General features: G+C 36.1%; 1 protein-coding gene and 1 long non-coding RNA gene across 3 annotated transcripts; one reads left to right on the plus strand and one right to left on the minus strand.

Moving 5' to 3' along the window:
- The first annotated feature begins 39368 nt into the window (after nucleotides 1-39368).
- Nucleotides 39369-92058, plus strand: LOC131033576 (uncharacterized). Its single transcript, XR_009103624.2, has 3 exons — nucleotides 39369-39905; nucleotides 44166-44235; nucleotides 91173-92058. It is a non-coding gene; the product is annotated as an uncharacterized LOC131033576 (long non-coding RNA).
- Nucleotides 46831-107181, minus strand: LOC131033575 (chloroplast envelope quinone oxidoreductase homolog). 2 transcript variants are annotated; one of them, XM_057964805.2, is made up of 6 exons: nucleotides 106898-107181; nucleotides 106714-106764; nucleotides 90540-90681; nucleotides 78093-78184; nucleotides 47696-47917; nucleotides 46831-47577 (listed from the first exon to the last, which is right to left on the minus strand). In XM_057964805.2, the coding sequence occupies exons 2-6, from the start codon at nucleotides 106720-106722 to the stop codon at nucleotides 47104-47106; spliced, it is 939 nt and encodes a 312-aa protein (XP_057820788.2). In that variant the 5' UTR covers nucleotides 106723-106764; nucleotides 106898-107181; the 3' UTR covers nucleotides 46831-47103. The 2 variants fall into 2 exon arrangements, with proteins under 2 accessions (XP_057820788.2, XP_057820787.2); XM_057964804.2 differs by lacking the exon at nucleotides 106714-106764 and having other exon boundaries at nucleotides 106898-107180.
- Nucleotides 107182-144179: the final 36998 nt, after the last annotated feature.

Below are 144179 nucleotides of genomic sequence, written 5' to 3' on the forward strand. Positions count from 1 at the left end.
CTGTTTTGGGATGGAGGTGGTGCCTTGTGGAGCTGCCTTGATGGTGACCTTGCCACGACGTGTAACAACATTGCAATTTGAGGTGGGATTTTTGAAGGTGATAGTTGCAATTTGTTCACTGGCATCATACAGGTGATTGACAGTGTAATTATACGCAGCTTGCGTATAATCAGTGGTATCAGGACCTCGTCGGGACGTGGAAGGACCCCTTTGATCTTGTGATGGAAGTGGATTCTTGAACATCCGATGATCATTATTGGTTGTTTTTGGGTCATGCCCTTCAATTTCAATTTCTCCTCGATCAATAAGATCCTGAATGAGATCTTTCAATCGGTGACAATTACTTGTCTTGTGTCCTCTTCCTTGATGGAATTCACAATGTTCAGTATCTCTCCACCATGTCGGTTTGACCTGAGGCTCATAGTTTGATAGCTTAGGTAGAGTGATCAAATTCTGAGAAATGAGTTGTCGCATCACTGTTTCAATGGGTTCCCCTAAGGGAGTATATGTGCATTTTTGTTTTTGTGGACGAGGTCTTGGTTCATCCTGAGATGTGATGCGACCTTGATTAGGAAGGACATTTGTGTTATTTTGAGGTGGAGGATTTTGTCCTGCAAACCGAACCACAGGTTGTGCATTTTGGACAGTTCGAGCATCCACAACTCCATCGTTAACGATATTCTTATTCTTGTTCCAGAAGTTCGGTTTATCGCTATTGAAACGCGGGCCAGGACCATCTTTGGGTTCATTAAAGATTTTGATGAGTCCTTTTTTGATGAGTGCCCGTTCACACTTTATACCTTTGGTGATCATATCGTTAAAAGAATCGGTGTCTTTGACATCCAGGTGAAATTCCATTTCTTCGTTTAAGTTGGAAATGAAAATTTCCACTAGTTCTCGTTCAGGTAACTGAAGAGAACGTCTGCTAGACATTTGGCGCCATCGTTGCAGGAATACTGAGAATAGTTCACCTGGTTTTTGTTTGGTATTGCACAAATCAGCCATGGTGATGTCGCGTTCAATATTATAAGAGTAATGAGATAGGAACTTCTGGATGAGTTCCTCAAATGTTCTAATGCCACCTGGTAGTCGGGAAAACCATGATGTGGTTGTTCCTCCCAAGCTTTGGGGAAAAAGGCGCATTAAGTATGTGTCCTCATAAGCTACTTCAAGACAAGCAGAATGAAATTCTCGGACATGATCACGGGGATCCCCCTTTCCTCTATATTTTTCAAATTTGGGTGTTTCAAACCCGCGTGGAAAGGGTGGCATATAAAGATTCCTATCAAACGGATAGGGACAGATGTCGTTAAGTGAAAATTGATTGGTCTTAACACCACTATGAAGTTGTTGGGCGAGATTCGCGACTTATTGCCGCAACATCTCCATTTCATTTGGAGGAGGAGGTGGTGGGTTACCTCGAGGGATGTTATATCTGATGGGATCTCTACGTCTTTCCTCCTCATGGTGACTTTGTCTTTCTGATGCTTGTCTTAATTGGGCAAGATCAAAGTCTGAGGGGAGTTTGGCTCCTTCTTGAGCAAGTCTTAAGAAGTGAGCATCCGCATTGCTCCTGAGAATTTCATCAAATAATCTGTTAAAGTGAGGGTTATGCTGAACCCTTTCGATTGTTGAAGGAGTGGGACTACTTGGGTTTTCATCATTTACATTTCCTCCAAGTGCTTCTTGAAATTCATTGAGGTTGTCCTCTTCTTCCTCAATTTCTATTTCTCGTTGCCTTGATCGCGATCGGGTTTGAGCCATTTTGTTTGCAAGTTTGTGTTGAAGTTGATTGAAGATGATGATGAGTTGTTCAATGAAAGATGGATGATTAGTGGATTGTAGATCTCTAGCACTCTAAAGGTAAATGTAACCAGAATTCTTTCTTTGAATTGCTTGTTTGTTTTGATGAGTTTGGATGTGATAAGGTGTAGAGAAATCTGAGATGTGTTACAGATTTTGACTACCTAGTAATGAGAGGATTCACTCATGAACTAGTTTTAACCTGCGTAGATGTGTCTCTTAGGATGAGCTTATCCTAGATGTAGAAACAATCTAAAAGTGATGTGATGTGTTTGATTTCAAGCAATATCTAAAAAGGAATCGTGGGACAAGAACCTCTTAATGTTTTGAGAGTTGGGATGGATTGATGATGAAGTGATGATGTATGAGTGAGATGATGGATGTTTTTGTTTTCAACTTCAATAAAAACTCTGTATCACAGATGGGACAAACTCTACCTCTTCCCTTTCAGGCGTTGGTGGCACTTCTCGAGCTGTGTTGTAGGTGATACAGATGTTTGGGAAGAAATTGGGATTAATCTTTCCTCCTTGATTTGTGTGATAACTCAGAGCTCTATATTGCATAAAAGCTCTGCGGTTCAATGATTCTGAATCAAACTCGTTTGTTTTACCTTGAAGGTATAGACGCATGCGATGTAGAAAGACTCTATGGGAGACAAAGATTTGTCGATTGATATAGAAGAATTTCCTCCTTTTGATTAAAGCCTTTGAGCTTAGTGGTCTTCTTTTCAAGGTAATATTCTGATGACACTTCTTCTTTCGCAAGATGTGAAGAATGGTCATAAATTTTTGACTCTTTGTTTGTTTGCACTTTGTTTTTGGTATTTTTGGTTGTGTTGACAGATGTTGGATGAATACTTTGTTTTTGGGATTGATTTTCTGATTTTTCTTTGACAAGAAAACAAAGCAAGCACACAAACACAAAATTGTAGCCTCAAAGGCACAAATGAGTATGGGTCTAGATCAACCCAATCCTTGGACTTGTTTTTGACCCTTCCTTTAGATTTATTTTAAGGTGTATTTCCAAAGCCTGAAGTCGGCTCAATTCGCACTAGGTCTGTAAAACGAACACACTTCAAACACTTTTTATCCCTAAGGTCAAATGGCCAGTTGTGATAAATTTAGCCCACATCTTGATATTTCTTCGACTTTGGTACTACATACCTTATGAATCCCGCCGTGGCAGGTAAGGATGTGATATACTAAGTCTTGCACGAGCATAACAAATAGATGATCCCTATGATGGGGGAGTCACCACTTTTATCAAGCCACAAGTGACTTTTCAAAAAGCTATGTTTCTACTCAAGGAAATATGTATGGTGAGTATCTTGGGAGCAAAACCATCTATGCTCTTGCACTAAATTATATCTCAAATATCCTCAATCAATAGAACAGGTGGGCTACTACTTAAAGGTGTTTAGTCATGTTCGATGTTTTTGGACATAAGTTCATTCTGCAGTGACTCACTTAAGAGCCTTGTAACTGGTGGTGGGGCCCATTTGTCCTTTCGGCCAGTTACACTGTAGGAACAGCTATACCCAAGGCTACAGCTTTCGCTCTCACCTGATTTCTATAGCGGCTCGAAGGATTTACCGCTCGAGGTCGTTCCCAAGAGTATCGATCCCTTGGCAGGCCTCTCTTAAAAAGATAAAATTTGAGTGTTACTAACACTTTTCTCTTGCACCTAGGACCACGAGAGCCAAGGGAGAGGATAGTGTGTGTTAGAGGTAGGACCACTCGACCAACTCTTTGCACAAGTGTGCCAAGCACGAAAAACACTTGTTCTTTTTAATCTATCATTGCAATGTGATCTAACTATTTGGAGATGTTGCTCCAACAATCATGGTGTTCTTTTTAATTTTCAAAGGCAATTGTTTGAGTAAACTAGAATTTGAAAATCCTGGTCAACTTAATGAAAAACACGTTTGCATGAAGTAAGATTGCTTTAAAAATGAGACAAGTTGATTGTGAATTTTATTTGCACCAAAAATGGAAGTGTGGATTGTGAGTTTTATCTTGATGCAAGAAATAAAATTTGCCTTGTTGATTTTAAGCACCAAAACGAAGTTTGTTTTCTAACTTGCAAAAAAAATAAAGTTGTTTTTGTATAAGTTTGTGGTTCTTTTTACCTTTGAACAATGAAATTCTTTTTAATAGCCCCAAACAAATGTGTGATTCTTTTTCAAAAGCCCAAATTTGAAATGTGAAGTTAATTTTAAACCAAAATAAAAAGTGAATTCATTTTTAAAACCAACTTCAAAAACAAGTTAGTAAAAAATATAAATCTACTCTTTAATCTAATTTAAATCTGCACAAAAGAGAAAAATAGTTAGTAAAATCTGCCTATTTGGTGGGCTTCTACAAGCCTAAATTTTTTTTTTTTTTTTTTGGTTACAAGGTGATTTGTACAACGTTTTGTTACAATAGCGCTAGTCTGCGTTTGAACAGAGGCACTATTTAACACAAACGTATTAAAAGAAAGGGAAAGACAGAGAAGGGAAAAGCACTGAAACAAGGGGAATAGCACCAAAATAATGCCAAACGCACCAAAACAGTGTCAAAATCGCAACCTGTGTGACATTTTCAACATTCAAACATGTTATTGGTTAAAAAAAAAAAAAAAATTGATCTTTTTGGTGTTTGGATTCACGTCGGGTTCACCAAATGATGCTCTGCAAAAAGGATTAGAAAATCTGTTTGATGGCAACACACACAAGAGCACAAGAAACAAACGTTAGTGTTAGCAACAAAAGATTATCCTAAATAGGCATATCAAGAGAGATATTAAGCATGAAATAGAAAGCATATAAACATAAAATGAAATAGCTAATCAAGATGCTCATAGTTGCTCCTCCCTTGTTCCTCTCCTCTCCAAGTCCCAAATGAGTGTAGCTCTCAGTAGCTTTTTGCACTATGGATGCTTATGGAGGATTGAGATTTAATACTAAGCTTCAAATATGAAATGAAAAGCTAAATACTATGCTAGAGTAGATAGTGATGCTATGAAAAAGCTCTATGCTAATGCCAGTATAACAACAATACTCTAAAATGCTTCTCCTTGCTTGAGGAGAAGGGTTCTATTTATAGAAGAAATGGGGAAATGAAGGGTTAAGATTGAGCAATCTTAACAAGGGTTAGGATTGAAAGTTGGGGATCCATGTGCACAATTGGCACCAATAAAATGGTGACAAGTGTCAACATAGGATTGGGTTGAGAGAAGAGGTTGGAGGCATTAAAGGCCTGAGAAGACCTCATGGTTATCTAGAAGGTAAGGGTCAAGTCTAAATTAAGATTACCCACTGGATTAGGAGTTAATGCAAGGATAAACCTTTGTGCAAATGATTAAGAGATAATCATGGTCAAAGCATTAAAGGCTTGATGAGACCTTTGGGTTGGGTAGAGGTTGAGTCAAAACAAATGTTTTAACCATGTGGGAGGGTTTGAGGTAACCATTAATGGTTATTGGAGACTTTGGGGATTAAGTGGTTGAAGGTTGAAAGCCTTCAATGGTTATCAAAGACTTTGAGCCATTTAGTGGTTGAAGGTTGGAAGCTTTCAAAGGTTATCCAAGACTTTGAGGGTTAATTTGTTGAACACACAAAGCATTAATTGCTTTTCAAAGACTTTGGAGTCTTTGAGAAGTGACTCCAATTTGCTTAGGAATGTGACAATATTTAAGGGATGGATTTAGGCTAATTAGGAAGGGTTTAGAAGAATCTAGAAGGGGTTTAGGCATACAAGTGGATTTTGTAGGAAAATGCAAGTGGGAGAAATTTTGGTATTTTCAATTAAAATAAAATCATTTATTTCAATTAAATGGTGTAATTTGCATTTGGATAAATATTCAAATAAATATTAATTTATTTAAATGAGAAAAATGAAGATAAAGCATTTAAATGCTTGAAGACTTTGAGGGAAACCATTAAAGGCTTGAAGACTTTAAGGAAAACCATTAAAGTCTTAAGAAGACTATAGAAGGAAGCCATCAAGTTTGAAGACTTTAAAGCCATCAAGTTTGAATACTTTAAGGGAAACCATTAAAGGTTTCAAGTGGGTGAGGATAAATAGGATTTTAAATAAATAATTTATTTAAAATAGTTGTGCAACTTGCTTTTGTAGGAAAATACAAGTGGGTGGAGGATAAAGGTGATTTAAATAAATTATTTATTTAAAATAATTGTGCAACTTGTATTTGTAGGAAAATGCAAGTGGGTGGAGGATAAAGGTGATTTAAATAAATGATTTATTTATTTAAATGTGAGAGGTGGGATTTTGGGGGTTTTAAATAAATATTAATTTATTTAAATGTGAGAGAAGATTTAATTAAATAAATATGATTTATTTATTTAATTAATGGTCTGAATTTGGTTAAGTGAATTAAATCAAATAAATTGAATAATTTATTTAATTAATAGGAGAATAGGGTTAAGATGAATTAATTAAATATTAATTTAATTAATTATTAATTGATGGTTAAATAATCAAATAAATACTAAGTATTCATTTAATTAAGTGGACAAATTTATGTGACTACACTTTGTAATTTTGATTATTCAATACTCTGCTATTACACAGTCTTAGGGTGATCTCAACAAACTGATTATGATGTAATTGTTGGCAATTGACACTTAATTGGTTGGTTTCACTATGTTATCATTGATGGCAACATGGTATTGTGTTCCGGCTTCATGTTTTGGTTCAGTTGTGTATCGGCAGGTACTTCACAGACACTACATCAACATCGGTACCGGCACTAGCAGGACATAAGGATTTCTTTGGTTACCAGCAATGCAGATCGACATGGTTTGGAATATGGTTATCGGTATTGGAGGTCGACATCTCTTGGATCTGACATCAACAATTATTTTTAATATTTATGCATTCATGTTATCTAGTCGACATGTAATTTGATATTGTAATTATCTTTATAAGCCGACATAAGGCATGATAAGTTGTATAGGTTATATAAGTCAATTTGATAGATCATTTTGTAATAATCATCATGTGAATATGTAATTGGAAGGAGTGGATATAGGAGATGTGAAATATATCAGAGATATCATGTATGTGGGGATATTTATGTAAGGGTTATTTTGGTAAGGGGTTTAGGGTTTCAGACCGAAACAGACAGAGCTTAAACCGAAACTACATTCTAGCATAGAAGATGCTATCTTAGCGGTTCAACACTCTCCAGATTGTAGTCTGGATTTCTTTGTAGTCAGTGAGGCTCCATTTGTGATTAAGCAGTGTGCTCTAGGTTGTAAGCCTTCCTGCAAGTGTAGGCCCTTTATATTTTGTAATATCTCTTCATATGGACAGTGGATTGATATTATGGGTCACAAATCCCACCATGGTTTTTCCTCTTTGAGGTTTTCCACATATAAATTTGTGTGTTATGATTCTCATTTATGTGATTGACTTATTGGTTGCTTTACTTCTTTCAATTATGTATGTATTGGTATACCGATTGGTGTTTGCATATTTTAATAAGGCTAAAATTGATCATTCTGACAATGATCAATGTTATTGGATTCTAACAATTGGTATCAGAGCCTCGTGCCTTAGAGGAAGTTTAACAACTTGAGGAAGATCCTGAATCCGGAATCCATGGACATGGCTTAGGAGAAGCAACTTGAGATGGCACTTGAATATTATGATGTTGAAAGATTGAAGAACTTAAAGCTACAAGATGAATTGAATTCTGTTGAGGAATTCATTCTTGTCCTACAAGAGAGGTTATCATCTGTTCAGGGTAGGAGGAAGGAACTTTTGCAAAGTCAGGATGATGAAGAGAAAGATGCACTTAAGGAACAATGTCATAAATTGAGTCAGGAGAACATGGTTATAAAAAATGAAATGCAAGTTATAACTATGAGGATGTCTAAGGAGATTGAGGACCAAAAGAAAAAAGGAAGAAAATCTTGTTGTATCCCTGAAGAACAAATTTGAAGAATGTGGTAGGTTGGTTCATGAGAATGATATGATGAAAACTGATTTAATACAATCCCAAAGTAATGGACAAGAGCTTGAGAGACAAATATTAATTTTGAGAGAAGATTTAACTACTGCAAGTGAATATAAAGAAAAATTCAAGATTAGCGCAACACGACTAGATGATTTATTGAAGAGACAAAGGCAGATTGGAGATTCCAGTGGACTTGGATTTGAGCAAGGACAGAGTTCTGGTACTGCTAATGAAGATCAAAACCATAAGGCACTGGTAAGGCAATTTAATGCTTATAAATTCAATGGTAGATGTTTTGTTTGCAATAGAATTGGTCACATGGCTAGACAATGTAGAAACAGAGCAAATCAGAACCTTGATTATGCTCTCGGTAAATGTTCTAAATGCAATAAGTATGGTCATAAGACAGAAGATTGTAGAATGAATGTTAAATGTTATGCATGTGGAAAGTTTGGACATATGGCTAATCGATGCAGGTCAAGCAATTCCACCAGTTTTAGCAAAGCAATTCAAAAGAATAATTTACATGTTATGCATTTAATAAGGTTGGACATATTTCTAAGTTATTTAGAAGCAGAAATCCATTGGTTGGTAATGGAGGATCAAATGAGAAAGGGAAAGACAAGGCTAGTGAAATCCAACAAGATCATACTTAGAGATGAGTTAGGAATAATGAAGAACAATCATCGGATGGAAATGCACAGGTTACTTATCTGACATAGGAGGTTGCTCCTGCACGGGCAAGTAGCTCATCCGGTAACTGAGGCAGATGCCTTAGGGGTAAGCAAAATTCATGAAAATGTTGCATACATCCCAAGAAGAGGTTTTGGAAGATGTTCTAGACATTGGAGATGTTTATCCGGCATGGATATGTTTTGTTCGAGATCTGATATCTTTCACCGACAGTCATCTATGTCAATGGAAGATTAGGGTTTTTCATGGAGGTTAACAAGTCAAATTCACTTCATTATTGATCACCTTGAATTCAGAGTGATTGGGAGAAATCAAGGCATTTAAGAGAAATCAGATTTCTTCTTGAGCGATTTCACTGACAACTGGAATAATTTGTTAAAGGTTTTCACCGAAAGCGATCAACAGGTATTTATCTTCAAACATGGAAGCAGGATCATCTTCTATTCCTATCTTTGTTGCAAACTCGACTGTAGTAGAGGTCAAGGATTGCCCCAAGCCAATTTTCAAGCGATATCCACATGTGGCTACCCTGGAAGATTTGGTTGGAGCATTTTCTCGTGTTCTGGAGATGGAGTTGTCTATGTTGAATATATTAGGGCATATACACACTGTCATATTGAGGACTTGGGAACATCTGAAATAAAGAGGATGTACATGAGTGAGCTGATGGGAGAATCTGGAAAGATCAAACCAGCATACAAGCACATTGAAGACTTTGGGTTTATCGACATTCTGGACATTCTAGAATTGGAAGATGAGATAATTAGGTATGTTTTGAGAAGAGTGCATGGGGAGTTCATTTGGTTAGATAGACCTTACAAGATCACCAAGGAAGTCATCGGGGCAATCATTGGCTTACCATCAGTTGGGAAACATCCAGATAAGAAGTTTCCGAATGATTTTTTCAACAAGATCACAGACGCGACATTTGACTCGAGATCTATGGGAATAACCATTATTATCGACACGGACATCAGATTCGGTAGCATGATCATCGGGTATAAGGTAACTCAGTCAAACCGACTGAATTTTGTTTCCAGTGTTGGTATTATGGATGTGTTGCATTGGTTTTGTCATTGATGTCAACACTTATCAACACTTATATTTTTGGAGATCTTTGGTTATGTTCACCGGTATGTTCAGTGACTTATGCACAGTCACCGGTATTTGGTTCACCGACAGGTTATATTGTTCACCGACACTGAGGATGATCTGTTATCATTTGGAGATCGCTTGGTTATGTCGAAGACATGATTTGGACACTTGTTTTAGAGATTTGGTTATTGGTCTAATCGATTTGGCATATTTGTTGTTACCGACAAATTGGTCTAGGTTATGGACCGGCATGCGTTATCTATTCCAGATCAGCACGACACGTTATGGAGATGATTTATTGATTGGTTATTATTGTAAATACATTGAGACGACATGATGCATCACATATTGATTCATTTGTAATTGATCTAATTGTAATATTCTTAGTAATCTGACCTACACATTTGGTCTTAGGTTTTGGTCTATATGTAAGATCTCATTTGTGAGATTATGTGGTATAGGAAGGAAATAAGGTATTAAGGTTGTGATATTCGGTATATGCAAATATAAATAGAGCTACTCACACAAACATCATTTGAAGATTCAAGGAAGGTTTGAAGAAGACAATCAGAGTTTAACCGATACTCAATCCAGCATTGAAGATGCTACTTTGAGCAGTACATTATCATTGGATTTAATCATCCAATTATAGTCAATGTGAATCTCATTTTGTGTTTTGAGTAGTGAGCTCTAGGCGGTTGGCCTTTTTGCATGTGTATACCCCATCTGTACACACATATTATCTGCAGTAGTATCATCTGATTGTGGGTAAGGTTTCCCACCATGGTTTTTTCCCTTACAGGGTTTCCACGTACAAATATCTGTGTTATGTGTTGTGGATGTTGTTTGTCTTTCTGTTTCATGCATTAAACTTCACCGGTATTGTTATTAACTGTTAAACTGTCAACCGACATTAAGTTTGGTTTACCGGTATTATGCATCAAGTTTGATTAATTTATATTTGGGTTGAAATTAATAGACAACTGATTCACCTCCCCCCCTCTCAATTGCCTTTGGGTCCTAACTTCCTGTTCCTACATTTTAACTGCATACAAAATGATGAGAGAGAATGTGAAATTGGATCTATGTGGTTGGATGTTAGATGAGTTATTAATAAACCTAGGAAAGATTTAGGGAGAAAAGAAGGGAACCTTCCGGTATAGCAATTTGATAGTTTGTTAAATGTTATTTTTCATGAATGATACACCTAGTTTTGGTAAAAGGCAATGGGCATTTGACATCCTGTTAGGGAGACAATTGAAACAGTCAATCTCTACTTTAGGAAGTCAGAGAGATGATAAAGTATGGGGATATTTCAAGGGATTTCAGGAATCTATGAAGTCTAGGGAAATGGTTCCTAAGCATATTGTAGAAAAATATTCAACTGACATATGCTTCATAGTGAAGAAGGATGAAACACTTATGGAAGTGGTTAAGCCCTGAAATATTTGGATTAAGGAAATGGGCTATGAAGTGGATGCATTGATTCTTGAGGCTTATGCAAAAATGTTGATCGATGCACCTATTGATGAGGCAAAGAAGCCCTATGGTACTGCAAAACAAAAATCACAAGAGGTTGAAACAGAGTTACACCAGAAGAAGAGAGAGAAGTAGGAAGAAAAAGCAAGCAAATTTATTTAGAAAGACTCACAGGACATCAAATCATTAATTGATGTTGTCCCAGAGAAAGGCAGGAAGAGGAAGGATCCAGAAGTACACATTGAGCCTGTTACAATAGAGTCTGAATCTGAGGATGATACACCCTTGGCATTCAAGAGGGTTGTAAGGAACAAAACAGAGGAAATAAAGGCAGAAGCCAAAAAGCAACTGGTTAGGAAGGTTACATTCAAAATATCGGCATAGAAACAAGCACCAAAGGCAACACCTTCAGCTGCATCTGGTACTGCAAAAAGAAAGAAGAAGAATGACACTGATACAACTATTCAATCTGAAACTTGTGCAGAATTAGTAGATGAAATCACTAAGGATGGCATGTTAAAGAATGTACATTTTTATTATGAAAAATTAGAGGATGATGATCAAAGAGAGGTAGAGGAAGCGGTCTTATTATATTTGGATATTTATAAGAAAGCCTTAATAGAAATTGAAAACCAAATACCGACAAAGTTATATAATATGTTAGATGCTAGAAGACTGTCAGTTATGCAAGAAGATGAGCATATTAAAATTCAAGAGCTATTATATGTTTGTGTCACTATTGCTCCAGAGGAAATGGAAAGGACACTTGAGGTTGCAGATAGAAAATTCTTTAATAACAGACATAGAATAACTAGTCTGATGGTAGGAAGGGTAAATAAAATAATAAAGGAGACTCAAAAAGTATGGGTTAAGTTCTTTGAAGATAACATAGGATTCTTTACTTCACTGGAGTCAAAGACAGACATTGTAGACACTCCGATTGAAGGAAAAGGAAAGGGGATTATGGGTACTTCACCCTCAGTTTTGAAAAAACATTAAGATAGTGGAAATCAAGCCCCCAGTAGATACAAATGTACAGACAAATATTGAAATACCGGATAATACAAAGAGTGAAAAAGTTGATGATGTACAAGATACTAATATTGAGGATAAAAGTCCTCTTGATACAAATGTACAGGTTGAGGTTACAGTTCCTATAGAGGAACCGACAGTTACAGAGACTGGACCAAGTGGCAAAGCCACTGGTGCAAGTGAGGAAGCTATGAAGGATAAATCATCAGAGGAGAAGAAAGGGGAAACCGATAGAGAACTGGTAGTTGGTCCATCATTGTTGTCAATTGACACCTCATAGGTTGAAAAGAAAAACATAACTGAGATGAGTCCTACTAAACTCATGATGATGGTGGCACAAAAACTAATGAAGGAGGGATCTACAGATAAAGGGATTATTGATCAATCAATCACTTTTTTACACAGATTAGTACCAGAGTGAAAGATTGACAATGAAGCAAGCCCATCTGACAAGCTTAAGATAATCACTAAGCATATTTCAAAGGATTTTTAATCCTTACAACAGATTTCAAACCGGAAAGCACTGGAGAGGTTCACTCAAGCTAAGAGAGATGCATTTGTTTAGATAATTGGATCTGAGAAGAAGAAGATTGATGAAAAGTTGAAACTGATAGATAATTCTTTGAAGCAATGTACAAATATTTATAGGGTATGTTGTAACACTGATATTCTTAGAGTCAATGTGGATAAGAAGATAAAAGAATTTCAGGAGAAAATTGCAAATATAGCTAATTATTTTGATGGATTAACATCATTGACTACATCCATTGATGGTCAAATTTTGATTTTCGAAAACCAAATTTCTTCTTTTGAGAAGGAAAGAGATAAAATTATAAGAAGAGCCAGAAGTCTGAGAGGTTTGGTGAGTCCCCGGTTGGATTCACTCATTGTACATAAGAAATAATGTATGGATATGGTGGGAAAGCCCACATCGACAGAGGTAAATGAGAAAGAGTCTTTTGCACATATATTAAATAGACTTGTATCCATTTCCAACACTTTCAAAATTGGTTGGGATACTTATCTTGAGCTCTGGTAAGATATTTTTGGGATATTCATTGTACAATTTTTCTTTGACATTCTTTTTTAGAATTTTTGATGGCATTGATGTCAAAGGGGGAGTGATGTAGATTTGAAAAAGAATAGGAGGAGTTGTATACATTGGGGGGAGATATGGATTATTTTGCATTAATGAATATTCAGCTCAGGGGGAGCAGGCAGGATAAAACCTTGACCATTTTTCACATGAGTGTTGTCATCAATAGCAAAGGGGGAGATTGTTGGCAATTGGCACTCAATTGGTTGGTTTCACTATTTTGTCATTGATGCGAACATGGTATTATGTTTTGGCTTCATGTTTTGGTTCAATTGTGCACTGACAGATACTTCATAGACACTACACCGACACCGACACCAACACCGGCAGGACAAAAGGTTTTCTTTGGTTACCAGCAATGTAGGCCGACATGGTTATCGGTATTGGAGGTCGATATCTCTTGGATCCTACATCGACAATTGTTTTTAATATTTATGCATTCATGTTATTTAACCGACATGTAATTTGATATTGTAATTATCTTTGTAAGCCGACAAAAGGCATGATAAGTTGTATAGGGTATATAAGTCAGTTTGATAGATCATTTTGTAATAATCATCATGTGAATATGTAATTGGAAGGAGAGAATATAGGAGATGCAAAATATATCAGAGAGATCATGTATGTGAGGATATTTATGTAAGGGTTATTCTGGTAAAGGGTTTAGAGTTTCAAACCGGAACAGACAGAGCTTAAACCGGAACCGTATTCTAGCATAGAAGATGATATCTTAGCAGTTCAACACTTCTCCGGATTGTAGTCTAGATTTATTTGTAGTCAGTGAGGCTCCATTTATGATTTAGCAGTGTGCTCTAGACTGCAAGCCTTCCTACAAGTGCATGCCCCTTATATTTTGTAATATATCTCCATATGGCTAGTGGATTGATATTGTGGTCACAAATCCCACCATGGTTTTTTCTTTTTAAATTTTTTCACGTATAAAATCTGTGTGTTATGATTCTCATTTATGTGATTGGCTTATTGGTTGCTTTACTTCTTTAAATTTTGTATGTATCGGTATATCGGTTGGTGTATGCATATTTTAATAAGGCTAGAATTGATCATTCTGGTATAACACTGATTCACACACCCCCCTCCCCCCCCCCACACCCCCTCTCAGTGTTATTGGATTCTAACAGTAATTCCCCTGGTTGACACTCATACTTTCATCTGTTGCATTATATTTTGGATTCTCTTATATCTAATATAAAAAAACCCTGAGCTACGTAGCCATTGACCCCATATTTAATATTGGGTATTTTATTAATAATTCCCCAATATTAAATAAATACAATATAATATATGTCAATGTTACAATACAACTCATCAAGTGGCCCTAAAAATATTCCAAAAGAATCTCTACACATTACATGTACATGTGCAACTCACATAATAAAATAAAATATTACAATTATAAACATTATTATGCAAGGTGTACAACACATATTTTCCTAACATTCTCCCACGTGTTATGTACATTGCATAAGGGGCAACAAGTAACCACAATTTGAACAAGGGAACAATCCCTCTAGTCACATATACCATTAGAATCCAAGTGCTCCATGTGTTCCATCAAGATACCTATAATAAAAAATAAATTCACTACCATCTCATACGTGAATTCTCTCACCTTCCACCATGCTACTGCCACTGCACATAGGAGGACAACCAAAGAGAAATCCACACAATATGTCACAATGAAGCATAAGTCCTACCCCAACTGATATCCTCAAAACAAACACTCAATCCAAAGGTATCAAATGCATTGTTAGTTGTCAAGAACCAATAACCATAGTTGAAGTAACTGTTGGCAAGAGACACTGTTCTGGTGAAGATTGATACATGAGAGATGCTTAGGAGTTGTCATTGATGGCAACTCAGTTCAGAAATCATATCCGGTGTACATAGATTTGATTTACTGGAAGTCATATTTTTCATGACACATAAGTCTGGAAGGTGGAACATAGTAATAGGTAGAATATGAGTGCAGTGTGCATATCTTGATTTTGATTGTGTACTGATGCTCTGCAAAAAGGATTAGAAAATCTGTTTGATGGCAACACACACAAGAGCACAAGAAACAAACATTAGTGTTAGCAACAAAAGATTATTCTAAACAGGCATATCAAGAGAGATATTAAGCATGAAATAGAAAGCATATAAACATAGAATAAAATAGCTAATCAAGATGCTCATAGTTGCTCCTCCCTTGTTCCTCTCTTCTCCAAGTCCCAAATGAGTGTAGCTCTCAGCAGCTTTTTGCACTATGGATGCTTATGGAGGATTGGGATTTAATATTAAGCTTCAAATATGAAATGAAAAGCTAAATACTATGCTATTGATGCTAAAATGATTGATTTTACCAAAAAGACAAGATTTTAGTTATGCTATGCTAAATGCTATCTAAAAATGTCTATAGCCTAAATGCATACAAGTTTTCAGGATCTGGATTATGAAGGAATGGGCTCTATTTATAGGAAAAATGGAGCAATGGATGGCCAGGATTGAAAGGTTTAATCAAGGGTCAAGCTTGAAAGTTGGGGATCCATGTGCACAATTTGCACCAATGAAATGGTGACAAGTGTCAACATAAGATTGGGTTGAGAGAAGAGGTTGGAGGCATTAAATCCCTGAGGAGACCTCATGGTTATCTAGAAGGTAAGGGTCAAGCCTAAATTAGGATTACCCACTGGATTAGGAGTTAATGCAAGGATAAACCTTTGTGCAAATGATTAAGAGATAATCATGGTCAAAGCATTAAAGGCTTGATGAGACCCTTGGGTTGGGTAGAGGTTGAGTCAAAACAAATGTTTTAACCATGTAGGAGGGTTTGGGTTAACCATTAATGGTTTTTGAAGACTTTGTGGATTAAGTGGTTGAAGGTTGGAAGCTTTCAAAGGTTATCCAAAACTTTTAGGCTTTGAGAAGTGACTCCATTTTGCTTAGGAATGTGACAATAATTAGGGGATGGATTAGGCTAATTAGGAAGGGGTTAGAAGAATCTAGAAGGGGATTAGATTTTGCAAGTGGATTTGGTGGGTGAGGGAAAATAGGATTTTATTTAAAATAAAAATTCATTTATTTCAATAAATGTGTGCAATTTGTATTTGGATAAATATTCAAATAAATATTAATTTATTTAAATGAAAAAAAGGAAGATAAAGCATTAAAATGCTTGAAGACTTTGAGGGGAACCATTAAAGGCTTGAAGACTTTAAGGAAAACCATTAAAGTCTTAAGAAGACTATAGAAGGAAGCCATCAAGTTTGAAGACTTTAAAGCCATCAAGTTTGAATACTTTAAGGGAAACCATTAAAAGCTTCAAGTGGGTGAGGATAAATAGGATTTTAAATAAATAATTTATTTAAAATAGTTGTGCAACTTGCTTTTGTAGGAAAATACAAGTGGGTGGAGGATAAAGGTGATTTAAATAAATGATTTATTTATTTAAATGTGAGAGGTGGGATTTTGGGGGATTTAAATAAATATTAATTTATTTAAATGTGAGAGGTGGGATTTTGGGGGATTTAAATAAATATTAATTTATTTAAATGTGAGAGAAGATTTAATTAAACAAATATGATTTATTTATTTAATTAATGGTATGAATTTGGTTAAGTGAATTAAATCAAATAAATTGAATAATTTATTTAATTAATAGGAGAAGAGGGTTAAGATGAATTAATTAAATATTAATTTAATTAATTATTAATTGATGGTTAAATAATCAAATAAATACTAAGTATTCATTTAATTAAGTGGACAGATTTATGTGACTACATTTGCCCCTCTTTGAGACGGTGCAGTTTATCGCGTCGTTTCAAAGAAAGAAAAATAGGTGTGAAGAAATGCCCCATAAAATGTAAATTTAATGGGTGGTATGCCCCCTCGAGAGATGGGCCGAATTTTATTTTGAAAAATCGGGCGATCTCTCGAAAAAGAATGCAAAGTGGAGGGGAGGTAGAATAGAAGAAATTAGAACTAATGATGAAAGAATGGGAGAAAATGGAGTGAATATGAAGAAACAACAAGCCAGCGAGTACCCTGAGGTCATGCAAGAGATACATAGCAGATGTAGTGTGGGGTTTGGATTGATGCTATACAATTGATCAAAATTGGTTAGACAATCTAGTGTAATCGGTTTAATTGCCCCGGTCAAGTCAAAGCGTGACAGTTGATGTCAGTTGGTCGCTTGGAGATGATAAAGTCTGAGTAAGTGAATCAAAGTGACCTGATGTGACTTAGACAATTGATGTAATTGCCCGATGAAGTCAAGGTATATGAAGCAAAATACTCGTTGAGACGTGGACAATTGATGTAATTGTCTGTTAGATTGTGTTTGATTGGTTGATCAATTGATAGTGTGTGCGTGTGATGGATGGTTGTGGGGAATCATGGCAGCCCCGTTGAGACTAGGTCATTGTGATAAATGCCTGATGTAGTCTAGGATTACCATAATCGATTACCTGTTGAGACCCGAAGATACTTGATCAGAGTATCTGTTGATAGTCTAGGTGTGTGTGAGTCGATGTATCTGTGTAGACAGATTAACTGGCTTGACTTATTGGATGACTTAGGATAGGAAACATAATCCCTCCTATTTAGAGATGGATGGTGATGAACGTGGCTTGATTAGGTTGATTGGGACATGATGTAGGGTATGTGATGGTGATTATCGAGATGGGGAGGGTGGGGAGGGGTTCAATGTTAGATAGAAGAAATGGAGGACCTATTACATTCCTATGGAAGAAGAGGAAAATAGAGTATCCATTGTCATTACTATGTATGAATGATATGCAGCTATTTATGAATGTATGGATGGGTGGAATGCAACGAAATGCAATATATATAGATGAGATGGAATGACGATCCATGGTGCTTTATTTTTCATCATTGAGCTTTAAAATGTTGTAAGAAAATACAAGCAACTTGACATAAAGATTCAAGATGACCAGAGTATTTCTTACATGAATTTTGATATAGCAAGTTAATACAAGCAACTTGATATAATGGATCAAGTTGACCTGAGTATTGCTTGTGGAACAGACAAGGATTATCTCCTTTCATGCATGACTTGGATCGTCCTCCTTGATCTTAGGTTGATCATATCCTGAGACAAGTGCATACCATAATAAGAGATAAAACCTTTATCTAGTTTGGATGAGGTAGGAGGAACCAAAGAAAGAGAATTGTACCTGCAAACAAACAATATATACATAAAGAATAAATAATAAGGATCCTTGGTAATGGTTCATGCCCATATGGTCGAGGTATACACTGTAGTCAACAAGCCGTAGTGATCTATGACTGTATTTTTTCCTATGATCACGTAACTTAGTGAACTTCCCACATAGACACCATTAGTACATGCCCCAGAACTTCATCGGAAATAATGCACAAACAAGACAAAACAATGCTGAAAAGATCCCGATACAGATAAACAAACGATTGTACTCACAAATCAACCAAATATTTGACAGCCTAACAGAATTTTCTTGTCAAAGAAAACGTCATCTTGTCTTTGTTTTGGTAAGGAAGGATGCATCCTTGTTTTAAAGACAGTTTTGGATTGTTGATGTGGATTGTGTGGTTGATTGGTAAATGGTCATTGTGTGAGTAGTTTGTCGCAATGTTTGTTTTGGTATCTGCATGGATGAGTATGTACAAGGTGTTGCCATGTTTTTGTGTGATTCTTGATGTTTTCTGATGTTTTTGGATTTTGTATTGTTTTTGAATGTTTTTGGTATTTTGTGAGACATTTTTGAATGTTTTTGGTATTTTGTTGAGACATTTTTGAATGTTTTTGGATTTTGTTGAAATATTTTCCAATGTTTTTGGTATTTTGATGATTGCTTGAATGAAGAACTGAATGAATCATAAGACAATGTAGAATCCACTTCCATCAATAGTTTAAAGGCTTTGCCCCCAGTTTTAGACATGACTTATGAAGAAGCGGGACGCAAGATGCATGAAGTATTTATCATAATTGCAGAGAAATAACAAGCCATGGTTTTTCGGATGGATGGATGTATGTATGAAGTAGATGTGATCGCAACAAGTTTGAAAGACAATGGAGCCATAGCCTTTACGAGTGGCGCCTGTTTGCCAGGTTTTCACCACCGTACTTACCCAAGGTGCCACCGGAGTGGTTGTTCACCGTTTGGATGCATGATTTTCCTTTGAATGTTTTTGTATTTTCTTTAGGACATTTTTCTGAATGTTTTTGGTATTTTCTAGTATGCAGGGGAGCCTGATGCTCTGTACAGCTTAGGTATAAAACCGTTTGAGGTGCATGCTGTTAATTGGATCTGCAAGCGGTTCTCCTTCTGATGTAGCCAACTGATATGCCCCGGACCCAAATACAGCAGTGACAACATATGGGCCCAGCCAGTTTGATTCAAACTTGCCTTGATGTTCTCTGTTTGGTTGGTTGCGAGGATTCTCTCGAAGAACAAGATCACCTACCTCAAATGTACGAGGTCTAACTCGGTGATTGTAGCTTCTACTCATGCGCTGCTGATAGGCTTTGAGGTGATTGTATGCAGCTTGTTGTTTCTCATCAAGTAACTCTAAGTCCTGAAGACGTGAGACTCTGTAAGCTTCATCATCAATGAGATTATGCAATGAAACCCGTAATGATGGTATCTCGACCTCAATAGGCAAGATAGCTTCTGCACTATAGACCAATGAATAAGGAGTTGCACCTGTAGGGGTTCGAATGCTAGTTCGATATGCCCATAGCGCTGGATTCAATTGAACATGCCAATCACGACCGGCATCATTGACTGTCTTCTTTAGGATTCTTAATATGTTTTTATTGGATGCTTCGGCCTGACCATTGCCTTGTGGGTAATAGGGAGTGGAAAAGCGGTGTTGGATATGAAATTTCTCACAAAGTTCACGGACATCCTGATTTTTGAAAGGAAGATCATTATCTGTGACGATGGACATGGGTACACCATACCGGCAGATGATGTAGTTGAGGATGAATGAGGCGATCTGCTTGCCGGTGACTTGGGTAAGTGGAACAGCTTCGATCCACTTTGTGAAATATTCGATGGCGGTAATAATGAATTTATGGCCATTGGATGAAGATGGATGAATCTTACCCACAAGGTCGAGGCCCCATTGACAAAAAGGCCATGGTGTTGCGATTGGTTGCAGTTCCTGTGCTGGTGCATGTATCAGGTCGCCGTGAACTTGACATTTCTTGCATTTTTTGACAAAGTAGTAGGAATCCTTTTCCATAGATGGCCAATAGTATCCAGCTCGCATGATTTTTTTGGCTAGTGATGGACCACTTGAATGAGTCCCGCAAATTCCTTCATGTACCTCTTCCAAAGCTTTTGTTATCTCACCTTGTTCCAGACATCGAAGGAGAGTACCATCAAGACCGCGTCGGTATAGGGTTTCGGCAATAATGGTATATCGAGCAGTTTGGCGAATGAAGGTTTTTCGTTGGTTATTCGATTGGTTGGGAGGAAGGGTATGATCGCGAAGATAGGTGTAGAACTCACCGTACCATGGGGATTTAGAACCAACAAGGCGACATATCATTTCAGATTCAGGGATATCATAAGCGGGGATCCAAAGCTGTTCTACCAAGAACTCGTAGCGTGTTGAATTTTGTGGAAGATCTAGGAGAGATGCGATGGTAGCCATAGCCTCAGCAGCTCGATTCTGATCTCTTGGTATCTGCTCAAAAGTGATAGTAGTAAATGATGTCTTTAGAGTGTCCACCATTTGCTTATATGGCATGAGTTTATCATCCTTGGTTTGATATTCATCTGTTGCTTGTCGAATGACTAGTTGGGAGTCGCCATATACTTGTAGTTCTTGTAATTTCCACTGTACGGCTAACCTGAGTCCTGTGATCAAGGCCTCATACTCTGCTATGTTGTTTGTGCATGGAAATGTGAGCCTGTAAGACTTCGGGATGCTATCACCTTGAGGTGTGATAAACAGAATGCCTGCCCCCGAGCCGTGCCTAGTGTATGACCCATCAAAATATAGTTTCCATGGTTGTGTTGTTGTGATCATGAATATCTCTTCATCTGGAAAATTGGAAATAAGAGGATGATCACCTGTGAGTGGCGCATCAGCCAACTGATCTGCAATAACTTGACCTTTGATAGCTTTACGGTCCACATACTCGATGTCAAATTCACTTAGAATCATTACCCATTTGGCCAAGTGACCTGTCAATGTTGCTTTGCTGAGTAAATACTTGAGTGGATCAATCTTTGCGATGAGTTGTACCTTGTGTGTCAACAGATAGTGTCGCAATTTAGTGGCTGCTAAGATTACTGCTAGGCAAGCTCGCTCAATAGGTGTGTAATTGAGTTCATAGCCAACCAGTGTGCGAGAGATGTAGTAAACATCACACTCTTTGCCTTCTGCATTATGTTGTGCCAATAATACACCTAATGTTGTACTTGTCGCTGAGATATAAAGTAACAACGGTCTACTTGGATTTGGTGGCATCAACAATGGTGGATTCATGAGATAGTCTTTAAGCGTCTGAAATGCTTGTTGGCATCGACCATCCCACTGAAAGCGGATGTTCTTATGTAGCAGATGTGTAAATGGGTGACACTTATCAGCCAATTGTGCAATGAATCTTCGGATGGATTGAAGTCATCCTTGTAGTGTCCTTAGCTAACTGATATTCTTTGGAGGTGGCATGTCCATGATTGCTTTTACCTTTGTTGGGTCGACCTCAATACCTTTGCTTGAGACAATGTATCCTAGAAGCTTCCCGGAGGTTACTCCAAAGACACATTTCTTTGGGTTGAGTCGAACATGGTATTGTTCCAGTCTATCAAAGATTTTATCTAAGATGTGGAGATGCCCTTCTCTAGTGAGTGATTTTGCTAGTAAGTCATCAACATAATCTTCCATCATGGTATGCATCATGTCATGGAAGATGGTGGTCATTTCTCTTTGATAGGTTGATCCTGCATTCTTTAGACTGAAAGGCATTACATTCCAGCAATATGTGCCCCATGGACATGTGAAGGCTGTCTTATGTTGGTCCTCTGGTGCGATCTTTATTTGATTGTATCCTGAAAAGCCATCCATGAGTGAAAGCATGGCATGTCCTGCTGTTAGATCCACTATGATGTCAATATTTGGTAGGGGGAAATCATCCTTAGGATAGGCCTTATTTAGATCTCTGAAGTCAGTACAAATGCGGATGCCCCCTTTTGGTTTGCCGACAGGCACAATATTGGAGATCCATTCTGCATAATCAATTGGTCTAATGAAACCAACATCCAGGAGTTTCTTGAGTTCTGTTTTGACTAGCACTGCAATCTGGGGATGCATCTTACGAAGCTTCTGCTTGACAGGTTTGGCTCCTTCTGCTACGGTGAGGTGATGCATGACTAAATCAGGATCAAGCCCAGGCATGTCTGCATATGACCATGCGAAGTTGATCTGACGCTTCTGGAAGAACTCTATAAATTTAGGTTGTTCCTCTGGAGTGAGAAGAGATGCCAGATGTATGATATGAGGATTTTTAGGAGTCCCCACATTGTATTCATTGGTTTCCTCGATAAGAATTGTGGATCGTTCCTGTTGTGTACTAGCAGGGAGAATGTCAAACCCTTCATCCTCAAGCGCCTCAGAGAGGTTTTCACCGTTGGATACGCTCTTTCTTTTTACTTTTGTCGGATCAAACAGTGCCACAGTGTGGTTTTCATTGAAAGATCCATGTTTTATTGTTATATTTTTGCAGCTGAAAGGTTTGGCATCCGCCCCGAAGTATGCTGCGCTATTAAGTTCAATGGCGAATCCAGCTTTGTGATCCCCGCTTGGTAGGTTATCCCTTAATTCCAAAAAGTCAATGATAGCCTCATCGTTTTGGAAGAAATCAAGACATGGGGGATTTGGTTGGTTCCATTCGATGAGTTCAGGGTGGACAATGGGCATTACTTCATCGACTAGATTAAGTTCGTTAGAGGTATCAGTGAGGGTCAAGACAGTGTGGTGAAGGTCGTTGATGGTACTTTCCCTGTCAGAATCAGGCGTAGGATGAGACGTAGGGTCTGTGGAAGATGTTTCCAGCTCAGGAACCCAAGTGGTCTTTATCTGTGCTTCTCCGTAAACAGGGATGTCTTTGCATGGTGGAGGTGGTGATGTGTCTTCCTCATCTGAAGTATTAAGCTGTACAGAATCAAATTCCCACTCATGTGAGTCGGTCTCTGAATCACTTTCCAGCATCCGATTGCTATACCATACTGGGATGTCTTTAGAATTAAACACGGCAGGTGTGATTGGTTGATGTACCTTTGTAGTGATCGGTGCTACAGGAAGTTTGATGGGGATAAAAGAATCTGGCACAGGAAGTATCGGCAGTGTTGACTCAGTGGCTTCTGCAGGAACTCCAGTTGCTGCTGCTAATGGTACTATGGATGTAATGGCTGTTGCGAATGGGATTACTGGTTTGATTGGTGGGATGATTGGTATTGTAGATGGTGGAGTTGTGAGCCTCGATGGGGCAGTGGGGATAGTGCTTGATGGTGCTTTGATTATGAAAGGTGTCCTCTTTGCAGTAGGTGGGCAAAATGGTTTGCTGGGTTTTCCTTTGAATTTGAGTTTAGGAAGGATCTCTTTTTCAAAGCCAAGGCCTGTATTACCTTTGGGCTTGAATTCTGGTAGCAGAGGTTCATGTCGTCCTTGTTTGCAGTATCCCAAAGCACTCTGACCATCATATCCCATTCTTTGCATAACGAGGAGGCCTTTGCCATACTGTTCTGTAGGAAGTGTAACTCACGGTTTATCAGTGGTGATGGGATCTTTATAGATCCAGTCCGCTAGGTCCTCATCTTGTGTCTCTTCCTCTTGACTCTTTCCAAGGACGAATGGCGTCAAGGTACATGCTGGTATGATTAGTGGTTGCTGGAGTAACTGTTATGACTTACCATGTGTTCTAGGAGAAGTGGGCATTTGTCCCACACAAAAGAGCTGACTCAAGTTGTATTCTCCAGGACCTTCCTCTGCTACTTTCATCTTAAGCTTTTCTTGCTTCGGTAGTGGTGTTTGAACTGGCAAGAGAGGCGGGATTTATATATGATGTGGAGGAAATGGCTTCTCTATTATTAGGAACGGTAATCTCTGGTTGATGGCTGATATTATGGCAAAATGCAAAGGGATTTGCATCGCCCAGGATTGTGATCTCTACACCGTTATGTGGGAACTTGATACATTGATGGTAGGTAGATGGAATAGCTTGCATGGCATGTATCCAAGGTCTCCCTAATAATAGATTATATGGCAGAGGAAGGTCCAGAACCTGACAGATGATGTGCTTTACTACAGGGCCCACTCGAATTGGTAGTACCACAACTCCTTTGGATGAACGCTCTGCATCATCATAGGCCTTGATGGTGATCTTCTTGCGAGGATCCACTGATTCTATTGCATATCCCAATGCTATGACCAACTATAGTGTGCAAATGTTTAGGCCTGCTCCATTATCGATCAAGACTCGCTTGATCCTATGTTGGTTGATAAAGCCTTCAATGTGTAGCGAAGCATTATGAGGTTGTTGGAAAGAAGAGTTGTCACTTTCGGAAAAAGTGAGACAAGGTGATGACTTTAGATTTCCAACCATGGCTTGAAATTGGTCCGTGTTCAGGTTTGCAGGGACTGACGCCTCTTGGAGTGCTTGATCCAAGATTGTTTTATGAGAGGGTGACAGACGCAAAAGCTCCAAAATGGATATAAGTGTAGGGGTTTTGTCTAATTGTTCCACAAGATTGTACTGCTTTGGGATGGAGGTGGTGCCTTGTGGAGCTGCCTTTATGGTGACCTTGCCACGACGTGTAACAACATTGCAATTTGAGGTGGGATTTTTGAAGGTGATAGTTGCAATTTGTTCACTGGCATCATACAGGTGATTTACAGTGTAGTTATACGCAGCCTGCGTATAATCAGTGGTATCTATATGTGGGAAAAGTGGGTTGTTAGAATTTAAAATGTGAAAAATACGTAAAATACCAATCCACACACACACACAGGACTTCTTGATGCAAGCTATGGAGTAACGATGCGTTACTCAGCTTCCCAAGGAGGGTCCCATGGTTCTCTATCTCACAATGTCCCTCAAACCAATGTTTTGCTCTCAGATTACTGAGCAAAATGGCTTAGGGATGGCAAATATGAGAACGAGAGAGATTTTAACTGTTTTTAAGATGAGATGTGTTATAAGCTAGATGAGATGCTAGAAATGCAACAAACTAAATGATAAGATGACAAGGTTAGTATGAATACTATCCTAGCATACTATATTTAATCTATGATTGAGCTAAAATGATAAATAAACTACTTTAGCATGCATGTTCATGATTAATTCTGATCTAAAAGAGGCTAAATGATGAGCATAAGATGATATGAAAGCTTGAAAGAATTTGAGCATAAGTGTGATGCTTCAAATTTGAAAGATGATTGTTAAAAATGGAGGAATGAGAGTTCTATTTATAGCACAAACAGGGCAATGGATGGTCAGGATTGAAAGGTTCAATCAAGGGCCAGGTTTAAAAGTTGGGGATCCATGTGCACAATTGGCACCAATGAAATGATGACAAATGTCAACACAGGGTTGGGTTGAAAGAAGAGGTTGGAGGCATTAAAGGCCTGAGAAGACCTCATGGTTATCTAAAGGCTAAGGGTCAAGTCTAAGTTAGGTTTACCCAATGGATTAAGATTTAATCCAAGGATAAACCTTTGTGCAAATGATTAAGAGATAATCATGGTCAAAGCATTAATGACCTGATGAGACCCTTGGGTTGGATAGAGGTTGAGTTAAAACAAATGTTTTAACCATGTGGGAGGGTTTGAAATAACCATTAATGGTTATTGGAGACTTTGGGGATTAAGTGGTTGAAGGTTGGAAGCCTTCAATGGTTTTCAAAGACTTTAGGGTTTTTGGTGGTTGAAGGTTGAAAACCTTCAATGGTTATCCAAGACTTTGGGCCATTTGAGAAGTGACCTCCCTTTGCTTAGGGATGTGACAAAGTTTAGAGGAGGGTTAGGTTAATTGGAATTGGTTAGAAGATTCTAGAAGGGGTTAGGAAGGGGTTTGGGATTTTGCAAGTGGATGGGGAGGATAATAGGATTTAATTGAATTATTTGATTTTCATTCAATTTGGTTGTAATTAAATAAATTTGATTTATTCAATTTAGGATAACTTTTTAATTAAATTTGAATTTAATTAAAAGTGGCTAGGGGGATTTAATTGAATAAAATGATTTATTCATTAAATGGTATAGTGAATTTTATTTAAATAAATCGAGCAATTTACTTAATAAAATAGAAGAATGTGAATAATTTAATTAAATTGGATTTAATTAAATAGGGAAATGAACATAAAATATTCATTTAGGAATATGGTCATTTTTATACGTCTACAGTATCAGTGCCTCGTCTGGAAGTGGAAGGATCCCTTTGATCTTGTGATGGAAGTGGATTTTTTAACATCAGATGATCATTATTGGTTGTTTTTGGGTCATGTCCTTCAATTTCAATTTCTCCTCGATCAATAAGATCCTGAATGAGATCTTTCAATCGGTGACAATTACTTGTCTTGTGTCCTCTTCCTTGATGGAATTCACAGTGTTCAGTATCTCTCCACCATGCTGGTTTGACTTGAGGCTCATAGTTTGATAGCTTAGGTAGAGTGACCAAATTTTGAGAGAGGAGTTGTCGCAACACTGTTTCAATGGGTTCCCCTAAGGGAGTGTATGTTCGTTTTTGTTTTTGCTGACGAGGTCTTGGTTCATCATGAGACGTGATGCGACCTTGATTGGAAGGAACATTTGTGTTATTCTGAGGTGGAGGATTTTGTCCTGCAAACCGAACCACAGGTTGTGCATTTTGGATAGTTCGAGCATCCACAACCCCATCGTTGACGATATTCTTATTCTTGTTCCAGAAGTTTGGTTTATCACTATTGAAGCGCGGGCGAGGACCATCTTTTGGTTCATTAAAGATTTTGATGAGTCCTTTCTTGATGAGTGCCCTTTCACATTTTAAACCCTTGGTGATCATATCGTTAAAAGAGTCTGTGTCTTTGACATCCAAGTGAAATTCCATTTCTTCGTTTAAGTTGGAAATGAAAATTTCCACTAGTTCTCGTTCAGGTAACTGAAGAGAACGTCTGCTAGACATTTGGCGCCATCGTTGCAGGAATACTGAGAATAGTTCACCTGGTTTTTGTTTGGTATTGCATAGATCAGCCATGGTGATGTCGCGTTCAATATTATAAGAGTAATGAGATAGGAACTTCTGGATGAGTTCCTCAAATGTTCTAATGCCACCTGGTAGTCGGGAAAACCATGATGTGGTTGTTCCTCCCGAGCTTTGGGGAAAAAGGCGCATTAGGTAGGTGTCTTCATATGCCACTTCAAGACAAGCGGAATGAAATTCTCGGACATGATCACGGGGATCCCCCTTTCCTCTATATTTTTCAAATTTGGGTGTTTCGAACCCACGTGGAAAGGGTGGCATATAAAGATTCCTATCAAAAGGATAGGGACAGATGTCATTGAGTGAGAATTGGTTAATCTTGACACCACTATGAAGTTGTTGGGCGAGATTCTCGACTTGTTGCCGCAACATCTCCATTTCATTTGGAGGAGGAGGTGGTGGGTTACCTCGAGGGATGTTATATCTGATGGGATCTCTACGCCCTTCCTCCTCATGGCGACTTTGTCTTTCTGATGCTTGTCTTAATTGGGCAAGATCAAAGTCTGAGGGGAGTTTGGCTCCTTCTTGAGCAAGTCTTAAGAAGTGAGCATCCGCATTGCTCCTGAGTATTTCGTCAAAAAGTCTGTTAAAGAGAGGGTTATGCTGAGCCCTTTCTATTGTTGCAGGAGTGGGAGTACTTGGGTTTTCGTCATCTGCATTTCCTCCAAGTGCTTCTTGAAATTCATTGAGATTTTCCTCTTCTTCTTCTTCTCTTTCTATTTCTCGTTGTCTCGACTGTGATCGGGTTTGAGCCATTTTTGTTTGCAAGTTTGTGTTTGAAGTTGATTGAAGATGATGATGAGTTGGTGATGAAATGAAAGATTGATGGTTGGTGATTTGTGTTGTATGGGGATCTCTAGCACTTTAAGGTAGATGTAACCGAAATTCCTTCTTTGAATTGCTTGTTTGTTTGATAAGTTTGGATGTGATAAGGTGTAGAGAAATCTGAGATGTGTTACAGATTTTGACTACCTAGCAATGAAAAGATTCACTCATGAACTAGTTTTAATCTGCGTAGATGTGTCTCTTAGGATGAGCTTATCCTAGATGTAGAAACAATCTAAAAAGTGATGTGATGCGTTTGATTCAAGCAATATCTAAAAGAGAACTTGGGACAAGAACTTCTTAATGTTTTGAGAGTTGGGACGGATTGATGATGAAGTGATGATGTATGAGTGAGATGATGGATGAAAATGTTTTCAACTTCAATAAAAACTTTGTGTTACAAATGGGACAAACTCTATCTCTTCCCTTTCAGGTGTTGGTGGTATTTCTCGAGCTGTGTTGTATGTGATACAGACGTTTGGGAAGAAGTTGGGATTAATCTTTCCTCCTTGGTTTTTGTGATAACTCAGAGCTCTATATTGCATAAAAGCTCTGCGGTTCAATGATTCGGAATCAAATTCGTTTGTTTTGCCTTGAAGATAGAGACACATGTGACGCAAGAAAACTCTATGGGAGACAAAGATTTGTCTATTGATATAGAAGAATTTCCTCCTTTTGATCAAAGCCTTTGAGCTTAATGGTCTTCTTTTCAAGGTAATATTCTGATGACACTTCTTCTTTCGCAAGATGTGAAGAATGGTCATAAATTTTGTCTCTTTGTTGTTTGTATTTTGTTTTTGGTATTTTTGTTTGTTTTTGAGAAATGTTGGATGAATACTTTGTTTTTGGGATTGATTTTTTTGATTTTTCCTTGACAAGAAAACAAAGCAAGCACACAAACACAAGAATGTTGCCTCAAAGGCACAAATGAGTATGGGTCTAGATCAACCCAATTCTTGGACTTGTTTTTGACCCTTCCTTTAGATGTATTTTAAGGTGTATTTCCAAAGCCTGAAGTCGGCTCAATTTGCACTTGGTCTTTAAAACGAACACATTTCAAACACTTTTTATCCCTAAGGTCAAATGGCCAGTTGTGATAAATTTAGCCCACATCTTGATATTTCTTCGACTTTGGTACTACATACCTTATGAATCCCGCCGTGGCAGGTAAGGATGTGATATACTAAGTCTTGCACGAGCATAACAAATAGATGATCCCTATGATGGGAGAGTCACCACTTTTATCAAGCCACAAGTGACTTTTCAAAAAGCTATGTTTCTACTCAAGGAAATATGTATGGTGAGTATCTTGGGAGCAAAACCATCTATGCTCTTGCACTAAATTATATCTCAAATATCCTCAATCAATAGAACGGGTGGGCTACTACTTAAAAGTGTTTAGTCATGTTCGATGTTTTTGGACATAAGTTCATTCTGCAGTGACTCACTTAAGAGCCTTGTAACTGGTGGTGGGGCCCATTTGTCCTTTCGGCCAGTTACACTGTAGGAACAGCTATACCCAAGGCTACAGCTTTCGCTCACACCTGATTTCTATAGCGGCTCGAAGGATTTACCGCTCAAGGTCGTTCCCAAGAGTGATGTGTCTCTTGGCAGACCTCTCTTAAAAAGATAAAATTTTGAGTGTTACTAACACTTTTCTCTTGCACCTAAGACCACGAAAGCCAAGGGAGAGGATAGTGTGTGTTAAAAGTAGGACCACTCGACCAACTCTTTGCACAAGTGTGCCAAGCATGAAAAACACTTGTTCTTTTTAATCTGCCATTGCAATGTGATCTAACTATTTGGAGATGTTGCTCCAACAATCATGGTGTTCTTTTTAATTTTCAAAGGCAATTGTTTGAGTAAACTAGAATTTGAAAATCCTGGTCAACTTAATGAAAAACACGTTTGCCTGAAGTAAAATTGCTTTAAAAATGAGACAAGTTGATTGTGAATTTTATTTGCACCCAAAATGGAAGTGTGGATTGTGAGTTTTATCTTGATGCAAGAAATAAAATTTGCCTTGTTGATTTTAAGCACCAAAACGAAGTTTGTTTCCTAACTTGCAAAAAAAAATAAAAATAAAGTTGTTTTTGTGTAAATTTGTGGTTCTTTTTACCTTGGAACAATGAAATTCTTTTTAAGAGCCCCAAACAAATGTGTGATTCTTTTTTTAAAAGCCCAAATTTGAAATGTGAAGTTAATTTTAAACCAAAATAAAAAGTGAATTCATTTTTAAAACCAACTTCAAAAAACAAGTTAGTAAAAAATATAAATCTACTTTTTAATCTAATTTAAATCTGCACAAAAGAGAAAAATAGTTAGTAAAATCCGCCTATTTGGTGGGCTTCTACAAGCCTAATTTTTTTTTTTTTTTTTTGGTTACAAGGTGATTTGTACAACGTTTTGTTACAATAGCGCTAGTCTGCGTTTGAACAGAGGCACTATTTAACACAAACGCACTAAAAGAAAGGGAAAGACAAAGAAGGGAAAAGCACTGAAACAGAGTGAATAGCGCCAAAATAATGTCAAACGCACCAAAACAGTGTCAAAAACGCAACCTGTGTGACATTTTCAACATTCAAACATGTTATTGGTTAAAAAAAAAAAAAAAGTTGATCTTTTTGGTGTTAGATTCACGTCGGGTTCACCAAATGATGCTCTGCAAAAAGGATTAGAAAATCTGTTTGATGGCAACACACACAAGAGCACAAGAAACAAACATTAGTGTTAGCAACAAAAGATTATTCTAAACAGGCATATCAAGAGAGATATTAAGCATGAAATAGAAAGCATATAAACATAGAATAAAATAGCTAATCAAGATGCTCATAGTTGCTCCTCCCTTGTTCCTCTCCTCTCCAAGTCCCAAATGAGTGTAGCTCTCAGCAGCTTTTTGCACTATGGATGCTTATGGAGGATTGAGATTTAATATTAAGCTTCAAATATGAAATGAAAAGCTAAATACTATGCTATTGATGCTAAAATGATTGATTTTACCAAAAAGACAAGATTTTAGTTATGCTATGCTAAATGCTCTCTAAAAATGTCTATAGCCTAAATGCATACAAGTTTTCAGGATCTGGATTATGAAGGAATGGGCTCTATTTATAGGAAAAATGGAGCAATGAATGGCCAGGATTGAAAGGTTTAATCAAGGGTCAAGCTTGAAAGTTGGGGATCCATGTGCACAATTTGCACCAATGAAATGGTGACAAGTGTCAACATAAGATTAGGTTGAGAGAAGAGGTTGGAGGCATTAAATGCCTGAGGAGACCTCATGGTTATCTAGAAGGTAAGGGTCAAGCCTAAATTAGGATTACCCACTAGATTAGGAGTTAATGCAAGGATAAACCTTTGTGCAAATGATTAAGAGATGATGCTCTGCAAAAAGGATTAGAAAATCTGTTTGATGGCAACACACACAAGAGCACAAGAAACAAACGTTAGTGTTAGCAACAAAAGATTATCCTAAACAGGCATATCAAGAGAGATATTAAGCATGAAATAGAAAGCATATAAACATAGAATGAAATAGCTAATCAAGATGCTCATAGTTGCTCCTCCCTTGTTCCTCTCCTCTCCAAGTCCCAAATGAGTGTAGCTCTCAGCTTTTAGCACTAGCCATGGATGCCATATGGAGATTCAAGATGGTTGAATATGATAAGCAAATACTATGCAAGAGTAGATAGTGATGCTATGAAAAAGCTCTATGCTAATGCCAGTATAACAACAATACTCTAAAATGCTTCTCCTTTTGCTTGAGGAGAAGGGTTCTATTTATAGAAGAAATAGGGAAATGAAGGGTTAAGATTGAGCAATCTTAACAAGGGTTAGGATTGAAAGTTGGGGATCCATGTGCACAATTGGCACCAATAAAATGGTGACAAGTTTCAACATAGGATTGGGTTGAGAGAAGAGGTTGGAGGCATTAAAGGCCTGAGAAGACCTCATGGTTATCTAGAAGGCAAGGGTCAAGTCTAAATTAAGATTACCCACTGGATTAAGAGTTAATCCAAGGATAAACCTTTGTGCAAATGTTTAAGAGATAATCATGGTCAAAGCATTAATGGCCTGATGAGACCTTTGGGTTGGGTAGAGGTTGAGTCAAAACAAATGTTTTAACCATGTGGGAGGGTTTGAGGTAACCATTAATGGTTATTGGAGACTTTGGGGATTAAGTGGTTGAAGGTTGAAAGCCTTCAATGGTTATCAAAGACTTTGAGCCATTTAGTGGTTGAAGGTTGGAAGCTTTCAAAGGTTATCCAAGACTTTGAGGGTTAATTTGTTGAACACACAAAGCATTAATTGCTTTTCAAAGACTTTGGAGTCTTTGAGAAGTGACTCCAATTTGCTTAAGAATGTGACAATATTTAAGGGATGAATTTAGGCTAATTAGGAAGGGTTTAGAAGAATCTAGAAGGGGTTTAGGCATACAAGTGGATTTTGTAGGAAAATGCAAGTGGGAGAAATTTTGGTATTTTCAATTAAAATAAAATCATTTATTTCAATTGAATGGTGTAATTTGCATTTGGATAAATATTCAAATAAATATTAATTTATTTAAATGAGAAAATGAAAGATAAAGCATTAAAATGCTTGAAGACTTTGAGGGGAACCATTAAAGGCTTGAAGACTTTAAGGAAAACCATTAAAGTCTTAAGAAGATTATAGAAGGAAGCCATCAAGTTTGAAGACTTTAAAGCCATCAAGTTTGACTACTTTAAGGGAAACCATTAAAGGTTTCAAGTGGGTGAGGATAAATAGGATTTTAAATAAATAATTTATTTAAAATAGTTGTGCAACTTGCTTTTGTAGGAAAATACAAGTGGGTGGAGGATAAAGGTGATTTAAATAAATTATTTATTTAAAATAATTGTGCAACTTGCTTTTGTAGGAAAATACAAGTGGGTGGAGGATAAAGGTGATTTAAATAAATGATTTATTTATTTAAATGTGAGAGGTGGGATTTTGGGGGATTTAAATAAATATTAATTTATTTAAATGTGAGAGGTGGGATTTTGGGGGATTTAAATAAATATTAATTTATTTAAATGTGAGAGAAGATTTAATTAAACAAATATGATTTATTTATTTAATTAATGGTATGAATTTGGTTAAGTGAATTAAATCAAATAAATTGAATAATTTATTTAATTAATAGGAGAAGAGGGTTAAGATGAATTAATTAAATATTAATTTAATTAATTATTAATTGATGGTTAAATAATCAAATAAATACTAAGTATTCATTTAATTAAGTGGACAGATTTATGTGACTATAAGAGATAATCATGGTCAAAACATTAAAGGCTTGATGAGACCTTTGGGTTGGGTAGAGGTTGAGTCAAAACAAATGTTTTAACCATGTAGGAGGGTTTGGGTTAACCATTAATGGTTTTTGAAGACTTTGTGGATTAAGTGGTTGAAGGTTGGAAGCTTTCAAAGGTTATCCAAGACTTTTAGGCTTTGAGAAGTGACTCCATTTTGCTTATGAATGTGACAATAATTAGGGGATGGATTAGGCTAATTAGGAAGGGGTTAGAAGAATCTAGAAGGGGATTAGATTTTGCAAGTGGATTTGGTGGGTGAGGGAAAATAGGATTTTATTTAAAATAAAAATTTATTTATTTCAATAAATGTGTGCAAGTTGTATTTGGATAAATATTCAAATAAATATTAATTTATTTAAATGAAAAAAAGGAAGATAAAGCATTAAAATGCTTGAAGACTTTGAGGGGAACCATTAAAGGCTTGAAGACTTTAAGGAAAACCATTAAAGTCTTAAGAAGACTATAGAAGGAAGCCATCAAGTTTGAAGACTTTAAAGCCATCAAGTTTGAATACTTTAAGGGAAACCATTAAAGACTTCAAGTGGGTGAGGATAAATAAGATTTTAAATAAATAATTTATTTAAAATAGTTGTGCAACTTGCTTTTGTAGGAAAATACAAGTGGGTGGAGGATAAAGGTGATTTAAATAAATGATTTATTTATTTAAATGTGAAAGGTGGGATTTTGGGGGATTTAAATAAATATTAATTTATTTAAATGTGAGAGGTGGGATTTTGGGGGATTTAAATAAATATTAATTTATTTAAATGTGAGAGAAGATTTAATTAAACAAATATGATTTATTTATTTAATTAATGGTATGAATTTGGTTAAGTGAATTAAATCAAATAAATTGAATAATTTATTTAATTAATAGGAGAAGAGGGTTAAGATGAATTAATTAAATATTAATTTAATTAATTATTAATTGATGGTTAAATAATCAAATAAATACTAAGTATTCATTTAATTAAGTGGACAGATTTATGTGACTACATGTATTATTGGGTGCGGTGATAAATGCAGATGATTTAAGGTTTGAGGTGGATTATTCCATAATCCTGATATTCAGTGTTGATTCATGAGAAAGATTAAAGGTCTAGTATCCAGTAATTCAATTAGAACAGAGCTATTTTGGTGTAACATGTGTTGCAGAATCCTTGGGTTGATTTTGGTGATTGATTTTGTGTTTGAGGTGATTGGGCCGACTTGTGTGAAGATTTTTATCATTCTTTTTAGGTCCACATATGGTTTGTGTGAACGTATTAAGCCAACATAAGGTTACATGTTTTATGTTGCGTGTTGTACGGTTTATGGAATCCGACATGGTAAATGATTCATTTTGTTGGTACGAACATATAAGATCAATTTGGTTGAACATTTTGGTGTATGAGATGAGTATGAGAAGTTTGTATGAGCGAATGTGTGAGGTTTGGTGAATGTGATTGAACATTTAGGTGCTCCGGTATATGACAGAACAGGAAAACAAAGCAAAGAGTCATAATAGTTGTTGAAGTCAATTTGAGCCTAACCGGAACTGTTATTTGACATTAGTAGATGTTATTCTTCAGTTCATTCATTATTGTAATCAATTGTAATAACTTTTAAGACAGTGAGCCTTCCTTTGAGTTGTAGCCCTTTTGTATTTGTGTAGTGAGCTCTCGGTAGTGTTTCTGAATGCAAGTGCATTCCGCTTATGTAATATTATCATACTCCTGGCCATAGCATAATAATATTGTGGGTTCAAATCCGACCATGGTTTTTTCCTTTCCATATTTCCACGTAAAAATCTTGGTGTTATGGTTGTGTGGTTGATTTCTTAATGCTTATGCACTTTACTTTCATTCTCATGCATCTGGTGGTTTAAGAATTGGCTAAATAAGTTCGTACATTGCAAAACATTGATTCACCCCCCCTCTCAGTGTTCATTGATTCCAACAATCAGTATCAGAGATTAGTTCCTCGAAAGAAGCCTAACAGGTTGAGGAATATCCAGAAGATTGAATCAATAGACTCCGGTTTGCAAAAGCAACTTATTGTGGCACTTGAATATCTTGATGCAACGATGAAGGAAAATAATATCTTGAGGAGAAGCCTAGATGCTGCTGAGGATTTTATTGAATCTTTGAAAGAACAAGTGAGTACATCTAGAGAGAAGAGAAAGGAATTGATGGATAAACTGAAGGAGAAAGAAGAGCAAAGAATTGACAATCAAGCCCTACAAGATAAGCCAAGTGAATGTGAGAAGCTCACTAGAGATAATGCAGCCTTGAAGAATGAGATGCAATCTATTATGATGAAGCTGACAAAGGAGATTGAAGACCAGAAGAAGAATGAAGAAAATCTAACTCAGTTATTAAAGGACAAATCTGATGAATGTTGTAGATTGAACTATGAGAATGATCAGTTGAAAATTGAATTGGTGCAATGCAAGAATGATAGACAAGAAATTGAAAGGCATGTCATAATTCTGAGAGATGAACCTTCCATTGCTAATGAGTACAAAGAAAAATTCAAAACTAGCTCAGCCAAGCTAAATGAGATGCTGGAAAGTAAGAGACATGGGAAAGACATGCGATGACTTGGATATGAGAAAGGAGAATCCTCTGGTTCTAGACAGAGCAATCATCAGAAGAACAAGAAACCTCCGGTAAGACAACCTAATGCCTATAAATTCAATGGTAAATTTTTTGTTTGTAGAAAATTTGGTCATATGGAAAATCAATGCAGAAGTAGGATGATGAATAATGTGATGAATAATGGTCCTACCTTTGCCGGTCAATGTTTCATATGCAACAACTTTGGTCATAAGTCAAACATGTGCAGAAGAGTGATGAATAATTTCCAAAATAAGAGATGCTATGCTTGTGGAATATTTGGACACATTTCTAATCAATGCAAGATGAGACCAAATCAGATGAACTTCAGGCCTATGCAAGGAATTGTTCTTTGCTATGCATGCAACAAATCCAACCACATTGCAAAATATTGTAGAAACAAGAATGCTCTGGTAGACAAGAACAAATTAGATAGAAAAAGCAAAGCAAAGGTTGAAGAAGTTAGAAAGCAACATAAAAAGACGTGGGTTAAGAAGGAAGTTGAAGAGCTTGTTGAACGAATGGGAATAACCAAAGAAGTCGTTCAAAGGGCTAGGGAGCAAAATATATTGAAGGAGGAGGACATGGTAAAGCCTTGTTAGAATGAACTGGAGTAAAACTGAGAGGGGGGGAGGGAGTGGGGGGGTAAATCAATTTTTCACAAATTAATCAATTATTGTAGATTATAAACCTTCTACCGAAGCAAAATGAAAACAACGCAACGAAAGATAAAGCATGAGAGTACACAACACACAACACCAATATTTTTGATGTGGAAAACCCGGTGAAGGGAAAAACCACTGTGGGAAACCCTACCCACAGTCAGATAATACTTCTCCAACAGTATGTGAAAATAATATATTGGAGATTGCACTTGCATTCAAGCCAACAACCTAAAGGACACTCCTCAACACAAAAGGGAAGTCTCACTGACTTACATAATCAACGGACTACAATCTAGAGGAAATGAACTGTGAAAGTAGCATCTCCTAATGCTTGGTTATAGTTCTAGTTAAGCATAGATGTCTGCCTTGCAACACCAAACTCTCCACAACACTTCGTTGAATAATATATCCTTATTCGCGCACTTACCTCTCTTAGATAATGCAGACAGAATACCGATCCTGATACCCAAATTACATAAACATATCACCTATATATACAAATCATCAACCTTAATAACAAGGTCGGATAAACCCTCAACGCTCAACTCATAATTACAAAAATTACATCACACGATACAAAGATCGACCACCAAACCAATATTATGATTCACATTGCATAGCATGGACCTAATTCAAATTCCCAAACAATTATATCCACCATAAATCTCGCCAAAATGGATTGCAACACGTTACACCAACCGGGAAAAACCCTCAGTGTTAATAACACAGAATATCCAACCGGACCCGAATAGGATCACCAAATCTTCACACCAGCCAATGCAAAGCCACCAAACAATTGGGACATGATTAAGAACACCTTCAGCATGTTAAGAACCATTTCTAGAAGCTGAATTAAAACCACTTAACATTTCATCAAATATCATCATCCAGGAGCAAGAACAACAACTGACAAACTAGAACATAATCAATAGCTTCCAGAGCTCCAAATCATGAACCAACTAAATATGACATACACGTAATCATCATGAATATCCTACCAATATCGAATCCAACAATCTAAACATACCGGAGCAGAATCTCTAATAACCTCTGCTAAAACCATGTCCAACCGGAGCAGGTCAGCAACCAACTGGAGCAGTGTTGACATCAATGACAACACAATCAATTCCTACATAATGCCAACAATCTCCCCCTTGGCATTGATGACAAAACTGAATGTGAAAAACATCTAAGTGCCAAGGAATGCCAACAAACACCAAGAAACAACAAAAATCTCTCCCCCAAACTAGAATATGAATATGTTTATCAACCAAAATTGAAGGTACTTATGATGTTGTGCCCCCAATGACTTTGAATGAAATAATTGAAGTGCTTAAGGATGTTAATTTGAAGAATGTGCCTATATATTATGATAATTTTGATGATAAAAATCAAAGAGCTATAGAGGAAACAAGTGTTTAGTACATGGATGTTTACAGTGAAGCATTAATAGAATTATCATCCATGATACCCAAGAGCCTATATGACATTTTGGATGCAAGGAGGCATATAGCCAACTTAGAGGATGAAAGAATAAAAGAGTATATTAGTGAATTTATCTTCTGTCATTTCTAAAGCTAAAGTTGTTAGGTTGCCGAAGCTTGCAAAAGAAAGATTCTGAAGCAAGAAGAGAGTTAATAAAATCATGCTCGAGAAAATAGATGAAGTAACCAAAGAGAGACAATTTTTGATAGATCACATATATGATGTGAATTCGGCACATGATGACACCCAACCGAAAGAGCAATCACAAGACACTTCCATTCCAGAAGTACATACAAAGGCTCCTGATGTGTAGAATGATCAAACAACAAAGAAGCCACTTCGACAGTACAATCAAATGAGCAAACCCAAGTTGCAAATGATCCTGATACTGATAAGGTTGATGAATCCGATGAAGATGAATAGGATCCTCTGGTGTTAAATGTTGATTCAGAGAAGCCAGCTGAGGAGACATATGATGTTGAAAAGGGTGAAGATGATGGTGAAGATGTGAGTGCAGAGGTAGCAAGAGCAAGGCAGAGAAGTCATAAAATGCAGAGTACCACACCTTAATACCTTAAATTTATTAAAATCACTAGATTTCCACAATCCATGATAGTATCTATAACTGCTTCTGGATTTGATTGTATGACTTTTTTTGCATCAATGTTTTGGATCACACTCTATGATCCATCATTAGAATGTTTAGAGAATGCTAGATGTAAAAGAAGATGATGCAAAACAAATCGAGAAGCAACTATAGATACCTTAAGTTTATGTTAAGATGGTCATAGAATATAGAGTAGCACACCATACCATTATGTTGGGTGTCGTATTGTCAAAGAAATCAATAAAGTGAGAGGACATTTCAATTGAATGCAGCATGAAGGGGAACAGTTCATCTGTTCCATTCACCATAATTATTAATTAATAAAAAAATTAAAATGCAATTATTTTTTTGTTTTCAATTAATTAAAAAAATAGGGTCAAAGGCGGGAACGAAGACAGAGTTAATGCAAAAGGAATGCATACCAAATCAAGGTATAGGTCCATTAAAGGCCTTAAATACTTTGTCAGCATTCTTCACGCCTGCGCAAAGTCCATCAAAATAGAACAAATAACAGGAAATATACAAAATGGGTTCGTTGAAAACGCTTTAGAAAGTTGGAAGCGAAGTCAATTGGGAGGAGAAGAAAGCCCAATTCCACAACCTTTGACAGCACCTCAGAGCATAAATTAATAGAGGATTTTCTTCAGAAAGGGTGTGTATGTGGAGAAGAGAGTGGAGGGAGGAATATAGTTTGATGAGGTGAGGAGGATTTACAGGAAAATGAGTTTCAGAGCTTCTTTGAGAGTGCCTTGGATGAGAATGAAGTTGGTTAGTGGTGATGGATTCCTATTTACTACAAATCTTTGGAGAAGGAGATCTACTGTAAGAGAAATGAGGTGAAATTTTATAACAAGCTCCTAGATCTTGTGCAGCAGAGGCGGGAAGGAGGCCTGGCAGACATAATATCTTGCCTTAGGGTTGATCTCATCCAAAACCTCGGGAATATGTGTAATCCACAACTTCATACGCCCAGATTACAGGTAGGGAGTGTTTGACTCAATCCTATTTGGTTTTACATTTTAAGTGTTGAATGTCTTGAAAATTTATAGCTCTTACGATTTGTCAAAATTCGTGTGATATTCAAAGGAAATTTTGTTATTGATGGATTGCCATAAATTTGCTCCAGATTTTCATGCACCTGAGAAAGAACTTGAGCATAAAAAAATCATCATTTGTAATTTATTCCCTAATTTGCATAAAATTTTAAACAATTTCTGCAAAAGTTATAAGTTACCAAAATATTCTTCTGTTTCGGGTGCATTTCCTTGCAGACCAATATGATGTGCTCTAAACAAATTGGACCTTGTCCCATTAAAAAGTATATATGAAAGTCTCAATTTAGCTGTAGCCATTTTGTGAATGTTATTATCAAGCTTTAGGTTGGGGTTCCATGGAGGAGGGCTTCCAACAAAATAGAGCTGGAGTTGCTGAGATTTTTTAGGAATATTGTAAAGCTAGCAGTTTTATGAATTTTGTATTGCACTTCAGCTTAAAAGTTTAAGCTCCTAAATTTAAGGATGTTGGTGGTCCAATGAACTTTGTAGTGCACTTCAGCCTAAGTTTTAACTCCTAAATTTAATCAAACTGGTTGTAAATAAATTTAGTTCTCCCCCTAAAATTTAGATGATTGATAAGTGGCATAAAATATTCCTAGCCCTATAAAGTAGGGGCTCCTATTTTTTAAGAAAAGTTTTCAAATAATCCCTAACAAAAAAAGATTTTTTTCATGAGACCACATCAAAAATAGAGCTTAAGCTCTCTCCATGGGACCCCTGCCTTAGATCATTGTTTGGTTTACAATCCTTTCTTAATGTTTAAGGGTGTTTAATTTTATTAAAATATTTGTGAGAATCTCATATGGCTTTATCTTTCTCATTCCATGCTATCTACTTAATCTTCCATCAAGCTTATAGCTCTTTAGCTTCAATTTCATGTCTAAAGAACATTTATTTTGTCAAAATTTATGTGGGACTCTACCATCTAGTCTCAAGCCTCGTTCACGTATGGTTTGTGTATGTGCTAATCTTTTCATGGTTGTTAATATTATACAAAAGGTGTGTTAGGTTGAGTTATGTCAACCCTTTCATTGTGGAATTGGGTTATTGTAGATTGGTTGTGAATAGTGATTTTGCATGTGATCTATGGGGATCTTCCCCAAGCCCATACATTTTTAGTAATATTTCTTTGTATTTTACTAATAATATTTATGTTTGGGTTAAGTAAAGGAGGTCGTAATGGTTAAAATAAGGGGTTATCTCCTTAGAGAATATTAGGGGGTTGGATGAGTTGTGGTTTTGTCTTATTGTATAGTTGCAACATATATGTGGTAATAGGGTGAGTGGTACCTATTGGAATTTGGTGAATCGTTCTGATGAATTTGATTTTGCATGAATCACTTATTGATTTGAGGCTTGATTCCCCTTAGAATCTATATCCTTCTAGAATGCTTGAACTAGGAAGTGTTTATACCACTCGTAGATACTAAATGGTGAGAATTGAGTTTAAAATAACTTACATTTATATTGTTGTTGTGTTTGCATATGATGGATTCATTTAGTGGTACTAGAATCACACGGTACTATATATATTTTGATGTTGTGACTTGATAGCTTTGGTAATCCATTTTGAATTTGAGGATAAAGGCTTAATATGATTACATAATTTGTATTGACCTCTTAAATATGAGAACCTTGATATGGGGTTTATCATGTGAATGAAGGATACTATAGCAATAGTTCACAATATGATTGCATACTAAACGAAAGACAATTGAAGTTCAGTTTGATTGCACTATTGAGATTCAATGAAGAGATAAACCCTATGTGATCATGCTATGCAATGTCTCTTGAGGCCCTATTGTGGACCATCAAGGTCATATTTAGTATAAATAAATTATCTAGTCTATGAACTAAACTATTATAAAAATATGGGGTTGCACCATAGGGTAAAGAAAATTAGAAGATCAAGAATATTATTATTAATACTATTGGGTTTATATTTTCATGTGTTGGTCAGATGGATATAGTGTTGCCAACTTTCTTAAGTGGGATTTTGGCATTGATTAAACTTAAAACAAGCTTATAAATACTATAATCAGGTTAGGATTGTTGGATTGATAGTGAACCCCTCAACTCCCAGAAAAAACCTACAACCTAAACACCTATCACATCTAAAGTGAAATAGTCATGAGTGTGTGTTATGCAACCTTGAGAGATTGATTGATCTAGAAAAGCATGATAATGTGTAAATTTATTGATCTAAATTAATATGAATTATGATTGGATTAATTATAATGATGAAATGAATTCTTATAATAGCAAATAACAAACCCTAGATAAAACCTCGGGTGACGATTAAGTTAAATCATGACAAGTATCATTATCCTATGACTTGAGACAACTTGACCTCAACATAGGTGTCTTAAATATAGGAAAATCACTCCTAATTTTAACTTCAGTGTAATAAAGTAACAGGGGACCTAAGTAATTAATTGATGATTAATTAATTACTAGGTGATTAACCTATTTACTCCAACACTCTCTTTTAATTAGCTTAGGGAGAAGCTAAAAACCTAATGATGAATGCAATGGATCCATGGATTGGTTCCAGCTACAAGGCCTAATGAGGTAACCACATACAAACAAATGAAATCTCTCATAATTAGAGAAAAAAAGAAAACCACATGGAAAAAATTTCATCTCTAGAAGAGAGAAAATGAAATAAATGCACTACTGAAAGAAGGAAAAGAGGACTCAATGTGTATCCCAAAGGATTGTTGGTCACATAAGTACAATGAATGTCCCATGACGGGAGAGAGAAATGAGGATATCAAACTCCCCAACAAAGAAGTAGCTCTTGTGCCGATGGTAAATGTTTGAAGATAGAACATGAGCCACTTCCTATAAACAATATTTCTCCCCTTAGGAAGAAATAGATCCATTGATGATTGGAGAAGTCATTCCCATAAGCTGAATGAATAAGGAATCCAAATCCAAATGATGTGTGCCTTTGAAAATAGTCAAATGTTCACATGTAGGAATGAGATGGTGTCAATCCAGAATCCTATGAAGATTGATGTAGAACAAGCTACAAAGACAATGATGGTGTGTTGACAATGATAATGTGGCTATTATGAAAGAGGAGATAAATGTCCTCAAAATAATCCTCCAAATCTGCAATTTGATATTCCACAAGCAAAGATGATATGTCTTCAAGATATGAATCTCAAGTAGCCATATCTAGAAGATGGATATTGTGTAAAAAAAATTAAAAACAATTTTTTTTGTAGAAAATATAAATGGCGATATGAGGCTTGTGTGACGTCGTATGATCATACAAATTCATACGCTTGCACAAACTATTGTGCATAGATTCCTACCACCTTAAAACATTGTTTTTTTTCTATTGTTCCAATTTAGACGTTTAGACAAGTAATTCTTAGGTTTTTGGATAGAAAGTCACATATTTGGTGCTTTGGTACTACGTTGGAGTTGATAGTGAACTCCACATATCCCAAAAATCACTTGCAACTAGTGCACCTATCACATCTAAAAAGAAAGAGTTTTGATTGTGTGATACGCAACCTTGAGAGTTGATTGATCCAAGAAAGCATGATGATATGCCTATATTGATTGATATAAATAACTTGGATTATGCTTGGATTATTCCAATGCTGAAATGAATGCTTATAAAAGCCAATAACAAACCCTTGATGAGACACTAGGTGGGGATTAAGTTAGATCATGACAAGTGTCCTCATCCTATCACTTGAGACAACATCACCAAAATATACACATCTTAAATATAAGAAAAACACTCTTAAATTTAACTTACGTGTAATAAAGTAAAAAGGGATCTAAGTAAATAACTGATGATTAATTAATTACTAAGTAACTAACATATTTTCTCTAACAAGGATTGTTTGACAACCTTTTATGTAGACATGTTTGAATATACATGCTTGGAGAAATGTATATTGGGTAATATTATTTTTGACAAAACTTGCTAACTCTTATTCTCCACATAATAGAATCTTAATGTGAATAGAACCTTGGTGAATTTGGAAAGAAAAAGAATATAATTTGCTAACTGTTAACTCTCCTTTGGGTGGAAAATAATATCACACTCATTATTTAGATGAGATGTTTTTTATGTAGGAATTCCATGTGCACGTTCTTTTATAGAAACTTTGTGAGGAGAAGTACATGTGACTTTGATCCCATTTGGATGTGTGTATGCAGGTAGTTCTTGGACGAGGATGCTCTTGTGACCTCAATATCAGAGAGTGGTTTAGCAAGGGATAACTCCAAGGTTTGAGATTCCTAACCTGTTTGACCTTCCCTCTTTTGTAGTCTTCAACTTAAAGTTGAAATGGGTATTCCATGTTAAGGAATGAGTTAAAAAAAAACCTAATAACTTGAATCTGATACATACTATGCTTATGAGTAGTAACTTGAATGAAGTGAATGAATTTGACTCCTTTATAGTCAGTATTTGTCTATGTACCTATCGAGTAAAGACCATCTCATATTGGTTCAATGTGATTCTTATGTGTTTGTGAAATTTATTTTTAAACTTATAAGACTGTATAAACTCTTGAATCTATTAATCGTGATATACTTATATAGAATCACTTGATCAGTATTATGAATCACGTTATATGTGAACCCCACAAGTGTGAACCTCTAGGGTGTTTGAGTAGTGACATATAGTCATTGGACTATGCCAATGATTGATGCTTGGGCTAATGCAAAGAATTAGCCAACACTTATAGCACAAGGGTGATCGATGCCAAGTGCTACCTAAATTGTGAAGAAGATAGTTGACAAATCATGAAGGTCACAAAGTGATATATGTCAAAACTACTTCCTAGGTGGATAGATTTGCCATTGATGACCTATAGACAATTGGACTTGAAATCCACCAAGCTGGATAGGTTTACTACTTACAAAATTCTTGCTTATGCCTATAAGACCTTTGGAATGGAGGTTGAACCCACGTAATATGGCATACACTAAATCCTCTTCTCAATCATCTAATGGTGTTGCAAGTAGTATGGGATGCTTGTCATATCAGGATTGATGCAAAATACTAGGGAAAGGATGGAGCCATGGTATAGTATGCAAAGCACTAACATTCCTTTTATGTCTGGAATGTACTAAAGGGATAAGTGTTTGTTAGTCCTTATGGATGTGTTAAGACACTCATTGTGTATATGTCCTCGGGTTATGTGTGTGATGTGAGGGACTCCCTTATCAATATTGGCATCAAATAGCATGGGTTTCTTGATTGTCAATATAGATGGTAGTGAATTGAGAAAAGGATGGGACCTATGGTTCGCTATAGGATGCACCGACATTCCTTTTCAAGTGATACCTACTTATGGGCTTGTGTGATTGTGAATCGGGTAGTGGGATGATGCATGCAGTAGGTTGCATCCATTTCCACTTACTAGTTGTTCTTTATGCAAACATGTGATATATTGATGTATTATATGGATTGTTCACACTAAATATATGTGATGTATCACTATAACTTGTGACGTGCATATGAGTTTATCACTATTGTACTTTTGATGTGTATCAGTAACCCACCTTGTGTATATGTGATGTAAGCTCAAGATATCACTTTGTGTTATCTTAAAATTATGGAATGATATGACCCCTATGTGTAATTGTGTATGTTTCTACACTAATTATTGGCATTGATTGGTATGAAACCATCATTTGATGGCAATTTATTATCATTATTGCAATTGGATTAAACTAAAAGCTTACGCTTAATTAATAGTCAAGATTTAAATAAAGATCACATATCTCATACAAAAATAGAGAATAAAACCCCTTTAACATTGGAGTATGAACTAATAAGGCTCTAATTCCCCAAAGGGGATAGGATACATAGACGGCATCATCATGCATAAACTCTCAAGATTTACGTCTAAGTCTAGAGAGGACCCTAACTGTGGATGCTTAAGTGTCCATATAAATGGTGAAGTTGAGTTGTTGCCATTGTGTTGAATGGAGACGTTTTGAAATCCACTTCTAATTTAGATGGATGTTGCTTGGTTGGTTAAGTTGGTGGTTGTATGAATTGAATTGGAAAAAAATTGTAGCGATCCAGGGGCAAATTTTACACTTCTCACTGGAAGATTTTGTACTTACGTTCAATGGCTTGTACTAAATGTCAACACGCTAATTTGTATTCTAATTTCAGCTAGGTATTAAATTGTTAATATAGGAATCTTTTTTAACTTGATAGAAGACAACATTTGAAGGCATGGATTTTATTGCACAAATTTAACCTTTATTAAACAAAAAAGAAATGAAAAAAATACTCCGCATTCATTGGCCTTATTAAAGTAATAATTAAAATGAATGAAAAATAGATTGAAAACTTCAAATTGTCACTTCATCCAATATAGGCCACTATTCTTTTTAAATATGAATATTAACAGATGGTAAACTTTAGAAAAAGAAAAATACAATCATATGATTGGTTGGTTGACTTTATTTCAAACATAATACAGATTGCAATAGAAGCCAGCTATAATATTAATATTATAAATGCGGAAAATTTAAATAGCCAGCTATGAATGGGGAAAACAAGTAATTAAAAGAATTCACTGCTACTTCAATGTCTTAATAGTAAATATACAAGTACACAAATAGTTAAAAAAAACATAAGATTTAATATTTAAAGACTGATCTCTGGTATGGTTTACTACCAGCATTTAAAATTCCGATGAAAAAAAAATATATTGTACAAATATGGTTTAACAGAGCATTCTAGTGGAAAAAGACAGTAACTCAAGGACCATACAGCAGAGAGTGAAAACCAGCAAACTTGCAATCCGCCAAGGTGGAAACATGAAAATTATCAATCACATGCAAAGCAAAATACATATTAACAATTAACAAAGCTTAAACATTAAAATGTTAAAGATGCTCACGAAATCCAGATTACATAGAATACTCAGAAGTGCGGAGAAATTCAGTAATATTTACAAATAACGGTAATATAACTGAGCACAACTTGCAAATCAAGTAGTACTACAAACTTAACTTTTCTTGTCAATTATTTTATAAACAAATCTACACAATTCTTATGTACTTTTAATGAAGGTAATAAAAACATTATACGGATCTGTACAAGTGAACAGCTAACAGATCCCAATAACTACTCTTCAAATGTTACCACTATCTTTCCTGTGGCATGACCATCCATTATCTTTGCCCATGCATCCTCTGCCTTATGTAGGGGGTACTTTGAGTCGATAATAGTTTTTATCTTTCCCTCCTTCACCAAGTTAGCCATGTATGCCAAGTCATTACCATTTGGTGACGCCAAGAATGGCACAATTTGCTGGCTGCATAGAGTCAGTTTTTTTGTAAAAAAGGTAGTGAATGTCATGAAATTGGGAGTAATGTCTATCACTTTGCCATTAGGACTAAGATGTGGTTGGAATGTGGACCATGGCAAATGGGAAGCACAGTGAATCACAGCATCATACTTGCGCCCTGATGGACTCTTCAAAGCAGCACCTTCTGGTGTTTTGTAGTCTAAAACTTCATCAGCTCCTAAGTCTTTAACAAGGTTTATATTTCGAGCTCCACATGTAGCAGTAACATGTGCTCCGCCAAGTTTTGCTATCTGAATGTCAAATGTGCATGTAATATCTTTTAGCTCTGTATAAAATTGGATTCAACTTAATTCATGTATAATAAACTATAAAGTATGCTGAACCATTGCTTAAAACAAAGAATATTACCTGGACAGCATATTGTCCAACCCCACCTGAAGCTGCTGTGATAAGCAGATTAACTTCCTTTCCTGTACCATCCAGTTTAACACCTGCAGAATCCCGAATTGATTGCAATGCAGTGAGACCAGCTATAGGCAGGCTAGCACCACTTTCAGCAGAAACCTCTGGAGGTCTTTTCATAGTGGTCTTAGCAGGTGCAACAGCATACTCAGCAAGGCCACCTCCATTCTGCCATAGGCCCATAAAATATCAATAAAAAATCTTCACTGGAAAGCTCACTTAGTATTTGTCACAGCTAAAGGAAAAAAAGAAAAAGAAAAAAACAAACTATAATGAAGCAATTAAAAAAATATCTTTTTGGCATTTTGCTGTGTCACTTTTCTCTACAAACAGGGCCATGTGCAAAATTCATTTTGTTGGTGTTTCTGACAAGCCACAATCTTAGTCATAGCAAATCCATCCTCTGTTCATCAGTGCATCACTAATACATGAGGTATTAAAGCCGAGCAGAGAAATTAGCTCATTTTCATAATCCAAGGACACGCTACAAACACAATACAACCGAGCTTGGTTCTGGCATGAAAATAAAACCCTGAAAAGTTTATGTAAACAAAATTACAGAGCAATTGTTTCTTTTCTGAACTATCATTTAAGCTACACCATCACACCATAGCCACAAAAAAGAGTATTCTGTTACCTCTCCTCAAAATTTAGCAGGCTGTGAAAAATGTATTATTATGACAGATGCCTAATTTCAAATGTCTGTAACTTATAATAGAAATCAGATAGGATAAGAATTTTCAAAACAATACACATCAAACAAACATAATCATATATATTGAAAACTGCAGCACACTATTAGAGCAATTATGGAGTAATACAAACTAGTAAGTAGAAGCTTTAGATCAGTGCTAATTGAATACAGATAAGACAATGTGGAAAGCATAAATACAGTAGTCTCTAGTAAGATATTGAAAATGGCCAAAGAAATTCAAACCCACATACAAGGTCTTTAACAAAAGACTATTCAAGCTTTCTAATTAAAATTATCATCGTAATAAGGAGGAATTAAAATTACAATAAATCTTACGCAGCATTAGAATCAACAATTGTACAAAACCTAACAAACAAGAGAATTGAATATCTAGCAGAACAATTCAATTAGGATAAAGAATGGCTGAGTGAAGGATGAAACATTTTGCACCTGGGTGGAAGTCAACATACCAATCTACAGATTTCAATAGACATCTACATGATATCAAACAATCTCTTCCAAAAAATTTGGTGGCTTGAAACACAAGGCATGAAAAATTACGCCCAAAATTCCTTACAGCATTCCAAAGAAATTGCAAACAAATTCAAAAAAGTTCTTACAAAAATGAAATATTAAAGGGCATTTTAGCTGCTGTATGTTACAGGCCAATCAATAGCTCATCTTAGAAATCAATAGCTTGCAAAGGAAGAAGAAAATGAAATATCCCCAAATAGGGGTGCTATAAAAAATACAAAAAATTCTGCAAACTAGGGCAAAACTGACAAAAGAAAACACCTCTACAAACTAGGGCACAAATCTGGAAATTTATTTGCATGTAAATATGTTTATTTCAAACCCAGAATTCTGATCAGATTTCAGATCTGATTTGTGCAGCTAAAAATATAGATATTAGATTATTTCTGAGCTTAGGAAAATACAATAAAACCCTCATTACTGCCCAGAATTTTCAGAAATGAAATACATTGAATTTCCTTCAACTTCTGAGGAAAAAGTAGAGATAAATATGCAGATTTCAATACCAAAAATACCTCGAGTGGTTCAGAATGATTTCAAAACCCTAGCTGGCCCTCAAAGAGACTCTAGGCTCCCCAAAATGGTCAATGTTGGGTCTGTTTTATGTGCTCCTCAATAGCTGTCCACAAAGTACTCAGAAATTGATGGTTTGCAGCTGTAGATGATTCCAGATCTGAGTCTTCAGCACTGAGTTTGTCCTCCAATTTGGTCTCCAACCTGATCTGTACTTGCAGCTCTGAATGATAGTGAGCTAGGACTTTCACAAACCTGAGATTATTCCGCCGAAACACACTCTTCTTCCTAGGGTGAGCCCATGTGTCACACCGAAAACAGGGATACTCAAGGTTTTACCTCCTTAAGCCAAGTTGCTGTAGCAATACTCAGAATAATTCATCACATAATGCCCTAAAAAATGAGCCCTTAGGGTGATTTATAACAACTTCTAAACAGATGAATCAATCTCCACCCTTGATAACCTCTTAATCCAAGGCTCCAAAATAAAAACCTAAAATGTGCACCAGCACTGAGTTTGTCCTCCAATTTGGTCTCCAACCTGATCTGTACTTGCAGCTCTGAATGATAGTGAGCTAGGGCTTTCACAAACCTGAGGTTATTCCGCCGAAACACACTCTTCTTCCTAGGGTGAGACCATGTGTCACACTGAAAACAGGGATACTCAAGGTTTTACCTCCTTAAGCCAAGTTGCTGTAGCAATACTCAGAATAATTCATCACATAATGCCCTAAAAAATGAGCCCTTAGGGTGATTTATAACAACTTCTAAACAGATGAATCAATCTCCACCCTTGATAACCTCTTGTTGGTGTAAATAAATATTCATTTTGGATATTATTACACTTACTTAAGTTTACTTAGGTACATGCATTTCATAGTAGTTTGGGTATGAGACACTTGGGTGTTTGTGCCACATTGGGATAGTGTGTGTAGGAGAATTTCCACCTTTTATGGTGTGATCTTGTTGTTACACTCCACATTCAGTGGGTGATCCACCTCATGTGGAATATTATATTGTTTCTTCTACCTACCCACACCTTTCTCCTACCTACCCCTAGTATTTCTTACCTACCCTTGTTTCTCATTGAGCCACATGTCATAATTGTGTACTCGTACATCCATATGGCCTTGCCTATATAAGCAGGCCTATATTCATTGTATTGGAGAATCCAGTTGATCATTTTGCATATTGATGAGAATACAGTTTGTTCTTGTCATTCTATTTTATTCTCTCTTATTTGTGCTTTCCATTGCCTCTTGATCTTGGCAAAATCTCACATGGTATCAGAGCTGGTCCATGTCTCACATGGTATCAGAGCCATTAGAGTGCCATTGGTTTGCCAATTGAGAGAATTTTGGGGTTTGCATTTTGGAGCTTTCTATTGCAGGTTATTATTGGAGCTTGTTGGGTCAGATCTGAGGTCATCATTGGATTGAGGAGGTTTGAAAAAGTAAGAAAGAATCGCCTTTTATTTCATCCAAATCCGACATCCGAGGCCAAATCTAGAGCCGTTTGAAGGTGGAGGGTGGTGACTTGTCCCGACAGCGATCTGCAATTTTGGAGCATTTTTGGTCAAATCCGTCATCGTCATTGCACTCAGAAGGCCCAAAAACCCCAAGATCGACTGTCAATTCGTCGAAATCGGCCTCCGTCACCCCGAGTTGAAAAAATCTCCCCTCCCAGCCCGCTGTACGGACTTGCAAGTATAGGTCTGAAATTTTTTTAATTTTTTCCGTTTAATTATTTTCGGAAATTACAAATAAATTTTTTTTTATTAAATTTGTGAAGTGGGGGGTGCATTTTTTTGTTTTTTCGTTTTTCAAAAAAGGGGGGGCGAAGTTTTTTGGGGGTCACCGTAGTACTGTGGCCCATAGTACCTGCGGGTAATTGCAAGCACTGCGACCCCGCAGTGTACCTGCGGGTAACCACAGTCACTGCGGCCTCGCAGTGTACCTGCGGTGGTACCGCAGTTGTCTGCGGGCCCCTCCCCGTATGGGGGGGGTAAATTTTTTTTAATAAATAAAAAAAAATTCACTTTTTCTTATTTGTTTAAAAAATAAGTTTTTTTAATAATTAAAAAAATAAACTTTTTAAAAAGTTTTTAATCTTTAATAAATTTTTATTAAAGTTTTTTTTAATATCATTTTTTTTATCAAAAAAAAATGACTATCACCTTTTTTGGTTTTTTTAATTTTTTAGTAAAGTTTTTTTTGCATGGCATAATAATTGTTTTTATTTAGATTTTTAAAATCTTTTAAAAACACAATCATCATTTAATAAGTCAAATTGGGAGCACTTTTTTTTGTCACTTCACACTTGTCTTGCAGTGCTTCCAATCGGCAGTCAAGGGGGGGGTTGATTTGCTCCTTTATATCTCTTGGCCACATCCCAATCGAAGGCTTCTTTTTCTGCAATATTCTACAGGGCTTCTTGGTGGCATCATCTTCATGTTTCTAGATTTGCACTATCATGTTGTATGCTCTTGCATGAGCAATGTTGTACTCGCACTATCATAAAGTGCCACACCTCTTTGTATCTTGTCATTGTTAACATATTTGATGTAATCTTCTTGTACACGTAGATTAGGAATATCTTGTGAGACTTGGTGCATGGCTCTAGTTGAGACTTAGATTGTACACATTTGTGCATGGTTCCTGTGAGACTTGGATTGTACTGGTATTTCTGCTATTTCTGAGTATCCAAATGATGCTCACAGCAGGTTGTCTCCATGCCTGATCTTCTTTTTGTTGCAGCGAGTGATTCATCGTCATCGACTTGGTACCTGGTTTTGTCACACTTTGACATTATTGGTGCAGCATTGGCTCTCTTTCTTCCTTATGGGGAGGTATTTTGGTCATCATCATTGGACCATCTTTGCAGGAGATTCGACATTGAGGGGGGGCTTCATGGTCTCTTCTTCTCTCTTATGGGGGGGACATAGTTTTGTTCTTCTCATTCATCATTGAGAGCATTGTGTGCTTTCATCATCTCTCTTTTGGGGGAGGGTTTTTTCCCATTGGGTTTTTCTCTCTTTCCCCGCTTTATGGGAGATTGCATTTGCATTTGTACATGGGTACCTATCATGGCCTCGTAGCCAGGACCCATCTTGCATTGCTTAGTTGCATTGTTGACTTGAGTCTCCATTCCCCTAAGTTGCACTTAAGGGGGGGTGTTGGTGTAAATAAATATTCATTTTGGATATTATTACACTTTTACTTAGGTACATGCATTTCATAGTAGTTTGGGTATGAGACACTTGGGTGTTTGTGCCACATTGGGATAGTGTGTGTAGGAGAGTTTCCACCTTTTATGGTGTGATCTTGTTGTTACACTCCACATTCAGTAGGTGATCCACCTCATATGGAATATTATATTGTTTCTCCTACCTACCCACACTTTTCTCCTACCTACCCCTAGTATTTCTTACCTATCCTTGTTTCTCATTGAGCCACATGTCATAATTCTGAGACATGGACCAGCTCTGATACCATGTGAGATTTTGCCAAGATCAAGAGGCAATGGAAAGCACAAATAAGAGAGAATAAAATAGAATGACAAGAACAAACTATATTCTCATCAATATGCAAAATGATCAACTAGATTCTCCAATACAATGAATATAGGCCTGCTTATATAGGCAAGGCCATATGGATGTACGAGCACACAATTATGACATGTGGCTCAATGAGAAACAAGGGTAGGTAAGAAATACTAGGGGTAGGTAGGAAAAAGGTGTGGGTAGGTAGGAGAAACAATATAATATTCCACATGAGGTGGATCACCACTGAATGTGGAGTGTAACAACAAGATCACACCATAAAAGGTGGAAATTCTCCTACACACAATCCCAATGTGGCACAAACACCCAAGTGTCTCATACCCAAACTACTATGAAATGCATGTACCTAAGTAAACTTAAGTAAGTGTAATAATATCCAAAATGAATATTTATTTACACCAACACCTCTTAATCCAAGGCTCCAAAATAAAAACCTAAAATGTGCACCAATAAGAACTCTTGAAGCTGGGACCCACCTTGGCTTTTGTCACATGTTTTAATTAAGTCACTTAAGTACATAAAAGGGGGACAACTTAAGTCCCTTGGCTAGGCATCACTTAAAATTGCCTAAAAAGACATGCCCAAATTAAAATAACTTAAATTCACTTAAAAATAACTTAAGTTCACTTAAGTTGCATCAATAGACGTGCACTCAACTTAAACTTAGAAATTAGAACAAGCCAAGGACTCCATATTTTACCCAATGACGCTTTATGTCCTCTTCCTCTTGGGTAATCCAAGGAAAGGACAGCCAAACTGTTGTTAAGCATTTTGATTTGAGTTGGGGACAATACAGAAAAACTTCCAAAGAACGATAACAAAGTATCATGTCGGAGCCAGCCAATGGAGGATTGATTGAACTCATTCCAAAGGGCTTCGAAGAGAGTGGATAAGTGGTTGGCAGCCTATTTCCCTCCTAAAGTTTCCTATTAATTTTTAGTAAAAACCCTTGCTAGAAGGATTAAAAGATTGGTGGTACAAATAGTCCGAAGAGAGTATACAGGCTTTATAAAAGGCGGGTATGCAATGGGCAAAAGAATTTGGGAAAAACATAAAGCTTATGATAGGATAGAGTGGGATTTCATTTTAAATATGCTGGATTGGTTGAGTTTTGGCTCATTTTTCCACAAAGCACTGGAGACTTTGTTTTCACATGCTTCTGCAAGGATTAATGTGAATGGCATTCCTTCAGCACCTATCCAATTACTACAATCCGTTAAGAAGGGATATCCCTTAGCCCCCTATTTCTATGTCATTGCTGCTAATGCCCTTGGTCATTTACTGGAAGCAGCAATAATTCAGGAACAAACTAGAGGCATTTTTTCACCAAACAGCAGCCAACTCCTTAATGTTCACTTTGCCCATGATTCAGCTCTAGCTCTTGAGCTTACTCAACAATCTGTTGAAGGTACAAGGCATTGTTTAGAGGCTTTTGCTGAGGCTGCTGGTGCAGTTATAAATGAAGAAAAATATAAGTTTTGCTCATTGGCCAAGATGACCACTTCAAAGAATAAGGGTTGCATGTCAGATACTCTCTAGTTTTCTCCATTAGCAGTTTAAGGGCCCATGGAATGCTTGGGATTTCTCTGCATGTCCTATGTGAACCTTCCATCACAATTTAGCCTATTTGGGCTTCAGCCTTTCTTTGTAGGCAGAAGACTGGAAAGGGCTTCTTCTAGAGAAGCAGCATTAATTCAGGAACAAACTAGAGGCATTTTTTTACCAAACAGCAGCCAACTCCTTAATGTTCACTTTGCCAATGATTCAGCTCTAGCTCTTGAGCTTACTCAACAAACTATTTCAAACTTAATACAGATTGCAATAGAAGCCAGCTATAATATTAATATTATAAATGCGGAAAATTTAAATAGCCAGCTATGAATGCGGAAAATAAGTAATTAAAAGAATTCACTGCTACTTCAATGTCTTAATAGTAAATATACAAGTACACAAATAGTTAACAAAAACATAAGACTTAATATTTAAAGACTGATCTCTGGTATGGTTTACTACCAGCATTTAAAATTCCGATGAAAAAAATATATATTGTACAAATATGATTTAACAGAGCATTCTAGTGGAAAAAGGCAGTAACTCAAGGGCCATACAGCAGAGAGTGAAAACCAGCAAACTTGCAATCCGCCAAGGTGGAAACATGAAAATTATCAATCACATGCAAAGCAAATTACATATTAACAATTAACAAAGCTTAAACATTAAAATGTTAAAGATGCTCACGAAATCCAGATTACATAGAATACTCAGAAGTGCGGAGAAATTCAGTAATATTTACAAATGACGGTAATATAACTGAGCACAACTTGCAAATCAAGTAGTACTACCAACTTAACTTTTCTTGTCAATTATTTTATAAACAAATCTACACAATTCTTATGTACTTTTAATGAAGGTAATAAAAGGAAAAAAAGTTAAAGGCAATGAGCAAAATATTTTGATCAACTCCTCAATCCATAATACTCAGCTCAGAATGGAATATTATCCACATAGCTTAGAATAACACAGTTAGGCTGAAATGCAAGAGGTAAGAATTCAATACTGCAATAGAATGAACATCAATAGAGAACACAATTCCGAAGAGCCAGTCTAAGCCACAAAACATTGTATAAGATGGTTCAAATATACTTGGCCTTCAAATTCAGAGATTATGCAGATGTAACAAAGAACTACTAAAGCTAATATAATTGTTATTGAATAAAAAAAAAAGGATTCTAAATATAGATCCGGAGGCTCTATCTCTACAAATTTACATAAGCACTCAATACATCAAAGCAAGCCATATATCAAAGTTGGCTCACTGCTACCCACTGGTGTGGCATCAAAATTTTACAATTAGTTGTCTAGATAATTCCCTTAAGCCTAAAATGGATAAAATTCTTCTCTATCTAAATTAATTATTGCTTGCCTTGAAAGTGATTTTCTAATTTTAGCAAATATCCTTGTACGTAATTACAAATGATTTATCAATGTTTTGGGCACCGACTTGTATTTCTGTTGCAAATTCCCCCCTAGGTATATGTTGATGTGTTTTTTATGCACATAGCATTTCAGAATAAAATACCAAGGTAATCTACCCTCTCTTGAACAAAATCACCTCAGATGCTAAGAATGAGATCAACTAAAATGATTCCAAGGTTTCTACATGTCAGATCTTGACGAGTGGGTAACTCAATGGTCGATGTGAATTGCTATGTTCACTTGGGGACTTATGCAAATGTTTGGATTATCATGAATGATGCGGAATAGGTGTGCTGACAACTTAAGATTTATCAATATGGCTCTGGATTTACTTCTTACTAAAAAAAGGGCAAAAGGAATAGGGTTTAGGAAATCTATTCTAAGCCTAGGAATGTAGGAAATGATGAATGGATCTAGTGGAATCAAACCAGGCAAGGTCTCACAATCAAGTATTGACACAAGCTTAGTGCAATCGTCTAAGGTATACTTAAAGATTTTCAGGCTATCACCATCAAACGTTGACACCATCCAAGTTGATGCTTGTCAAGGGACGCGTAATAGTTGAAGTTAAGCTTACTTAAATTTCCAGTTGACCACACAAGGCGCTCTTACCAACGGCAAGAGGCTAGTGGTATGGATTAAGGATTCCACACAAATAAATTCAACAAAACTTCCACTCAATCTAACATACATGAAAATAAATTCTAATCTAACTTTGAGGAATTGAGAACCATGAATGCAAATACAACACTTGAAGAGCAAAATCACCAACAATTGAACAATGATTATGATTCAAACAGCTGCAACATATACCAACAATTCTACAAAAACTCTCTTACAAATGAGAGACAAGGTGGCATATATAGAGTCTCTTACAAAATGGATGGCCAAGATTGATCCAAGATCAACGGTTGAGATCATGCCAACAAAACCCTAGAATTGCCCTAATTAGGGTTTACATAAAAAATGGTGCCACCAACATATGGCCCAATGAAAAGATACCTAGTCATCAAATAGGGAATCTTCTAGAAGATTCCTCTCTGCATCTCTCTCTCTCCTAGCATACTCCAAGAATCTAGCCAATAGTGAATCTAACTCCATGGAAATGCTAGGTAAGGTATCTTGCTGTAAATCAATCACGTCTAGTGAATCCGAGCAAGCATCCAAAATGTTCTCCCATTCTGGCATGAGCTTCTACGAACTATGAACATGAATCAACAAAGAGACCAAGTCGTCTATCTGAATCTTCTTCAAAGAGTCCAACTGGCAAAAATACATAAATTTCATGTCTCTTAATTTGGCTAAGTGTAAACCACTAGCATCACTAACATCAACACCCAATAATTCCTCAATCGAGGCAAGGATCTTCATCTGAACGTCCTCAATTAATCCCTCCATCTCCATACAACTTGACTGGGCGTTCTCATAAGTTGATTTCTTCACGGCTAATGAACGATACCAGCCATGGAAATCGTATGTCTCCACTGTGCACAATGTTCTTGCTGACCAAGGTGGAATTAGGAATCTTCTTCAAAGCCTGGAGGCGCGAAATAGTCTTGTCTTGAATAGGTCGGAATTTTTTCCAAACTCCCTCCAAATACGGGATTTTGAATACGAGCCCTGTTGTCCTATCATATGCATGGACAAACTGAGTAAGGAAATCATCTGCCTACTTTCTTGTATTCTCAATCCACTTTTCCACTTCTGAGAGTGTACCTCTCGATGCCTCATAGTGTGAATGCATTCCATGGTCAATTGCAATAGGGGAAATAAGGGTGGATTCTTCATGCCTTATCCCTGCAATATACTCTTTAAGTCTGATATTCTCTTCTCTGTACCTTTCTTTTTCCGCAATCTCTCTGTCTAACCTTGCATCGATTGCCTTGAGGTTTTCACCAACCTCCTAAAATTCTTGCTTTTTGGATGTACGACCAGGGGCAATTGAAGTGATTTGGAAATCCATAGGAGTAGCAATGTTCATTGTCACGCTTGCAATAGGAACAACAATCTGCGCAATCCGCATTCCTGTCTCATCTTTAGCTACATGCGACAAAATCTCCGCTCTCTTGGGTTCTTTCTCCTCAACACTCCTAGCTAGGTAGTCATCAATGTCGTCAATAAGCTGTACCTCTATCATTTTCTTACTTTTCTCCATACTTCTCATCAGCCACTCAGGAATAGCGGCCATCTCCATACCATCATCAAGACATATTTATCGATCAAGTCCTCTCAATGCCGAGATAACATCATCATTATCATCAAGATTATTCTTGGTCCAATCATATACATCATTTCCCAAACTAACTTAAAAAAGGACAGTAGGGGATCCCAGTTGATCATCATTATCATTCGAAAGTGCAGATGTCGCTGTGGCATGAAATTCCCAAGTATTCCTTGGTAGTATCACTGTGTTGGAACACTGCCGAGTCTCCTTGTTCTGTTCTGTTACTTCAATCACTTCGATTGATGAGACGCTAAGAGGTGGTAAAGGAATGATAAGTGGAGGAATGATAGTCTTTTGTTTCTTCTTCACCTCCTCAATCGTCTTCCCTTTGGCCTTGACTTCCCTTGGCGTGTTCTTCCTTCTCTTGGGAGCTTGATGTTAGGGTTTCAAGCAGATCCGAAGCAAATATGAACTAACAATTATATGCAGATTTAAATACAAAAGATAAAGAAATAAAACAGGACACAGATAACACAGAGATTTAACGTGGTTCACCCAGAATGGGTTACGTCCACCATACACAGTCGTCCAATCTTTCTTATTATCCAGCAAAAACAGTACATCAACCTTACAATGCCTTAAGAATCCCAACCGCTTATAACATGCATTTTAAGGGCAAAAACAAAGTCGGCCTTTTTAGAGTTCTATTACAATGTCGGTTTTCATCAACAAAAAAAAATACCCAAAAAAAATTCTCACATATACTCGGCAAGGATACGTGCTGAGTGTACAGTATTTTGCTGATCAGTCGCCACATTTCAACACTTGACTCTCTTCGTCTGCATGAATCCTGACGTCACTGATAGTCCTCTAATCATCCTCGAAAGTAGACTCTTCCGGCTTCATCCTTTCATAAGTGAAGGAAACACTCATATCAACTAACTTATTCATCTATATATCTACCCATGTATGGGAGAAACTCAAGACCTCTCTCATCAATATATTCAGGTCAATCTCTTCTGACTCTGACCAATTAGGCAATAGGATTGCCTTCTTCATTTCACTCTCATATTGTGGATGCGTATGATCTCTATCATCTAATACTTGATCAAGAATGAGGAAAAGTCCACACTTCCTCATAAAATCTACTGACATTTTGGACCACATTCTTCTCTTCACTGCTTGCTCGTCCATCAGGTTGGCCCAATAATCCTCTGTCAACTTTGTGAATGAACTTCTCTCCTCTGATCCTTCCTACTTTCTTGTCTGGATCGAGTCTTTCTCTTTTCTTGTATGTAGCAAATCGATAGAATGCAAGCTCCTCACTTGCAGCGCTAGTGGTTATGGCAGACTAACAAACCTCTGACGTCTTCTCAACTGAAATAAGGAATGTCATGCATGTCCTGGTGCTTCTCTCTCTGAATGACATCGAACTCTAGAAGTTGTCTCACCACTTCCAACAAGATCATTCTGTCAGTCAGATACCTAGGAAGTCTGTAGAGTTCAGATTGAAACCCATGAATCCTAAGGTACGTGAAAGTGGGAAACTGAATATACCACGATCCAGATTTTTCTATTAATTTTGTTGCCTCCTTGGACAATCTTCTGTGGATTCCACCCTGCAGCATCCGTGTGATATACATAGTGAATGAATCATTCACTCTCTTATAGTCTTCAATTCTATACATGCTCAGCTGGGGGTAACATTCATGACTCCTGAATTGTCCTTGCCCATTCCCGACTTCACCTTTGCATGTTAATCCTTTGTATGAAACAAATCATGCAAGCAGGTATACCAGGTAGGAAGTCATGGCGAATGACTTGGACCGCTCTACATTCCTTAGCTGAAAGTCCAGATTGTCACTTATAATCTTAAACCAATTTACTAATGTTCCTCTAAGACAATCCTGGATGAAGTAGAACATCCATCCATCGAATATTGCTCCCTGTGGCATCTTCATCACTCTGTTGAGTAGGAATATCAAATCACTATACTCCTCCTTGAAGTCTACGCACATGAGTGTCTTGGGAGCCTTGGAATGATAAGACCTAGGCTCAATCATCCACTCTTTGTTTATCAAATTCTTGCATACACGCATCTTCTTCGTGTATCCTTCTTCATATTCATCCTTGGTCACATCCTTAATGTTTGTTCCGCGTGGAATCCCGAACACCTCTGCAATATCATCCTCAACAAGGTAGGCAATGACAACGCCCTTAGGAGTTTTGATCATTCGCGTGAGTGGATCATAACATCGTGCACACTCCAGGATAAGCTCACTGCACTGTATGGACTGTGGAAATCCAGCGGCATGAAAAATACCACTCTTCATAATGTTCGCATATGCAAGGGAAGGAACCTGATTTCCGACTCCGAACATCCGTTGTTGCATTTGGTCGAAGTCTAGGAAATGCATGTTTGTATCTGTGATCTCCTTCCATTTGGATGAAATCTTAAGCTCTGGATAAAATCCAATTTCCAACATCTTCAATAGTTCTTTCCTTTCCTTATATCCAGACTTCGACATTGCAATTGTACGAAGCTTGAAGTTAGACTTAGGAAAATAAATAATGCTCTTAATAAAAATTCTCGACTTTCTAAAGATTTTAGCTAATTAGAGAATAAAGTCAGGAGAATAATCCATACACTTCGTAAATTTTGACAATTAGATTCAAAGTGTGACAACACTAGGGCATGAAAACCCTCTATAAAATTCATTAGTACCTCTTTATGCTTAGAAAATATGCAAGCTAAAATGCAAAGGAGTATACCGGATCAACGGTGACTAAGGAAAGGTGTGAAAGTTTGTGTTTTCACACAAAGTATGTTTGAAGATACCTTCCGCAGTCAACAATGGAAGTCAACAATTCTGAAGACAACCTGAAAATCAGACTTTTAAAACATGTTGTAATCTTCATAAAGTGTGCATAACTCGATAAAAATCTGTTTTAATGATGAAAACAATCATATTCAGGAAAGTAAGTGTGGCTGGTAAAAAATAAATTTCTGAGGACAAGTCTGAAAATTGATTATTTCAGACTTACCAACACCTTGCAAAGTAGTTAGAAATCCCTGAAAATGATGGAAAATGGTTAAGGAATCAACTCCAAGCAAAATCGCCAAAGTGGTTAGGTGGCTGGAAATGAAAATTTCTGAGGACAACCGCCTAACAATGGAGTTTTCAGACTTGCAACAGTGATAAGATGGTCTAAAAATGCATAGAAAACTCCATAAAACACCTCCAAATGCAAATTGCCTAAGTGAGAATTGGCTGGGCAATAAAAATTGAAGTTTGAAAATTAATGGGCAGCCATTAATGGAGGTCAAATCTGAAGCAAACCTTAGATTTGAAGCGAATCAGCAAGCTGGCAATGATGGCAGCCAACGAGCATGCATGGAAATCCACCAAAATGTGGCACAAATCACTCTTCAAACAAAATCAAAATTTTCCCAACTATGGCACCAAACTAAAATTCTGAAAATATCATCAATGGCAGCCCGGATCTGCAACAATGTAGGTCTGGAACAGTGTTGACGTGTATTTTGTACACTATCAAACACAGAATAAAATACCTAAAGGTACCTTATCCTCTCTTGAGTAAAGCCTCCGAATGCTGAAGATGTCGCGAAAAGGATCAATCGGAATGACTTCAAGGTTCTTTGTATGTAGGGTCTCTACGTGTGGATAAACTCTTTGTGGTATGATGTGATTTGCTGGAATCACAAGGGGACTTACATTCGATGATTGAACGTCTGATCTGCTTTGAATATTGCTGGAACACAGGCTCTTACTAACTTTGACTTGAAAAAAAGGAAAAAAGAGGAGGGTGAGGAAAGAATCTAATCCTAATACTAAGGAATGTAGGAGCAATGATTGATTTTTGATGAAATTCTAACTAGGTCTTGTTTTGACATCGCAGGACCATCTCCACAAGGCTAGTGCGATCTTCGAAGGAAAGCTTTATGATGTTCAAATCATCACTGCAGGCATAGACACCATCAGGTTGATGCATATCAATGAAGAAGTGACAATTGAAGTTAAGCTTAAGCTGAATGATTCCAGTTGACTACGCAAGGCAAGTCTGCAATCAACAAACTGCTAGTAGTATGGATATACGAATTCCACCATCAATCAAGCACATTTCTTCCATTCATCTAATAACACGAAATCAAATATGAGAAGTATAAAGACCATGCAAATTATCGAATCGACCCATAAATTTCACCATTTCTTCAATGAAGTTACAAGTCTTTTACAACAACATCTTGGCAACAATCTTTGCCTTCTCTCTCTACTCTACTCTAATTGCTATTCTAATACTTCCAACTACTTACTAACTATTCTAACTCTCTCTGCTAATTACCTTTACAAAATGAAATGCCAGGGCTTATATAGTGCCCTCAATACAATTCGATGGCTTAGATCAATTCGAGATCAATGGCCAAGATTCAACAATGAAAACCCTAATTAGGGTTTGTTACAACCATTACATAACATTTAATGCTTGACCAATGATAAAATTGTATTGCTTGGACACATGTCCTCTCTAGAAAATTCGACCAATGAATAGCCGAGGTAGTGTTGTGACCATTTCACACATCGCCCCATTTAAATGGGGACCCCCTCTTTTTGCTCGTTTTTGCTCGCCTTTCGCTTTGCTTTTTAGGGTTTTGGTTTAGTTTGTTAGTTGTCTGGACCAAGGTCAAGCCTTAGGGTTTCTGTTACTGTGTTTTCTGGCCAGAGTCCAGTCTAATTTTGAGCTTTTGAGCTTCCTCTCGTAGGATGCAATTTTGAATAAAGTGAATTCGCCAGTTGCTAAGTAAGTTGGTCTAGTTTCAATTGGGATTTTGAGTGTCACTCCGAAAATTTGTCTAAGTGTTGATGATGAGTGTTTGATTTTCGTCCGATTGAGTAGTTTTGACCAAATTTTGAAAATTTTGATAATTGATCCCGGGCATTGGAAATGACTTGTTTTTGCCTTGTGAAGTGATTAAACTCCCAAAATCTTGATATTTTGGCCTATAGGAGCAAAATCGCTCCTGTCCCTCAGTGAAGGACCGGAGCTCGTTTCTCAAAATCTTACTGTCCTTGCAGGATCCAAACGAATTTCAGAGTAGAAGTGGTAAAGGGAGGCATGATCTTTCCATTGAATATAATTTGAAGAATTTCAAAAAGACAAAAATGTGCCAGGAGTAAAAATCGCTCCCGTCCCTCAGTGGAGGACCGGAGCTCAAAATCAGACATTGCCTTGTCCTTGCAGGATTTAAACAATTTGGCGATTTGAGGAGAACCAAGGAGATATGTTTCATTAGTTGAATATAAGTTGAAAGCGCAAACATGAGGAAAACATGACTTTGAAGCTAAATCGCTCCTGTCCCTCAACCAGGGACCAGGGCGAAAATCAGTGGTAGCTCCCGTCCCTCTCCCAGGGACCAGAGCGAAATTCCTCATAAGGCAAAATTTGAGCAAAGATCAAGTGAACATTAATTTTGAAGCAAGAAAGGAGGATGAAATGAACCCGTTGAAGACAAATTGAAGATTACAAGACATCAATAGGAGACTCAAATTGGCCTAGGCGCTCTTGTCCCTCAGTCAGGGACCAGAGCGATTTTTGCCTTAGGTCAATTTCTCGCCAAGTTTGAACAAACTCCAAGGCAAAGATGAATGAAAGGGGGTACTACAAAACCATTGAAGATAATTTTGGAAGTTAGCGAAGTGTGATGGAGCTTACAAGTGAAAGTTCGCTCTTGTCCCTCAGCCAGGGACCAGGGCGAAATGTTAGTTATCTTGCCTTCCACTCAAGTTTAAATCACTCCAAGTCAGGATACAAGGTGGTAAGGACGTTTTGAAATGTCTCGACGAAGAACGAAGTTGCAAGGGCCACCAAGGATGAAGGATTTACACTCAAATACCCAAATTCGCTCCTGTCCCTCTCCAAGGGACCAGAGCGAAAATGTTCAAATGAGGCCAAATTTGGGTTGCCATTCACATTTCAAGTGTTTGAAAGGAAGTAAGGAACATCATTTTGCGCCTTGAAGACAATTCCAAGTCAATGTGATGAAGATTTTGCACTAAATGCCCTAGTTCGCTCCTGTCCCTCAGTCAAGGACCAGAGCGAAATTTCTATGGAGGCTTAAGTTTTGGATGTTGATCACGTTTCGAGTGCTCAATAAGGATCAAAGGACCTCATTCTACGTTGTGAAGGTGATTGCAAGTCGATGGAAACAAAGATGACCCCAGAATACTAAAGTTCGCTCCTGTCCTTCAGGCAAGGACCAGGGCGATATTCAACATATTGGCCAGTTCTTTCAAAAATCACGCTAAGTCAAGGACGTACAAGGTTGCACAGGGTCAAGGTGTTCTTAAGAAGATGATATGCGAGGAAGTTAAACGTCAAAAGGTGATCAAATTGAGCCAAGAAGCTAAATCGCTCCTGTCCTTCAGGCAAGGACCAGGGCGATTTTCATTAAAACACTCATTTTCCTTCGAAGATCATGTCAAAGCAAGATTATATTGGGTCGAAGATATCATTTGGAAGGCAATGAACAAGAAGCAAAGATTAAAAGATGATGAATTTTGGCTAGAGCATAAAGTTCGCTCCTGTCCCTCACCAAGGGACCAGGGCGAAAACCATTTAAGCATCAAAATGCCTTGTTAAGGACGAATAAGGTAAACTTGGAACGAAGGGATAACGTCATTGCTTGCCACATGATGAAGATTGGTGATCGAAGAAACAAAGAATCAAGGCTAAAATGCAAGTTCGCTCCTGTCCCTCAATCAGGGACCAGAGCGATATGGTTTGTATCTTTCCACCCCTCCAAGTTTTGGCGCTAAAACATTTTTGAATTTTATTAAATGCTAAAAATCGATAAATTTAATTAAAGATAGCATTTAAAAATAGTGCAAAGCATTTATTAATTAATTTTTGCCCTTTTAAAAAATCGAATTAATAAACAAAGGCATTTAATTAATTAATTATTAATTTAATTAAAAAATCGAATTTGAGCGCTTGGATTTAAATTCTTACAAAGTCGGCCTTTGGTTTTATTTATAAATTGTTTTAAAATTGCCTTATTTTGCAAAGTCGGCCTTGAGGTAGTTGTAAGGGTAAGCGCCTATAAAGGGAGGGTGATAATTTCGTTTTCAAATCATCATTTCACCTTCATTCATATGCGATTTTGAGAGGACAAAGGAGCGAATTTCATAAAGGAGAAGTGCGAGTTTCTATTCAAAGTGGTGCGAATATCATCAAAGAGGAATACGAACTTTGATTGGAGGTGAGGCGAATTTGCTATCATCAAGACATTGAAGACCCCTTCCAAAGGTGGCGAATTACTAAGGAGGACGTTCATTTGAAGAGAGATCACGTGGGAAAGCTTCAAATTAATTTTTGCCTAGGCAATTTTCTTCAGTTTGCTTTTTAGAGTTAGCTCTCAAGCAAGGTATGGCGAAATCTTCCTTTCTCTCTTGTTTTGAATTTTGATCGTCATAGCCTTAAGTTTTGAATTTTGAAATTTTGAATTTCAATAGCTCAATCGTTTTTTGGGAAATGATAACTCAAGGACTTATCATGAAGTTTCCTAAAATTAATCTAATCTATGTTATACATTGCAAAATCTAGTTCTTATTATGAAATGTTGTGTAGGTATGGCCACCCCGAAGGCGGGAGCATCCACCAGTCGTCTAGCTCTCATGAAGGAAGATCAAAAGACCGAAGAAGTGGAGACCAAGATCGTGTCTAAATGGAGCAACATTGGAGATACCAACTTGGGCAACTTCAGTACGAAGAAGTTTCGAGAGGTCCCTTACATTGGCAAGCCCGGAGGATAATTGAAAGTGGCATCATTAAGGCGGCCGGCTTCCCTCCAGCAGTACAGTGTCATGAGTTGATGATCGAGTGCGCTCATCATTATGATCCTCAATCCAGAACGATCGTGTCCAAGGAAGGAAACACTTTAGCTTATCTTTCAGAGGAAGCCATAAGTGAGGCTTTCCATCTTCCAGAACACAGAGATATGGTCTACAAGAGCATAGAAGGAGCCAGGGCCATGTACGAAGATGATCCAGATGCTTGTCTAAGCATCATCAACAAGAAATGGTTGCTTAAAAGCCGTCCTCGCCTGAGCAAGATACCGAACACACCACACAGGATTGATTTCTAGGAGGAGTACAGAGATTTGATTACAATGCTCAACCGAGTCACAGGAGCACCTCAAGCCTTCTACTTTGAGAAATGGATGTTTTACTTTATCCAGGTGATAGTTCAGGGAAAAGGAACAATACATTGGGCTAGAATGATTGGCCATTGCTTGGACGTACAGTTGAGGAGACTCAAGGCTACCAAATCCTTCTACATGAGTTCATACGTCATCTATGCCTTGATCAGGAGCTTCGAGTACGCAGGACTACCTCACAGAGGAGTGATTGGAAGAGGACCCGGCGAGGTCAGGGTTTGTGATTCCTATGTTCATTTGCATCATCCGCCAGGAAGCAACTACAAGTTAGTTAATGATACCTTCACAATGAACATCACAAGGACGTTGCAAGGCGGGATCCACAATAGATTATCTCAGGATGCGCAGGAACTAGTTAAGAGGTACGGTGCTTGGTTTATCCAATTTCCGAAGTTTACTTATATCAGAGTTCATGGATGTCCTTCACCTCCATACATGTTGCCAAGATATCCGACAGACAGAATAGTGTTACTTGAGGTAACGAGACAGTTGGCAGCTTATGCGAAGGTATTCAGACATAGACATGGAAATGGACTTCCTGTACCTATCATCTTAGGCAATTCAGTTGAGGTATGTCCTAATGCTTTAGCCATGGATGACGCAGAGAAGGAGTTAGTTTTGTATTCTTTTTCATTCTTTGCTTTGAGAGAAAGCTTTGATCCACATGGATATATAGAGGAGACAGTCGGTAGGAAGTTTAAGTATGAATTTCAGATAGAAGATTTTATGATAAATCTCTTAGATGATCTTGAAGTGAAAAGGAAAATGCATTCCAGATTACCTTTGGATTTCATCAGGAAATGCAAGATTTACAGAGTGGCCGACCAAGCTCAGGACAGTGGCAGACATCTCCAGTCATCCTATGATCGGGAAAGCAAATCAGTAAGGTTAGATTGGAATGAGCCCGAGGTTGTGGATCTAGATGCTTTGATGGCTCCAGTCTTGTCTTGTACTCGTAGATGGGTTGATGTGCAGCATCAGAAGTTGAGGGAGCAAGGCGTAGCTATGACTTTCACTTTGGAAGAGAAACCAGCCGAAGGTGGAGCTAGTGTAAGCGAAGGTAATCCTAATCCCAGAAATACAAGTGAAGGCAACCTTCGAAGCGCAAGTGAAGGCGATCTCCATCCAAGAGGCTCGAAGAGAAAAGAGAGACCTGAGAAGAAAGAATCTTCCAAGAAGAAGCAAGGGGCCAACCGAGATCGTTCATCCAGCACATCTTCTTGACAAGAGAAGAGGACACTTGAAGTGGAAGATTCTATGGAGTCAATGGTACAAAATGATAAAGAAGGACAGGCATCTCAAGGGTCACCAGGTGGATCTCTCCAAGATTATGAATTACACGAAGACAAGAACAATGACGAGGTAACATCTCCTCCTAGAGAAGAAGAAGCATTGCATAAGGAGATACAGGTTAAAGAGACAAGATTGGCTATCCCAGATTGGTTGAAGGAAAGATTAACGAAGGTGATTGTGATCGAGGACGAAGACAATGTGATTGATTTAGAGAGCCTTGTCGGACATTCCCAGGAAGTGACAGAAAAGAAGAAGGCTACCAAGATGTCCAAGATGATTAGAGATGAGACTGGATCCAGAAAGTTGCAGGTAGCTACACCAGCAGTGGACAAATATGAAGGTGAGATCTTAGCAGAGGAGTATGATATAGAGATATTTGAGCTAGGTCCATCCACAGCCGAGCAGACACTTGATGATGCCACCGATTCATTTGAGGCCTTGAAAGACAAGCTTAGGGAAGAAATGGAGAAGAATAGGAAGCTTGAGAGAGAGGTTGGTGCATGGAGAACATATTTCAGTCATATCAATCAACCTTTAGGACGTCAGGATCCAGCAAGATCACCCATACAGGCACTTCCCCTTCAATCAATTGGTGAGGCAGAGAGATTCAGGAGTATGGTCCAACGTATGAGTACTTGGATGGACAAATCTCATACAGTTGCCATAGAATTTACAACAAGGATGATGAAGACTATTCATAGGGCTATCCAGGTTCTTGAAATCATCCATAACCTAATGATAACTGTAGCTGCTTTTGCTCATACCAAAGAGGTTATCATTCCTGTCTTGCGAGTAATCAGACAAACATCGAAGAAGGTCTTAGCACAGGAAAAGATCATGGATGGAGGACCTCACAGTTTACTTCAGTGGTCAACCTTACTCCAGATGAAGGAAGTTCTCTTCGAGGACATCAGTACTAGATGTAGCCATGTTGAGGAGGTTATCAACCCGATCCAGGACAGAATATTTGAGGTACTACGTACTATTCTTGGCAGGAGGATTGAAGTTGAGACAGATGTGGATTTGCAGGAATTGGAGGATAGAATCAAGGTTATCTTTTGCAAGGACGCTAATATCACAGATGAGCAACAGGACCAGATGTTTGCTACCATGCTCCTGATTGAGAAAACCAAGGAACTTGAACCTGAATGGGACGCTACTCTTCTCGAGGCATTTGATCAGGTCATCCACTTGGAAGAAAGAATGAAGAATCTTCCCGAGATTCCAATTGCTGAAATCGAAGGAATCGTGTCTAGATTCATTGCATATGCTAAAAAGGAGCATTGGAAAGGGAATAAGATTCTAGATGAGAGGTTATTATAGATGACATGGCACCTTAGTTGTCATTGGTTTATGTCTCCTAGATTTTCGTGCCAAATTTAATAATTGGCTATGCATTTAATGTTGTGCAATAAAAGGGGAACTTTTGTAATAAAACCCTAATTAGGGTTTAGGTGTCATAATCTTGGCCATTGATCTGCTTTTTGATCTGGACCGTTCATTGTAATTGAGGATGCTATTTATACCCTCATTTCATTTCATTTTGTCATTAGAAAAGAAAGAAAAACTAGAAGTTAGAGAGAAGTTAGAAATTATTGAGAGATTAGAGTTTAGAAGCAATTTACTTTTGTAGCAAGATTGAGCTTTGAGAAAGGAATTCAAGCAATTGTTGTACATGATGGCTTTGAGATCAATGAAATATTGAAGTTATGGTGTTTTGTTGCAATTCTTTTGGTTATCTTCATGGTTGTTCATTTTCCTTGAATCATTCTCAATCGAAGTAGTGTGTTAATTCGAAGGACAAAGTGTTGGACTTGATCTTTGGTAGGATTCGTTTTCCAAACCACTAGCTTCTTGCTGATTGTAGGAACGCCTTGCGTGGTCGACTGGAGATATTTGAGTCGTTTAAAACTTCAATCATTGTTGTATCTTGGATATGTACCTTCGTGGTAGTGTCCTTGGTCTTTGATGTATTGAAAAATCATTTGTTACCTTAGAAGATCGCATCAATTTCAATTGAGTTGTTAGTTTATGGCAATATTGAAGTTGGTTGAATCTCACCAAGTCTAGTCCACATCAAGTCATTCTTAGGGTTAGACTAGATTAGACCTCTTGCAAACCCTATCCTTTTGATATTTTTTTGAAAAGCTTGTTTAGTTTAGCAAAATCTTCGGCAACGTAAGGCCCCTTGATGACACAACAATCACAACGACCACTGGTGCTTATCCACACGTAGAGCCCTACTAAAAAGAACATTGGAGTCATCCTAACTGATCCTTCTTGCGAAATCTTCAGCAGTTAGCGACTTTATTCAAGAGAGGATAAGATGCCTTTGGGTATTTTATTCTGTGTATGATTGTGTACAAAATACACGTCAACAGGTAGGTACATAGAAGTTTGTGCCACCTTCCATGAGTTAGGTACATTGAATTTGGAAATGCTGAGGTGGACCACACTGACTGGATGAGCGATGACTGGGATGCCACCTTGTCTGACACTTGTAACTTGGTAGATATTCAACTTGATGTTGTTGAGAAGCTAACTTTAATTAATTCATTTGGAACTATCTGCTTCTTCAACGAACCCTTGTTCTAACTTCTTGTGTCCTTGATGTGCAGGATGATTGATGTACCTCGCCTTGGAACGCTGGATTGGAAGAGGTCGCCCTTATCTTTGATGATGCTGGATCGAAGAAGGTCGTCCTTGTCCTCGCTTGATCGTCCTTGTCCTTGCTTGATCGTCCTTGAGGAGAGTCTTCCGACTTGTAGATCTTTTGAGCTTGGAGTCGCCATCTTGATACCTACACAACATTTCAAAATTAGTAATATATCTTGAAGTGTAGAAAGGAAGATTCAAGATTTTAATTTAGGAAACCTCATGATAAATCTTGAGTTATCATTTCCTAATTTAGGATTTTCAAAGCAAAATTTAAATCTTCAAAAATGGTGCCAAGGTGATTACGCCATACCTCCACTTGGGAATTAATTCTAAAAAATGATGTAAAAAAAAAAAGGAGAATTCGCTAGGCAAAATGTAGATCAAGACTCCCTTTAGCAAAATGCGCCCCCTTTAGCTTGGAAAAGAACTCCATCTTCCACTAGCTTCTTCAAGATCTGGAAATTCGCCTTCAAATGTCTTAAAAAATCTGGAAATTATCCTCCAATCTAGCAAGAAATACGCCTCTCCAATAGCCTTCAAGATGAATTTCGCCTTCCTTAGCCTCCACACTTGGTAGAAATTCGCTCCACACAAGCTAGATTTCGCACCTCCTTCCTTCCTTCTCCAAATCGCACTTGAAAGGATGATTGAATGATTTGAATTGTGAAACAACACCTCCAATATATAGAGCGCTCACCTTCCACTTACCCATGAGGCCGACCTTGCAAGTAAAGGCAAAAAAATAAATAAAATTAAAAAAAAAAAAGAAGAGGCCGACTTGATAAAATGAATAAAAATAACACCTCAAGCGCTTCATCTTTTAATTTTAATTTAATAATAATTAATTTCAAATGCCTCGATAATTAAAATTTTGATTTTTTAAAGGCATAAATTAATTATTAAATGTTTTGCGCACTTATTAAATGTCAATTTAATTTCAAAAATATTTCAAGGTTTTATCGAAATTGGCATTTAATGTGTCATAGATGATATTGGCGCCTAGGCATGGCAAGATAATGGACATCAACAAGATCGCTCTGGTCCCTGGGAGAGGGACAGGAGCGCCCTTACACTTTAGCCTTGCAATTCTTGTTTTTCACGTTCAACACTTCATCCTGGATGTCCAAAATGGCATTTTACTTGAAACCTTGAGTTTGATCTATTCAATTTTTGGAACGAATGCTCCTTAGAACCATTTTCGCCCTGGTCCCTAGGAGAGGGACAGGAGCGATTTTGCATTTATAAGCTCACTTGTGTTTTGCTAGCTTCGAAAATTATCTTCAACGGATCGATTGGGTCTTCCTTCACCCACCTCAAACGCAAAACTTGCCTTCCTTTTGCCAAAAACGTGTCTTGAGGGAAAATCGCTCTGGTCCCTTGGAGAGGGACAGGAGCGCCCTGGCCTTTATGAGCTCATTTATGCCTTGTTAACTTTCAAAACTATCTTCAATGGGTTGATCAGCTTTTGTTAGCATTGGATGCCAAACACATCTTCCAAAGAACGAGACCCCTTGGACGTTGGTTTTACTAAGACACAGGCAAATATCATGGCTGCATCATCATCTGGAACCTATCTTAGATGCCAACGTAGGACATGCCATGATGTTGGGACGAGTGGTGCAATCTCCTCCAAGTCATAAACTTAAATTCACTTCTGACTCTCCCACTCTATTCCATGGTTGCAGATATTATCTCCTCCTCTTCTCCACAAACCTCACATTTTGTTTTATGTCTTCATAGTTCTGATAAAGAGACACATCTCTTTGGAGGACGGTGTCTTTTCAAACGAACATATCTTCTCCTTCCTTAATCGCACCCCTTTGGGATAACAAACATATCTTATGGAATCGCACCCCTTGGTTTGTGTTGATGTGTCTTTTGTACACGACCAAACATAGAATAAAATACCTAAAGGTACCTTATCCTCTCTTGAACAAAGTTTCTCGACTTCTGAAGATCTTGCCGAAGGATCAGTCGGAGTAACTCCAAGGTTCTGATATGTAGGTTCTCTACATGTGGATAAGCTCTTTGTGGTACGATGTGATTTTGTTGGAATCACAAGGGGACTTACTTTCGACAACCTGAACGTCTGATTTGCTTTGGATATTACTGGAACGTGGAATTTCACCGGCCCTTGATTTTGACAAAAAGAAAAAGGATAAGGGTTGGAACGGGATCTATTTCTAACACTAAGAACGTAAGAGCAATGAATGACCTTTGATGAAAATTCTAACTAAGTCTTGCTTTGACATCCTAGGATCATCTCCACAAGATTAGTGCGATCTTCTGAGGAAAGCTTTATGATGTTTATATCACCGCAACAAGCATGGACACCATCAGGTTGATGCATATCAATGAAGAAGCGATAATTGAAGTTAAGCTTAAGCTAAATGATTCCAATTGACTACGCAAGGCAAGTCTGCAATCAACAAACCCCTAGTAGTATGGATATACGAATTTCACCGTTGATCATACAAATTTCTTCCATTCATCTAATAACATGAAATTAAATTTGAGAAGTATAGAGACTATGCAAATCGTTGAATCGACACACATAGAATTCACCATTTCTTCAATGAAGTTTACAAGTCTTTTCCAACAATATCTTGGCAACAATCTTTGCCTTCTCTTTCTACTCTACTCTAAAATGCTACTAATTATTGACTATTCTTTCTAACTATTTCCTATTCTCTGACTATTAACTATTAACCCTTACAAATGAGGAGCCAGGGCTTTATATAGAGAACCCTTTACAAACAAATGGCTCTGATTGACCTAGAATCGATGGCTAGGATTACAAGATAGAAACCCTAATTAGGGTTTGTTACAACAAACTTCCTTAGCCAATTAGAAAATTACATTCCAGGAGTGAGTACCAATAGGAAGCGGGGTAGGTACACCGAAGTTTGCACCGTCCCCGATGAGTCAGGTACATTGAATCTGGACATTCTGAGGTGGACCAATCTGACTGGAGGAGTAGTGACTGGGATGCCACCTTGTCTGACGTTTGTGCCTTGGTTGATCTTCCTTCGTCCTTGATGTACTTTGATGAACAGCGTACCTCCTTGACTCCCATATGCTTGATGAGGCTTTCTTATTTTCAAGTCTTCCTTCTCTGGTAGCACACCTTGCCTTGAAGTGTTGACAACTCCTTTCTTTGTCATCTTGTGGTTCCTTAGTGTGGTGAAGTGAAGGTTTTAGAGATAGTTGGCAACTCCTCAAACACTTGAAGTTTTCCAACTTTTCAAAACACCTTGAGTCCATCTTTGTGCTTTTGGAATGTCCTTGATGAGGATGGACTGGAATAGGTCATCCTTGTCCAGGCTTGATCTTCTTTTATCTGCAAAATAAACCAAAGGATGATTAAGCACATATGACATATTCATTTCAGCATAGCATTTTCCACCTTAAATCATTAATGAGAAGACATCAAAATGGATTTTCGCTCAATATCCTCTCATTTTGTGACCATACTTGCTCAAATGCATGTCTAAGGATGCCCTTAATCTCAATCAACACTAGGTTTGATGCAAAATTGGAGCAAAATAGAGTTTTTAAGGATTTCGCTCTGGACCCTTTGGAAGGGTCAGGAGCGAAATTCTTGATTAGGCTCAAATTCTATCATTTTTCTACTCCAAAATGCCCCCTAAGACAAGCACATGCTAGCCTTCTCTCCACCAAAGCTTAGGAATTCACAACTTGACCTTCATCACGAGCAAATTAGGTGGAATTGAGAATTTCGCTCTAGACCCTTTGGAAGGGTCAGGAGCGAAATTCAAGTTTTAGACTTGATCCTTCATCTAAGTATTACTCTTTTCACTTTTCATACCTGGACTTTCATTTTTGGATTCCTCTCTCAAAATGACAAAACTTGCTTGACCCTCAAAATGGCTAGAAAGGAGAATTTCGCTAAGAATCCTGGCCAAGGACAAGACCTATTTAGGATTTCGCCCTGGACCCTTTGGAAGGGTCTGGAGTGAAATTCTTGTCCTAGCTCAAAATCTTGGCCATTCCAAGGCATGCCTAGGGGTCCTTCCAAGATCAATCTACCTTGATCCACACTTAGCTTGACACAAAAATGAAAGGAAAAGGTGGATTTTAGGAATTTCGCTCTGGACCTTTGGAAGGGTCAGGAGCGAAATTCTCCTTCTTGAGCTTATTTCATCATTTTCCACTTCAATTCACTTCAAAGGTCAAGGAAACGTTACTCCATTCCTCTCTAGGCCAAAAAAAAAACAAAAGTTTGACTTGTTTTGAAGGGGAAATAGGTGATCCTAGGAATTTTGCTTTGGACCCTTTGGAAGGGTCAGGAGCGAAATCCTAGTTTTTGTTCAATTCCTTCAAATTTGTTGATTACTAGCAACTCAAAGTCATTCCTAAGGACATATCCAATCCTATTTCACCCTGACCCACACTTGACTTGGCACAAAACTGGGAGAAAAGAATGGTTTTGTGGAATTTCGCTCTGGACCCTTTGGAAGGGTCAGGAGCGAAATTCCTACTCTAGGTTTGACTCTTCATCTTTTCAACTCCAATCTTCTCTGGAAGGCAAAAATACATCACTCTCCACCCAAGGAACAAGGCTTGTAGCCTAAGCAAGGGAGAAAATGAGGTTTATAATGAATTTCGCTCTGGACCCTATGGAAGGGTCAGGAGTGAATTTCATCCTGTAGGCAAAATCTTCATCTTCCAATGCTTTCAACCACCTCTCAAGGCAAGAACACATCAATCCACCTTCCAACATGCCTTAGAAACCAACACTTGGCCAAAACTAGGAAGGAAATGAGAGTTATGGGGATTTTTGCTCTAGACCCTTTGGAAGGGTCAGGAGCAAAATCCTCATTCTTTGTTGATTCTCCACTTCATTTATCCAATTCTCTCTCAAACTTGATCAATTTCAAGGTCCTTTCATCATAATCAAGGCAATCCACCATCAAACTAGCTCTAGACAAGGCTAACCTAGGGCCTAAGGCAAAAAAGGTGGTCAAGTGGAGGATTTCGCTCTAGACCCTTTGGAAGGGTCGGGAGCAAAATTCTCCTTCCAGGTTGATTTCCATCATTTCATTGCCTCAAACCTCTTCTCCAAGGCAAATATGCATCCAAGTCTTCCAAACCATGCCTTAGAAGTTCCAAACTTGGTCAAGTTAAAGAGCAAAATAGAGGAAATATGAATTTCGCTTTGGACCCTTTGAAAGGGTCAGGAGTGAAATCCATGTCTTAGGTCAAAATCTTCATTCCTCAATGCTTTCAATCACTTCCTGAGGCAAGAACATATAAATCTACCCCCACCATGTCCAAGGAACAAGGATGTTAGCCCAAACAAGGGAGAAAATAGTGTTTAGGGAGAATTTCGCTTTGGACCCTTTGGAAGGGTCAGGAGCGAAATTCACATTTAGGCTCAAATCTTGATTTCATTTCTCACATTTCTTCATCCAAACAAGTGTTTTGCCTTCAATAATGCCTGGGAATGAGTTAGTTCTAAGTTTGGGTCAAAGTAGAATGTCTTATCGCTTTGGACCCTTTGGAAGGGTCATGAGCGAAATTTGACATTTTAGTCTCTCCGTCAGGATTCATATATGGAATATAACATTTAAGTATAAGCTCTTATACTTTAAGTTATATTCCATATATACTGTCAGGATGTTTGAGAGTGGTTTCGGACCTCCAGGAGTTATAATGCAAAATCTAGTTTTTGGAGGATTCTTCAATTTTCCAGACTTAGTCAAATTTCAGGATCAAGATGACATTCCAGACTTAGCCAAATTTCATGACATTTGAAGATGAGGATGACATTCCAGACTTCATCACTCACCAACTTGACCTAACTCAGACCTTCAAAAAGGATATTCACTCACCAAACTTCATTGACCTCCTCAAACTCAAACAAGACACAATTAGCAACAAGAGCAAAACTTTGTCCTAAGGAAGACTTTCAAAGATGACCCTAACCCGGAGCATCCATTGACTCACCTTTAGTTAAAACAGAGCCTGCTATCTTAGTGATCCCTCTGGCAACACTCAGCATGCAAAGGCTAATAGACAAAACCCTAAAAGCCCTAGAAACAAACCCCAGAAAGCAAAAAAAAGTAGGGGTCCCCTTTTGCAATGGGGCAATGTGTGAATACGTCACAACAGTTTGTTTCACTTTTAAAAATAAACATGCCTTTAAATCAGATGGCACTATTTGGTTACGTGGATTGCTGTTTTAATCTCTTTGTTCACCGTTACCTTGGCACATTTTAAGACTGTGTCTAATCGCTGATTTTTTGGGGGATAGCATAGTGGCTGCCTTCTGTAATAATATTGCTGATTTTTTTTGGAATGCCATTGTGTCTAATCGCTGATTTTTTTTGGAATAGCATTGTGTCTAATCTCTGACACCAGCAGTCTATTTAGTAAATAATTAACTTTATTTATTAATCAGGATGAATGCTATTGTATTCTATATTGTTTTTTATTATTTGTTTCTAATTACATTGTTATGATAACGAATGTTTTACTAATTAATCTATTACTGATCAATTACAGTTACACACTGTTATTGATCAAACATTTAAATATTACTATTTTATTAATATGTAATATTTATTTATAATATTTCAAGAATATTAATTAAATAATATTATTTAATAAATAAATAAATATTTAATGATTCCAAGTAAATCATTTGTTGATAATTATTATATTAATTATTAATAATTACTTCATTTAGATTATATATAATGACCAAGGAGGGGACATGACAGTTTGCCCTTCCTGAATTTGCTCGTCCTCGAGCAATTGTCAAGTTTCTCAAACTGAGTCACCTCCTAATACAAGGTATGCATATGTATATATGAAGATATGAAGTATACACACAATACACGTAAGGTTCATGAGGCATGAAGTCATGTTAAATATATGCAATACACATGAATACATAAGACATGAGTCATGCATACGAATACACACAAGGTGTTAATCCAAAGCATATAAGGCAAGAAGCATCTACGTAAAACATGGAGTATACATGAATATACAAAAGATGTGAAGCATATGTGTAATATAAGTAAATATAATTAAGGCATGTGACATACATGTGAAATGCATGCAGTACATAAAGTATGGAGTATACACTGGAATAAATAAATAAATATTTAATGATTCAAAGTAATCATTTGCTGATAATTATTACATTAATTAATAATAATTACTTCATTTAGATTATATAATGACCAAGGAGAGGATATGACACAGAACCAGAGGAATAGCCTACAAGAGGATATGAAAAACAGCTTCGAAACTGAATACCACTTATCACAGTAGTGTAATGACTAATAAACTACAGATATTTAATGGGACTGGAAATTGGAAATGTCTTGCTAAATAATGTCCAATGCATCTTGGAAAAATAGAATGATAACTAGAGATAAGGAAAAGATTAATTAAAAGCAGATTGATTTCAATTGATAAGATGATAAATGTGCACAAAGCTGACAGGAAAGTGGATGTTCCTGGATAGGAACACACTATTTAATGTATAAGGAGATTTCTAGTTTGAAATTTGCACAAGCATAAAGCATTTTCGGGTAATTTTTCTCTAAGGTGTGTTCTCAGCTCCTCCTGCAAAAACTTTCATTAAAACAAGGAAATAAAAGTAAACATGCAGAAAGCCAAAATAGCCTCATCCATATGCATCACATTTCATCAAAAGAGATGATTACAATAACATACTCTATTATTAAGCATGCTAACAATTTTGTCGCCTGGTTGAAAACCTTGTACCCCTGGTCCCACATTGACTACCTCACCGGCAACATCGGAGGCTGTATAAGACATCCAAAAGCAATTTTCTGGTGAAGAAATATCTCAATCTCATTTTTATGTCATATTCTATTTAAAGTGACTGAAATAAAAGAGCTATAAAGAAGGATAAATTGGATTAATACAACTCTATCCTTGAAGATAACTCCAGATTACTTTACATCAGGGATAGTTCTGAATTGAGTAAATTAAAAACCCACACAACTAATCAAGCATGTCAAGTGGATACTCACATCCAACATTAAATCCAATCACAGGCTCAAAAAACTCATAACAATGGTTTGAATAGACTATAGGACATATTATGTCAAGTCATTCTGAGAAACAGAATTCCAATTTATGTAATTCATATCTTAGATTGAGATGATCTAGGAATTATTGGTGTTGGAACAATGTATCATACCACGTTTTATGTCCTTAGTGTTAGTACATGTGGAAGTGAACTTGTAGCACATCAGACGACTCTCATAGGAATCTTACATGTATAGTTGGGAAAATCTATATATCGTGTCATAAAACAACTTATGAAGTATAAATACCCCATGCATAAATAATGCGAGCAATTGGATTAAGGTCTTCTGTGTTCTTACATAGTTTTGCACTTTACTCTTATGAAATTTTCAGTAGGTATCAGAGAAATCATAAGCTAAAGGGTTAATTAAGTCATGTCTCTGCACAGTAAGGCATTCCAAGCAACTATTATTATTATTATTGCTTGCTACTATACTCTCTAATTTTACTTTTTTATGTCCTTAGTGTCAGTACATGTGGAAGTGAACTTATGGCACATAGGACAACTGTCATAAGAATCTTGCATGTATAGTTGGGGAATTCTATATGTCGTGTCATAAAATAACTTATGAAGTATAAATACCCCATGCATAAATAATGCCAGCAATTGGATTAAGGTCTTCTGTGTTCTCACATAGTTTTGAACTTTACTCTATTGAAATTTTAAGTAGGTACCAGAGAAATCATAAGCTAAAGGGTTAATTAAGTCATGTTTCTGCACATTAAAGCATTCCAAACACCTATTATTATACTCTCTAATTTTTGGCATGTTGTAGTAAGTTTCTAGTGTACTTATGTCATGCATTCAGTGCTTTTGTGCCTTCTGTAACGGAACTTCAGGATGATCATTGGAAAGTCTGTAGCTCTTCAAGTAGATAACGCAACTGACTTCAAAAACAAATGATTTAAAATTTTTTAAATTACTTTTGAATGGTATGAAATCACTTCCGTTGCTGAAAGCATCTTTCTTCTCATGGCTTTCTGAACCGCCCCTTTTGTGGAGACCACTGTGTCTGGACTCTGTATGCACTGACAAACTGCAACAAAAATCTTTATGCTTATGTTCTACAATTGTGGGTTGACAATTTAAGAATTAATATACAAAGCATATCTCTTTAAAAAAATCATTCAAAAGAAGGTTTGATCCACAAATTCAGGGCCACTAAGCTGCACTCAGGTTCACTTACGGAATCTAGAAAAGAAATGCTTGCAAACTATCTTTATGTGTATTTAACCACCTATAATGGTTACCTATAAAGGATTAAACAGGGATATCTCAAATATAGAAACAACTTGCATAACACACAAAACATCCAACACAAGTAACATTGGAGAAACCTTCAAATGGGCAAAAACTCCAAAAAAGAGTGAGTTATGCTCCTCATGCCACTAATATGTAGTTGTACAAGTTACATCTTGATGCATATAGAATCATTCGTGCATACTATCCTGAAGGGTAAATGACCTGCAGCTCCTGTTGTAGTTGTGTTAATGGACTCATTACCTCTGTAGTTAAGAGGAGATGGACTACCTATGCCTAAAGGACTGTACAACCCAAACCCTGAAATGGTATTGTGGACACCTAAAGTGGTCTAATACTTGTAGCATCAGACCTCATGTCTCAACATGCAACTTTTTCTTAAAACAAGATATTTGTAGCAGCTATGCTACACCGATAGCCAGTGTCACGCGACTTGTAGAAACTGGCGAAGACTTGGTAGGCCCTGAGTCAGTTTAACCAAGCTGAAGCCAGCAGAAATGAGAACCAAGGACTCATGAGTGTGCAAAACTCATCAAACCCAGTCAATCCTGTCATGCAGATTAGGCTGCCAGTAAAGCATTATGCAATTTTTATCAAAAAACTCATTTATGCTTCTGAATGGGACACAACTGTTAATTGATTACAATTTTCGAAAACTATAACCCTAACTTATACTTCCATTGGTGCACCAGTGTGCATAAACACTTTTTAAATATTTCTAGTTAGCTTCCTCAATGGCAGACAACTATCTATGAACCAGAAAAAGAATTTCGTAACATGGAGGAGAAATTCTACACACACTACTTAAAAGAAGAAATATTATTTCATAGTTTTATAACATGATGACATTTATGTAATCCACAAGATAAGCTGGGATAATGTGGATAAAGGTAGGCTATAAAAAATTGAAGCTTGGTTAAAAGTCAAAAATGACATGCAGCATGAAGGTTTGTGTAGTCTCAAAGAAATTTGTTAAAAGTCCTAATATGTTGGATGAAATGTTAGCCAATTAGAGGTTCGATAAAAACAAATCTAGATCGGATCTTGATAAAGGTCAGAGTTCTAATAATCCTTTCAGTGAAAAGGAAACTAATGATGGATTTGTCAAGGTTTAGAGACAGAAGGTATCCACAATGGCATTCTTTGACAAGAAGAATGACAGCAAACAGGTTTTATTCTTTTTATGGTTATTGTAATCTCTGTAATTACTTTGGTCATAAAGCAGTCGATTGTAGAATTGTATCAAGAAGGAAAATCAGTTTTGTTAGTCAAAATCCATTTTATTCCTTGAAAGATTTCAGTATGATCTGTTTTAAATGTCAAAATGTTGGTCATATTGCAAGGAATTATCATATAAATTTTGCAAACAGGAAAAGGGCTGAGAGCAAGGTCTTGAATAAAGGAACAAAAAAAATATGAAAAAAAAAGGAAAAGAAATCCATGATTGTTTAGACTGTGTTGCATGTAAAGAAGCAAAATCTTTGGATAATCGACAGTGGTTGCTCAAATCACATGACAGGGGATAAGAGTAAGCTCACTACTTTTACTTGGTGGTGCAATAAAATTTGGTGATAGATTCAAATTCGTGGTAAAGGTTTCTTAAGCATTAATGGTACTCTTACAACACATAATGTTTGGTATGTAGAAGGTTTGAAATACAACTTGTTGAGTGTCAGTCAAATGTGTGATAATGGGCACTATGTTATTTTTAATGCTCAAGGGTGTGAAATCAGAAAGGTTGATTGTTGAAGGGAAAAGAACAGGAGGCAATGTCTATGATGTTAGAGAGGTAAAAGGAAAACATTGTTTGTTAGGGCAAGTTGATGAAAGTTGGCCTTGGCATGGACGAAAGCTAGGGGTTTCTCTCTGATTCTTTTTGAAGGCAAGCATCTGCTTAGGAGGAGTATTTTATTGTCACATTTATTGTCTTTGGTCCTTTGTCATTGATGTCAAAGGAGGAGAAAGATTATGGTTTGTTTCAGTTTGTTTTCAGATTGGATTGGTGGTTTAATGATATTATGCAACTGCTTTGATGTTGTTGAAAGGAGCTATGTTCAGATTTGATGATTATGAATTGTTTCAGATTATGGTTTGTTTCAGTTGAAATTTTGCTGAGTTAAACATGTTTTGTTGCAGACTGGAATATTGGAGTTTTGCCATCAATGACAAAGGGGGAGATTGTTAGAATATTTGTCATTGATGTTAGACATTCTAATGAAATGCAGAAGTTATTCATGATTGTTTTGTGAATAAAATTGCCCCTGATGAAGAACAAATATATAACTGTTAATATGATAAACAAACAGATTTATTTATATTGATATTGAAAACAAAACACATACAGATCTGATTGATACATACAGACATTTTACAAGTTTGATCTTGTCACTGGTACAATCTGCATATTAATATTTAAGATTGATTATGTCTTGAATGACGGAAGACATTTGTTGATTGTTTCAGATTGATGATAAGTCTCAGGTTATCACCATCGCTATGGTACTTGTAGCCAAGTTTTGTTGCTTTTAAAACACATTACATAAAGAGGCATTGGTTATGAATTGGTCCAAGTGATTAGTTGATTCAGTTGGAACTAACAACTACCAACTGTTTTCAGTTTTAAACCTAATTAACCATACATCAGTTGTAACTGCTTAAGGCAGTTGATCCTAATTAACCATACATCAATGAAGACAAGATATTATTTAAGAATGCAAAGGCATTGATGAAAGGGAGAGTTGGGAGAGCAATGATTGTATGTAATTGTTGATTATAAAAATCATTCTATGAAAGTTCAATGAAAGGTTTCTCAGTATGCTTTACGAATGAGGAATGCGGTCTATGAAGAAGTTGATTAAAAGACTTTGAAAAGGCTGAGAGAGGAGTTTGTGTGACCAAGGAGCATTCTTTCTGCTGCAATATTTCTAAAAGTTAATGTGAAAAAGTCTGAACTGGTATGAAGATAAGAAGTGCAGTGGCTTGGGTGAATTGTTGTGATCACGTATAATAGTTATTTTCATTTTAAAGTATATTCTGAATTTGTGTAGAAAGGGTTTGAAGGGTGCTGATAACAGATATGTTCTAGATACGTGTCTGCAAGTGTTTATTGATTTGACAGTAAGAAGAATCAATTTTTGTTTGCACATTCTTGGTATCATTGATAACATTCAATTTTCAGAAAGTTTCTTGCAGAGTTTTCTTATCAAAAGAAATAATACTACATAGGATAGTTGAAGGTTGACAATATTCAAATTGTAATATGTGCTCATATATTCCTGATATTGTAAAGTACAAAACTTTTGAGGCTAAAAACGGTTGTAAGTTGTAAAAGTGATCGGTGTTGGGTTGGTGCTCAAATTGTTGAGTGGGTGCTGCTCTTAGAATAGGGGTTTGGTGGCTCCTTAGGGTTGATGCCCTTAAACATTGTAATTGAATTTATCGTGAGGTTGGATTAGGACAGTAGATCCTAGCAGCATTTCTCACCGTGGTTTTCCCATCCTGGGTTTCCACGTAAAATCTTGTGCATTGTTTCTTGTGTGGCTACATCTCTTTAGGATTCAGTTACGATTACTTTCAGATTTCAGTTTGAAGTTTTATTAAAAGTTAAATTTGTATCCACAACTGATTCACCTCCCCCCCTCAATAGAAGAATTGAGTTCTACATGGTGAAGGATTTGGAATGATTATTATTTTCTTCAATTTGGGTTTGAGAAGTTTCTCAAATTTATTTTCTCGTGATGGAGGCCGGGGAACGCCATTTTGGTAGTGAAAGATCTGCCCTAGGTGGAAGTGGAAGAATCAGTCTGATTCTTCAATTGGGCTATTAAAGGTGGTCACAGAAATTGAGGTAGACAAAGAATATCAGATTCTCAATTGACTACATTTCAGAGGTAACTTACGAAAGAGATTTTTATTCACTTTTTTTTCTAATTTCTAAATATATGGTATTTAATTTCAGTTGTACACCCTAGGCATCGAGAGTCAATACATTGTGAGCATTTTTGGGAAGGTAGCACTTAAAGATAAATATAACCTGGTTGGCGGAATTATATTTTAATATGGACGAGCTTTCATGATACTTTGGAAGTAATAATGTAATGTCCCCATTTTGAGATAGGATTTAATAATACATTAAAACATAAATAATTAAAATATAATATAATATAATATAATGTAATTAAGTTAATGAATGGTCAAAAGGCATGGAATGAAAAGTCGTCTCTCTCAAACATGAGATATAAGAGGGAGAAGAGATCATTTGAAAAGGGATGAGGAGGGAAGAAAGGAATGAAGCATGGGAATAAGGAAGGTTAATGGAGGAAGAAAGGGATGGGAAGTAGATAAGGTTGTGTCTCTTTCAATGGGCAAGAATTATGAAGGGTTGTACTATTTCAAAGGGTGGAAATCGTGATAGGTTATGTCTCTTACCAAGGGGCAGGCATGATGAAGAGGTGTGACCTCTCCCTCACATGGGAAAATATAAAGGGGAGAAGGTTCATTTGAGGAAGAGAGGGAAGGGAGATCAATTTGGAGAATAACGTATTATTCTCAAAGGCAGCAATGCAAAGTGCTGACTCAATTGTTATGAAAGGTGGTGCCTCAATTCCTATGAAAGGTGGTGACTCTTCCCCCAATAAAGTATAAAGGAGAAATCATTCCAAGCATTCAAGGATCACTCACTCACTCATCAATCATCTAATCAACAATCACCTAGTCATCAACTCACCGATACCTCAAATCATCCAATCAAAGGAATTCATTGAATCAATCATACAAATATCATCGAAGGTTTCTGATTTAATATAATCATTAACTATTCCTCTGAGTAGTTCGACCCAATATTGCAGTTGGTATGAATTTTTGTGCATAGTATAATGTGTTGTAACTACATATGTTATTCCTGCATTCTTATAAATTATGATGCAATGCTTTACGAATTATATATAAATCGGTAAATAGAAATCTAGCAGATTATATTCAGTAGTTGACTTATCGTATGTCAAATATATTTCTGCATATGTTCTCAATGTCTAACAATATATCTGCATATATTTTGAGTAATTCCATCCATGATACAGAGAGAGGATTGCAAGCAGAGGAACAATGTTGGTGTTACCTTCTAGGCACACCACCTCATGGTATAAGATTGGGGAGTCCCAGGAGGCCAAAGGGGTACAAAGGGTGCTACCTTTGGGTCTATGAAGGATAGACTTTCTAAGCACCCTATTGTGATGGCCCTCATGCTCTCTATCATGGTGAATGAATGTGTTAATCATGAGACATAGGATAGGGGTGACAAGGTTAAGGAAAACAATGATAGGATACCTCACTAGGTATTCCATCTCATAAGGTATGGGCCACATGAGGCCAAGGGGGAATGAGATCCACCCTTGGGCCTAGGGTAGAGGGTCTCTACATCACCCTATCTAGTCACCCTATCCTCTGTGATTGAACTCTCTCAAGCATAAATTAATCCTGTGATTAGGACTATGTCTTGCATATGTATGATTGGTGTTTCCTACTTAATAGATCTATTAAATCAAATATGATTATTGTATAGTTTCTAACTTACTTGCAGGGTTTCAATCAAAGTAACAGGTATCTCTAACCCCTATCCCACTTCAATTAGGGCAGAATTTGGGTATCTCTAATTTGGGGACATTACAAATAATGATCTTTGCCAAAGTTTATTCTATCGGGTCAAACATTAGATTTTGGAGTTAGCGTGGAGTGGTGTAATGGATTTATTGGGTTTCTTAATGCTTAGTCATATCCACATTCAAGAGATCATTGTTGGGTTGGAAGAAAATGGAGGTATTGGCAAATATTGAAACATATTTTGTAATGCAAGTGACACTATTGGCTTCAATACTATAATAGAACACATAACGGTGTTGTTTAGCACGGTTCTCAACGTTATAGTTGATCCATGAACATATATCCAACACACAAATTACGAATGAGACAGAGTACTTTCGATTCAAGAAGTTAGAGTTTGAGACATTGTGGAAAACTAGAGGGAGAAGTTGGGAGTTTGTTCTGAGGATTGTTATTTTTTCATGGGATCTTTTCCTTCTGATTACCAATCATACTGATTAAATAAAAGAAGCTTTATTTTATCGAGCTTTATATCAAAAGAAAGTATGTATACGAGTCTGGACATCCGAAATGGTAGGCTCTTTTAGAAAGGGTGACAGGTTGGTATTTACTCAAGAGTTTTGACCAGTTTCGTCTTTGCAATTGTGGTTCTTGTGGGGTATCTCCTTGTATTTGTGGCTTTTACAACTCGAGAGAATCCTCATTGAATTGGAAGACTCTTATTTCTGACAGGAACTCTATATATTACTATTTATGCTTGTGTGAGCGTGTGCCAATTAGGCTATGAAACAACTAGTATTTGTCACCATGAGAAGTTTTTGTTCCTTCAGTTCATAGAAGTTGGTTGGGTGCTATTCAAACTTACCTGTTCGTGTTTCAATCCTTGTTCGGAGTGTTTCTATGAAGGCACAATTCAGACTTACCTGATTGTGTTCCAATCCGCGTTCAAAGTGTTTCTATGAAGGCACAATGCAGACTTTAATGATATCAAGCTGCCAATAAATTGTTAGAGGATTGAATTATTTAAGGTTAGATATATTTATCTAATTTGTAACTGCAGTTTCCTTCTTTGTGAATTTGTTGATGTTGGACTCTGTTGATGTGTTTTTATGAGCTTCATTCACATAATAAAATACCAAGGTATCTTATCCTCTCTTGAATAAAATCCTCTCAAATGTTGAAATAAGTGATCACTTGAGGTGACTCCAAGGTTCCAAATGTGTGGTCTTGACATGTGGATAAGCTCAATGGTTAATGTGATATTGCTAGAATGACAAGGGGGACTTACGTTTTGCTTGAACTCTGCTTGAATGTGGCTAGAACGTGGAAACTTACTTGATTTGAAAAAAAAAAAAAGGACAAAAAGGATTAAAGGTTTAGAGAAGTTAATCTAATCCTAGGAATGCAAGAGACTATGAATGATTTAGTGAAAATCTACTAGAAAGCAACAACTCCACAAAGCTAGTGTGATCTTCTAAGGTAAATCTTATGATGTTCAAATCACCACCAACAACATAGACACCATCAAAGGGATGCATATCAATGGGTGAGTAGCAATCAAAGTTGAGCTTATATAAAGAGTTCAGTTGACCACACAAAGTATTTATCAATTAGCAAAATACTAGTATAAACATGCGAATTTCACCATTAATCATCCACAATAACTTCCATCCATCTAATCAACATCAAAACAAATGAGAAGTAAAGACCATGCAAAATGATGAATCAATGCATGAAATTCACCATATCTTCAATGAAAATAATATGCCTCTTGCAATAAAGTCTTGGCAACGATCTCCTTTTTTCCTACCCTACTCTAGCTATCTGCTATCTCCTTACTATTAACCTTTACAAATGAGGAGAGTGGAGCTTTATGTAGTGCTCTCAATACAATTGAATGGCCTGGATCAAATCCAAATCAAAGGCCAAGATTGAAAGATAGAAACCCTAATTAGGGTTTGTTACACAAATTACATAACATTTAATACTTGACCAATGATAAAATTACAAAATAGGACACATGTCCTTTGAATGTTGACCAATGAATGATGAGGTTAGGTACATCGAATTTTGTGCCTCCACATGTGGTAGTTATCCCCCTCATTGGATGAGTCAAGTGCATTGAATCTAATGCTTTGACTTGGAATGATGTGATTGGGATGGTGATGACTAGGTGCCACTCAGCTAATTCCTTGTAACTCATCACAAGAAAGAGTTTGTGATTCAAGCAATATCTCATGATACTCAACATTTCCAAGCCCATGATGTGATGATGGTGGGAGATATTCCCAAATTGTATCATCCTTGGGGATCAAGCCTTCTAAATTTGATTAACTCTTCTAGAACTATCTCCTTGATCATATTTGCATTCTCTTTCTCTTGTGTGGAAAAATCCTTCCTTATGGTGTCTAGAACTTGTCCTTGCATTGCTCTCCATCTTGAATCTCCCATCTTAGATTACCTCCTTATCCTAACAAGTTTTCTTGGATTTCCAAAGGAAATTCAAGATAGTCATATGTTCCTTCCTTGATGTTGATCTCTACACTTTCCTTGTAGGGCCTTTCCTTTGATGCCTCCTCCCTGCGTTGCTTAAGTATTGTGGGAGCTTTACTCCTCTGATGATTGCAGCCAATTCCTTCATTCTTTTTTTCTTAGTTGCCTGCAAAACAAACAAGGAAATCATGAAATATGACTGATATATACTGATTTCACCTATGTTTTTCAAACTTACTAATCTGATATGCATTCCTAAAGGGGTGAAATGATGTTCTGATTTCTGATGTTATGTCTGATTTTGTAATGCCTTAAGGTCTGATCTGATTTGAATTTCTGATTTTACCCTGACCTGTCTTTGGTTGTGGATCTTGACCAGTCAAGGAAGACAGTCATGGATTTGGAGGGTAAGTGGAAGTGGAAGAGGAAGGCCGTGGATTTGAGGGGTAAGTGGAAATGAGTGACGTAGGCCGTGGATTTGAGGGTGAGTGGAAGTGAGTGACTTAGGCCGTGGATTTGAGGGGTAACTCGAAGTGAGTGACTTAGGCCGTGGATTTGAGGGTGAGTGGAAGTGAGTGACTTAGGCTGTGGATTTGAGGGGTAACTCGAAGTGAGTGACTTAGGCCGTGGATTTGAGGGGTAACTAGAAGTGAGTGACTTAGGCCGTGGATTTGGGAGTGAAGTGGAAGTGGAAATGGAAGAATCACCTCACCTTTCCATGTCATTAATTGCCTTGACCCTCATCAAACTTTAAGACTCACCCTATCTTGACCTAGAAGTTGCATTGTGAAGCATCACCCAAAGACTACCTTGACTCTTGCCTATCACTTGAGCACCTAGAGCTGAGAAGACCTTAAACTAGTCAGGAGGAAGACCTGACTATTGCTAGACTACCTGACTTGATCACATCGTGACAACAAAGGCATTGCATCTCCTCACAAGCAAGAGGTTAAAGACTAAAGAAACTACTGCCAAGCTAGATGGCTAAGCTAAACAACTATGCTAGAAAGCAAAAAGTGGGGGTCCCCATTTGCAATGAGGCCATGTGTGAAAATGTCACAACAAACTCAAAGAAATGAATTCCATTTGCAATATACATTCTTATCAGCACTTTATGGTTGTCTTGTATGCAATATGCAATCTCCATGAAAACATGAAACCTCTACAAGAAAACATACAACTCTGCAAACAATACATTCACAATCATATTTCATGCAATCAGTTTGTCAAAATGTCCATGGTGTAAAATGCAAAATATACAGAACAAATCAGCGAGGAAAACAAAGTGTTTGACATAATGTCTATTATCTTTAATTGGAGGAAGAAGTAGAAAGTTTGGTTGACATTAGCATGATATATTATAGAGCAATAAGAGATATTAAATCCCTAGAGTGATTCCACGATTAAAACATGTTGCACAACTTTCACATCAGATTGTGCAAGTATCCTGCACCACAATGAGAACATTGTCTCAAAAAGGCACAAAAAATCTGCATGCTACCATGCAACCCTGCACACCAACCTCGAGCACGTACATAGAATCTCATGCATAGCTCTTTGCTTCATGTGCTATTTATGTGATGTCTATAATCATGTCATAGCCCAACATGCAACTCTCTGCTTCATGTTGCACTCAGAATGATTGTACACAACTCAAAAGATACTTTCCTAGCTTGAGTGCAGCCCTTTGCATCATGTGCCACTCTCACAATGTGAAGGATCACGCCACACAATATAAGTAACTCTATCTAGCTTCTGTTCCACACCTACACCTAAGAACATTGGCACACATACGGCACAATCCAAAACTCAACTCAGAGCATCATGCAATATCTTAGATACTTCACACAACAATCTTGTGCACCTCATAGAGCCATTTCATGATACGTAACCTGTCAGCACGACACATGACCAGAAATATAACTATCATGACACAACAATCTAACTATCATGAGATGAAGTGACATACATAGAAAGCCCAACCATTTGAACTTCCATAATTACCCATTTGTCTTCATGAACATGTTATCTATAAATGTACATCTATAACATAAACAAATAGGAATAAGCATACATATAGAGACATTAGCAAAATAAGATAGATAGCAGAAAATACAAAACCATATGTCTCTGAGCAAATAAGATAGAAAAAAATACGCAGCCATACATCTCCCTCTAGAGGATGTCATGTACAAAAGACATAGATTGTTTCAGTTTTCATACCCTTCTCTACTTTTGTTTCCACAGGCATACAAGACATTTAGGTCCTCACTTAGAACACCGTTCCCCATACCACCTAGGAACAGGATCATCTAGAATCGTCACATTATCAACATTTTTTTTCTAAAATTAACTTGTTCTTTTGACTACTACTAACTTGCAGAACAATTTTTCCTTTAGAGATATTACATCTCGCAACAGATAGAATATGTGCCATTGTCATCTTTATAGGGCAGAAGAATATATTTTGGTAATTATATGATGTTTTACCCAATACACTTTTTAGATCCCTAACACCTATGATAAAAACAAGTGAAATTGGACTATGAGGTTTTATCTCAAGTACCATGTTCATAAGACTAACTAGCTAACAGCAATGAGTTTGCAAATAAACATATTGAATTCTAAAAATGAATAAATGAATTATTAAATAAAATAAAATAAACCAAAGGCTCTAATTCGAATATTGTAAACTTATCTTATTTTTGACATACCAGGAATACAAGGAAACTTTGCTGGAAAAATAGGACGAAGATATCCTTTTTGTATCTTCCAATCAACTGGATTCAAGCTCGTTGCCTCTAACTTCATCAACATTTCACCTTTCTTTGCAGTAGGAATTGGAACCTCCACATGCTACAATATGCAAACTACTAATTGTGACACATTTTTAATGTAAGCAATATGTATTAATTAAACAGCAAAAAGAAAAAAAAACCACCACCAATAAATGACTACTGTATAAATAAAGATTACAAGAACTAATTAAATGAATGTTTGTACCCATATACTAAACTAATTTTGATCTTTGCAAGAAGCTGGAATCTAAATTGATGTCAGACATGTAGCAAAAGCACAAGACATATTAACAGTAGTACACCTGAATAATCACTAGCAAATGACTAATCATTTTTGTGAAGAAACTAGCTGGATTCTTTATAGAGGTCCACCCTCTTCTTTCTTGCCTCCCTCTATATACAAAGTTGTAAACCTCTCAGTATGGTAATTATATATTGACCATCCATAAGATGTACAGAAAAGATTCAGCATATACTAATCTCCAACTTGTAGTGTATATTAGTATTGTTGTTATTTGTAGTTCTAAGAGTTCATATTTTCTACATCAGATATTTTGAAGAAGATTGTTGTTGTTACACTCAACAATTATTTCAGCTACAACAAATGGATTATGGTTGCTAAATTCTTCTGCAGCTGATTGCATCAACCAGGTAATTTATATTTTCTGCAGATTGCTTTCCAACTATTTGACGAAATGTCTACTTTCAGATTGTTGGACAACTGTTTGGCACAGTTCTTGGTTTAAGTATTGAAGAGATTGAATTGATTATCATTCAAAATTGTAATAAATTGAACAGATTTACTACCAATTAGAAATAGCGTTGATATTACAAGACATTGGATGGCTCACCCTCAGATCCTCTTTGATTTGCATATAATTCTGTCATTTTGGTGTTGATTCAGAATCAGATGATATTGTATGCCATTTTAACATTAACACATTTCCGCTTGTTATCAACCAGTTTGGCATTGATTGGAATTTGTATGTCATTATCTACCATTTTGACATTGATTGATTCTACTAGTTGCTCTGGTAAAACTATTTGTAATCCGGATGGCTAGCCTCCATTAAGTTGCATTGTTTTGTTTTATGTCTTCATTCTGGTCTCCATATGCTCTCACCTTGCCTACGTCAAGATCTTGGTGATCAGGAAGAGAAAGGGTTAGAGTTGATTTGAAGATTTGGTGAATCATGAGTAACACCCCTACCAGGGATATTACAACCTTGTTGTCTATATTGTTGTCTATCTAAATAAATGATACGACAAACCAAGTATTAATGAATTGAAACTTGACAAAGTGAAGTCATGAAACCATAAGCAGAATCATGTCAATTCTAGTCAACGTGTCATTTTGTTGTCTAAATACTGAATTTACTTTGCTATGTCTTCAAAGATTATTATAAATTTATTTGAGATGTCTAACTAATTTTCTCTTGTCCTTTGTTTATTTTAACATGCAACTCACTCATGGTATAAAATCTTCGACAGTATGTAATACCATTTGAAGTTTTGTTGTCTTTCTTCAATGTATGTTGTTTTATAATTGATGTTGAACACCTGTTATAGAAAATTTAATGTTTCTACAATATGTAATACCATTTGAAGTTTTGTTCTATTTTTCCAAATGTGGCTTATTATATAGTTTAATGTTGAACAACTGATATAATCTGACTGGGAATAGAAAATTGAATGTATCACATCTGTTGATTATAATTAGGGATGGCGGATTCCAATTGCCATGGGCAACATTGGAATCCGCCCAAGGGGGCCAACCCCTTCCCCAACGTGTAGGGCTGGGCCCTATACCTCACGGCATCAAATGAAGATCCTACGCTACACTCAAGCCAACACGCCACCATGTATTGGGCCAACCCTATCCTAATGCTTTCGGTTAAATAAATAAATTAAAGTCATTAAATCATAATGCAAGCCGACATGATTAAGATTATTATTCCCCATATAAATAAACTCCAACTTCACTCTATCATTCACTCATTCAGTTTTTCCATCCATGCGAAATATTTGTGCCTACCAATGCGAATTCAAGAGGAAGACTACACCTGCAATTAAAGGGATTTATCCCTGTCATATCAGTGAACTACACATGCCAGTTGTGGTGCGAAATTCATTAATGAAGAGAGCGAACTAAGGGATAAGGTTGCTGTCCATCAAAGAGCAGACTTCATACATTACCAACCTAGGATTTGGACCTGATTGCTGTTGGAAGGGTTAAAGGTGCAGATGTGACTACTTGATGCTTGTGAAAGTGCAGGTTTGTGGAAGACATTATCAGTCCTAAGTACAAACACCTTCAAGTATTTGAGATAGGTGTTGTAACCCTCATATGAACATAATTCATAATCAGATCTGAGGATCTTTTCTGGCTGGGTTTTTCCTCCTAGGAGGTTTTCCCAAGGTAACCGTGTCTTGTTCTTATTTTGTTCATTTCTTTGTTATGCCGAAATCTGGAAAACTATAAATCTTCATCTAATCAATTTAGTTAGAAACTAAATTCTGGTTTTCTGAGTTTATATTAATCTGAAAGTGTTAAAACTAACAACATCCTATCAAGTTGAATGTTGATACAAGGTATTCTTGTCCACATATAATAAGAATGCCTGGAAAATGTTGGTATTCTTGTCCACATATAATAAGAATGCCTGGAAAATGTTGTTGATTGAAGCTGGGAACACGTGTAACCAACAAAAATTAACCAACTATGTAAATTTGATATGCGCCTTAAGTTGTTTCAGGCTTTGAATAGATTAACAATAGTCCTTCAGCGCAAGGGTTGACCATAGTTGGTCAAGAAAAACACTCCAAAAAGTTTGGTAAAGATTAGCACCCATTACATTTCACATAAGCCAATTAGATGCTATTTCTATCAACCTTATTTACATCCCCATGCTCTCATACACAAAAGGTTTTCAATGGCATTCGGAAAATTCTTCATTCATATGGAAGTAGCATCCATTAGACAAATGATAATCTCTATGTTGGCATGAGCATCATAAGATGCAAAGCAAATGTCTATATTTCACCATACATGCTTTTGAGATAAAGCTCTCATTTCTTCTCAATTGCTTCCTTTCATGCTATAGGGGCCAATGACTTGGATTTGAAAATTTTAGGATGGAAATATGTCATAAAACACTTAACAAGAATAGAGCCAAGGTGAGGTTGAGGCAATAAACCAGACTAGAATGTATAGACAACGTTGTGCTTGGAAACAAATCAACTATATGATTACCCTAGCTGTCAAATCCTGATTAAAGCCCTCAAAGTTACCTTTTGTGAAACATATAGAAGTGTACTTGTTCACAACACTGTTCTACAAGTGCTTAACTTATTTCGGTTTCCAACACCTATGCATAGAAATACATGTCTATATAGGTGAAAGATTACAGTGCTACAAGTGTTGTTCAAGCTGCTACAGGTGTTGTATAGGCTGCCACAGGTATTGTGCATGTTGCTATATGCATCATGCAGGCTGCTACAGGCATCATGTAATCTACTACGGGCTTCATGCAGGTTGCTACAAGTGATAACCTGTTGCTGCAGGTATCGAATCTTGTGCATAAAGGCATGAGGTCATTTGAGAAATGTTTTCTGACTTCATGTAGATTAATGGAGCATTGGTTCTCTATTGGGATCGTCATTGGGATGACTATCACTGCTTTCAGCAATTTGGAGTATGCTCAAATGAAATGTAATGATGTACGAATGAAGAAAATGTGTTTGTCAGTCCTGGGCACTGGTCTGGAACAGAATTGGTTATTTGTGGCACCCAGCAAAAATATCTTCATTTGTTTCGAAGTAGTTTAAGCAATTATTATCTTGAGAACCATACAGGGTAGAACACCACGAAAGGGACAAGTTTGTTTCTTGCTTGGGAGCTATTTGGCTTTGATAAGTGTTGTGCTTGTTGTTTTCCCACACTTAGTGGGATTAGAATATTATTATTACTAAAATTATTGGTCATAATTTGGATATGACGATGATCTGACAAATACACTATTCCCATCATATTACGGATTGATTTCAAAATGTATTGATGTTATATGATATCACTCACTATTGATCCATTCAGTATAAGAACTTCAATATTGAATCTATTCTGTGAACTTCAAATGGAAGTACTTTCCTATTGTGTTGCTAAATTGGTAATAGGGTTGGCTTTCCTTGCATATTGTTAAGCATTATTGATAGTTGATAATCAGTAAAAGGAACCCTATTTAGACAACAATGAAACTTGACTTTATTTGATATGAAGTCGATATTAATGTAAGTTAAGCTAAATGTACATGTAAGCTTCTATCTTATTGGCTTCTAAATAAAGTGATAAAAATAATTATCATATGTGTTGCCACTTGCCAATAATAAATGTAGCTCGTCCCTTGTGGGAAACTCTAAATGGTTGTGTAGACATAAGAATGTTAGTCAACTAAGCATGGGAAATTAAGCATATGTCATTAAGACTATTATATCCTTGATTACTATTGTGTGCTAGAAATTAGACGAAGGAAGATTATACTTGACTCTCTAATATTGATACTTCCCTTGTGAATGGGTTGTGGTTGTATATTGTCATGGGTAAATGATGCCTCATAGTGCATCAAATGTATGCTTAATTAGAGCAATAAGTAACCCCAACTATGTAACACTGAGCGATGTTTATTCTAGTCGAGATAGCCAAATAAATTGTTAAACAACCTTACATCAAGATATAACGTTGGATGTGGCAACTATGACTACAATAATGTAATTTCATGTTTATGTTACTACTATGGCATAGTGTTTTGGCCTAGTGATAAATATGGTTTGTATGAACCTAGAGAATTAGGAAATCAACCTTACCTCTATATCAAGAACACGAATTTATAAGAGGTTTTGGGATGTTCATGTTGAATTAGGAATAATAGCCATATTGGATATTTCAAAAGACTTGGGTACTAGTGACGTGGTATAGGGTTTACTAATTGGGAAGTTGTATATTTGTCCTTTGAGAAATCTTGTAAGGAGAACTACGTTTGACTTTGACCCATTTGGAAGCAGATACGTAGGGAGCCCTTGGGCAAAGGATGCCCCTATGACATCAAGTCCATAAGGGAAAGTTTAGGGGGGGATAACTCTAGTTTGGGGTTGTTCCTCACTTGTTTGACCTTCCCTCTTCAAAAGGATTAACTAGGAGGTTGAAATGGGTATTAGATGGTTTAGAATGAGTTAAATAGATTGATAACTTGTATTTTACACATAATATTCTTTTGAATAGCAAGTTGAATGAAGTGAATGAGTTGACTACCATATAGTTGGTATCAGAGGCCATCTCATGTTGGTTCAAAAATTATATTTGTGTTCATGTAATTTAATCTCAAACCTATAGGACTTTGTGCATAGACTCCTAAAGTAGTTAATTGCGATATACTTAATCCACTTGACTAGTACTCTGAATTAGGTTATGCATGACTCCCACAAGTATGAACCTCTAAGATATTTGTGTAGTGACAGGTAGTCATTGAATTGTACCAATGATTGATATGTGGGCTACTATAAGGGATTAGTTGACATTCACCTAGTTCACAAAGGTGAAGGTTGCCAAAGGCTACCCTAGTTTATGATAGGATATCTATTAGGAGATTGTCATTTGATATGCCAATGGCAGATGCCTAGAGCTAATGTTGTATCTTTTGGATTAGTTAGCATTCAATTGATTCATGGAGGTGAAGGATTGCTAGGGGCTATCTAGAATTTGATACACAAACAATTGCACAAGGAGTTACCCTACCGTGTAGGCAATGACAACCCAAACCAACTATTGTATTGGTAGGGTTCGCTATCAACCACGTATGTCAAGGGGGTGACCAATGCCAAGTGTTACTTGGGATTGTGAAGAAGATAGCTAACAATATCAATAAGCTCACTAAGTAGTATGTGTCGAAAACTACTTCTTCCTAGGTGGACAAACTTGTTGCCAATGACCTATAAGCAATTGAATTTGAAATCCACTAGGCTAGGTTGGTTCACTACTTGTGTAAACTCTTAGGGTTGAGGATGAACCCCCTATGTAGTTTGGGATATATTGTATCCTCTTCCCAGTTGCCATTGGTGCAGAAGACCAAGGAAAAGAATGGGACCCATGGTGTAGTGCGCAATGCATTGACATTCCCTTTTTTACTAAGACGCACTATGGACATGTGTGTGTTAGCCATTATGTATGAGCCAATCACTATTGTCTTTGTGATGTCTATATGAGCCACTACTGTGTATTTGTGATGTATGTTGAAGCTAGTCATTGTACATATGTAATGTATGCTGAAGCTAGTTGCTGTGTATTTGTGGTGTACGTAGGAGCTAGTCACTATGTATTTGTGATATGTATGGAAGCAAGTCACCATGTATATGTAATGTAAATTGGAGCCAATCATTATGTATTTGTGATGTGTGTTAGAGCTACTCACTATGTATATGTGATGTATGCTGGAGCTAGTCAACTTGTAATTATGATGTGTATGAGCTAGTCACCTTGTGTACATGTGACGTATGCTCGAACCAATCATTGTGTGTGTGATCTTGAGATTATGGTATTATATGACCCCTATGCATTTGTGTATGTTTGTACACTAATTATTTGTAATGTCCTTGTTGGACAAAACCCAATATGTTGGCTAAACCCCAACAAACATTCCCATGTCATGCTAGCGAGCATGTACTCGAACCAGATGGCGGGGCCAACAAGCACGTCCACAAGGGGGCTGGCCTACGCTGGCACTCTAGTGGGACGGAAACCCCACTCTTAACGCTAGTTGATGCCATTCACCATCAATTTAGGCTTTTGGCGTAGTGTTTGCCTTGCTTGGTATTAGAGTTGAGGCCTCAAGGTCAAGCCCTACTAAGCATCATGGGCATGTAATGTTTGTGATGGATGAAAACCCAATATGTTGCCTGAACCCTGATGGACATTCCTCTGTCGGGCTAGTAAGCGTGTACCCAAACCAAATGGTCAGGCCAACAACCGCTTGTCCACAAGGGGGTTGACCTACGTTGGCACTCTAGTGGAACGAAAACCCTACTTTTAACACTTGTGGACGCCATTCACCATCAATCCAATATTTTGGTGTAGTACAAAATGTAGAAGATTATGACAATAGTTTGAAACTCTAAATTCAAAGGCAAAATAATTCAAACAATAGATACGAAAGTAAACAACTCAAAAGAAGTAATGAATCTGACTACATATCCAAGAATCAATCTAGATTGTGACCTTACAACATATTAGTGCACACAAATCAATTTCTTATCCTGAACAACAATTACTTTAGACTAAGGGATTAGGTTGTTAGTATTGGAGGTGGGTACCCCCCAAATCCCTAACATCTAGTTGATAACAAGTCTTCCTCCAAGTAGATTCTTCAAATTTGCCCTTGTGCATACTATTGTAGTTGATGATTAGCCCTTGGATATTCGCACCTTCAATGCTTGAAGTCTCCAAATTACTCGAATTGAGGTGCCAATGAATTAGTTGCAACTCTGCAAGGTTGAACTAACTTTGATCTATCCTTTCCTCAATACTCTCTATTGTTGGTTTAGGCCTGTAATTGGTTGCAACTTCTTAGAAGGATGCATGAATGGTTGCTTGGCTAGACCTATGGTATCTGCTTATGAATACGAGGGTAGCTTTGTTTGATGACCTCCAAACCTCTCTTCCAATCAGCAACACCACTTATGGATTTAAAAAACAATTTGTTTTTATCAATTCTAGATAGAAATCCTATTCGCTTCTACTACATGAACACAAAATGGAAAGGTTTTCGTCCTACGAAGTTATTGTCTTGAGGGTTTCATCCCAAGCAATGGTCAAATTGCAAATGGCGAGTTTGCTCCCCTTTTTTGTTCCAATTTGTTCCAAAAATATCCAATTCATTCTCCCAATCATCTAAGGTTTTATTTATACTAGTTCAACAAGGGTGCCAAATTTTCAAAATAGAGTTGGCTATAACGTAAAGTTGAGTCAGTCACCAAAATTAAATTATTATTATTATATTTTTAATTTAAAATAATTAATATTAACATATTTTAATAATAGTGTTTAAAAACACTTTTTAACAAAAAAATGATATCTCTGCTTAGCAAGTAAAGGGGGCATGACATGATTGGTAATGTTTGGTATGGAACCAAAATATGATGGCAAATGGTTATCTTTCTATTGTAATGGGACTAAATTAATAGATTACACTTTATTAATAGTTAGGGGTTAAAGAGAGATTGGTGATCTCATATAAGAGAGAATGAACTCCCTCTAACATTCAAGTGCAAACTATGCCTTTTATTCCCCATGAAAGGATACGTAACTAGGGTCATCATGGATTATCCCTCGAGTATTAGGTTTGGGTCTATGATGATTGTAATTATGAGAGCCTAATACTATTGCTTTATGTTTTGCCTTAGAACTACAAGTTAAATCAAACAAGAGGTATAATGTAGTTAGAATTTTAACTTTACCAATAAATATGTCTTTAGCAAGATAAAACCTAGGAATAGGTCATGCAATCATGTTAAATAGCTTGCGATTCTTCCAATATTTCAATAAAGGTTAGGGTAACATATAAATGCATAAATATTATTAATTATTTCAATCTATTTAAATGAATCATCTAAGAAGTCAAGAATCAATAGTATCATTCCCATAATATACCATAATAGGGGTTGGAGAGGAAGCATGTTAGGGTGCCCTAACTTACCACATCTAAGCCCAGGAGCACGGAGTATCCATACTTGACCTCTTGGCCCCAAGTGGCAGGAACTCTTGTCCATCTAGCATGAGGTAGGCTACTTAGAAAGGGAAGACACAACTGCTCCCCTAATCATTACTCCTCAATAAGACACCCTAACTTCACCACAGCTAAGCCCACGAGCACAAAGTGTTCATACTCGACCTCTTGGCCCCAAGTGGTAGGAACTCTTGTCCATCCAGCATGAGGTGGGCTACTTAGAAGGGAAGACGCACTTGCTGACCTTATTGGGGTTTCTCCCTAATCCTTTAATGATAGCTTACAAGAAATTCCAATTAATAAATGATTACATAGATGAACTGCTATCATCATAAAAAGGAATTGATTGACTATATATTCAATAATAACAATATAGATCATCATAAAAAGGAATTGATAGACTATATATTCAATAATAACAATAGAGATAGGCTATATATATATATATATACTCAATCGCCTTCTTATCTTGCATGCCACAATTGAATAATGCTACTGTAGTCTAATGATATTGCTGATCTGATCGATATATCAGAGTTGCAGATTGCTTGATCTTTTTAATAGATGCAGATAGAACTTTATCCCTTTTGTGATGCCTTCCCCTAAAATACAAATCTCATTAGATATCCTTGAGTGGAGGCGAAGGGTTCCCATCCGTCATCTTGCTTCATATGGAGGTGTCTTTTCTAAAGTTAATCGCTGTTTTTCTTTAATTATACACATGCATATTTAGTCAATGTGGCTATTGGAAACCTGCTTAGTTTAATTATTAGGTAAGACACCAAATTAGTAGATCAAGAGTTATTATTTCCTTTGTGTGGCTATCACCTAAAAGTCAGAAGGTTGTGACGTACTAGTAATGAGACAATTTCCTGCAAACACTGGTCTAACAGAAATAAAGATCGCTGTATATCACAGCCTTTATGCTTTTAATGTTCATACATGTTCTATGTCCCTATTTACGCCGATTTCAGATTAGTGCTTATTTGTGGGGGCTCTTGCCCCCTTATCAATAGGGAAAGATCTTCAAGCATAACCTATTGACAGGTATGGAAATGCCAGGGGCATGACAAAGTGTAAGCATACACAGTGACATTGAGTTGTCACCACCATGGTGTATGGAAAGTTTTAAATAAACACTTATAATTTAGATGGAAGATGCTTGGTTGGCTAATTTGGTAGTTGTTGTGAATTGAATTTAAAAAAAAAATTGTTACGGTCAAGGGGCAGATTTTACATTTGGAAGACATGGGAACCAGTTAAGAACTTTACTAAAGGGTCCAATGGATTCTCTATAGAAAAGGGATATGCTTGTGCCACTACATCTTTTTGGTGGATTTTGAAATATAAAGATCTAAACCCTTAGCTTTTGTAAGAGGATGTTGTGGGTCTCTGTTGACGTGTATTTTATACACAATCATACACAGAATAAAATACCTAAAGGCATCTTATCCTCTCTTGAGAAAATAGTCTCTAACTGCTGAAGATTCGCATAAAGGATCAGTTAGGTAGACTCCAAGGTTCTTTGATGTAGGGTCTCTACGTGTGGACAAGCTCCAGTGGTATGATGTGATTTGCTGGAATCACAAGGGGACTTACATTGAACTTCCGATCTGCTTTGCTGGACACAGGCTCTTACTAACTTAGATTAAAAAAATGGAAAAAGGATAAGGGCGAAGAGAGGATCTAATCCTAATACTAAGAATGTAGGAGCAATGACTTGATTTTTGATGAAACTCTAACCAGATCTTGTTTTGACATCAATGGAACATCTACACAAGGCTAGTGCGATCTTCTAAGGGGAGCTTTATGATGTTCAAATTATCACCGCAGGCATAGACACCATCCAAGTTGATGCATATCAATGAAGAGGCAACAAATTGAAATTGAGCTTAGGCTGAATGATTCCAGTTGACTACGCAAGGCAAGTCTGCAATCAACAAACTGCTAGTAGTATGGATGTACGAATTCCACCATTAATCAATCGCATTTCCTCCATTCATCTAATCATCTACCATCTAAGATTGAAGACTCAACAAGAAACCATGCAAATTGCAAGAAAACGACATATTTCACCATTACTTCAATGAAAATGGAGTTTGTTTACAATCAATGGCAACAATTTCTTGCCTTGTCCTCCTATTCTACTCTCTAACTACTTTCAACTATTTCTATACTATCTCTAATCCTCTAATCTCTCTAACTCTAATTCTCTTTTACAAATGAAATGTTTGGGCTTATATAGTGCCCACAATACAATTTGATGGCTTAGATCAATTCAAGATCAATGGCCAAGATTCAACAATGAAAACCCTAATTAGGGTTTGTTACAACCATTACATAACATTTAATGCTTGACCAATGAAATAATTGTATTGCTTGGACACATGTCCCTTCTAGAAAAATCGACCAATGGATAGTCGGGGTAGGTACATCGGAGTTTGTGCCACCTTCCATGAGTTAAGTACATTGAATCTGGACATGCTGAGATGGACCTCACTGATTGGAGAAATGATGACTAGGACGCCACCTCATTTGACACTTGGAACTTGGTAGATATTCAACTTGATGTTGTTGAGAAGCTTGCTTTAATTAATTCATCTGGAACTATTTTGCTTCTTCAACGAGCCCTTGTTCTAACTCCTTGCGTCCTTGATGTGCAGGAAGATGATGTACCTCGCCTTGGAACGCTGGATTGAAAGAGGTCGCCCATGTCCTGGCTAAGACCGTCCCGGCGAAGACCGTCCTTGATCCGGCTCGATTTTCCTTGAAGAGATCTCCATTTGATGCCTACACAACATTTCAGAATTAGTACCATGATTTTGCAATACATAACATAAATTAGAGAGCAAATTTTAGGAAACTTAATGATAAGTCCTTTATTAATCATTTCCTAAAAACGACTCTTGAGCTAGGAATTCAAAATTTCAAAATTTCAAAATCTAAGCTATGACGATCAACAATCAAAATCAAAACAATAAATCCATATCGCCATACCTCACTAGAGAGCTAACTCTATAATGCAAAATGAGGAATTTGCCTAGGCAAAAATCAAAATTTAAAGCCCTTGACTTGATCTTGAAGGATAATGAACGTCCTCTTTATTAATTCGCCACCCTTGGAATCTTTGATGTGTTCTTCAATGTCCTTGGCAAGTTCGCCTAACTTGAAACTTCAAGTTCGCCTCTCCTTTGGATAGTAGTTTCGCCTTGGATAAAACTAGTGCCTTCTTTTGTTTTGAAATGAAATTCGCTCCTTCAAACACACTCGCACTCCCTTGATGATGTTTGCGCCTTCCTTGACAAGACCCGCACCTTGAAGATAATTTCGCACTTCTCCCTTTGAGATCGCATGAAAAATGATAATGTGAAAATAATGATTCTCACCTCCCTTTATAGCGCTCATCTCACAATTACCACCTTAGGCCGACTTGATAATTAATAAGGCAAATTTAAAATAAACTTAAAAGGCCGACTTTCAAAAACAAATAAATACCAAGCGCTCCTTTTGATTTTTAATGATTAATTAATAATTAATTAAATGCCTTTATCATTTAAATTGACAAATTCGATTTTTACAAGGCAAAATAATTAATTAACATTAAGCGCAATATTTAAATGCTATTTTTAATAAAATATCGATTTTGTTAGCATTTAAATAAATTAAAAAAATGTGTTTGAAGCGCCAAAATGAAAAAGTGAGAAGATACGTACCTCATCGCCCTGGTCCCTAACTGAGGGACAGGAGCGATCCATCAATTTGGTCATGATTCTTGCAATTTTTACGTCCAAGGTCCTTATTTCCACGTTGGAATTGCCATTTTCGCTAGGTCCTTTAAGCTTAATTGACTTGTTCTTGCAAATGAATATCCTTTAGATATGATATCGCCCTGGTCCCTTGGAGAGGGACAGGAGCGATCTCCATTGTTTCTCCTTGATCTTGCATCTTTGAACTTCAATCTTCATTGTGGGGACAAACAACGTTATTCCTTCATTCCTTTCTCATTTCCTTGAATTTTACAAGGCGCTTTGATGTTTAGAAGATCATCGCCCTGGTCCCTTGGAGAGGGACAGGAGTGATCCTTGTGTCCTAGCTCAAATTTGCAAACTTTTGATCTTCGTTCTTCGTTCATTGCCTTCCAAAGGACGTCCTCGATCTTGCCCACCCTTGCATTGTCTTGATTTTGTCGGAACATGAGTGTTTTAGTAAAAATCGCCTTGGTCCTTGTCCAAAGGACAGGAGCGATATAGCCTCTTGGTACAAATTGGTGATCGTTTGACGTTTGAAGCCTTTGGTATATCACCTTCGAAGGACGCCTTAGACCTTTTATCACCTTGCAAAACATTGACTCAACGTGATTTTTGTATGAATTAGCCAATATATTCAACATCGCTCTGGTCCCTTCCTGAGGGACAGGAGCGAATTTCAAGATTTTGAGCTTGTCTTTGCCTTTTTCAACTTGCCATTGTCTTCATTGGGTAAAACGTGGTCCCTTGATCCTCCTCAATCACTTGATGCGTGATAAACTTTCAAAATTTAGAGCCTTTATACAAATTTCGCTCTGGTCCCTCCCTGAGGGACAGGAGCGAACTTAAGCATTTTGGTCCTTTGTTGACGTTTGATAATCTTCAATTTGTCTTCAACGGGTTCAATTGACCTCCTTTCTTGCCTTCGAACATAAAATTTGCTTGGTCTTTGTTCAGGACGTACCCTATGAAGAACTTCGCTCTGGTCCTTCAGTGAGGGACAGGAGCGAAATTGACCCTCTAGGTAAAACTTCATCATTTCATTGTTTTTGATCAAGTCTGGATGTTCTATCATGCTCATTTCGTCCTTCACCATGCCTTTGATGTCTCGATTCGTCCAAACAAGGTCAGGAATGGCTCAACTAAGCATTTTCGCTCTGGACCCTTGGTGAGGGACACGAGCGAAATTTGACTTTTCGCACACTCGATCAGGACAATTTTAATGGAATATAACATTCAAGTATAAGTGACATTTCCTTCTATGTTTCTTCTTTCTTATACTTTAAGTTATATTCCATATATACTTTCAGGATGTTTGAGAGTGGTTTCAGACCTCCAGGAGTTATATTGCAAAATCTAGTTTTTGGAGGTTTTTTTCAGTTTCCAGACTTAGTCAAATTTCAGGATCAGGACATTCCAGACTTAGCCAAATTTCAGGATCAGGACCTCACTCAAGCCGGACTTGCTATCCTATGTGATCCCCTGGGCGACGCTTCAAGTTATATTCATTTGATAAAATGCACCTCTTTGGACCTTTTCACATCGTCAAGACGTTAAAATCCTGCAAGGACAAAGCAAAATTGGATTTGTAGCTCCGGTCCTTCATTGAGGGACAGGAGCGATTTTTCCCCTGGAGGCATTTCTGTGCTCATGAAAATCTTCAATTTATATTCAATGGAAAGATCTCGCCTTTCTCCATCACTTTCAATTCGTAATTCATCTTGACCCTGCAGGAATAGTAAAATATTTGAAAACGAGCTCCCGTCCTTCACTGAGGGACAGGAGCGATTTTGCTCCTACAGGCCAAAATAACATGATTTTTCACATTTTAACACTTCACAAGGCGAAAACAAATCAATTGAGATGCCTAGGATCAAAAATAAAAAATGTCAAAATTTGGTCAAAAATATTCAATTGGACAAAAATTCACATTTCATCTTCAACACTTAGACAAATTTAAGATCTGCATTCAAAATTCCAATTGAAAATAGACCATTCTGGCAAATTCATTGCATTCAAAATTTGCATTCTAGAAAAGGAAATTCAAAAAAGCTCTCAAAACCAACTGGATTCTTGGTCTGAAAAGACAGAAATTAAAACCCTAAGGCTTGACCCTAAATCCAGACGACTAACCGACTAACAAAACCCTAGAAAAAGCAAAGCGAAAACGAGCAAAACGAGCAAAAAACATGGGTCCCCATTTGCAATGGGGCGATGTGTGAAAACGTCACAACAGTCTCCAAAGCCTAAGGGTATTCAAAAGTTAGTGGGCTATTTTTGGTGACAATAGCCCTCTCCTTTAAGAGCATATCAAAGATAAAGTAACGGCTTCAAGATATTCAAAAGAGAACCTTACACTGATTCAAAATCCTATTAAATAAACTACTCCACTAAGTAAAGAACTGATGGGGGTGATGATATTTGGAAAATTGCAAAATGGATTAGAGAATGCAAGTTTTTGGTAGCTTCATCTAAATATGTACACTCCGCTTTTGTGTTCAGATAAAATGTTCAGTAAACTCAATTCACTGTGAGTACATACTGATGCAATAAACTGTTAGTTAAAGAGGTTAAAATTTGTTTTAGAAAGAAAGAAGTATGCTCAACGACCTTTTAGAACTCCGACATCCGGCATGACCATGTCTCAAGATTTGAAAATCTGAAAACTTTAGTAGCCAACTATTTTGAATAATTTATATGGTAACCAAAGGAAACTTCTAAGACGCTTGTATAAAGAGGGACCTAACTTAATCATCACATCACAATGAAGCGGTCCATAAAATTCCTCGTTACCCTATAGCCAAGAAATATAAGAAATCTTGTAGAAAATCATAATTTCTAGAATTTTTAAAAATAAAAGAAAAAAGCACTAGCCTTCGGATCTTGCAAGTTATCATTTAACCAAACGAAATCTTCTGGAAGCTCATAACAGTCCAAAAAAAATTTGGGGGAGGAAGGGCTGATCAATTATGTTCTAGGTTATCCAAAACCCCCCAAAAAAATCTCCTGAAAGTTTAAAATCGTGGGCAAAATAGTCCTAATTTTTGAGAAAAAAGAGCCCTAAGCCAGTCATGCTCACAAATTAAAAACTTGAAAAAACTCATAATAATGGAGGCAAAATCCCTCGTAAATTGTGATTTCCTGCTTACCCTTGAAACAAATATTACCCTTAGCCAGAAACAAATTAAAAACTTGAAAAAACTCATAATAATGAAGGTAAAATCCCTTCCTGCTTACCCTTATCAAAGCAATTCTAAAAACTCAAAACTATGGAATCAAACAGTTCAAAATCTTAACCTGAAGGACATGCATTTAACACCTGCAGATAGATTAAAAAATATAAAGATTAAAGAAACTGAATGCTCAAAACTCTAGGCAAACTAGTCAAAAATATTTGATTAATTGAAATCACTATCAAAACTAAAAGAGACAAGAATTACATAAAATTTACTGGAACTGAGCATATTCCTTCCAGAACAGGTATGAGCAATAAATAGTAAGTTTAAAATTATAAAGTAGTCTGGGTAAAAAGAAAGCAATAAAAAACTTAAAAATGCATAAAGATTAGCCAACATTTAACATATATCAGCTCTGTTCTTGCCCTGGTGTTGATCCCATTTAGCCCTGAAAGTTCGAAATGATGGATCAAAACAGTCCAAAATTTCAGAAGAAAAATAAAATAAACAACCTTTGCAAGACAAAGATGTAAATAAGATTAAGAGTCCCGTTGAATTAAAAATTGCCAGATAATAATTACCTTAAGAGATTCAGCACCTCCTCCATATCCATTGTACTGAACAGCCTTCATCATTTTAGCAGCCATGAGGATCGCTTTGCTGTCGAAAATGTCCGCTTATATTGTTGGTGTGGATAAATATCGTATAGTAGATTTGCTTGTAACGCTGCAGCAAGATATAAGGTTTGTTGGAATGGTGTGGAAGTCTCTGGTTTACAATTTAAACACACGTGATAATGTGCTTCCAAAGCGCTTCGAGGGATGCGTTAAATTGTCGCGTGTGGGAACGAGGAGGATTTCGCTTTCAGTTTTGTTGTTATTATTATAGCTTATAGCTTACATAAAAATGCAAAATAATAAATAAAATATAGAGATGCTTTCATAGCTTTTTGATTCCATCACAAAATATTAAATAATAAAAATTAAAAAATAGAATTTTTTTATTTTATTATAAAAAAATATTAATAAAATAAATTGAGATAATTTTTAATTGTGAAATGATATTTGAAACCATCTTGAATGAAACTTAAATTATTATTTTTGTTTTAAAATTAATATATTATTCAATTTAATTATGAATTATCTTTCAAATATTTTAAAAACTAAATATTAATTAATGTAATGTCTAAATAGAGCGTAGAGAAATGTAACAGTCTGCGCTTAGTCAATTTTTTACCATTATTAATTTGTTTTGATCATTTTTATAATTAAATAATTCATTATTATTTAATCAATCATCTTTGTCTCTCTATTTTATACCCTATTTTCTAAGGTAATTAAGGTGTACATAAATAAAAACAAAAGTCATTTAATTTCATGTGTATTTGGCTGTCAACAAATTTGTCAATTAAAAAAATTTAATTTTCTTTATTATTATTATTATTATTATTATTATTATTATTATTATTACATTTTCTAATTTCTAAATGCAAATTTTTTATTTATTTATTGTTATTTTGTTTTCAAGAGATTGTCCTCATACCAATCCCTTGAAAACAAAAGTCATAAGTCATTTAATTTCATGTGTATTTGGTTGTCAACAAATTTATCAATTAAAAAATATATTTAATTTTCTTTATTATTATTACATTTTATAATTTCTAAATGTAAAGTTTTATTTATTTTATTGTTAATCTAGGAGTCTTTTCAATATATATATATATATATAATTATTAGATTATACAATTTTTAAATACAAGGTTTTTTTTTCAAAAGTAATAATGACAATTATAAGAAAAAAAAAAGTTCTTATTTTTACTTGAAGAAAATTTGAAAATAATAGTGTATTGTACTCTCCATTGAATACAAATATTTGAAAAATCACATCAATTTATAAATACTTTTTGATAAAATAAATCTCTCCAATGATAATCCAAATTTTTTATATTCCCACAATTTCTTATAATTGAATTTTTTAACAAAGTATATGCACACTTTGTTATTGTTATGATCTATTAAGCTCTTTAAAACAATATGAAAATATATTAGCTAGCTCCAAAATGAGAATGAGAGGCTTCCTTTTATAGGCAAATCATGGCTTAGATCCAAGGTGGTAGAAATCAACAGTTGAGGAAGTGTGGTAGAAATTAGCAGTTGAGGAAGTGGTCTTGTAAAATGGAGGGTCAAGAAATCAATTGGTTGAATGAGAGGAGATATGGAAGGAAGATGTTCCTCCTACATTATATGTAGGACAAGGAGCCACATGGCAGGATGCTCACAAAGACCATGACAAAAAAAAGAAAGGAGCCTAAGTTGTTGGAAGATTGGAGGGAGTTTAGGTTTTATGAGGCAAGTGTCTCACGAGTCTCCTTTGACTAAGGCGGTATGGAAAAATCAATCTCTAAAATGTAAGGAAGGTTGAGATGAAATAGGAAATGGAATGCCACACAGATCTCCACTCCCCTTTGACTAGGAAGTGTGTTGAGGATAAATGACTAATTAAATATTAACAAGTGTCGTGTAGTGGCTAGTACTTGCCTTTTAGATTTGTAATTGTAATTTTGCAAACAATTAACAAATAGAAGAGATTAATAATTTTGTAACCATAACTTTAATTGAATCTTAATCCTAATTAAATTGTAATCTTATTTAAACCTTAACTATAATACTAATTGAAAATTAATTATAAATTTAATTAAATCCTAAATTTAATGCATAATAATCCCTAACATAAATTGAATGCTAATCTTAAACCTTACCCTAACACTATTTTAATTCTAATAAAAGTCATGTCTCCAATTCCAATACTAATTATTGAACTATAATCCTCCTAATTGAACCTTACTCCTAATTAAACTCTAATAGTACATTATAAATATAATCCTAACTGAACTATAATCCTCACTCTATTTGTAATAGTAATTGAATAGTAATTATTATCTTAATAATTTATTATGTATTAATTATAACGAATGAATAGGTAATCAAAGAACTCAATCAAACTAGTTATAGTAAATAAATGAGAGACTTAGTAAAGCTATTAATTAAGCCGAGAGGCTTCTACAATGGCAGCAAATTTATGGGTCAACATTTGGGGGTTTTCAATAATTTTGACGGTCATTTGGTTTTCAATTATTTAAGGTTTAAATAATAATTAATTAATATAGAATGTAAAATAATTAATAGATTAATAGATTTGATTTTCAAAACCGTTACGAGACAGTTTCACTCCATCGGATAATAAAAAATTGCAAAAATGGTAATGCATCATTCTTTGAATTGTAGTCTTGTCATTGGCAAAAGTAATTTGGAGATAGAGAGGGATCAATTGTGCAGTTTCAACGTCAGATAGAAGTATGTGATATTGTTTTACAGATTTCATATTGTTTTCATATTGTAGGTTTGTTGAATATGAATTAATGAGTCTATTTTATTTGCAAAATAATTGCAGAATCATCAGCATATTAATATTCAACTTTTTGAAAGCTACTTGAATTAGTTCTTCATTAGATTTATATCCCTTTTCTATTCCCTATAAAATCCCCAAAAATTAAATTTCATGTTAATCAAAACAAATCTTATCACTTAAGTTCCCTACATGTTACAATTGTGTGATGTCGGGTTTGTTTGAATTCTTTTGATAATGTGATCTTACCCTATTTCACCCGCTTTGTATTGCCAGTTACAAACCTCTGAGGGGATTCGTTATCTAGAGGAAGGACATAAATAAACAATACAAAAATAGAGAACAAAAATACGCACCTCTAAATTAGTAAGACTTCAAATAATGGAAGCTTGTAAAGAGTGTTCCATTGGTTCAGTGTTAAAATATTATGAATTAAACGACACTAACATTAGAATTCAATTTTATATATTATTGTTACAATCTTAAAGTTATTCCAGTTCTTCAATCAACCTGTGGAAACTCATACATAGATATATATGTATTCCCTTCTTAGAGAAATTAACAACATACTCCATCAGTTTAAAAATAGTTTGGTTGTCTCATCTATTATGTAGATTTTTTTCAACTGCTCCATAAATCTCTTAGGTTTAATTATAGAAATATTTAGATTTCTTAAAATATGAAGTATAAAAGTTATTCGAGTTGTTCCATCAACATGATATATATTTATTCTCTTCTTAAAATATTATGATAAATTAAATGACACTAACATTAGAATTCAAGTTTATATATTGTTGTTACAACCTTAAAATTGAACTGTATGCAAAGCTCATTACATAGGAAAAAGATTGGATGAAAATATTAAGTAGTTTTAATGAAGTTTAATCTACTTAAGAATGATAAAAAGAAAAAGTAAGAAATTAAAAAAATTAAAAAATAGATATCCTATTTTCAATGCATCATTTTATTTTAATTTCTCTTTAAAAACAAAAAATGGATATCCTATTTTCAATGCATCATTTTAACTAATAATTTTTTTGCAATGATATGCAGTGCAATGCATGGTGAATCCAAATTAACCACCTATTTAATATGAAAGTAGATTTTTATGTTATTATTCACGGGTAGAGGAGGTTTGACCTGGATTTGGGGTTGTAGAGGGATTCTTTAGCATTTATTCATTTGTGAATTTTTCCAGGAGGAGGTTTGACTTGGATTTGGGGTTGTAGAGGGATTCTTTAGCATTTATTCATTTGTGAATTTTTCCAGGTTGACATTTATAGAAACATATGTGGTAGAATCTATGTTTTCATTATCTTTATGAATAGCTTCTTTCCAATTTTAATAAACTCGTTTGAATTACAAAAATGAGGAGATCAATGCATTGGAGAAGGAATGTAAGATGCTAGTGAGAGTTGTAAATCTATTTTACAACTAATTATTGGTTCATTTAACAATTAAAAACAATGAATTTATTTCAATTTAAAAATCTAAAATGATTTGCATGCAAAAAGAAATGATAGAATAAAAATGTTTCAAAATGTTTCTTATATGTTTAAATTAATTAAAGGTTATGAGTAAGATAATTTTACTTATAAGAAACTTTGAACTATTTTAAAATGCCTATATTTTAATTATAATAAACTTTGAAGCTATTTTAAAATGTATTTATTTCATTAGAACAAAGTTTCACGGTAATCATTTCATTAAAAAATTCAAATAAGGAAAAACAATATCCATAAGAAAAGTACATAATATTAAAGACTTTTTAAATATTTTATAAAAAATAACAATAAGTTTTATGAATGCATTATCCTACAATAGTTACCTATTTATAGCCTTACCTTAACACTAAACTCTAATTAACAATAACCTTAACCCCTAAACCTAATCTCTCTAAATAAATGTAAACCCTAACCTAATCTTAAAGTTAACTCTAATCATATAGTTTTTAAATTTTTTAAATTATATCATAAACGTTTAAACCCTTAATTAATTTTTTGGTTTGATTACCATTAGGTTTGATAAACATTCAAAAGCATACTCTAATAATTTCAAGTTCTATAAGTTTTAGTTTTAAATTTATTCTAAAACTAATTGTTGATTCATTTAACAACATTTAAAAATAAATTTATTTTAATTTTAAAATTTGAATTGATTTTCATGCAAAAACAAAAAGGGTAGAAGAGAAATTTTGTTAATATATTTATATTAATTTCTTTTCTTTTTTCAATTTCACAACTAAAATCATACTCTAACAATTTAATATCAATTAACTTTTACTAATGCCTATAGAGTATAAGTTTAACTTTTATTTTAAAATATATAAATAAGGAAATAAAATATTCACAAGAAAATTATATAATAATAAAGATTCTTTAATATTTAATAAAAAATGATTATAAGTGTTATGAATGCATCATCCTACAATAGTAACCTACTAGCCTTACCTTCAAACTAAACTCTAATTAACTATAACCTTAACTCCTAAACCTAATCTCTCTAATTGAATGCCAACCCTAACCTAACCTTAAAGTTAACTCTAACAATATAATTTTTAAATTTTTAAAATTATATCATAAAGGTTAAACCCTTAATTAATATTTTGGTTTGATTACCATTAGGCTTTGATAAACATTAAAAGCATACTCTAATCATTGAAAGAAAACTAAGTTTAGTTTTAAATTTATTCTAAAACTAATTATTGATTCATTTAACAACATTAAAAAAATACAAACCCTAACTATAATGAAAACCTTACCATAATAAAACCCTCACCTTTACAATATCTATAATCTAGACCTGATTGAACTCTAAACCATAACTTGACCCTAAACTTAAATATAACCCTAACTTCACCCTTACTACAATCCTAACCCTAACCCTTAACACTAACACTTAACCTATGATACAAACCCTAACTCTTGAGATAATCCTTTAAAACATAATCCTAATCCTAAGCCTAAACATAATCTTAACCCTATCCCTAACCTTAACCCTAACCATGATATAAATCCAAACCCTAACCATTAGCCTAACCATAACAATGATGTAAACCCTAACTACAATACTAACCCTAACCCTCTAATATTATCCTTAAACCCTTAACCCCAATCCTAATGTTGTGATATAAACCCTAACCCTAAACACAAAACTAACCATAATCATAAATCCTAATCCTAACCCTAATCATAATCCATGATATAAACCCTAACCCTAGAAATAATCATATCAATAACACTAAATACTAATCCTAACAACGATTGTAAACCTAACCCTAACCTTAACCATAAATCCAAAACCTAAACCTAACGATGATGTAAACCCGTACTACAATCCTAATCCTAACCATTAACCTAACCCTAAAAGTGATGCAAACCATAAATATAAATCCAAACTATAACCATAACAATAAATATAAGCCCTAAACCTAGACACAATCCTAAATGTAACCCTAAATCCTAAGCCTAACCATAATCTTAACCCTTTCCCTAGCCTTAATCCTAACCATGATACAAATCTAAACCCTAACCATTAGCCTAACCTTAACAATGATGTAAACCATAACTAAAATCCTAATCCTAACCCTTAACCCTAACTCTAACCCTCTGATATAAACCCTAACCCTAACATTGTGATATAAACTGTACCCCTAAACATAAAATTAACCATAATTGTAAATCCTAATCCTAATCCTAACCTTGATCCTAAGCCCATGATATAAACCCTAACCCTAGAAATAATCATAACAGTAACATTAAATCCTGACCCTAACAATAATCGTAACACTAATCCTAACTCTAACTTTAAACCCTAAATCCAAACCTAACCATTAAGCTAACCCTAACAATGATGTAAACGCTTCCTACAATCCTAACCCTAACCATTAACCTAACCCTAAAAGTGATGTAAACAATAACCATTAGCCAAACCCTAACCCTAACCCTAACCATGTTGTAAATCCAAATTGTACCCATTAACTTAACTCTAACAATGATATAAACCATAAACATAATCCTAATCCTAACCCTAACCCTATGATATAAACCCTAACCTTGCACATAATCCTAAACATAACTTTAGAAATCCTAAGCATAACCATAATCTTAACCCTATTTGTAACCTTAACCCTAACTATGCTATAAATCCAAACCCTAACCATTAGCCTTACCCTAACAATGATGTAAACCCTAACTACAGTCCTAACCCTAACCCTTAAAACCGTAACTCTAAGCCTCTAATATAAACCTTAAACCCTTAATCCCAATCCTAATGTTGTGATATAAACCATAACCCTAAATACAAAACTAACCATAATCGTAAATCCTAATCCTAATCATAATCCCATGATATAAAGCCTAACCCTAGAAATAATCATAACAATAACACTAAATACTAATCCTGGCAACAATTGTAAACCTAACCCTAACCTTAACCCTAAATCCAAAACCTAACCATTAACCTAACCCTAACGTTGGTGTAAACCCATATTGCAATCGTAATCCTAACCATTAACCTAACCCTAAAAGTGATACAAACCATAAATATAAATTCAAACCATAACAATAACAATAAATATAAACCCTAACCCTAGACACAATCCTAAATGTAACCCTAAATCCTAAGCCTAACCATAATCTTAACCCTTTCCCTAACCTTAATCCTAACCCAGATATAAATCTAAACCCTAACCATTAGCCTAACCTTAACAATGATGTAAACCCTAATTATATTCATAACCCTACCATTAACCCTAACTCTAACCCTCTAATATAAACCCTAACCCTAACATTGTGATATAAACTTTACCCCCAAACATAAAATTAACCATAATCGTAAATCCTAATCCTAACCCTAGTCCTAAGCCCATGATATAAATCCTAACCCTAGAAATAATCATAACAATAACATTAAATCTTGACCCTAACAATAATCGTAACCCTAACTCTAACTTGAAACCCTAAATCCAAAACCTAACCATTAACCTAACCCTAACAATGATGTAAACCCTTACTACAATCCTAACCCTAACCATCAACTTAACCCTAAAAGTGATGCAAACCATAACCATTAGCCAAACTTTAACCCTAACCATGTTGTAAATCCAAACTATACCCATTAACTTAACCCTAACAATGATATAAACCATAAACATAATCCTAATCCTAACCCTAAGCCTATGATATAAACCCTAACCTTGGACATAATCCTAAACATAACCCTAAATCCTAAGCATAACCACAATCTTAACCCTAACCCTAGCCTTAACCCTAACCATGATGTAAATGCAAACCCTAACCATTAACCTAACCCTAAAAGTGATGCAAAACACAACTATAATCCTAACCCTACCCCTAACCCTAAGTCTAACCCTATTATATAAACCCTAGCCCTACACATAATCCTAAGCATAACCATAAATCATAAGCCTAAGCATAATCTTGACCCTGACCCTAACCCTAACCATTAACATAAACCTAAGAATGATGTAATATCTATCTATAATCCTAACCCTAACCCTTAACCTTATGATATAAACCCTAACCATAGACATAACCCTAACCATAATTCTAAATATCAATCCTTTAAACCACAATCATAAACTTAACCATAACCCTAACCCTGCTGCTAATCCTAACCCTAATATCGTGATATAAACCCTAACCCTAAATGTAAAACTAACCAGAATCATAAATCCTAATCCTAACCCTAATCCTAATCCCATGATATAAACCCTAAACGTAGAAATAATCATAACAATAATACTAAATCCCAAGCCTAACCATTAACCTAACTCTTACAATGATATAAACCCTTAATGTAACCATAACCCTAACCATTAACCTAACCCTAAAAGTGATAAAAATCGTAACTATAACCCTAACCCTAACCCTTAACCCTGAGTATAACCCTATGATATACATCCCAACCCTACACATAATCCTAACCATAACCATAAATCCTAAGCCTAAACATAGTCTTAACCCTAACCCTAACCTTGACTTTAACCATTAACCTAACCCTAACAATGATATAAAATCTATCAATAATCCTAACCCTAACCCTAATCCTATGATATAAATCCTAACCCTAGACATAACCCTAACCATAATTATAAATGTTAAGCCTAACCGCAATCTTAAACCTAACCATAACCCTAACCATTGTGCTAACCCTCACCCTAACATGGTGATGTATAAACTGCAACCCTAAACATAAAACTAACCATAAATGTAAATCCTAATCCTAACCACAATCTTAACCCTAACCCTAATCATGATGTAAATCCAAACCCTAACCATTAAACTCACCCTAACAATGATGTAGACCCTACCTATAATCCTAACCCTAACCCATAACCATAGCCACCCTAGCCCTATGATATAAAGGTCCTAACCCTACATATAATCTTAACCATAACCCTAAATCCTAAGCCTAACCATAAATTTAACATTAATTGTAAAACTAAACATGATGTAAATCCAAACCATAACCATTAACCTAACCATAAAAATTATGTAAACCCTAACTATAATCCTAAACCTAATCCTTAACCCTAACCCTAACCACAATCATAACCGTAACTTGATGATATAAACTCTAATCATAGAGATAATCCTAACCATATACCTAAAAATTAAGCCTAACTAGAACCTTAACCCTTACAATGATGTAAATCTAAACCCTAACCATTAACCTAACCATCACAATGATGTAAACCCTAACAATAATCCTAACTCTAACCTTAACCCTAGACATAATCCTCACCATAATGATAAATCCAAAGCCTAACCACAATCTTAACCCTATCCCTAATCCTAACCATGAAGTAAATCCAAACCCTGATCATTAACCTAACCCTAACAATGAAGTAAACCCTAACTATAACCCTAACCCTAATCATAGCCCTATGATATAAACCATAACCCTACACATAATCTAACCATAACCCTAAATCCTAGCCTAATCACAATCTTAACGCTAACCGTAACACTAAACATGATGTAAATCCAAACCCTAACCATTAACCTAACCTCAACAATGATGTAAACCCTAACTACAACCATAACCCTAACCCTAATAGCAAGACAAAATGAACTCTATTCCTTATTGAAGTAGGCCTACTATTTTAAACCAAATCAAATCCTAACCCTAATAGTAAACCATAATGAACCCTAATCCTTATTGAATTAGGCCTACTATTTTGATTCCAATCCTAAATATAATTATAAATTTAGAATTGAACCAAATGGAATCCTAAATCTAACACAATACCAATCCAAAATATACAACTATACAACAATATATAATTTGAAATTAATTTATGTCATGTCTTTCAATTCATGCTACGACTGCTACTAGCTTATATATATATATATATATATATATATATATATATATATATATATATATATATATATATATATATATATATATATATATATATATATATATATATATATATATATAATAATATATATAGAATAAGCTGAGAGATATTCTTCTCGAGGTGCCTATTGCCATTTGCTGTTGATAAATTAATAAAAAATAGGCGCCTCTAGAAGGATATCTCTTGGCTTATTCTATATATATTATTAAATATATATAAGCTAGCTATATAAATTTATGTAAACAATATTTAATTTTTTTCAATTAAAAATACTATAGCACTTCTAAAAGTTAATATTTATTATATTATTTAAATATTTATTGTATTAATATTTATATTACATTGTATTAATATTTATTATATTATTTTTTCACCCAATATTCATTGTGTTATTTTTTTAAACATTATTATTTTGTATTATCTTACATTAATATTTATTCAATGAAATGATCTTCAATCTTAATAATCTAATCTTATATTTTATTTGTATTATAAAAATGTTAATTTTATATTATTAATGTTAAAATTATTAGATTATTATTATTATTTATTATTCTAATTACTAATATATTATATTATTTCGGCGTCTGTTTTCTTAAGCTTTTCGAAGGCGTTAGACCAAATTTAATGGACATTCTTTATTCACTTTAACAAACGACATTTAATTTCATTTTATTACTTATTTTATACATATTTTATTATATTTAAATTACAATGAATTTAAAAAATTATTACTATTTTTATTTAATTAAATTGGCTTAATAAAATTATTATTTATCAAAACTATTGTTATTTATTATTAATTTTTTTCTTTCTTAATATTTAATTTTTAATATTGTTTTGTTTACACATTTTTGTTTATTATATTATAATTTTTAAAGTAGATTTAAATATAAAACTATTTCAATTATTCAACTTTATTTTATGAAATTAAAAATTCATTAGGATTTCTTTAATTTATATTACTTTTTCTAGTAAAATTTTAATTATTATGAAATAATTATGTTTAATTTTTTATCTTAATTATTATAATTTTTAAAATATAATCATTATTAAAATTAAATCATAATTATTATTAAAACTATACTAAAAACAAGGCAAGTACTAGCCACTATGTGGCACTTGTTATATTATTGTTTTAATCTTGCCAACCAAGAGCTATTTATAAATTACTTAGAAAGTAAAATATTTATTACCTTGTAATGATAACTATGCAGTTTTTCACAATTAATTAATAATCAATTATTTAAAATCAAGAGTAATTAAGGAATTGTAATACGGATTAATTTAATATTTTAAACTTGTAATATAATTTGATTTATTATGTTAGTTTGTTCTTACCATTCTATAATAGTTACTAGTTACTAACCAAATAAATCAACAGAATATTAGGTGAAAGTATATTCTAAATTTATTAAATGTTTTAAAATTATATTGAAGATGAAAGGAGTCTTTATTAAATGTGGAGTATTATAATTTGTAGATATAATTGGTGGAAAATCAATTGAATAATAACGAATTAATGAAAGTTGGGTGCAATGGATTGCAATAGTACTAGCCTAACGACAAGTACTAATAATGTTTAATTTTGTTAGCAACATAAGATAAGATGTGAGTGGTTTAGTTTCTTGTTATAGTCAGTATTTTGTTGGTGAGTTTTTTTTAAATTGAGAGATTACTTTAATTTCTAAAGTCTCACTTTGAGCCTAAGTTGGAGAAGATGCATTATTAAGTTAAAAAAATTTTTTGCAATGATGAAATTATAATTTTAAATTTGTAAAGTAATACAAATTTACAAACATCAAAATTATTAAATTTTATTTTGAAAATATTTTAAAATATATTTTAAAAAATAAAATATGAATTGCAATCCTAAACATATACATATGATATATTTATTATATTTTACTGACTTTTTATTAAAATAATTTTATCATCATTATACACTTATTATATTTTATTTTTTATTAAAATAATTTTATCATCATTATACATATTTACTAAAAAATTTAAAATACAATATTTAATAATTATTTGTGTTGGTTTTATATTGGTTTGGAGATACAATGGGTTCTTTTGCATTTTTATTTTATTTGGATAAAAATAGTTCTAATTAGTTGTAGTTGAGATATCAAATATTTACATGTACAATTGAAGGAATTGTCCTTTGTATTTATAAATGAATTGTGTTTCAACAATGTGACTTTTGTTGTTTGAATATAGAGTTTCTGAAGCTAGCAAGTGATCTTTTTTAGGCCATCGTTTCAAACTATCCAGTTTTATTCTGAAATATTTGTATTTTTAATAACTATTTTTATTGTTGGCAAGCTAAATTGTTTTTCATACCTTCCATTAGTAGATATTAGTGTAATTTTTTATGCAAACCAAATATTTGTCTTTCTCAAAAGAAAAATATATCCTTTCACACTATCTGCATTTTACTTTGAAATGTGTGTTTTTTATAGTTGCTTTCGTTGTTACCAAGTTAAATTGTGTTGTTATAAATTTAGTAGATTTTCAAATAATAAAAATAATATTATTACTTTAATAGCTTCATATCTAGCTCCAATAACCATGAAAAGTGGTAAATCACATCGCCTCTATAAATATTTGTCGCACCAACAACAGTTGTCGTAGACATGATTGCAAACGTTAATAAATGGTATATTTATATTTATTAGAAAATAAAGAATTTCACGAATATATAAATATGTATTGGATAAAGAAATGCATCAGTGGTGCTATCAGTTTGTAATCACTATAATAAAAAAATTAGTTTCAGAACATGTCCTTATTTGGCTTATTTTTGGCAATTGTAATGCTCAGATCTTAGTTTGGTCTTTTGCATTAATGATTTGAGTTTGGTATAGCTTGATTGTGGTGGTTGTAAACAATGAAATAAAAAGTCCACTTTTCCTTGTTTTGCAAGTGGCCATTGTAATTACATTAAGTATGAAGTGTCAAATCATCATTTTTGTTTGTGGGGGTGGGGGTTCTTTGATTTAGTGAATCAAGGGGTGTCTTGTGTGCCTCTCTCTCTCTCTCTCTCTCTCTCTCTCTCTCTCTCTCTCTCTCTCTCTCTCTCTCTCTCCCTCTCTGTGGCACTCTTTTGATTTTCAGTTATGGGTTCTCTTAAATTTCCATTTTTAACTCCACATAATTACACAACTTGGAAAGGTAATGTGAGGAGTAAACTATGGAAAAAGGTTTAAATCATTGTGCTAATAGAATAATTTTAGAATCCTCATATCCTAAAGCTAAACTTGTTGAATTATATGGTCAAGTTGATGAGCTTAGAGGATACACAATTGAAAGCGATCTCATAAATTTTGATCCCAAGCGATGGAAATAGGGCAAACAACTAAGGGGGGGGGGAGTGAATCAATTGTCACAAAAACTCACACTACTTAAACTTATTCACAGACCTGATAATTAAACATGGAAGCGTAAATCAACAACATGTCATAAGCACACATAACACCAAGATTTTTGTACATGGAAAACCCGTTAGGGGAAAAATCATGGTGGGGATGAACCCACAATATAGGTATTGATGCAGGAGCATCCTCGGTTCATGGCAATCTTGCATCAACCAAAAATATTTTCCTTTTTGTTTGCATTTTTAGTATTTCTTTCTGTGTGTACTGGATTTGGCTCACCAGATCCTATGGAGTTGGATTTTGCTTGAAGATTGGACCATCTATATTATTTCCAAACCGCATCGCTTTTGGATCATTTTTCGACAAGTTATCACTATCAATTTTCATGACAGTTTCTTATTACCGGTTACCTTGACCTATTTGCATTTGTGATCTACCAGATCTCTTTCGTAGCTTGTGAAGCCCTAAGCATTGATTCTGATGTTTCTTGGCATGTGGCCGACCTTTACATCATCCTTTCAATTTTCTGGAAGGATTTCTTTGGCGGAGGCCGACCTTGTTGGTTTTACATGTTAGGTATTGTTCTTCAAGTTTTGATCCCTTTTTGGGCTGACCGGATCCCTTTGGATCGTATATATCATTGTAATTGCACATTAGAATAAAATGAAGTAGGTATATTGGGTATAGATGATAGATCTTAAGATTTGAGGTCCCGGTTGTGACCTATTATGTACTTTGAGTATGTTCTAGCAGGCCTGTGAGCCGGTTTTCTATAATCTAGTTGTTACGGGTTGGTTATAATCAAATTTCATGATATAATTCCATTTGTTCTGCATTGCCTCCATCATATCTTTGTGTTTTTGTTGTGTTTACTCTTGATGACCTGTTCAAACTAATCTCTTTGAGGTTTCTCCTTACCGGTGACTGCATCAAGTGGTATCAGAGCGACTTTTCATTCCGGTTGTCCTGACAATTTTGTTGTAGGGTGGCAGATTTTGGATCTGACCTGTAGCTGTAGAGGTCTAGCGAAATATGGCGCGAAGAGGAACTAGGAATGGTGGAGTGTGTGGGAATGCAAACCCTGATATGATGGAGATGTTGTGAGGGATAGCATCCCGGTTGGAAGCCATGGAGACAACACAAAGAAGAGGTCGACATATTGAAGATGTAAGCGAAGATGAAGGAGAAGAAGCCCCGACAGAACAAGTAAACCCACCGACGGTTGATCCGGATGAAGAAAGGTTTTTGAGGGTTTTGAGTAGGGCTAATACCAAACCACATTTTACCCCACCGAAATATGATGGAAAGTTGGATTCTGATGAATTGATGGATTGGATCTCGGAGATGGAAAAGTATTTTGATTTTGAGAACATTGTAGAAGAAAGGAAGGTGAAATATGCTTGTATCCGGTTGAAAGGTCACGCATCTCTTTAGTGGGAGCATTTGCAAGTTGATAAACAAAGAAGAGGCAAAGAGAAAATCAAGACTTGGGATCAGATGGTTGCTAAGTTGAAGTCAAAATTTATACCGGTTGACTATCAAGTGAATGTTGGAGAATTTGAGGCAAAAGGTATCTAGTGTGAAGGAATATACCGAAGCATTTTACAAGTTGAATATCAAATCCAGACATGTTGATGATGAAGTTGAACAAGTAGCAAGATATTTGAATGGATTGCAGATGTCTATACAACATGAACTTAGTTTGATTAAGTTATAGAGTGTTGAAGAGGCTTACCAGTATGCCCTAAAGGTTGAAGAGAAGTTAAATAAGAGACATGAGCAAAGGTAGAGAGGTAGAGGTGGAAGGTTTACTGGAGGTAGATTTCAAGGAGGAAGAGGATATACTGGAGGAAGAGGTACCTGTACAGATCAGAACAAGGACAAGGAAGTAAGCAGATAATTCATACCAGAAGGATGATAGAAATTTATACCAGAGGAGAGAACTAGAAGGTTACCGAAATGAGAATTTTGGCAAACAAGACAAGAAGACATTTAGAGGAACTTGCTATAAGTGTGGAGGAGAAGGACATTGTGCATTTGAATGTAAGAAGACAAAGAATACCAGAAGAGTAGTAGTGGTGGAAGAAAACCTCACCAGATCGGCTCACAAACCAAAAGATGGAGAACTGTTGATGACGAGGAGACTTTTGTGTCATACCAAAGAAGATGAAGAACCCATGCAGAGGAGAAATTTGTTCAAGACCAGATGTAAGGTATCTGGTAAGTGTTGTAAAGTTGTTATTGATAATGATAATTCAGGTAATCTTTTTCAGAAGAGATGGTGAATAAGTTGAACTTGGAAAGGTTGAAACACCCTAAGCCTTATAAGATAACATGGATTCAAGATGACCATAAGTTGTTGGTAAGTGAGAAATGTTTGGTGAAATTGAAAATTAGGAATTATCGTGATGAAGTCTTGTGTGATATTATGCCTATGGATATTGTCAACTTTTGTTTGGTAGACCTTGACAATTTGATAGACATGCAATACATGATGGGAGCAAAAATATATACACCATTGTGGCAAATGGAATGAAGCAAACCTTGTTACCTTTGGAGGAGCCTTTGAAGAGTGAAGTCTATATGAATGCTAGGATCTATTTGGTGGATGGAAGGAAGTTCCTGGATGGAATGAGACATGAGAATTTATGTTTTGCCTTGGTTCCTAGGAAGACCGAGAGACTGGAACCAAAAGAAGAACAACTAGAGGAGGTAAAGGAGTTACTGATGGAATATGAAGACATCATTTTAGATAATGTGCCTGAAGGATTACCACTGGTTAAAACTATCACTCATTGCATGGATTTGATTTCTAGAGCTAGTTTGCCTAACAAAATTGCACACCGGTTGACACTGGCAGAGAATGAAGAGTTAAATAGACAAGTGCAGGAGTTGTTAAAGAAAGGTTTGATCAAAGAAATTTTGAGTCCTTGTGCAGTACCATCAGTGTTAGCACCTAAGAAGAATGGAGAATGGAGGATGTGTACCGATTCCAGAGCAATAAACAAGATCACAGTGAAATACCAGTTTCCTTTGCCTAGGATGGATGGCATAATGGATTGTTTAAGTGGAGCAAGATACTTTACAAAGATAGATTTAAAGAGTGGATATCGTTAGATCAGGATCAGAGAGGGAGATGAGTGGAAGATAACATTCAAGACAAATGAAGGACTATATGAATGATTAGTAATGCCTTTTGGGTTAACTAATGCACCTAGTACTTTCGCGAGGTTGATGAATGAGGTGTTGAAGAAATTCCTGGGCAAATTTGTTATTGTTTATTTGGATGATGTTCTGATTTTCTGTAAGACAAAAGAGGAGCATTTGTTGCATTTGAGACAAGTTTTGCAGAGGTTAAAAGAAGAGAAGTTGCTGATAAATCTTAAGAAGTGTACTTTTATGTAATGGGGGCAAAGGGTGATGGAGAAGTCAATAGGAAATATTTTCTCTCCTCAAGAGGAGTGAAAGTTTCAGAAGAGATTCTCCTCAACCTCTCATGCACATTACATTTGAAAGAGGGGGGGATAATTCGAGCTTGCCGGGATAAGCGAATGGTCCTGCCATAGATAGTGTCACTGGAAGGAGCAGTAAGCAGTGGTAGCGGTACTGTAATAGCCAAGGTTGCAGTAGAAGTTGTGAGTCGTGGATTTTCTACTTGTCCCGACGGGTGCTTGAGACGAAAGGTTTCCAACACGTATTTGCATGAAATCACTAGGACTCCAGGCTGAACCACAAGCCACTGATTCTTGTTGGGTACCTGATAAGAGAACCACTATGATTGGGGTGGGCTAGGAAACTGAGGAGTATGATAAAGCATCCTTTGAGAATGCCATCCCTAAAAGCAAAGTAAACTGCGACCACTAGAGCTGAGGGGCGCTACCACGACTGACCAAACCCGCTTGGCTCTTCGTTGTGATAGCTATCCATTATTCTATACCTCATATGACTATTTTGGATTTCACCTTTGTTCGTCTGTGTATGCCTATCCCAGGCGTGTACTAGATCCAATCTCAAGAGATTGAATGCTAAATGAATCGACAATTAATTTGGAAAGTGAAAGTAACTCCTCTTTTAGAATGCAATAGGTAGAATTATACGATTTAAGACTGAGTGTAAATGTGACAAAGAAATGATTATAAGTCTAGATAGAAATGCGGGATGAAGTTGTGCACCTGGAATTAGCAGTAAAAGGCCGAGACGAAACTCCCCTACAAATTTGGGTGAAAGTTGTTGGGACTATGTTGAAAGTGCACACGGTCCTCTGAAAAATCCGCACACCGAAAAGGGTTTTTCCGCCTCTGAAAATGAAGTCCAAATCTGTAGATACAGCTATGCACCAGGGATAATTTTATGAAAACACCCCCTGGGAAAAACTGTAAAACCCTGGCGAATCAAGCATTATTTTGGGGGGGAAATTTTCATATTGACGCGAAAAAAATTTCAAAGCAGGAAAAAAAATTAATTTGTATCGGCGATTTTTTTCTAGGGTACGAAAAATTCCATAAAATTCTGGCTAATAATACATTGTTCTGTGGAGAAAATATATTGTGTAGGAGGCGAATATTTTTTATTTAAAGGAACAAATATATAAGTGTATGGGCATAAATTTTTACTCTGAAGGAAAAATTATTTAAGTGTATAGGTGATTTTTATCCACCGCTTGAAAATTATTTAATTTGTTTGGCTAATATTTCGTTATTTATGGAAAAAAATATTTTATTGGCGATTTCATGAATTCATTGTCATTAATAGACAAGGCACATCACATCACATTGAGTTCGAACTCTGCACGATGTATCGATAAGCATGACCTCTTTGACACGTGACACGTACCTAAAATCTATCAATGATTTTAAGCCATTCGATGATCATAGATCAATGGCTGGAGTTTTATTTCGGCCCAAATTTCTGAAGAGAACGTAGTTCTCCAGAAAGTGCCCGGAATGGAATTGACTTCAATAGACACGTATCAAATGTCACGCTCGATAATGTTGGTCATTTAATATATGTCTAGTCACTAACTGCAATCCACTCTGTCCCCACGACTTCCAATATGGTATTTAGTACTGGTTTATAATTGTTTCCAATTTTGCACACTAGTGCAATTATGGGAAATATTTGCAGAGATATACAAAATATTTAAAAAAAATTAAAGGAATTAATACGGTTAGAGAAGGAATTATTACAATCAAGAGCTTCAACTATTTATAAACGATCTCTACTTCTTTCATCTTCAATTAGCCTTTGGTAGATAAATCGTCGGAGCTCACGGTTATGTTTCCAAGTGCAAATCTTACACTTGCATTCTATTGGAGGCTCACCTTCAATTGGATTGTCCATTGGTTAAATGAATGGAAACTTTGATGCCCAATTAATTTGAAAATTCCTCACTGACATATCCCACTCCCGATCTTTTTTATTTTATTTTGGTTGATCCTTTTCTGATCTGGCTTTTCTTTTCCCCTTTCGTGCATTATCATCTATGGCATTATCACCCAAATCGATTATATCATTCCGGCTAACTTGGGTATCTACCAGATAATCTTCTTCAAGATCATCCTAATCTGAGATATTAGGTTCACTGTCGTCTTCAACATGTGGTGTAGGTTGTAAATTTTGTGATTGTATTTGTGATTATGTACCTTCCTGATTTTCACCACAATCTTTTCCAAAGCCAAAGTATGAAGACAACGTTCTGCGTTTTGTTGGCCTTTCATGGCCTTCCCCACATTCAGGTTTCCTACCCTTCTTCCTGTTCAACATCTCCAATGAAATAAAGGCTCCAAAAAAAATATCAATTTGTTGAAGAAGTAATAATAGACTATAAAGTATAATATGTGTTTCATTGGCCCTACGACCTACAATCTAGATGTCTGAGGTCTGAATCTCCTGGCTGACCACTTGGCATTGATGGGTCCCCACTGAATAAGAATGAACTCAACAATGCAAACATATATAGATAAATTCACAATAATATTATAACACTTCAAAAATATGATCGTTCACCTTTAGGTCACTAGCAGTCGTCGATGCAGTCAACAACAATGATTTTCCTTTCTCTGAAACTTCGCTATTGATCCAAATTCAGAGCCTAGAACCCACCAGATTGTGTAGAGATAGATCTAATCTTTGAATGCATTTATACCAATCCTTATATAGCGAATTTCGTGGGAATTTTATATGGTATACAAATATTTGGCGAATCCCACTTAACTATAACACGACTTATGTAATTTTTGAGGCGATTATGGGTTGTCCAAATAATTGGCAAATACAATATAGTTGGCAAAAATTGGGGTGAATGGAGACACGTGCCGGTAAAATATCGAGCGAATTGGGTCCTCTTGAATAACAAATATTCATATGCCTGTAAGTGAATTATGGTCATCTATTAAGGCAACCTCAGAGAGTGTAGGTGAAAAAATTAAATTTACTGTGTGTCCACCGTAAATAGTATTGACGAAATCCTCACATAGAAACATTTAATTACATAAAACATATTGTGATCGGCCCACGAATTTGAAGGAAATTGACAATGTTCTGGCGGCATGGCCACCCCAAGTCAGTACAAAATATTCGCAATTTCCCGAGTCATCGACATGAAAAATTCATCATTGGTGAATATTCACCACTAAAGTAATCTTTGTTGTGCACCTGCAACCTACACACAGAAAAGAGAGAAAATGTTGTTGGGATTGGGGGTTTGCTTTTAGGTCAAACCCCAGTTTTGGAATTAACGAAATGATGGAAAGTACTCGCAAGTAATGAAAGTAAATGACTGAAATGGAATTCACCTCAAGAGAGGATGCAATTGAAATGTTGATAGAGTTGTTTGAAAGGATATGTAGAATTTAATGTCAAGAGAGATCTCCTCTTCAATGGTTGAATTCTTGACTTGAATGCAACACCTAGCCTTGAAAGGAGACTTGAGAATGCTCAATGCTTGAATGCTCGAATGCTTAAATGCTTGATTTCACTTAGGATCACAATTTACACTTATGGAACTCATATGAACTTCTCCAAATAGGAGAGAGGAATGCATCTTATATATTCATCAATTAGGGTTAATTGACTGATTTTTTTGTTATAGGTCGACATAGGGAAACTTTTACCACTTCCAAAATACAAAGCCCAATGCAAAGTTTGAATGGAGGGGGCCCAAAATAGGGCAAAGACAGGGGTGCCTCACCTCTGTCCTAGGGGGGACAGGGGCGCCACACCCCTGTCCTACCCTAATTTAGGACAAGAAGAAGCAACATGGAGTACGGGGTGTGAGGAAATGCAGGCTTCAGACAGTGTGAGCATGTCTCGGGTCTCCAATCAGGCTTGGGGATTCGTTTCGCCAATGTGAAGACCCAAATGTGGTTGAAAATTGCAAGGTCACAATTTTATGACGCTACACTTTCATGAAGGAAGAGTTAGTCTATTTGGGATTTGTGATATCTATTGATGTATTGAAGATGGACCTTGGGAAAGTGAAAGTAATTGTTGAGTGGCCTACACCAGAAAGCATTGGAGAGGTAAGATGTTGGAATCCAACACTGAGAGGGGGGGTGAATCAATGATCTACCCGAATGATTAATTTTAACCTTATTAAAACATGCATACACCAACCGGTATACCAATACATATAAGATTGAAAGAAGTAAAGAAACCAATAAGCCAATCACATAAATGAATACCATAACACACAGAGTTAAATACGTGGAAAACCTCAAAGAGGAAAAATCATGGTGGGATTTGTGACCCACAATATCAATCCACTGGCCATATGAAGAGATATTACAAAATATAGGGGCCTGCACTTGCATGAAGGCTTACATCCTAGAGCACACTACTCACTCACAAAAGGACCCTCAATGACTACATACAAATCCAGACTGCAATCTGGAGAAATGATTGAACTGAAAAGATATCATCTTCTATGCTTGAATATAGTTTCGGTTAAGCTCTGTCTGTTCCAGTCTAAAACTCTAAACCCTTACCAGAATACCCCTTACACAAATATCCTCACATACATAATCTCTCTCATATATTTTTCACCTCCTCCATTATTTCCTTCCTGATACATATTCACATACCTATAAAATCATGTCTCAAAATGAAAAACCAACTGACCTATATACCCTTTACAATTCATCATGCCTTATGTCGGCTTACAAAGATAATTACAATACCAATATACATGTCGGCTAGATAACATAAATACATAAATATCAAAAACAATTGTCAATGCCGGATCCAAAAGATGTCGGCCTCCAATATTGATAACCTGATTCTAAACCATGTCGGTCTGCATTGTCGGTGACCAGAGAATTCCTTCCAACCTGCCAGTGTCTATGTCGGTGCCAATGAAGTGTCTGTGAAGTGCCTGCCGGTACACAACTAACCCAAAATATGAAGCCGGACTAAATTATCATGTTGCCATTAATGACAACATATTGAAACCAACCAATTAAGTATCAATTGCCAACATAAGATCATTTCATGGATTGGCTAGTTTCTACCGGAAGTTTATCAAATTTTTTAATTCAATTTGTAACCATATGACTGAGACCATGAGAGGAGATAAGAAGGAATTTAGGTGGACCACTGGAGCAAACAAAAGTTTTGAGTTATTGAAGCAGAAAGTGACTGAGCAGCCTGTGTTAGCTTTATCGAATTTCAATAAATTATTTCAAGTTGATTGCGATGCAAGTGGAACAACAATAGGAGGAGTCTTGAGTCAAGAAGGAAGAGCAATATCTTATTTCAGTGAGAAGTTGAATGATGCTAGGAGGAGATATTCAGTGTATGATCAAGAATTATATGCCATAAGTCAAGCATTGAAGAAGTGGAGACATTACTTGTTGCCTAAGGAGTTTGTGTTGTATACAAATCATCAATCGTTGTAGTATTTGAACAGTTAGAGTAAGTTGAATCAAAGACATATGAGATGGGTATAATTTTTGTAGAGTTACACCTTTGTGTTGAAACATAGAAGTGGGAAATCTAACAAAGTTGTTGATGCATTGAGTAGGAGAAGGAATTTGCTGACAAAGATGAGAGTGACAGTATTAGGATTTGAAGAATTGAAGACCTTGTATGGTGATGGCCTGGATTTTGGAGAACCTTGGAAAGAATATAAAGAACCAGTTATGGAAGATAGGAGTAAGTGGTTGGATTATTTCATTTAGGATGAGATGTTATTCAGAGGAGTTCAATTGTGCATACCTAAGAGTTCTATGAGGGAGAATCTGATTAAGGAGAAACATAGTGTAGGATTAGTTGGACACTTTGGTGTTGACAAAACAGTAGCCTTGGTGAGTGAGCAATACTTTTGGCCCCAAATTCATAAGGATGATAGGAAATATGTGCAAAATTGTAGAATTTGTCAAGTTGCAAAAGAGAGTAGTCTGAATGTGGGATTGTACAAACCTTTGACACTACTGGTAAGACCTTGGGAGGATATAAGCATGGATTTCATACTAGGATCTTATGGATTTCATACTAGGATATAAGGTAGATGAGTATGGATTTCATACTATAACAAGTTGCAGATGAAGAAGTTTGGACCTTGTAAGATCTTAAGGAAATGCAGTTCTAGAAATGCATATGAAGTGGAGTTATCGAATGACTTGAACATATCACCTATATTCAATATTGCAGACCTTCATGAGTATCATGAACCAGAATTCAGTGAAGATAATATTGCAGACTTGGAGAAACAATTGCCCCAGAAGGAACCAGATTAGATTAAGGACATTTTGGACAGTAGGATTGGGTGTAGTACCTGGAGCAATCGGTATATGAAGTACCTGGTGAAATGGAAGGGCAGACCAGTGGAAGATTCATCTTGGATTTCTCAGGAAAAGGTAGGTCGCCTTGGTTTTCCTTTGACCCCAGCAAAGTGAGAGACTCAATTTTTCAACAACTTTGGATGTCTGATGTAGGAGCATCCCCAGTTCATGACAATCTTGCATCAACGAAAAATGTTTTCCTTTATGTTTTGCTTTTTGTTTGCTGTTTTAGCATTTCTTTATGTGTGTACTGGATTTGGCTCACCGGATCCTGTGGAGTTGGATTTTGCTTGAAGACTGGACCATCTATCTTATTTCCAAACCACATCACTTTTGGATCATTTTTCAAGAAGATATCGCCATCGGTTTCCATGACAGTTTCTTGTTACCAGTTACCTGGACCTATTTGCATTTGTGAGCTATCAGATCTCTTTCATAGCTTGCGAAGCCCTGAGCATTGATTCTGATGTTCCTTGGCATGTGGGCAACCTTTTCCCATGATTTACACTTATCCTTTAGATTTTATGGAAGGATTTATTTGGCGGAGGCCGACCTTGTTGGTTTTACATATTAGGTCTTGTTCTTCGGGTTTTGATCCCTTTTTGGCCTATCCGGATCCCCTTGGAACATATATATCATTGTAATTGCGCATTAGAATGAAATGAAATAGGTAGACTGGGAATAGATGATAGATCTTGAGATTTGAGGTCCCGGTTGTGACCTATTTTGTACTTTGAGTACGTTCTAGCAGGCCTGTGAGCCAGTTTTTTTGTAATCTGGTTGTTACCAATTAGTTGTAATCAATTTTCATGATATAATTCCATCCGTTCTGCATTGCCTCTATCATATTTTTGTGTTTCCATTGTGTTTACTCTTGCTGACCGGTTCAAACTTATCTCTTTGAGGTTTCTCTGTATCGATGACTGCATTAGGTATACTCTGTTAGATGTATTACAACGGGGAACACACACATACATTCAGACACACTACCTAGAGCTCACTGTTAATCCTATGAGGATCTAGTTAATACTAAGAGTGGGGGTGAATAAGTATTAATACCAAATGAAACTTTAAACCAAAAACAAACTTATACCAGATCTAAAATCATTTAACAAATATCTCAACTTGTTTTTTCAGATCTAACAAGCTCTTTATCAGATTTGCTAACACATTAATCAAATCATTTACCACATAAGCAGTCATATAAATTTGATCTTTTACCAACTCATTATCAGATCAAACGCTTTCTATACCAACTCATATTAGTATCGACAACCTTTTATAAACCTCTAATAAAACATCATAACCGGTGTACTTAGAAATAGTGCATGAAATGTAACATAAACAAGAACATCGCATTAAAAGCATTCCACACATGAACACCATAATTTTTTGACGTGGAAACCCAAATAGGCAAAAACCACTGTGGGAGTTGGAACCCACAAATATTTGTACTCTTTTTAAGTATGTCCTGTTAGGAACTTACAATACACCCTGTTAGGAGCAAACCTTGTTAGGAGTCACTCGGTTAAGGGATTTGCGTAGCAGCCTAGTTAGGATCTTGATGATCTGTTAGGATCAACCTCATGAGAAGATTTAACACTCTTTTGAGAGCTGCCCTGTTAGGGGACTTAAATGTTTAAGGCCTGTTAGGACCTACCCGGTTAAGGGATTTAACCTACTACAACTATTAGGGAACAACAGTGAAAAAGTGATATGTTACTTGCACTTCTCAGTTTGCTTGATCAAATCTAGTTATGATCAACACTCTGCATCTCTCAGGAAGATCTCATACTTCACTTGGATGGCTTAACACGTTCTCTCAAGACCACTGACACAATAAACATCAACTGTGCCATCTAAATAGCCATCTCAACTAGGTCGACCACTAAACCCTAATTACATCATGAATTTACAATACAAATCATAAAAGATCATCTTAGATTAATATACAGATCATTACATCAAATTACAATGCAATATCAACCATTGGTTGATCGTAACCCATCACGAAAAAATCCAATTTGTACCAAAGTCAAAACCTCAAAACACTCCACTAAGCGTTTTGATGTTTCCTGAGAAATTCTTCCTTGAATCGTGCCAAAACAGTAATCAAACATATCATGTGGGTTGTGTCATGTTACCACCTTCATATAGACTCGTCGTCCATCACCATCATAACAAAAAACATTACTGGTTTGATGATATCTTCACAAGTCTCAAACCCTACTAAAACCTTAGCAAAACTTCATTCGAAATTTGAAACATGCCTTCTGGTAGTTATCAAATTTTTTGGTTCCAGTCAGATACACCTTTCCATGATACAAGCTCACATTCCAAACCGCAAATCACCAATCATTGTCGATCGTCGGATTCAACCAAAACATCTTTGCTTTACCGGTTAAAGTCCTATTTCACAGACTTCATTTATTTGCAGGTAAACCTTGTCCTCCGGTAAACCAAATCACTTAGATGACAAAACAAAACATCAAGAAGATCAGTAATCATCATTTGACATCAATTGCCATCAATGACAACACAAATAACTGATCAAGTCATCTAATCACAAAATCTCAATCTCTTTATCACAAATAGTCTTCTATTCTCTACCGGTGCAGTCATCCATCTTCAACTGCATCACCTACATCATTGCATTCTGCATCAATTATGCCAAATGCCAACACTCACTGCTCAAAATAGAAAAGGCTCACTACCTATAGAAACAATCACACTTATTCTCTACCTTCAAAAGATGTATACATTCAACGCACATACACACTTACACTCATCACACACCACACTATACTCAAATATAAGATTATTACAATTATTTATACATGACATCAACCTTGAGAAATCATCAAGGTCGGCTCAACACTCAGCACCTAATTACAAAAATATAACCAAACTCAATACAATATTACAAGTGGACCAAGCAATGTCAGTCAAGACATAACACATACCCAAATCTTTCGCCTTGAACACATTACAACTCCAAGAATTATGCCTTGAACATTCGCAACATGTTACAATCATCTGGTCGGCCAAGAACATGAAGAACACCAACGTGTTGAAGAAAAACACCAATTACGATCTTAATGATCAATGCAAACCACCAACACAAAAGGCACACGATCTAGAGACATCCATAAGAATCATGAATTACCATAGCAACATCCACACCAACATAAATTACTAGAATCACCAACATCTTCATACCGGACCTCAGGAACACTAACTACAATGACTGTCAACCTTGAAAAATCACTTGCAGACCTCCAAACCATGAACCACTCGAATTGAGGACACACACCGACATCCCAAACATACCTCCAAATCCGTAGAACAAGCTATTACAATGCGGAGAAATGCAAATCAAAATACTATCACTCTGTCACCACAAACAACTGAAAAACCAACCACAACACAGATATCCATAACTTAATCAAATCTCCATGCAATCCTCTAAAACTTAAATTGAATCAACTACAGACAACTCTCTACAAAACCTTTAATCTACAAACTCTAATCTTCATCATACTTACTACACTGAACAAACTAACTCACTGAATTTCATTGCATCACTGTCTCAGAGAGAGAAATATGTTGACATATGACAACACATCTCTCAAATATCTCTCAAGCACATATTTACAAAATTCTTCCAACAATCTCCCCCTTTGGAATTTATGGCAATATATGATGTGAAAAAATGACACAATCAATGACAAAGAAAAAAGAAAAATCAACAGCTCCCCCATAGACCTTGCACACTACTTTTCTCCTCTTTTTTTATTATATCTTCATAGTTTTTCACATGGCTCTCTCCCCCTTTGACATCAATGGCAAAGGCACATATTGCAATAAAACCACAAAACTAACTACTCCCCCTGAGTAGTAGCCACCAATCATCAATTTGGATCACAAGCCATGACTGTGAAATGCAACAGACTGATGCATACTAATGCATCTTAATTCTGATTAGGAGGGGAAATCACCCCTAACTTCCCCTCGATATACTCAAAAGTATCTTTAGGCAAAGGATTCATGAAGATGTCTGCAATTTGTTCCTTAGTAGACACATACTCCAATCTTACTTCCTTCTCATTTACCTTTTCTCTCAAAAAGAAAAATTTGATGGATATATGTTTAGTCTTTGAATACAACACACGATTCTTAGAAATGTTATTGCACTTGAATTGCCATAGAAAATAACAATAGACTCATCATACACTACTCTGATATCCTTCAACATCTGCTTCATCCATACCACCTGAATACAATTGTTTGTTGCAACAATATACTCTGCCTCTATAGTAGATAGAGAAATATAATTTTGTTTTTTTTCTCAACCATGAAACCCATTTTTTTCCAAAGAAAAATGTGCACCACCACTAGTACTCTTCCTATCATCCACATGTTCTGCCTAATCAACATCAGTAAAAAAACTCAAAGTATCATCATCTTTAGGATATCACATGGACACCACAGAACAAAATCAACTGTTCCTTTCAAATATCTGAAAATTCTTTTGACTGCTACAACATGAGATTCCTTAGGATCAACTTGAAATCTAGCAACAAGACAAACTGCATTCATGATACCAGGTCTAGTCTAAGTCAAATAGAGCCATCCACCAATCCTAGATCTATATCTAAAATGTTTTGCCTTAGGGGAATCATCATCTTTAGTCAACTTGCATTCGGTCACCATAGGTGTACCAACTGACTTTGAATCTTCCAATCCAAACTTCTTCAACAACTCTTTTACATGCTTAGACTGAGATATAAAGATTCATTTTTCTGAATGTGTGATTTGCAAACCCAAAAATAATTTCATCTCTCCAATTATAGACATTTCAAATTCATTCTGCATATCATTAGCAAACTTTTTGCACAAACTATCATTCTCTGCAAAGATAATATCATCAACAAAAACTTCAACAATCAGAATGTTATCATGATCAATCCTAAAGTATAGATTACTATAAGAAGTACCTTTGTTAAATCCTAGCTTTAGCATATACTTATCCAATTTGGCATATCATGCTCTTGGGGTTTGCTTTAGTCCATACAAATCTTTTCTTCAATCAACAAACCATATCTCCTTGATTAGATAATTATAATCCATCCAGTTGCTCAATGTACACCTCTTCTTCCAATTAACCATTTAGGAATGCTGACTTGACATCCATTTTATATACTGTAAAATCTTTGTAAGAAACAAAAGCAAGAAACAATCTTACATCTTCAATTCTTGTTAGGGGAGCAAAACTTTCTTCAAAATCAATTCCTTCTATTTGTGAATGTCCTTTACAAACAAGTCTTGCTTTGTTTCTAACAACTTCACCTTGCTCATTACATTTTATTCTGGAAGACCCATTTAGTTTCAATTACGTTTTTTCCCTTAGGTCTGGAAACAAGATCCCATGTATTATTCTTTTCAATCTACATCAATTCTTCTTCCATTGCTTTTACCCAATATTCATCTTTACATGCTTCATTTACATCCTTAGGTTCAATCTTTGAAATCAAACAATACTCAACTTGATCTTCAACAATTCTTCTTCTTGTTTGAACACCTTTATTTCTATCTCCTATGATTTGATTTTCAAAATGATTCAACCTTAGAAACCTGGGAATCTTAGGATTTTCTTGAATTTTAAACTCTTTTGTTCTTTCTTTGGCACTTGCACTAGTTCCTTCTCCTTGAGGCACTAGATTCTCCGAAATGATCTGGACTTGATTTTAGGTTTGAGGTTGCTTCCCTTTTTTTACTGTCACTCTGATCATCTGAATCATATCCATAAGATCTATATTGTCTCTCATTGCTTTCATCAACCCTAACATTTTCACTCTCAACTATCTTCCTCAATCTCTTATTATAACATCGGTAGGCCTTGCTTTTGGTAGAACGACCAAGAAACATTCCTTCATCACATCTAGAATCAAACTTTACTAGATCTTTACCTTTCTTGATATAACATTTAATTCCAAAAATTCTCAAATATTTAACAGTAGGAGCATGACCAAACCATAATTCATAAGGAGTCTTACCGGTATCACCTCTAATATGCACCCGATCAAGAGTGTAAACAACCGTATTCACACCTTCTCTTAGATAGACATGTGGAAAATTTCCCTCTAACATCATTGGTAATTTCTTGAATGGTTATGTTCTTCCTTTCCACAACTTCATTTTGTTCAGGAGTTCTTGGAGCAGACAACTGTTTTCTTATCCCATGTTGTTCACAAAATGCATTGAACTCACTGAAAGTGAATTCATCACCTCTGCTAGATCTCAGACACTTTAGCTTCAAACCTGTCTCTATCTCAACTATAGCCTTGAAAATATTGAACTTGTCTAGAGCCTCAGACTTCTACCTCGATAAAGTAACCCATATCATCTTAGAATAATTATCAATCAACAACATGAAATATTTGTCTCCCTGCAAACTTCTGATTCTAGAATGACCACACAAATTAGTATGCAAAAGATCCAATAATCCACTCGAACAATTCTTCTTACTCTTAAGAGTAACTCTGGTTTGTTTCCCTAACTGACATTCCTTGCACATAGTGTTAGTAGGTTTAATCCACCTAGGAATATCTCTCACAACTTGAGTAGAACTTATCTTAACAATGTTATGAAAATTCACATGACACATTCTTCTACGCAACAACCAACTTTAATCAACCTAAGCAATCAAACATATTTTACCAGGACTATTTAAATGAAAGATATTACCTTTAGTCTTTGTACTCGATGCAATCTCAATTCTGGAACTACCCAAGATTCTACACTTGTCATTCTTGAATTGAAGATCATATCCCTTGTCAACCATCTGCCCAAAACTCAAGAGATTATGCTTTATACCTTCTACATACAAGAGATCATCAATATTTTTTTTACCATCAAGAGAAATGGATCCTCTGTCGCAGATTATACTAGCGTTATCATTACCAAACTTCACAACGCCATCTTCATACTTTTCCAAACTCACAAACTGTTGGGAAAATGGTGTTGTACACCTTGCATAATAATGTTTAATTGTTGTATTATTTTATTATTATGTGAGGTGGACATGGAATTATATTGTAATATCATATTGTATTGTTGCACCTAGGAGCACCTAGATGGACGTGCAACATGTAGAGATTCCCTTGCAATATTCTTGTTACCACTTGATGAGTTGTATTGACGCGTTGGTATTATTATATTATATTTTTTTAATATTGGGGAATGCAATTGTGATGAAGTACCCAATATTAAATGTGGGTCAAGGGTAGGTAGGAAAAATATTATATTTTATTGTCACATGGTTTTGTGCACATGGTTTTGATGTAATACTACTTGGCGGTTTTGTGGTTGCTTGTCTCTATAAAAGAATCACAATGGTAGTTGTTTGGGTTAGCCAGGGTAGAATTTGCGAAGGAGGAAACATGGCATCAGATGTGTGCATTCATACTTGGTCACATGGAGTGCTTGGTTATGGCTGGGTTTTTTAAGGCTTTCCATAGTTGTATTGTAATGGATGCATTGTTGATAATACATTGTGGATGATGCTTTTGTAGGCTATATTTTTCCCTCCTGAGGGTTTTCCCCGCATATATCTTGTGTCACATTTTCATGGATATGTTGTCTATTCTTGGCATATGGCTTCTATGTGTTGATTTGATTGAAATCTAAAATGGGTTATGTAGAATTGTCATAAAGATGGTTGCAAGTTTCCTTACAACAATTTCAAATAGGCCTTTGAGAGTATGTTCACTTGACTACTTAATGGTGCTATTATTTTATCAATTTTATAAGTTTGGAGAGGTGTGTACTTGTTTGATCACTTGTAGGTGCTTGAGATTTAGGGTGTGAGTGTGAGTGCATCCAGACAAGTCATCAGGCAAAACCTTGAGGGAGTACATGTTTTTATGAGTTATTTATGATGATACAACTAATTATTAGATTTGGTGCTCCTTAGTACAGGTTTATAGGTGTTTTTCAGAGTTAGACTTTGATGGTGATAGGTACATAGGCTATCTTCGGTTTGAGGACATTGTTGGACATTGTTTGAGACTTGGAGTTTCATGTGGGTGAGAGTTGAGTGCAGGTGAAATATTGGTTATGATTATGGTGACATGGGTATGCAGGTACATGTTTTGCATTGACACGACATAGTCATGTTTTGTGGTGATTTGTGGTAATTTGGTTTTATGTTAGGAGGTTGTTGTTTATCACCTTGATGCTTATTTGGTTCCTTGGTTTTGGACATGTTTGGCAAATCAAAACAAATGTTGATTTGGTGTTTGAGTCATGTGGTATATAGGATTATTCTCTTTGATATCTCAATTTGTAGTTTACTAATGTGATGATGAGTTTGTATATTTTAGTGTTTCACCTACGAGTTATGCAATTGTGTGGGTTGATCAACTATTCAGTTGCAATGGGATGTCTTGGATGTGGACTGTCTATATCCACCGGGTTTGATTCATAGTGGTGTATACTTTTTAGTTGACCTTGTCTGTGGTCAACTGTGCATTGGTATGTTTGTTTTGAGATAAGAGGATGGATGATATTTATAGTACCTGGATAGCTGGTGTTGGGACTTGTATCATGTGGTTTATCACGATGTCATGCTAACTTGGTTATTCATTGGTTACACTTTCAATGGGAGCTTTTGACAGTGATGTATTTGCGGTGTAGGACTGATTCTTGATTGGTGATTTTGTGGGCGGTTACATGTATCTTTCTGGCTTGGAGTTCATGGTTACACTTGATGTTATTGAATTTTTAGTTGTGATGTAGAGCCCTCCTTGCAACCTGCCAAACACCTCAAAATGTATGACACTGACCCCTTAATCCAAGAATTGGATCCTATCAAGACAAGGCTCTACAACATTAGTTCAATCTTCTCACCATCTTCAAGACTCATACCTACTCAATCAGGGGTATCTTGCTACAACACACTCCATGATACCTCCAAGGGTTAAAAATCATTTTCATACCGGTTTTGGGTCATACAAGACTTCCCAAGGTCAGACAAAGCACCGATTGTAAGGATTCGTGCCCATTCCTTAAGAAACTCACCCAATTAGGTCTAGTTGCTTGTAGCCCTATTTAGTGGGTAAAGAGACCTTAGGTTCAAAATTTACCAAACACCTTAGAAAACAAATTATGGATTCAAACAACCTTTTTGAAGTTACACAAATATCCAAAAGGAAGGGCCAGGGTCTGGAAAATAAAGGTCTTTGATAGTAGGATGTTGACTGTCCTAAAGGGCTAATTAGGCCTCTTTTGTGAAGCAACTATACTCGGATGAATGAACCGGCCAATTACAATACCATGGGAATGTAGGTAACCATAAACCATAAGAGATTCTAGGTTACAGGCCTGGAATCATCGCCAATTGTACACAAGGTAATTTTGCTTGTTCAAGGTCTAGGTAGCCACATAGAGATGTCTACCTAGGGTCGCTCCAAACACTTCCCTCCCTTGCTCCTCCTGAAAAAAACTCTTGGAATCCTAGAATACACTGACCATACTTTCCTTTCACCAAATCCTATGGGTCTCAGATGGATAAAGTGCAAGATATGGCCATGGAGGAGGAAAAACCCAAGGAAAACCTTGGTTTTCCGGGCACCTACAGTAAAAGTTGATTTTCAAGAGCAACACACACAAATAGAAATTCAAATAAAATCCACAAAAAATTTAACTCTCCTCTCCAACCAATTCGCATCATTGGGAATGAATCCCAATCCGTACAATACCGTAGCACATACCAAAACTCCAGAATTGCTGGAAAAACTCAGAATTCTATTAGTTTGAGGGCATCAAAACTCTTCTTCGTACAATCACCCTTGGGAATTGGATCCATGAGGTGTATAAACTACTCTGAAACTGACCTCAACCAAAAATGAAGAGGTTAGAGCCATTGGAGGAGTGTCAATTTAACAAAATGCAAAAAGTGCATAAAAGTTGCTCATGACAACTTTTGACAACTTTTGCAAAAGTTGTCAAAATGTCATCTTTCGCCTCCTAATGCATTGGGTCAAGTTTAACCCCTCCTAAAACATCTTAAAACAATAAAACCAACACATTTGATCCCCTATTGTCCAAAAGTCCTAATTGGCTCATAGAAATGCCAAAATAGGAGTTTGGCTCACAAGATGGGGTTCATTATTACAAACACATAATGCATGATTGAAAACTTATATAAAACAATCTAAAGACATATTTAATGCCTTATCCTCCCTTCTCAAAGTCTGACTTATCATCTTGAAGGGTTTGATGGGGGTGCTCTTGCACCATACTCCCCGGAAGAAGAAATCTCAAGTCCACTTGAGATGAGAGTCTGTAGGTCGGCATTATGATCTTTAATCTATTGCTCTATCATCCAGACTGATTCAGAATCAGGTTGTCCTTTCCAAGCAACCAAATACTCCATGTAAACTTTGCTCCTGGTTCACTTTGCAACCTTAGTGTCTATAACCTTATGCAACTTTGGTGGTTCATGTTTGGGAATGTCATCATCAACAATATCTTGAATCGTGTCTTCTCCTGCACCAACACTACATTTATAAAGAGTTAAGTCACAAACATTGAAAATAGGTGACAAACCAAGATTAGATGGTAATTGAAGTTCATAGGCATTTGGACCACATTTCTTCAAGATTTGGCAGGGTCAAATTTTTCTTTGCATCAACTTTGTCTATCTATCTTTTGGAAGACTTTCCTTCTTCAAGTGAACCCACACCAAGTCTCCCACATCAAACTAAACATCTCTCTGCAGATTGTTGAAGATGAGTCTTAACATGGTCATGGATTTCTTTTATGGCAGTAGCAAAGGTTTATCCATCTGCACTAATGGCTTCTCCTTGAGGTATCTCTCTCAACTCCAGCACACCCCTTGGGTGGATGCCATATACAATCTGGAAAGGTGACTTATCGGTACTCCTATTCACTGTATCATTGTAGGATAATTCTGCCTGAGACAATATACTATCCCACCTTTCTTCATGTTGTCTAGTCAAACACCTTAGCAGATTCCCTAGTGACCTGTTTACAACTTTAGTTTGACCATCTATTTGGGGATGGTAGGCTGAGGAGAAGGATAAATTTGTACCAAGCCTCTTCCAATGGGTCCTCCAGAAGTGACGAATAAATTTTACATCCCTATCAGAGACTATAGTCAAAGGCAAACCATGTATTTGGACAATCTCCTTAAAGAACAAGTCTGCTACATAAGAAGCATCACAAGTGGTTTTGCATGGCAAGAAATGTGCCATCTTATTAAACCTATCCACCACTACAGAAACACTATCATATCCTTTCCTTGTCCTAGGTAATCCTAAAACAAAATCCATACTTATGCTTTCCCATGGTCTTGAAGGTATGGGTAAAGGCTGGTATAAGCCTGCATTGGTGGACTTTCCTTTTGCCTTTTGGTAGATCACACATGTCTCCATAAATCTCCTGACATCTGCCTGTAGTTTGGGCCAGAAATAGTGTCTTTTTACCAAATCTAGTGTCTTGTCAAGACCAAAATGGCCTGCCATTGCTCCACAATGTTTCTCCTTAATTATATTCAATCTCACAGAGCATTTGGGTATGCATAGTTGTGCACCCTTAAACAACAATCCATTTTGAATAAAAAATTCAGAATACTCAACATGAAATTGTTCATCAAATGAAGTACATACCTTATAGGCCTCTCCAAAATCTTCATCACCCTCATACATGGCTTTAAAGGAGTCTATGGCAACACTCTCCAACTGAATCTGATTTGCAGTTAGGACTCTCCTTCTCAAAGCATCTACCACCTTATTCTTGACTCCTTTCTTGTGCTTAAGAATGAAAGTGAAAGCTTGTAGGGTCTCTACCCACTTCATGTGCCAGTGATTCAACTTTTCTTGACTGTTTATGAAGCTAAGGGCCTGATTGTTTGTGAAAACTATGAATTCTTTTGGTAGCAAGTAGTGTCTCCATTTTTTCAAGGATTGGACTAGAGCATACATCTCTAGGTCATAAGATGAATATCTCCTCTTTGCCTCATTCAACTTCTCCCTGAAGAAAGCAATAGGTCTTCCCTCTTGACTGAGAACTGCTTCAATAGCCATGTGACTAGCATCACACTCCACTTGGAAAATCTTGTTGAAATCAGGTAGGGCAAGGACCAGCTGCTCAACAACTTTCCTCTTCAGGGTTCCAAAAGAGTTATTCACTTCTTCTGTCCAACTAGACCTACACTTTTGTCCTCCCTTTATTGTATCTAGCATAGGGGCACAAATATGGCTAAAGCCTCTTATAAACTTCCTTTAGAAGGTAGCGAAGCCATGAAAACTTCTAACATCATTCATTGTCCTAGGTGTAGGCCAAGACAATATGGCACTCACCTTTTCTTGATCCATTTCCAATTCACCATATAAGATTACAAATCCCAAGTAAATGATCTCTTCCTGCATAAAGAAACACTTTTCCAAGTTGATCATTAATTGTTCTTCATACAATCTTCTTAGGACCAGGTCTAGATGTTTTAGATGCTCTCCTTTGGTTTGACTGAAAACTAGAATGTCATCTAGGTAGACTATAATAAATTTCCCTATGAAATACCTCAAGACTTCATTCATTAACCTCATAAAGGCACTAGGTGCATTGGATAAGCCAAAGGGCATGACTTTCCACTCATACAACCCCTCATTTGTTTCAAATGCAGTCTTCCATTCATTTCCCGGCCTAATCCTAATCTAATGATAGCCACTCTTTAAATCAACTTTTGTAAAATATCTAGCACCACCCAAACAATCTAACAAACCTTTAATCCTAGGCATGGGAAACCTATATCTGATAGTAATCTTGTTGATAGCTCTTGAATCAGTGCAAAGACTCCAAGTTCCTTCCTTTTTGGGTGCCAAGACTACAGGGACTACACATGAGCTCAAACTTTTGCCAATCAATCCGAATTCCAACAATTCTTCAACCTGTTTTGCCATCTCAACATTCTGATCCGATGTGAGCTTGTATGCTGCTTTATTAGGCAAGGTGGATCCAAGTATAAGGTCTATACAATGGTTTATGTCCCTCATGGGAGGTAGTGACCTTAGCATGCCATAAGAGATGACACCCTTGTATTTGTCTAGTATCTGCTGCACTGCAGGGTCAATCAACCTCAATCTGTCCTCTTTCTTATCCTCAGACTTCTCCACCTTTGTTACTGTTGGAATAGGGATAAGGACATAATAGACCATGCCTTCATTTTCCATGTTCCTCATGAACTGCTTCCCTCCTAATACCAACACCTTGGCCTCCTTTTGTTTGGTCTCCTCCTCATCCTCCATTAAAGGTAGCAACTCAATCACCTTACCATCCTTGGTGATGGAATATGTATTCCTAGCACAATCATGTTGTGCCTTCAAATCAAGCTGCCATGGTCTCCTAAATAGGAGATGGCAAGCATCCATCTTTGCAATGTCAAACATCAACCTATCTCTATAGGTTCCAATCTGGAATTCCACCCAAGTCTTCTCTTCCACAACAACTTGTTGTCCTTGTGTGAGCCATGAGACCTTGTAGGCACAAGGGTGAGGTAGTCTCCTCAACTTTAGTTTCTCCACCATCTCTAGAGACACAAAGTTCTCAGTTGAACCGAAACCTATTAGGACCTTGCAGACTTTTCTACCCGCTTTGCAAGTGGTCTTGAATAGAGACTTCCTCTGTGGGGGTTCTCTATCAGACATCTTCATAGTGGTTACTGCTCTTCTGATCATCAAAGCTTCACCTCTTTCAGGGTATCCATAGCTGTTAGGTGTATTGACACTTTGACAGTCAACCTCTAAAATCAAGTTACTTCTCCTTTCTCCCATGGAACTAGTAGGTTTATCTGAGCATCTATTGGCCATGTGACCTTCTTGATTGTAGT

Source organism: Cryptomeria japonica, chromosome 5 (genome assembly GCF_030272615.1).
Source record: "Cryptomeria japonica chromosome 5, Sugi_1.0, whole genome shotgun sequence".
Taxonomy (NCBI): Eukaryota; Viridiplantae; Streptophyta; class Pinopsida; order Cupressales; family Cupressaceae; genus Cryptomeria; species Cryptomeria japonica.

Coding starts and splice junctions, on each gene's coding strand:
- LOC131033575 (XM_057964804.2), bottom strand. CDS start 106,963: ATGGCTGCTAAAATGATGAAGGCTGTTCAGTACAATGGATATGGAGGA. Junction 90,682..106,897: donor GAGGTGCTGAATCTCTTAAG/GTAATTATTATC, acceptor TGCATATTGTAG/CATGTGGAGGTTCCAATTCC. Junction 47,918..78,092: donor TTAGCATGCTTAATAATAGA/GTATGTTATTGT, acceptor GGCCTATGGCAG/AATGGAGGTGGCCTTGCTGA.